Source organism: Emys orbicularis, chromosome 8 (assembly GCF_028017835.1).
Source record: "Emys orbicularis isolate rEmyOrb1 chromosome 8, rEmyOrb1.hap1, whole genome shotgun sequence".
Classification (NCBI taxonomy): domain Eukaryota; kingdom Metazoa; phylum Chordata; order Testudines; family Emydidae; genus Emys; species Emys orbicularis.
This window is the reverse complement of record NC_088690.1, coordinates 4,002,517-4,105,581: the sequence shown is the minus strand read 5'-3', so window position 1 is coordinate 4,105,581 and position 103,065 is coordinate 4,002,517. Positions and strand designations below refer to the sequence as shown.

Sequence of the window (103,065 nt, the reverse complement as noted above, 5' to 3'; positions counted from 1 at the left end):
TGGCTTTCCAGTGGTTTCTGTGAAGATTAGCTAAGGTTTGCAGAACATGGTAGAGATAAATAACACTAAGCATTATTCCAGCAGCTGAGGAATCTTCCTCCTTCCCCTGCAACTGCATTTTGCTGGAAGTGTCTCTGGGGCATAATTTCTCTGCTTCTGGGTTGATTGCGAAGCGGCTCTTGCTGAATGTAAAGCCACTGCTGTGCCTTCCCCCAATTATATCTGCGGCCTCTTATAGTTCTGCTGCCTCCCTGTCTCACTGAGGAAATATCTGTAGAACAGGAAGGAAGGATTGATTTATACACAAAGCCTCAGCCTGCCTGTCTACTCTGTCACTGTCTGAATCGCCTCGCTGCTGTGGCGGAGGGGAGGGGCACATGCTTGCTTTCTAGGATTACAGTATTGTACTTTGCTTCCTTCCAGAGAGGTTGAGTCTTTCACTTTAAGGGGAAGGAGGCGGCCGCAGCAGGGAAGGGACTACAAATCCCAGCATGCACTACGATTGTGGGCCCCTCACAAAGGGTGAGGCAGGTGGCGCAGTGCATCCTGGAACTTGGAGTCTCGCGGGGGGGAAGCAATCCGACCCCCCCCCATGACAGACACAGACAGAGCAGGAGCACGAGCCGCCTGGAGAAGTTGGGGTGTCGAGGCAGCACGGGCGGGCGCGCGCACGGAGTGGCCGAGGTAGACACTGGAGAGAGCCGTATTCGCTCGAGCGCGCGCCCGTCCGTCCGTCGAGCACGCGCCGTGGCGCCCACCCCCACCCCACGGAGCGTCCCGCGCCGAACCGGGAGAGGCGCGCGGCCAGACCGCGCCAGGTGGGTGTGTCCCCACGCGCCAGCCCCTCCCCCTCCGGCCCCGGGCCGGGCAGCCATTTTGGGCAGAGCTTTGTTATGGTTGTGGGGCCGCGGGAGGCAGCGAGGGGGCCTGGTCGGTGAGTGCGGGGCCCCGCGGGGGACGGGCCTCTCCGTCGGGGCTGTGGGGAGCAGCCAGCCCCGACACCGAACCCGGAGCCGCCGGGCCTGTGAGCTGGGCCGGTCCCGGGAGGCTCCCAGCGAGCCCGGCCTGTGCTGCGGGCTCGGGGCCCTGCTGCCTCAGCGCCGAGGGGCTCCGGGGGCGGGGCGGGGAAGCGCTGGTGGGGGGCCGGGCTCGGGGCCGCGGTGTGAGGGGGCAGGGCTCGGGGCCGTACGGGGGAGTAGGCCGGGGGGGGCAGGGCTCGGGGCCGGAGTCTGGGGGGGGCTGTACGAGGGGGGTGGACCCGGGGTTTTAGAAGGGCTGAAGGTGCAGCCAGGGAGACGGGGGCTCGGGGGAGGGGAGCAGTATTGCAGGGCAGGCTCTTGGCTGGGGGGTGGTAGGGGCAGGAATGGGGTCTCTGGCCTGGGTTGTCCTGGGGGAGGTAGGAATTGGGGGGGCTGAGGGGAAGCCCTGGAAAGGACGGTGGGGTGAGGGGGGGGCTGGACAGTGAGTAGTTTGACGCTATTTTCTGTTTCATATGATCCCAGAACACTGACGTGTGAGCGTTTGGAGAGGGGCTGATCTGGGACGAGCAGGCTGTCTTATAGCTTCTTGAAAAAAATGACTGCTTAGGCGGGGGGAAAGCTAATCATAGGGTAACAAGCAGCTCTCACTTGCAGGAGAGCAAAGTATCTGTAGGAGCCTCCTTGTTTGATAAAAGCAGATATGCGGTAACTCCCCACAAAGTTTTTGTTTACCTTGAAAGTTTCCAGCAGCCTCCCGGGCTTGGTGGTTTATATTCTGCAGGCAAAGTTTGCCTTTCCATCAGGTACTCTGGGATCCCTTAGTGCTATTTGAAGCCCGCTGAAATTAATATTGTTTCAAACATTGTCCTGTCATGAAATAGGCCAGTGGCTTTTTGAACCCTCCCTGGGTGGTTGCAATGTGAATAAAAGATTAAGTATAGAAGGGAAGTGTCAAGTCTAATGAAAACAGTGAAACCGTTTTGCCATTAAAATTTCCAGTTTAAAAGTGGTGTTTTGATGTTTATTCCACTAATGAACTTCAGTGAGAAACACTGATTATTGGTGCACATACCCAGTTCTCAGAGCTCAAACACCTGAGGCTCAGATGTGAGACAGACTCAAAATGAGAGATAATTGCAGTATAAAGCGATCTTTATAATCAGCAAAGTTGCAGCATTTTGGTTGCTCTACATTAGAGAATACTAAGTTTCAACTGGTTAGAAGTAAAATTGGCTCTAAAATTAGTGATGCAGAGAGAGGTGACTTTAAAAAAAAAAAGAGTTAAAAATGAAACCTGTTTGCTAATAAGCCAGGTGAACTGAATTTTGATTTATAATTTTTGATGCTTTCCTGTTGTTTCTGCTGTTTTTCTAGGATTTTTTATCAAATGCTTCTGTGGTTTTTGAAGAAAGAAACTAGTATTCTAGTACTGATGTTACATATGCTTTGCAAACTACTGTACTAGCAGGAAATTAGTTTATATAGCAATTCCTAAAGGGACTACAGTGTTTTTCATAGAATATCAGGGTTGGAGGGGACCTCAGGAGGTATCTAGTCCAACCCCTTGCTCAAAGCAGGACCAATCCCCAGACATTTTTTTGCCTCGATCCCTAAATGGGCCCCCTTAAGGATTGAACTCACAACCCTGGGTTTAGCAGGCCAATGCTCAAACCACTGAGCTATCCCTATTGCAATTAATAACTGTGTTTTTAATTATATTTACTTCTTTAAAGTAAAGCTGTGTGTGGATTGAAAATAGATAAATGTTTTTCCAGCATCTACAAGTTAGCAACTTCAGTTGCCTTTGGTTAGTCATTTTCCTCTAAATATTGTAGAAAATATGTAATTTTCAGTGTGAATTTTAGGTGACTGTGTTCTTGTGGGATAAAGGCAGTAGGAAGAATAGAATATTGATGCCTTTCACAGCAGGGATTGAAAAATACCTTGTGTTGAAAGGTTGTTACCATAAGGCCTTGCATTGGTGTAACTAAAGTTTTTTAAACAAGTTTAAATTTGGGCAAGCCCCTGGATGGACGATCTTAAATCGGTTTTAAAAATGGCTTATATGTAGCTTAAATCTGAAAGGAAACTACTCAAACTAAGTTGATATAAGCAGTTTTTAAACTGATTGAAGATTGTCCATACAGGCACTTGCATCAGTCTAGATTTGTTTTAAGATGACCATTAGTCACCTCAGTGCAAGTTTGTGTGTAGGCAAGTTCTAATTATCAAATAGTGATATATGTGTAGTCTGAAATAAATTGTCAATTTCTTCAAGCTTCTTTTTATATGACCATGGCAGGGGGAGGGATAGCTCAGTGGTTTGAGCATTGGCCTGCTAAACCCAGGGTTGTGAGTTCAATCCTTGAGGGGGCCACTTAGGGATCTGGGGCAAAATCAATACTTGGTCCTGCTAGTGAAGGCAGGGGGCTAGACTCAATGACCTTTCAAGGTCTTTTCCAGTTCTAGGAGATAGGATATCTCCATTAATTTAAAATTTATTAATTTAAATTTTAATTTAATAGTGTAGGTCCCTCTACCCAGTAAAGTTGCAGTTAACAAAATTATGCCAGCAATATTAAGTGTTCTAAAGACTAGTGAAGTTGGGAGTGAGAGCAAAAAGATGTGGGGCAACAATGCAATAAATATTTGAGATGAGAAGACAGAAAAGAGAACTGAAGAGATGAGCTGAGCGGTGTTAGAGTTTCACATGCTCCTAAAAATGCTAGTTGACTATGAAGACAAACATTGTGTGTGGTTCAGGTGTTGAGAGAGAAAATGTTACCTCTTGAGTGAATAAGGCTCGCATTCCAGTAAAAGGTTCTCTATACTGCTCTGGCCTGGGGACCTGGTATTCCAAAATCCCAGGGCCTGAGCTAAAAGAGGAACAGGTATAGTGCAGTAATTCTGCCCAGACTAATGTAAGGGGAAGAAACAGCCCTGGCTTCAGAGGAGCATCTCTTCTCCCTCTCCCTGCCCCCAAAATTGCAAGTAGTGAAAACAGTAGCTGGTGCTGCAGTGAGAGCTTTGAAAAATCTTCTAAGAAACAGTTAATGGTTTATTACTACTGTTACTTGTTGGAAAACGGGACCTCACCTTTTAGTGTCTGCCCTGCTTTGTAGTCCTAACCCTGTTTGATAAATGTTTCCACCGTGGTTATGCCATTTATACCATATCAGGACTTCAAATGCAAAATATACAATGAGAACAAATGGATTTTAAAAAATAAATCCTGTTTTCATGCAGATGTCTTTAGTGATAAACAAGGAGCAATACAAATATGATATGTAGTGGAACTGACCTATAATGAAGCAAAATGAAAGTACACAATCTTCCCAGTTCCAGTTGTGAAAAGAACTTACATTTAAGAGGGTAATTCCAGTGTAAGGTCAACTTGTTTTATAAATAAAATGTTTTTTTGTGCTTCAAAATTCCTGTCAGTGCTAGGAAAGGGAACTATTGCAGAGAATAGTCATTAGCAAAAGTTCCAAAACAGTATTAAAAATTTTTAAACACCATTCTGGACAAATGTAAAGCTTACTTCCTGAAACAGTATCAAAATGCTTTTGTCCTACCTCTGGTAGCGCTTCAGGAGTTTAATACTGGTTCAGGAAGACTGATGTTACCTAACTTAGATGAGTCCTAAGAGGTTTAACTTAAGACATTTATAAATGTTTTTGAGTAAATATGGAGTTGTCTGAAAAATGAATGCAAGAGGTGATGAATGGGCTATAGGTGTTTGTACAAAGTTGATTTTTTTTTTTTTTAAGGCAAGATAATTCCAGTGTGAGAGTATAAAGGAGTTTGGAGAATTTAAGTCTTGTGATTTTTAAGTTTGTGTGATGGGGGTAAAATAATAAATCTGGTGACTCCTGTTAGTAATTTAATTACTTGAGAATGGCCTATTTTAAAAGAACTTTCACATTGAACCTCTTCAACTGTGGTACAGAGTCAACTCTACTGTTCCTCACAGGCTTCTTTGGGATGTTTTGATGGTATAACAATTGCAAATGGTATCACAGTAGGTGGTTTTCCTTTCTTATAAGGAATAAATCTTGGACAAGAATTGTGTGTGTCGGTACACACAGACATGCTTTTATAGTGAATTGTATGTGACTCGAGCTATTGGAGCTGTATGGTTCAGTTGAGAGATATGTATTTTTTCCAAGTAAGTTAATTTTTTGAACAATTATTATTTACTGAAGATTGACAATACTCATATTTTTTTTAGAGAATATAATAGAAAACTTGGTCTCTGTGTTGAGCATCTTGTAGTCTGTCAGGCATAATAGTACTTAAATATAAGAACATCCATGATGCTAGAAAGCTGATCATTAAAACAATGCGTTTAAACTCAAACAAACATAGTTTTGTGGTGGTGCTGAATGTTTAACTATGGAGATCTGTGGTTTTTAAAATGTTACATTTTCTGTGGCTTTCAAGTACAAACAAAGGTTACATGTTTTTGAAAAGTATCATGTATTTAAAACATAAAATCCATCAAACTGTTAGGTAACATGGAATAATAACTGTTTTAGATCTTTAAGAAGCCTTATGCATCTTCCTCTGGGACCGAACAGAGAACTTTATAGGTACAAGGCATTTTGGAGGCTTTGCAAATTAGAATTGTTGGAAGAGTTTTTCCACAAGCAGCTTCAAAACTTATTGTGTTGAGGTATTTTAGAGGGTGAAACCCCAAAAACAAGTAGGTGGGTAGCTACTTTTCCATAGGGAACAATGCTTCCCAACTAGTGGTATTTGTTACATGATTAATGCTTTTTTTAAATAGCTGGTTTACTGCTTTTCAACAGAAATTTATTTCTATAGTTAATTTAAAAAAACCCTCTCAAATTGACAAAAGCTTAAAAAAAGCATTTTTAAAATGTTGAATTTTCTGGTTCTTGGGTGTCACCACCTTTAAATTGTTGGACGTACTGCTTTATTTAATAGACGTGTGTCTGGTATTCTGATAGTTGGTTTGTGAGGTCTAGTCATATGGTAAAGTTGTGAAAAAAAGGCAAGTAGTACTGGCAGTTTTACATTATGGTCTTTGTGGCACAATACCACAGGCCTTGTGAGCAGTGCCAGTGTACAGATCTTTCCAGGACATCTGCATCCGCTGTCCTGTGCTCTTGTAAGAAATAGAATCTACTGAAAAAGTTTATGATAGAGTTCAACATTGGGAAACAAGGTTGTTTTGCAAATACAGAAGCAATATTGGCAGCAGTAGCTCATCAGGGAAGGTGGATTGAAGATGTGGCTAGACCATGAAGCTAATTTAAACTGAAACTAAAAGTTATCGTTTTGGCCTGGACTGTGTTTCATGTGGTTTAAAATACAGACAACTACAAACAAGCTAATTAAAGTTTCATGAGTTTTGGCTTGTTTCCACTCAAAACGCCTACGTGTTGCCTCAGTAGCTACTCTACTGGTTGTACTAGTCATGTCTTTTGTAGTAAGGCCTGTAATATATACAAAACTGAGGTTAAGTTTATGGTTATATTACTTTATATAAAAACAAAGGTTACAAACTTGTATGTGGCCAAGATTGATTGGTATACAGCAGTTTTTCAACTCAGAGCAGCATGAAAGGGGGTGGGGTGTTTCAATGGTCAACTTTTTAGAGGGGGTATAGCAAGGAGGTAAGTACTCTACATGGTCTTCTGATTTTCTTGTTGAGACTGGAAAATACTGGTAGCAAACTTTTTTGCCTCAAGATAGATTGGATTTCAGGTTGAATCCATTACTTTGCTAAATACACTGGATGAATCTCAAGTCCATTAGTGGTGCTTAATAGAGGAGGGGAAACATTCTTATGAATACATGTGGTATGTATTCTTGATGATGAATTAAAATAAATGTATGCGAGATTTTTTTTTTTTTTGGTCTGAAAAGTATGTTTTTTTAAAAAAACTAATGAATAGACTTGATTCAATAAGTAAAAAAGGTTGGCTGCAAAGAAAATATAGATAAGAGGTTGAGCTGGAGTCTATTCCTCCTTGTGATCAACCAAACTGTTTATCAATTAAATCTCTCACATGCACTAGTATTAATAAGGGGATTTTAACTTCCCTGATATCTTTGGGCAGACTGATGCAGCAAAATGTGTCCTGCAAGTTCTTAGCATGTGTGGGAGACAACTTTTTGTTTTAGAAAGTTGTGGAAATAACAAGGAGATGGTCAACACCAGATCCAAAATAGACAAACAGGGATAAATATGAACATGAAGATGGTCGGGAACTTGGGAGGAAGTGATCATGATCTGATAGAATTCAAGATCCTAAGGAAAGGAGGAGACAAGAACAGCAAAACAAGGACACTGGGCTTCAGAAAGGCAGATTACAACCAACTCGGAGAAATAGTAGGCAAGGTCCCATGGAAACTCCAATTAGGAAGAAAAGGAGTCAAAGGGGGCTAGCAGTTCCTAAACGATGTAATATTAGATGCTCAACATCAAGCTATTCCTATGCAGAAGAAAGGAAAGGTGAGAGCCACAGGAGGCCTATGTGCCTGCCCAAGGAGATTTTTATCTATCTAAAAACCAAAAGGGATACCCACAGGAAATGGAAGGAGGGACATGTCAGCAAGGAAATATACATGGGAATAGTGCAAGCATGTAGGGACGAAATCAGGAAAGCCAAGGTAAAGAATGAGTTGCAGCTGGCAAAAAATGTTAGAGACAACAAGGGGTTCTACAAATATCTCGGACAAAAAAGAAAAATCAGGGATGATGCGGGCCTGCTGATCAATGGAGAAGGTAAACTAGTAATGGAAGTCAAGTATCAAAGGGCTAGCAGTGTTAGTCTGGATCTGTAAAAGAAGCAAAGAGTCCTGTGGCACCTTATAGACTAACAGACGTATTGGAGCATGAGCTTTCGTGGGTGAATACCCACTTCTTCGGATGCAGGTAATGGAAGATTATAGGAAGGCAGAGCTGCTCAATGCTTACTTTGCTTTAGTTTTTTCACATTAAATAACATGTGACCAGACGACGAGCGAAGTTACCATAGATAATAAAGGGGACGAGATGCAGATCAGGATTAATAAAGAACACATCAGAGATCTTCTCACTAATTTGAACAAATTCAAGTCAGTGGGGCCTGATGTTATTCACTCGACGGTGCTGAAGGAATTAGCTGAAGAAGTCTCAAGAGCCACTGATGATGATATTTGCAAACTCATGGATGACAGGACAGGTCCTGGAAGATTGCAGAAAGTAGAACTCATCTTTAAAAAGGAGAAGCTGGGGAACTATAGATCAGTCAGCCTGACCTTGATACTGGGAAGCTACTAGAACAGTGGTTCCCAAACTTGTTCCGCCACTTGTGCAGGGAAAGCCCCTGGCAGGCTGGGCCGGTTTGTTTACCTGCTACGTCCGCAGGTTCGGCCGATCGCAGCTCCCAGTGGCCGCAGTTTACTGCTCCAGGCCAATGGGAGCTGCTGGAAGCGGCGGCCAGTACGTCCTTCGGCCCGTGCCGCTTCCAGCAGCTCCCATTGGCCTGGAGCAGCAAACTGCAGCCACTGGGAGCTGCGATCGGCCGAACCTGCGGACGCAGCAGGTAAACAAACCGGCCCAGACTGCCAGGGGCTTTCCCTGCACAAGCGACGGAACAAGTTTGGGAACCACTGTACTAGAACAATGTATAAAACATTCAATTTGTGAATACCTGGAGCATGAAGGGTTAATCACTAGCAGCCAATATGGATTTACTAAGAACAAATTATGCCAAATCAGCTTGATGTCCTCCTTTGACAGGATAACTGGTTTGGTGGATAAGAGGAATGCAGTGGACATAATATACCTGGACTTTAGCAATTCTTTTGACACAGTCGCACATAACATTCTCATAAGTAAGGTGGAGAAATGCATGCTTGGTGGAACTGCCATTAAGTGGATACATAATTGGTTAAACTGCAGCAAATAATGAGTAACTATTATTTGGAATGATGTAAGATTGGAAGGAGGTTTTGAGTGGGGTTCCACAGGGATATGTTCTGGGTCTGCTGGTGTTCAATATTTTTTATTAATGACCTTGGTGTAGGAATAGAGAGCATACTTGTCAAATTTGCAGATGACACAAAGCTGGGGGGTTGCAAATACTTTGGAGAATAGAGCTAAAATTCAAAGCGATCTTGATAAATTGGAGAACTGGGCTATAGACCAAATAAAATTTAGTAAAGACATGTAAGGTACTACACTTAGGGAAGAAAAAGCAAATGCGCAAATACAGAATGGGGGTAACTGGCTTGGCAGCAGCGCTGCTGAGAAGGATCTGGAAGTTGTGGTGGATCACAACCTCAACACGAGTCAACAGTGATGCTGCTGCAAAAAAAGCAAATGCACGCTATGCCTCTGTTAATGCAACCTAAAATTGCAAGTGACGACGGGCAATAGTACCACACTATTCGGTGCTTGTTAGGCCTTACCTGGACTACTGTGTTCAATTTTGGTCACCAATCTGTAGAAAGGAAGTAGAGAAACTGGAAAGGATCCAGAGGTGAATGACAAAGATGATCAAAGGGATGGAATTGCAAGCCATATGAGCAAAGGCTGAAGAAACTGTGTATGTTAGGTTTGGAAGAGAGATTAAGGGGGGGGCATGATAGCAATCTTCAAATACTTGGAAGGCTTCTATAAAAATATGAAGAAAAATTGTTCTCTTGCCACAGAGGGCAGGACAAGAGGCAGTGGGTTCAAACTAAAGCATAGCAGATTTAGATTAAATCTCAGGAAAAACTTTCTAACTGTAAGAACAGTGGGACAATAGAACAGACTGCCTAAGGAGGTCGTGGAAGTGCCTTCACCGAAGGTTTTTAAAAGGAGGCTGGATAGCCATCTGTCTTGGATGGTTTAGACACAACAAGTCCTGCATTTTGGAAAGGGATAAGACTAGATGACCCTTGCGGTCCCTTCTAACCCTATGGTTTTATGATTCTATGACATCTGTATACACTTTTGCAACCCAGCTGAAAACATTTGTCCTGGCAAAACATTACTGTGATGATGCATGAAAATGAAAGATTTCAATTTGAGTTTGCAAGTGTGGCAATCAGAAAAGGAAATGTCTTGTTGTGAAGTAAGTACATATCATATGGAGGCCACCATGGAACCCTGCAATGCCATTTTTAGTCACTCTTCAAAATAGAATGGCACTTTGAATATTTTTAAGTATTAAGGCTTTTTAAAAATAGTTTAATCTATGTTATAAGAGACAATGGTTGTGTAGTGTCTGGTGGATTGTGTCTAATTTATTTCAGTCCATTTTTTTTTTTTATGGAAAATTGTTAATGTTGCACAAACGCCATGACCACTGGCACTAATTACCTTCCTTGTTAGCAGTCTTACCAGGGAGGTGAAGGTTTGAATGTAGCATGGAGACTAAACTTGCCTCTTTTCCAGAAGATTTTAGTCTCCATGGCTGAGCATCTGTGTATGCTAAATTCCATTCTGTTAATTGACGCTTGATAGGCGCATTGTCAGTTTCTGTGTAACTTTATAGATTATCTTTACTTAAATGCTTTCTAGTGAATTCATTGTTCATGACATCTGAGTCCTTTATCCATACAACAGATATGGTGTATATGAAGTAACAGTACATATTTCTCCTGTACTACTCCACCAGTATGCCTTAACCGTGTTCTGTGGAGGCCATCTTTGAAGGAGGAGGGAAATTCAGCTGGGAATTCTGTGGCCCAGGCACGCTTTAATCTTTCTTCGACTGCCAAAAGTGGAACCAGTTGAGGTGCTCTTGTGATGTGATGACCTTTCCACTGTGAGCTGGATTGAGAAGGCAACTCATTTCACAGTGTCAAAAAAAAATTTGGTCATTAGGGCTGGATTTGAACTGGTGACAGTAAATGTGAAAGGATCCCTGCCTCATTACTGGTCTTGTGAGCCACCCACATTCTCAAAAAAATATTTTTTTTTTAACGTCTTTAGAGTTAAGTGTACAAAAATTGACACAATCAGTTTCTAATGTTTTGTAACTTAAATAAATCAAACTATTTGGGTTTTTTATTTTGTTGGGCTTTCAGTTTACAACCCAGACTAGGCCATTATGCATTAGGTGGAAGTGTAAACTTAAAAGGGTTGGGTTAATATGCAGACATAGACATTGCTAGCGATATTAATGGTTGTGTAATTATTAAGACCTTAACCTCAGCCTTCACACTTTGAATCAAAGCTCACTTTGTATTGTTAACACAGGTACTACAGCAAGTCCCCATGAAGTGGGTTTTAGCCCACGAAAGCTTATGCCCAAATAAATGTTAGTTTCTAAGGTGCCACAAGTACTCCTGTTCTTTTTGCTGATACAGACTAACACAGCTACCACTCTGAAACTAATTTCAGAGTTCACCGGTGCAAGATATTGCAGGTAGAAGTAGTTGCTTTGGAAGGGTGGGTAAGATGGAGATCTTGGCAACTATGTTAACAGGTTATCTGGGTCTTTGGGACCTGGGGGGCTATGGGGAGACAGTTTGAGATTGTGGAAAAAACATAGCTGAATATTTCTGTTAAAATCAGTGGTGAAATATTTAATGTTGATAATTAAATTGCCTTTATTAGGGTCATGTCTACACTAGAAGCACTCTACCAGTATGGCTGCAGCTTATACTGACAAAACTCTGCTTGTAACCGGTGTAGACTATTCCACACACACCACCTCTCCCAAGCAAGACGAACTATACTAGAAAAAGTACAGGTTTGATGGTATAACAGCCTGTATGCTACAGACCTCTTCAGACACAGCTTTTTCAGTCAGGGATCACACCATTTCACAAATCTGACCAGCATAGCTGTGTTGGCGGAAGTCTGTAGTGTAGATGTGGCCTACGTTTCACTAAGATGAATGGGAGAAGGTCGTGCTTCACATATCTAATATTTCAGGCAGTCTGTGGACTCAAGAAGCCAACACTGCATCAGTTTATACTCAGTTGACTCCTAAAAGGGTTTGTTCGCTGCCAAAATGGCTGAAGTCTGATATTTGGCTGGAGATGGCTGTTAATAAGCAGTATGTGCTCTGCAGGATTTGGGGTTGGGAAAATATAGAAAAGGTATAAGGGATTGAAAAGTAATTTCGGAACATGCTTAGTGGAACTAGAGCCTAGAGAAATGCCACCCCTTTTGTGGCATAACTGCGTTGTCTCCTTCCTCATCCTGAAACATATGGACAACTGATGTGTATTTGTAAGATGGAGACTGTATCATTGAAATACACAATTAAAGCTTCCCGAATAGAGTGTGCTTTTAATAGTAAGAACAAGAGAGAATCATAGGTTTGTTTAGAAAATCGGATTCCAGAGAGTTTGGCTGCGCTTAACAAATTCTGCCTTTTTTTTTTCATTACTACTTTCATTGTAAAAACAGTCTTTAAGCCAGTAAAACTGTCTCAACCAAGCGAAGGTAGTAGTCAATTTTCCCTTCCTCTCTACTACACTTTTTTCAACAAGGTAAAACTTTAAAAAGCTAAATGAATTTTAAAGAAAAATGTATGCATCCAGTTTCCCAGGAATTTTTAATGTGGAATATTTACAATCAGTTCACTAATAAAGAAATTAGTTCCAGTAGCAACATTAACATACAAGGTGATAAATGTCAATGAGACACCTTGAAGATTTGAAGGGAAGACTTCGGCCCACCCAACCCAGATGCCTTTATACATGTTTCAAATTGCAAACAGAGATGTAACAATAAAATGACTTTGTGGGACAGTTCATCTTTCAGAATGAAGAATTAAACTTTCTCAGCCACCAGAAAGTATTAGTCTTGCCCAAGGAGTGGACTTATCAGTGCTAAAACTTTTAGTTACTACTTGTAATGAAATAAGCAGTATTATCCATGATGTTGTATTATGCAAACCTATTCAGAAGGCTTCAAACTGCATTGAATAGTGAACGTTTGAATTGAAACTAAAATGATTTATGCTTGGAGAACCTAGTTACATTGACCCCAGTGCTCAGAGGATGATTTACAGTAGGGGAGATCACAAGTACAAGGTTATACTTCTGTCATAACACAAGGGCTTGGCTGCTTCATGAAACATACGCCCTTCTGTTGTACTTATTATTCAGTGACTCTACAGGAGAGAGGATAAAGATGTCTGAAACTGGGACAGGAGGAAGGCGTCAGTTTTTCAATAAATTCCATCATTTTCATCATGATGGAAAGGCAGCCAGACCAAAACTGAGGAGCACTGCAACCCTGTGTGCCAGGTTGTAGGACCTCTCTCTCAAATTTGACCTAGCTGCCTGCAACCACAACCACTGCTGGGGAGGAGGGGTGACTTTTTCATTTTATTTCATTTTAATTTTTTTTCATTTTGTTTTGCATTCCCCCAAAAACATGGGGCTCTAACTGTAGGTTCTCTAAAGACCTAATCAGTTTCTGAAGAATTGAAGATTTCATTAAAAATACAAGTTAAGTTTCTAGTCCTTCTGGTTGGGAAGAAAACCTCTCCAACAGCACCTGGCTGACAGCTCAGGCTGTCAGAGCAGGGGCCCCAGCTGTGACCCCAGGCCTGACTGACAGTGAGGGGGAGGTGCCAGTGTGAGCCCCACACCTGGCTGACAGCGTGGCGGGGAGAGGAGTCCAGCTGTGAGCCCACACCAGGGCAGGGCTCCACCTGGCAGCCCCACTTGGTGCTGACAGCCAACATACAATGTAAGTAAAATAGGGTATGTCTACACTACCCACCGGATTGGTGGGTAGTAATCGATCTATCAGGGATCGATTTATTGCGTCTCGTCTAGACGCGATAAATCGATCCCCGAACGCGCTCACCGTCGACTCCGGAACTCCACCAAAGCGAGAGGCGGAAGCAGAGTCGACGGGGGAGCCGCGGCCGTCGATCCCGCGCCGTGAGGATGCGAGGTAAATCGATCTAAGATATGTCGACTTCAGCTACGCTATTTTCGTAGCTGAAGTTGTGTATCTTAGATCGATTTCTCCCCTCCCCACCATGTAGACCAGCCCATAGTGTCTGCACAGACACTGTGTTGCTCTAACTACATCAACATAAGCGCTATGCCTCTCATGGAGGTGGAGTTGTGCCTGTGTAGCAGGCGACTTACTTTGGTGGAAGCAGCATTCTAGTGTAGACACTGATATAAATAGGTTGTCATAAGCCACTTTGTGTCATCTTAACTCTTTAGTGTAGACTAGGCCTTACTCTGGTTTAGCTTATGCAGCTTCCAGAGCACCATAAGCTAAACCAGAAAAAGGCACTCTTAGTCAAGAGTAATATCCACACGGGGAGCTATGCCGATATTAATATTGGGAATTTTGTCTGTGTAGACAAGCCCTTAGTCATTCTTGCTCCTCCATGCCACTTAATTTGATTTTTGATCATGCACTAACTTACAGATGAATGAAAATACTTTAAGTAGTTTTAATTAAGGAGAGCTTCCCTCTGAACAGAAAATGTCACTTCAGGATTTGATGGCAGTCCTTATCAAATGAAAGCATAATGCAGGACACTTGTAACGTAAACTTGCAGTTATAAGGGGTTCTATCCTAAGGCTAGTGTACTCAAATGTGAAAAGCAGCACCAAACATCTGATCCGATTACGAGTGTTAACTGTAAGAAAAAGTCAGTGTTAAGGATGCATAGTTAAAACCAGTCAAGAAATGAGCTATGTTTCCAAAAGTTATGCAATTTTGCACATATAACTTTGATGATTTACATTTTACAATACAGAGCAATATATTAAAATACATATCTAAGGGATATCAACTTAAAAACCACTTGTCTGAAAACTTTATTATAGATTACTATAACCAGAAGATCACATGAAAAAGGTTTTCAGCTTGCTTACTCAGTGTATGTGACACTATATAGTCACTTTAACTGTTCCCCCAATTTGTGTGAACCTCAAAACAGAGGAAGAAAAATAATTTTTTAAAAGATAGGTAAAAATAGTTGTAAAGCCTGCTAAACCCAGGGTTGTGAGTTCAATCCTTGAGGGGGCCACTTAGGGATCTGGGGCAAAATCAGTACTTGGTCCTGCTAGTGAAGGCAGGGGGCTGGACTCGATGACCTTTTGGGGTCCCTTCCAGTTCTGTGAGATAAGTGATAGGATAGGTGTATTTGCACTGGATACTTTAGCTCAGGGGTGGGCAAACTTTCTGGGCTGAGGGCCACATCTGGGTGGGGAAATTGTATGCAGGGCTGGGGCGGGGGTTGGGGTGTGGGGTATGGGAGGGGGCTCAGGGAAGGGGGTTGGGGTGCAGGAGGGGGCTCAGGGCAGGGGTGCAGGAGGGGTGCAGACTGCAGGAGGGGGCTCAGGGCAGGGAGTTGGGGTGCAGGAGTGTGGGGTATATGAGGGGGCTCAGGACAGGGAGTTGGGGTGCGAGGTGCAGGCAGGGGGCTTAGGGCAGGGAGTGGGGGGGGGCGGGGTGCAGGAGGGGTTCGGGCTCCAGCCTGGCGCCGCTTACCGCAAGCGGCTCCGGCGTGGCAGTGGCATGCACTGGGGCCAGGGCAGGCTGCCTGCCCGCCCGCCCTGGCCCCATGCCGTGCCACTTCAGGAAGCGCTGCGGCCCCTGGGGGAGGAGGGGCGGAGGGCTCCGTGTGCGCTGCCCTTTCCGTGCCTCCAGGTACCTCCCCTGAAGCTCCTATTGGTCGCGGTTTCCCATTCCCGGCCAATGGGAGCTGCGGCGGATGGTGCCTGCACGCAGGGGCAATGCATGGAGCTCTCTGCCGCTGCTCCCCAACCCTCCCGCCTGCCCGGGGGCCACAGGGGCGTGGTGCTGGCGGCGCCCCGGGCCGGATCCAAAGCCCTGAGAGGCCGGATCCGGCCCGCGGGCCATAGTTTGCCCACCCCTGCTTTAGCTGTTAGTGCAGTTTTCCACTGAGCTTTTACACTTTTATAGGTCCTTCAGGGAAAATGAGACAAGAGGAAGCATGGCAGGGCTACTCTGGCTACCTGGGTAATCTCTGCATATTGTTGGAACCATTCAAGTATCTAATCCATTTGCCATGAGTAATTTCATATCCCAGTAGCTAAGCTTCCCTGGTAAAACAGTAGCTTGTCTCGTAAGATCTGCATTGAAGAGGAGTTTAGGCTTGAGGCTGTCCATCCCTCCTGGTGTCAGACAAGGGTGGGGAGCTGAGTTTAAGGCTAAAAGGGAAGGGACCATTAGACATTTAGTCTGACCTCATGTATAGCACAGGACATTGAATTTAATCTGGTTACCCCTGTAATGAGCTTGATAACTTGAGTTTGACTAAAGCACCTTTCAGAAAGGCCATTGTACCTGGTGAGGATGAAAAGCTGTCAACGTTGTCTTCAGCCTCTGACAGCAGAAGAATGAGTTGTTAGGAGCGGGAGGGGAGGGATGAATACGTTGCAAAATATCCCTGGAATACACTGAGGATCTCATCAATTTGCCAATGTAGGCTCTATGTATATCAACCAGGTAGTATGAATGTATATGATCTTAGGTGCATACAATTTCTGGGGAGGTTAAAACTAGGTTTGGCAGGATTCAGGTTTTTCTTTTTTTTTTTTTTATAATTTCAGTGGATAAGCATTTTTTTCAATTTTTATTGATTTAAATTTTGACCGTTGCACAGAATTATGGGTGTTGAACGTTTTCCCCTGATTTTTATTGGTTTACATTTTCACAGTTGCAGGAAATTATGGGAGTTGGGTCAGAAATTATTTAATGACGGTAGACATTGAGCTCTAAGATGTTGAACCTTAACTGTTAAAACACAAATTGTCAACATCACATGTCAAAATATACTAAGTAGATATCTTTAAATTAAACTCAAATTTCTCAAGCAGCATCTTTCTTTGCCTATCTGTAAATTTCAATTATTGAAATCTTTTAGTTGGTTCTTGTGTGTTCGGTGAAATCAACATTTACTAATAAATCTAATCCTTCCAGTTCAAGTTATATTCATAGGCCTGGAAGGGACCTCGAGAGGTGATCTAGTCCAGCCCCCTGCACTCATGGCAAGACTAAGTATTGTAGACCATCCCTGTCTGGTGTTTGTCTAACCTGCTTTTAAAAATCTCCAATGATGGAGATTCCACAACCTCCCTAGGCAATTTATTCCAGTGCTTAACTACCCTGACCAGAAGGTTTTCCTAATGTCCAACCTAAACCTCCCTTGCTGCAATTTAAGCCCATTGCTTCTTGTCCTATCTTCAGAGGTTAACGAGAACAATTTACCTCCGTCCTTCTTGTAACAACCTTTTATGTACTTGAAAACTGTTATGTCCCCTCTCAGTCTTCTCTTTTCCAGACTAAACAAATCCAGTTTTTTCAAACTTCTCTCAGAGGTCATGTTTTCTGGCCCTTTAATCGCTTTTGTTGCTCTTCTCTGAACTTTCTCCTATTTGTCCCCATCTTTCCTGAAATTTGGTGCGCAGAACTGGATGCAATACTCCAGTTCAGGCCTAATCAGCGTGCTGTAAAGCAGAAGAATTACTTCTTGTGTCTTGTTTACAACACTTACTCCTGAGGGAATTCTGTGCCAAATTTTAAATATTCTGTACACAATATTTTAAAATTCTGCAAATTTTATTTGTCATTAAATAAATGTGGAGTCCCCAGCATGGGAGTGGGGAGCATAGGCCACTGGCTGCATGAAGATGAGAAATCACCCTGCAGTCCTCCACCCCCGGACCTCTGGGGCAGGCCCGGCCCTTGTGCTGTCAGGGTTGGGTTCAGCCTCACCGCCAAGTCTGTGTCTGGGGGGGCTGCAGGGTGATCTCCCAGGTGTCGTCAGGCAGGCCCAGCAGGATCCAAGTGTAGAGGGGCTTTGTGTGGGGGAATCCAGGTGTGGGGGTTCTGTGTGGGGCAGTCTGGGTATGGGCGGCTCAGTGGGGGTGTTACAGGTGCAAGGGAAATGGGACTCTGCAGGGGGGTCCAGGTGAAGGTGGTTGTGGCTCTTGGGGGGGGGGGGGGAAGCAGTCTGGATGCAGGGGAATGTGGTTCGGATGCTGGGGGAGTGGGGTTTGGTGAGGGTCTGGGTGCAGCTGGCTGGGGCAAAGTGGGTGGTCTAGGTGCGGGTGGCTCGTGGGGTGGTCCAGGTGCATAGTGGGTGGGGCTTGTCAGGTTGGGGGTTCAAGTGTGGGCAGCTCAGTGGGGGGTGGTCTGGATGCAGGGGAGCAGGGCTCAGCGGGGTGGATCTGGATGCAAGGGGATGGGGTTCTGGTGTAGATGCAGGGGAGGTGGGACTCGACGGGGGTCTAGGTATGGGGGGGTTCAGATGCATGGGGGTTAGGCATATGGGGGAGTACAGTGACCCCCCCTCCCATGGCTGAGGAGTGATGGGGGCAGGAAGCGGGGGGGGGGGGAAAGAGTGCAGAGCTCGGGGAGGTTTCTAGGGCTGGGTCTGATCTGGCCTGGCTACTCTGGGTAAGGGAAGTGCACTCCTCCCCACTGCCAGCCCAGGGGCGGGGGTCTGGGTATGGGGAAGTCTGGATGCACTGGTGTTGGGCAGACAGTGACCTGGCACTGACTTCCCCCCCTCACCTGCCCCCATGCAGTGATTTACCTCTCTGCTGGCTGCTCTGGGTACCAGAAATGACATGCCCGCATTTCTGGGCAGGGTTTCATGACCGCTCTAGCGGCTTCCCTTTGCTTTCCTGTCAGTCACTTTTCTGCGGGGAAGCAAAGAAATCTGCACAGGACATTAATTCTGCATATGCGCAGTGGTGCAGAATTCCCCTAGGATTAAATGCTCCTACTAATACATCCCAGAATATTTGCTTTTTTTGCAATAGTGTTACACTGTTCACTCATATTTATAACAGTTTCCCTTGGCTCATCAATATTGAGGTAGCATGAGTGACTAGCTGTCCGACACTGTTGGACCTAGGTATATTTCTCAAACATAGTTTTTACAAACTTGCTACTTTATTAAATTAACAATTGTAACTGTGTGGTGAATTTTTCCCTCTTGGAACTCACCTTTATTTCTGCATATAGTTTGGCTCAGTGAAAATCCAGGATCCTTGGTGATTAGGCTCTTATGCAAGGAGGGTATATCTGCTCTGAATAAACAGATAAAGTATTGGAGTAGCAGAAATTGTAGGGATATATGTGGGTAATTACTCAGAACTATGAGCTAATTGGAATAGCAAGAAATGAAATGAAGGAAAGTAAGAAACAATATTTATATTACAGTAATACTCAAATTGGGGGCCCGTTTTTGTGCAAATATGTGTGAAGGTATTGTTGCCCCTTTTTGACCCAAGCGGCTAGTCAAAAATTCTGGGTCTTGTAATTTGTTGCAGTTAGGAGGTGAAATTGAAGATGGATCTGGTACCTTTGATTCAGTCTTGTTTGTTTATGAGGAATGTACAAAGTCCTCCTTTTCCAAATGCGAGAGGAAACAAAACAAAAAAATAAGAATTTCTTATTTTACAGCCTCAAGCCTTTTAGTCAACACCACATGGTCAGACACTGCTCACAGACTGCTGCTTGGCTCTCCTTCTCTGTATTCTGCCTTCCTTAACACATGCCTTTGCAAAAAACAGTACTCAGCAAAACCACACCACCCACTCTGGGCAGGATTGCAGCCCCCTTTGTCTCAGGTTGGGGGGCTTGTCCTGACTGATATGCTAATTGAAGAATGCACTCTCATTCAGTCTGAGCTTTGTGCTCAATGCAGTCTCCAGTATCTCTTAGCATAACAAATAGTCTCTGCCTCAAGGATCTGATTCAGTTTGATTCTGTTACCATACCACAGACTTTGAAAAGGTTAAATTCGCAGCTTGACCTGAAATGTAGTTAAAGTGAAAGAGTTTCTTCAATGACAAAATACAACAGAGACTTTGGGGAGGCAGAGCCTTCTGATTTAACTATGCCTTGGGTAATGTAAACCATTTTCCTTAATAAATGAGCTATGATCGGGGATTTAAAATCAGAGCCTACTTCTAAAACGCAACTGTAAAGATACTTGATAATGACAAGAACAGAGAAAAAACAGCTCACTGAACAGTTTCAATTTTGGCTCATTGTCAAACTTATTTATCAGGAAACTTGGAAAGATTAGGTCTTGGTTAGGGATGTTTGCATTTCCTATCATGTCTCCTTCATAAAAATCAAGGATTCTTTTTATTTTGATCTTTTTATTTTAATGCTTGTAATCCTGAAGTTCATTTAGTCCCACTCAATGTTTGTGTATAGAGATATTAGGCTCTGATTATATATCCCAACAGAGAGAAAAGAAATGATTGCAAACTGATCATTTTCATTTCCTTTCATATCCATTTTTGAAAGGAGTAAAACACTAGTGTTGCTATATTTGACCCTAAATATGTGAACTGTGAAAGCATGATGTGTTCATGGGACATGGAATTTATTTGGGGACACACACTTATCATAGAATATGAGGGTTGAAAGGGACCTCAGGAGGTCATCTAGTCCAACCCCTTGCTCAAAGCAGGGCCAATCCCCAGACAGATTTTTGCCCCAGATCCCTAAATGGCCCCCTCAAGGATTGAACTCTCAACCGTGGGTTTAGCAGGCCAATTCTCAAACCACTGAGCTATTCCTCCCCCCAATCTAAACTATGAACAGTAATGTTTCCTTACCTTGGTCACCACTCCTTTTAATTTAAAAACCTGATAACATATTCCTTCTATTCATATTTTAAAAAGGAAAAAACTTTTAAATTTACCCACACAAGAAAAAATAAAATGGTAAAAATTAATAACTGGGCAATAATACCTCCCCCAGCCCCCACAGCAACCTCATTTGGCCTGTCAAATTAAGTGACATGCCTATCCCATGGTTAAGGACATCCTATATCTGAAGCTGCTCACTTAATAAGCATATTATTCAAGAATAAAGAAATGCACAGGTTATTTCAGCATAACCTTAAATCTGACATGAGTTTTTGTGTGATGGGGAAATGTCAGTTAAAATATTTTTTGACCATATGTGTAAAAAATTTGTGGAGATTAGTTGTGTATGTAGCTCAACAAAAGAGATTAGTTAATGTTAAATTATGTATGTTGACTGACTTGTGAACATCTAGATGACAGTTAATGTGCATCTGAATGTGTCGTGGACCTATATAATTTGTCAAAAGGGACTTGCATTTTGAGGTTACTGATGAAAGAATACCTATTTTGGCTCAGAGGTAGGTTGTTTTAGTAAATAGGTATCTTTGGAGTTGATAGAGTGTGTTTATGTAGACAAAGCAAGATTTAATATCCCTAATGATTGATTTGCTTGGGTTTTGTAAATGTGATGGGTATGTACATTGCCATTTAGGAATCTTAACTCTGGATATAGGGTGACCAGATGTCCCAATTTTATAGGGACAGTCCCAATTTTTGGGTCTTTTTCTTGTATAGACTCCTATTACCCCCCACCACCAGTCCCGATTTTTCACACTTGCTGTCTGGTCACCCTATCTGGATATTAAATGAAGACTTTGGCTTTGTAATGTAAATAAATCCTTAAATTACTCCTGCTCCCTCATCTGGTCTTTCTGTCCTTTCAGAAAGTGAGATTCACTGTACTTTATTGCTGTTAATTTTCTTGATGAGGTGGGTAAATGTAATTTGGCACTCATCTTTTTCTTTTGTAGCACAAAATTAAGCCATGAGACACTTCAGAGGGAGATTTAACTCCTGTGCATAGTTCTTAAACCCTCAAGTTTCAATTTTGAGACAGGGCCCTTTAAAAACGGACATAGATTCAAAATAGAGGATACAGCAACATCAAAATACTGTGCAGGAAGGTTGACATGATGTGAAGGTCATTTCATTAATACATGTAAAGCTTTCTGTAGCCGTAGTTTTCTGATTCAGTATTACTGGAGCCCATAATTTAAGCTAATAAATGTGAAATAAAACCAGATTTATAAGGCTTTGATGTGCATCTAAAATGAGTGGCATGCTTTATAATCTGGTTCAGAGATGGTATTGTCTCTAGATGCATGTTAGCCATTGCTCGTTCTTTAGTGCATGCTGAATTGTCCTAATCATAGGTGCCTTAGATGGTGGCAAGTCAGCAGGTTGTGAAACTTCCACAAGAACTTTTCTGCAGTGGACGTATGGCGCTTTGCAGCTGCAGCCTCCCCTCTGTTTGCTAAACATGTCTAGTTTTTGTTGTTTGTTTGTTTAAGGCTCAGTGGCTTGCATTAGTGGCAGAAGAATCAGGGTTCTGTTTAATTTCTGCTGTCTTTTCTCCTGAAAGATAACTTAAAGCCTTGTTGTGAAACATGAACCAGTATGCTTTAGTGGCTTTCGAGGCACATAGCCAGGCAAGATCCCTGTCTCAGAGCTCCCCATGTAAATAAATGGACAACATAAATTTCACTTAGATCCAGAGGATGGTTCTGTGTTTTTTTTCTTTTTCCTCTTCCTTTCCAATTCAGGGTGATTTTATTATCAAAGCTCATTAGAAGGTGTTATCCTATCTATTAATACTTGTTTCAGTCAATAGGTGAAATGATTCCTACACAATTCACCCTCTTAATAAATCTGCTCTTCAGAATAAAGTAATGAATGGTGTTGAAACACATCTGAGTTTCGTAGAACTTCTGTCCCTTTTCCTTCCATTTACCTCACATTACTACTTCAGGGAGGTGGGTAGAGACTTAGCAGTCTCAGCAGATCACTGCCATGTGAGCTTGGTTCCAGTGCTGAGTGCAGAAGAGTGGGGAGAAAAATTGTTCTCTCTGAAGCACTTGATACCTTACCTTCGTTTTGCGTATGTGTATGGACAGAAGGATTGGTAAAGCTACGCTTCATAATAAGCAACAATTATTGATACATCAGCGTTTTTGTTGCTGTTTTGGGGCAACTTTACTGTTTATCATCTGGGCAGGGTGTTTAGGAAGCTCCCATTAGATCATCATCACTGTTGCTTCTGTTTTATGAATGCATCCATCCTGTTGCTGATTTTATCTAGATTGATGCCTTGAGCTTTTGTGAGATTTTTATTTATTGTTGCTATGGTTCCAGAGATTTGAGCATGAGTTTAATCCCTAACTGATACTGTCCCAGCGACCTTGGGGTTCCTGGTGAGAGATAGCTACTGTTCTTTTTAGCATTTGGGATGATTTTACCCAGTTATCCTGGCAGGTGGCCTGTTAGACTAACTGTTCATACGTATGGCTTATTTTGAATTTGTGGATTGAAATTTCCTTTTATTGTCTCATCTTTTTATTCTCTTACTTGGGAATCCCAAGCAAAAATAGGTGATATTATTTATATTGCTGTGGAACCCAAAGGTTCTAATCCAGATCAGGGTCTCATTGTGATAGGTTCCATATAAACAAATAGAAGGACATGTCCCTATCACAAAGAGCTTATACTTGATTGCTTCAAGATAGGTTGAAACAAGCAAGCAGAAGGAAAGACAAGGGTAATGGTGAGGTCATGTAGTCATATAAGTTAATTGTTGCACTGCTAGGTGGTTCTGAATTCTTAGTTTTGATCAATCTCTAAATAAATGATATCCTGTAACTCTAACTGTCCTGCAGCCTATTCAACATTAGTTGGCTGATTTCTTGTAGGTCTCACTACACTAGTGAGTCTTGAAGAGGGATTTGAAGGGGAGAATGTGGTGGTCTTACAGGATAATTTAGGAAGGGCATTCTGTGCATGAAGGTCAGCACGGAAGAAAGCACAGCTATATTTGTGGGCTAAACGGACAAATCGATGTTCAAGGTTGGCATTGCTGAAGGGATGGCTAGATGTGGGTGCATAAATAGGGAGGGGGCAGAGTTGGAAGGGCTTAAGGTACACAGATAGGAAGCTTGAACTTGATGATGAAAGGGGATTATTCGATGAATAGGTCTCATCTTCTGTTAAGGGATTTCTACCTGTCTGCCTGGCTCTGCTGTCAGGAAACTAAGGGAATAGCCTCCTGGCTGGACCTGAGCAGTTGAGAAGTATCTTGAGGGCATCAAGAGGGAGGCGGCATGTGGAGTGATTACCCTTTCTGCCCCTGCCACAGTATCGGTAGATGGAGGGAGAGTCAATACTTGGGTGTATCTCAAATGTGTAGCATAAGAATTGTTTGTGTTTTATGCTGCACTAGAACCAGTTACTTGGAATCCCAGCCTCTGTGGTTGTGTCCCGTTCATAGCCACAAGGATGGCTAAGAGAGTGGGGCAGCACTGCAGGTTGCTGGGGATCTGGTGGACAAGGAAGATGTCTAGGTTAGAGCTGAGGAACTCTGTTACCTATAAATGTTATGGGGTGACTAGGTGGAAATCGCAGACGTTGCAAAAATTTCTGATTTTCTGTAGTTGGACAAGAAATTACAAACCCGATGGCCGCTTTTTTATTTTTTGTAGGCGCTTGCAATAAATAAATGTGCTGCACTTCTGCCTTGTGTTCTTCTGCTTGGACATATGTTATTGCACATTTCTATTACTTCTATTGATGGGTTTTCATTTTTCCTTTGTAGTGATTACAGTTCCTGTATTCCACCATTTTTTGATGGAAGAGGAGGACCATAACCCAGGAGTGAACTCTGCAGTAAAACAAGAAACTCTTGTTGAATAATTGGTCTCCTTTCAAAAGCAGCATCCAGTCTAGAAGAAGTTTAAAGAGAAGAGAGGACTTTTGGACTTGGCTCTTCTCAGATTCATTTATTGAGCACATAAATGGTGACCAGCAAAAAGACAGAAGCCGTTGTGGCTGCCATTCAGCTTCGCATCAAGTAGCGTTTCATTCTTGGAGGGGAACTTAAGTTCCATGAAGTGAAAAGTATATCAAGACATTGTTCATTTTTAAGAACATTCGCACCGTAGATTTTTTAGCAACTGTACATGTGATGAAACTGAAGTTTATATTTTAAGAGCATATGCTTAGGCAGATGTCTCCCATTTAATATCAGAATTTGGGAGAAGCGTTTTTATATAATTTAACTCCCCCCTCCTCCCCCTCCCATCCAAGCTTTGAAACTGATGTGCTACAGACAATGAATAATCCTGCAGATTTGGGTGTATCTGTTCATTGTTAACCATGGTGTTGCTCTGAATGTTGTCGTGCAGACCCAACAACCGCTTTTGTAATGTAAAATCTGAGTTCCATAGCACCACAACAAGAGGAAATTTAATGAGGTGAACGTGGTTGTGGCTTTTTTAAATGTAAATTACCTTTTTAGGGTTTTTTTTTTTTTTTTTTTTTTTGTAGTGTGAGTGCAAAGAGAAATTAAGATGAGCAGCTGAGGGGGTGAAGGGTGCAGTCAGCACGAAGTGCAGCTTCTCGTGCTCTGCTTTGAGACGCAACGTTGTCTCAAACCTGACATAACTGCATTCTGGAGAAGGAAGGAACCTGAAGGTCAGAGTGAAGCACAGAAATCAAGAAGAGAATTGGACTGCAGAGGCCAAATTCTGGTAGTTGGTCACACATCTTTTTTTTCTATATGTACATACAAAATCTTGGCTCATGCACAACACCATGAAAGGGTGAAAATAAGGAGAAAAAGGAGGGAACCAAGAGGACCCCTCACAAAATGCAATACTCCATGTAATCTACTAATTCTGAATGAGCAGTTGGACGATAACTCCTAGGGTACTTGAAGGTGGGAGTCATACCACACATTGTTGGAAAGTTAACTTTTCTGTGGTTCACAAACTTGAATTCCTCACCTACATATTGCTACTAGTGTCTGTCATAAAGCTCATGAAAGTGCAGTTACAGATACTCCAGTCTCCCTTCTCACCAGCTTGTGTCCTACCTTTGTCCGTCTCGCTTTCCATTCACTGTTACGAATTCAACACGTCAGCTATGGACTGTGCATAGAATTTTGGGGCCTTAAGACAGTTTTAAGATTGAGGGGTAGTTAGATTAGACTTGCCCTACAAGACTAATTTGAACTCTTATCTCGCTCAGTTGGTGCCCTTGTTAGCAACTTTACATCTTTACAATATTTACCCTCCCACTTCCTGAAGAAAAACATACAGTGCACACAGGACCATACTGCAAGGCAATGAGCATTTGCAAGAGGAAGCCCATAAATTTGAGTGTTTCACATGTCTTTATGCACTGCAAGTTTGCTCTGTCTTCTTTCTACCCCCAGACCAATCCCATCATGAATTTCATAGCTATATTGCTAACGTTGATATTGTAAACAGGAAGTATTTGGGACTTGTAAAGGCCTTATCTGTTCTGGCCAGGGAGACCATGTTGGCAGCTTTCTAGTTAGAATTGTATTTAAGCCCAGCAAAAAGATTGCGACTTTTTTTTTCCTGTTCACTAGAGAAGGCCTAAATGTTACAGTGCAATTATTCCACATAATTGCACAGCAAGGGCTGACAGACTGGAGATGTAGTTGTTCTTTTTTCCACTTGTAGATCCTGGCCATGAGGTTTGATGCCTCGCTTTATTGAAGGGAGACACTGGACCTAAATGGCGCAGCATGACTTTGTTCCTGCCTGGCTTAACTTCTCAACGCCACAGTCAGCCAAGGTAACTTGCATTCTTTGTGTTCTTGAATACCTGTGTGAAGCTTTTTAAGATGCAGGCAAAAACTCTTCCTCTGATTTTTCTTCGCAAATTAACCACCTCTGTTCCAGAGAGAAGGGTTGTTTTCCTTTGTGTGCACAAACATGGAAGTAAATAAATCATGTTAACTTCAGTCTGCATTGAGATCTCATAATGGGGAATTATTTAAAGAGATACTACTAAAGTTGGTAGAACTGAAAATTGGCCTACCTGCCTCTTCATATTTATGTACAAATTCAGCATAATTCTTTTTCTTTTCAAAGTAATGTTGCACTCCTGAGCAATGCACCAATAACAAGCCATTGGTTCCCATCTCAGAATTTTCTAGTTCCCATTTAGAGTTGCTTGTATATGAAATCCCAAAATTGGGGGTATTGGGTGACAACAGGATCTGAGGGGTAGATCTGGCTGACTCAAAGGTGTAAAGTTTGTGTGGGATCTCAAGCAGACACTTGCATTGCTATGCATGGCACTGGTAGTCCAGAGCACCTTGTAATAGCAAATCAGATTAATGGAGGGAAAACAGTTTGGTAAGGAAACTGCTTTCAGCTTCATGTTTAAACCAGATGAGACAAAAATAATTTCGAAATGTGCAATACCTTGATATTACCCTAGAATCTTTTCCAAATAGGAAAGGTAACTGTAGGAAAATTGGTAAGATTCCTTAAACAAATTCTTCAAGGTGTTGCATGTGACTTCAAAGACTCTGCTAGTAAAGCTGATGTATAAGCATCCTTTTGATTTTTTGTAGGGTGATACGTGCAGTCGCGTGTGCTGTTTTTGTGTTCACTTAAATATTTCCATATTTGTCAGCTAAGCAACACATAGCCAGCCTTTTGCTGTAGTTACTGAAAGCTAATGCAGAGAACGTCTTTTTTATTTTCATACAAGCCATCAGAATAGCATTGCTTGTCAAGCAGGCTCTTTGGGTGGCCTAAGACACTTAATCTGTTTCTGTAGTCCCCTGCAGCCACCTTTGAGAAACATGGAGAGCATCTTTCGCGGGGTGAGGGCCGCTTTGGTGTGAGCCGTAGACGACACAACTCTTCTGATGGATTTTTCAATAACGGCCCCCTCAGAACTACGGGAGGTGAGTAGAGGATCAGAACTCCCTCTATATCCAAATACTGAATGCAGATCTATGCAGAATATAAAGTAACTTTGCAAAACCACATCCCCTATAACACACAAGGCCACTTATCCTAACACTCCTCCCTTATGTGCCATCTCTCTGTGTTCCCGTGGGTTTCTGCGGAAGTTGTATGTGGCTTTCAAATTCTTCTGCAGTTTGTTCGTCTGCGTGAGTAAAAAAGTCAATCTCTCTGAACTAAGGCAAGGTTAGCCTAATAGTTATTTAGAGAGCATTGACCAATGCCAGAAATATCAGGTCATTCCTGATTTCTTCTTGCTGTATTGACTTTTATTTTATTTGCATACTTACCTCCTGTTGTTTAGACTGCTGGCATCAGCCCTCCCTGCTCCGCCATGATTCTGTAGATTCCGGTGTTTCTAAAGGAGCTCATGTTGGGCTTTCTGGCAATCAGCCTGGCTGGCATGGTCCCTCACGGGGCCATGATGGTATGAACCAGCGTAGTGGTGGAGGAACTGGAGTCCATCGCCACTGGAATGGCAACTTTCACTCTCGGAAGAACTCTGCCTTTCAAGAAAAGGTGCCTGTTGAGGCCAGAGAAGAGAAGAGAGAAGAAAAAGAGAAGCTGCAGTTTGAGGAAGACGACTTTGTAAGTGTGTGGTTTCTAACTACAAGAGCCAGCTATGAGAAATGGCTTTCTAGGTTTCTTTGTATTAGCATTGGTTGGTGGAAAGGATCTAGAGTTGCATTCTACTCCATACTTTCGGGCATCACTCCAGTTTTAATGGAATGGTCCTGCAAGCAGTGTTTGCAGAATGTTAACTTTTTCCCATATTCCTGAGGCCCTCATATATTGGGTTGTTTTTTGGACACGTTGTCATTACATGTTGCCAGGTTATTTTAAATCTGCTATATCAGTGTTGTGATGCATAAGTTTGTTCAATCAGCCAAACCCAATACAGCTGGTGACACTCTTTATCTGAAAAGAATAGTGGAAAAACCAATTTGAACTGCTTGTCACAAAGAAGTATGTTCATATCTTGACTGAGAATATAGTACTTGTAAGCATATGTATTTGGCAAAAGGGGCAAGGTTTCTTTTGAAAGACTTGAACCATAAAGACCAATTTTTGGGGCACTCCTGTGTGCGTTGTGCACATCATAGAATCATAGAATATCAGGGTTGGAAGGGACCTCAGGAGGTCATCTAGTCCAACCCCCTGCTCAAAGCAGGACCAATTCCCAATTAAATCATCCCAGCCAGGGCTTTGTCAAGCCTGACCTTAAAAACTCCTAAGGAAGGAGATTCCACCACCTCCCTAGGTAACCCATTCCAGTGCTTCACCACCCTCCTAGTGAAAAAGTTTTTCCTAATATCCAACCTAAACCTCCCCCACTGCAACTTGAGACCATTACTCCTTGTTCTGTCATCTGGTACCACTGAGAACAGTCTAGATCCATCCTCTTTAGAACCCCCTTTCAGGTAGTTGAAAGCAGCTATCAAATCCCCCCTCATTCTTCTCTTCTGCAGACTAAACAATTTCAGTTCCCTCAGCCTCTCCTCATAAGTCATGTGTTCCAGCCCCCTAATCATTTTTGTTGCCCTCCGCTGGCCTCTTTCCAATTTTTCCACATCCTTCTTGTAGTGGGGGGCCCAAAACTGGACACAGTACTCCAGATGTGGCCTCACCAGTGTCAAATAGAGGGGAACGATCACGTCCCTTGATCTGCTGGCAATACCCCTACTTATACAGCCCAAGATGCCATTAGTCTTCTTGGCAGCCAGCCTCTCTCAGCTTCCTAATGTAAAACTGACAAGACCTGGTAAAATGAAGCATTAAAACTGATAGATAAGAGATTTAAAATATTTGGGTAATATTTGGGGTATGAGGTAGTACTCATATTAAGATGGGATGGTAATTTCTTCCAGCTTTTAAACCAGGAGTGCTAGTTTTTCCAGAAGTTCACGACTGGAGGCTTGTGCTGTGGTTGCCATAGTAGCCAACACATAAAGAATCTATCAAAAAGAGGGGGGAGGTGGTGTGATTTTGAATTTCCAGTTTATTGTGAAAAGAGGGGAAGAGAGAGGGATAGGTGAATGGACAAGGGGTGTCTTATCGACATCATCGTACCTGGTTTTTACCTCCTTTCCTTCCCCAACTCACAATTTCTCAACATAAGAACGGCCGTACTGGGTCAGACCAAAGGTCCATCTAGCCCAGTATCCTGTCTACCGACAGTGGCCAATGCCAGGTGCCCCAGAGGGAGTGAACCTAACAGGTAATGATCAAGTGATCTCTCTCCTGCCATCCATCTCCACCCTCTGACAAACAAACAGAGGCTAGGGACACTATTCCTTACCCATTGTGGCTAATAGTCATTAATGGACTTAACCTCCATGAATTTATCCAGTTCTCTTTTAAACGCTGTTATAGTCCTAGCCTTCACAACCTCCTCAGGTAAGGAGTTCCACAAGTTGACTGTGCACTGTGTGAAGAAGAACTTCCTTTTATTTGTTTTAAACCTGCTGCATATTAATTTCATTTGGTGACCCCTAGTTCTTGTATTATGGGAATAAGTAAATAACTTTTCCTTATCTACTTTCTCCACATCACTCATAATTTTATATACCTCTATCATATCCCCCCCCCTTAGTCTCCTCTTTTCCAAGCTGAAAAGTCCTAGCCTCTTTAATCTCTTGTCATATGGGACCCTCTCCAAACCCCTAATCATTTTAGTTGCCCTTCTCTGAACCTTTTCCAGTGCCAATATATCTTTTTTGAGTTGAGGAGACCACATCTGTATGCAGTATTCAAGATATGGGCGTACCATCGATTTATATAAGGGCAATAATATATTCTCCGTCTTATTCTCTATCCCCTTTTTAATGATTCCTAACAACCTGTTTGCTTTTTTGACCGCCTCTGCACACTGCGTGGACATCTTCAGAGAACTATCCACGATGACGCCAAGATCTTTTTCCTGATTTGTTATAGCTAAATTAGCCCCCATCATATTGTATGTATAGTTGGGGTTATTTTTTCCAATGTGCATTACTTTACATTTATCCACATTAAATTTCATTTGCCATTTTGTTGCCCAATCACTTAGTTTTGTGAGATCTTTTTGAAGTTCTTCACAGTCTGCTTTGGTCTTAACTCTCTTGAGCAGTTTAGTATCATCTGCAAACTTTGTCACCTCACTTTTTACCCCTTTCTCTAGATCATTTATGAATAAGTTGAATAGGATTGGTCCTAGGACTGACCCTTGGGGAACACCACTAGTTACCCCTCTCCATTCTGAGAATTTACCATTAAGTCCTACCCTTTGTTCCCTGTCTTTTAACCAGTTCTCAATACATGAAAGGACCTTCCCTTTTATCCCATGACAACTTAATTTATGTAAGAGCCTTCGGTGAGGGACCTTGTCAAAGATTCGGTGAGAATCTTTATGGAAATCTAAGTACACGATGTCCACTGGATCCCCCTTGTCCACATGTTTGTTGACCCCTTCAAAGAACTCTAATAGATTAGTAAGACATGATTTCCCTTTACAGAAACCATGTTGGTTTTTGCCCAACAATTTATATTCTTCTATGTGTCTGACAATTTTATTCTTTACTATTGTTTCGACTAATTTGCCCGGTACCGACGTTAGACTTACCGGTCTGTAATTGCCGGGATCACCTCTAGAGCCCTTTTTAAATATTGGCGTTACATTAGCTATCTTCCAGTCGTTGGGTACAGAAGCCGATTTAAAGGACAGGTTACAAACCTTAGTTAATAGTTCCGCAATTTCACATTTGAGTTCTTTCAGAACTCTTGGGTGAATGCCATCTGGTCCCGGTGACTTGTTAATGTTAAGTTTATCAATTAATTCCAAAATCTCCTCTAGTGACACTTCAGTCTGTGACAGTTCCTCAGATTTGTCACCTACAAAAAATGGCTCAGGTTTGTGAATCTCCCAAACATCCTCAGCCGTGAAGACTGAAGCAAAGAATTCGTTTAGTTTCTCCGCAATGACTTTATCGTCTTTAAGTGCTCCTTTTCTGTCTCTATCATCGAGGGGCCCCACTGGTTGTTTAGCAGGCTTCCTGCTTCTGATGTACTTAAAAAACATTTTGTTATTACCTTTTGAGTTTTTGGCTAGCCGTTCTTCAAACTCCTCTTTGGCTTTTCTTATTACATTTTTACACTTAATTTGGCAGTGTTTATGCTCCTTTCTATTTACCTCGCTAGGATTTGACTTCCACTTTTTAAAGGAAGTCTTTTTATCTCTCACTGCTTCTTTTACATGGTTGTTAAGCCACGGTGGCTCTTTTTTATTTCTTTTACTGTGTTTCTTAATTTGGGGTATACATTTAAGTTGGGCCTCTATTATGGTGTCTTTAAAAAGCGCCCATGCAGCTTGCAGGGATGTCACTTTAGTCACTGTACCTTTTAATTTCTGTTTAACTAACCCCCTTATTTTTGCATAGAAAAAATATTGTAATATTTAGGATTTGACCCTCAATCAAAGGTAGAGTTAAAAAGGCTGCATCCTTCAGATGAAATAACAGCCTAAAATTTCGACTCCTGGAATTTATTTTAATATAACTTAAGCTGAGCTTTTAGTTTTTATGCCTGTAAATATATAAATTCATCTTCATCACAGAGATTATATACATCTGGTGTCAGTATAATATTGGTAAAACTGTTAATGCCTAACTATCAAATACAAAATATATGAAAGCTAGTACAGTTATGAGGAATTGGGTCCTGGATATCACATGGTGCCTTGAGCCACCGATTAATATCAAATTATAGAGTCTCTCACTTTCTTAATTATACATTAGAAACTCTTTAAATAGGAGTTCTGTCTTTGCTTGCTCTAGTCCCAACACAATCTGAAGGGGAAGGAAAGTAAAGCTCTTTGGGACAGGGAATGTCTTTTCGTTCTGTTTGCACAGCACTTCGTACAAAAGGGTCCTGGTCCATGACTGTGCTCCTAGGTACTATGGTAATACTACTTCTGATAAATAGTAGTATGTGCAATCTTCTAATGTGTCCAACCGGATTATGTTTTTACAGCCATCTTTGAATCCAGAAGCTGGAAAACAGAATAACCAGAGCAAACCTTTAGGGACACCTTCTGGAGTGTGGGGTACGTAGAGAAGTTTACATCACTGTGTAGAAAAGAGATGACCACTTGTAAAGCAGAAGAATTGAACAATATGTTGAAACTCTAGTTTTTCACATAGGGGAAGATCTTAAAGGAAGATTAAACTGAAGTAGGCAGCTACCTCTTTCTTTCTCTCCCTTCGTTCCTTTCTTGTTTATCTCTCTCCTCAATCTCTTTTCTGATACTTAGAGTTGCACTTGCTGCTGTTTGAGAATCTTCTCTTCCATTTCCTGCTAATGGCACAAACGACGTACAGGAATGTCATTCGTCTATAATGGTTGCTAATTCCATGGGAAGATCACAGCTTCTCTAAGCTTGTGGGTGTTGAGTGTTGGAATGAAATGATCATGAAAATACTTGATCCTGCATTGCTAAATGAAGACTCAGAAGTGCAGAATAGGGTTGAGAGGACTAGAGGGAGCACAGCTCCCTGATCGTAAGTGTTACGGAGGTGATAGTTATAGTGGATATGCAGCAATACTGGACAAATATACCAGGCTGTGTTCTTGTGGTTCAGCTTCTTTTTTCAAATTAATTAAAAAGAAAATAGTTCTAAATTCCTGGATACTATACATGACATTTTTGTTCTCTCCATTGAAAAAGCTAGGCTGATGCAAATGGGGTGCCTGTTATCAGTGCCTGAAAATGTTTCTTTAATCACTAGTTGGAACCTGTAACTCTTAACTAGAGAGTTTAATTTGGGGTGGGATAGAATTGTAAACCAGTTATTTATTAGCTGTATCCTAAAAACATTCAGCAATCTGTTGTACTAAATCTAATTTTAATCTCTTGAGAGTTTGGTTCAGATCTTTACTGGTCCACCCAAATGCAATACAATATTAGCAGCAGTAAAAAGCTGTTTAAACACTTAGCGGTTTACATTACAGTTTTCAAGAAAGTGTACTGAGAACTTCCGTTTGCTCCACCAGAATGTGGTGTTAATGGTTGCAGGTTGCAAAACATGGAAACTTAAAGCATGAGTTTCACTAAATATTTTTGTTAGTGAATTAACCTAAAATTACTCAGTAGTTATTCAGAACTTAAATATGATTACCCGTTCTGGTTCCTTCTTTCAGCAAAGTCTGAGAGGCTGTTAAAATCTCAGGCCGATGTCGTCCTAGGCAGTTTTTTTTTCAAAATCAAGAGGAGCCTACAAAATATTGGACTTTACCATCTTTGTCTGATATCCTCTTCACTTGAATTCAGAAGCTGTTAGCAGCAGCAGCAGCAGCATGAGACTCTCTCAGCATCTTAGACTCTAAGAAGTAGAATTGGAGCTGAGGTAGAGTCAAGTTTTGTGGAATTACTGAGATTCTAATTATTATTTGAGGTCTTGTTCCCCTCTGTTTTTGTAGAAAACCCCCCTAGTGCCAAGCAACCTACCAAGATGCTGGTCATCAAAAAGGTTTCAAAAGAGGATCCTGCTGCCGCCTTCTCAGCTGCATTTACGTCACCAGTTTCTCACCTTGCAAACGGCAACAAGACCACCACAATTGTCCCAAGTGTCTACAAAAATCTGGTTCCTAAACCAGCAGCTCCTCCATCTAAGGTACAATGGCTTCCAGTGGAGTTACTAAACTGTATTGAAGGGGCATTCTCTCCCTTGTATAGAAAAAGTACTAGTAACAGAGTAGAGTGAATGAGTTGTTCATATGACAGTGTTGTAAATCTGTACAAAGTTGTAATACGATTCATTAACATGGTTAAAATACAGTTTGGACCAGTCTTCAAAGACCAGACTGGGTCATGTTTTAACATGATCCTTCGGCATAGTAGTTGAGCCTTAAAGGTAACCTACAAAAGAAATATAGGGTTTTGCACTTCAGCTTCTTTGTTACATACAAAAAGGTTAAAAGGTTTTTCAAGTTTTCAATTTCTGCTTGATTTTTTTATATTGGGTTCAGATCTTATCTAACTCTGTTTTTCCTGAAGGCTGGTATAAGAGATACCTGGGGAACTTGTAGGATTATGACATTCCAAGTAGTATCAGAGAAGTGAAACCTAATCATGGAAATTATTTTTATTCATAATTCTTAGAGCTTTGTTTTGCATATTTTTTGGGCTGATAACACCTCATTAATTAAAATGCTTGATAAACACTTGGAAGAAAAGATCTTTAAAAGATGATCGGTCCTGGTTGAGAAAACGTCCATTCTAGCTGTGTATCTTCCAAGAAGACTACCAGTGATACAGGAGAAGAGCAGATATTTTTAAAACTTTACAAAATATAATCAAAAGAAAACTCTCCTTAAAAACCACTTTCAGAGATTTGTAAAGGAGCAGAAGGCATGAACACAGCACTTGCCTTTCTAGGTCCTCTTTAAAATTCAGCTGGTTCCTCCTCTCCCACAGACCGCAGAGAGAACCTACATGATTAGAATGACTATCAATTTTCAATTCTAAAAAAATTTTTGGTCTTATGGCTTGTTTTGGGGTAGCACACCAGTGCTGGCCTGACAGGTGGGCTTTTGTAAGAATCGCAACTATTTATAACATTCCATTTGTAAAGAATTACTTACCTGTAAAATCAGAAATTATTAGGCAGTCAGCCCACATGTGGAACCACCCATGACAATTCAAACAAGGTGCAGTTTCTGGTGTCCAGAGAGCTTCCTGTTGCTGCTTTTTCAGTTTTACAGCTTGGGTGACTTAGGGATATGGTCGGGTGCCTTGCCTGTAGCTGGAATGACTTGGTGTATTGAACAGGTTTTAGCTATTCAGCCTTCTACTTCAGAGCCTTTTTAACAACTTGATTGTGTTGCTGCTTCTTCGTTGCACAGTGATCTTTTATTTAATGCAGAAACGTATAACTGCTAGCACTGTATGCAAACAATGATATATTGTGGGGCTTGCAAGTTACAGTGCTATAAAAATTTACTCCTAAGATTTGTAAATCATGAAATTGAAGTCAGTGTTTTCCATACCTGAGTAAGTGCATGTAAATATTATGACTGCATCCTGCAGTAGTGCATTATTGCATGGAATCATAAATATTGAAGATGAAAAGCTAATTGATTATCTAGTTCCCCCTTCCAGAATGTGGTTGTTCCCTACAGTATAGTCACCAGTGCATTTGTTTTGCCTAGTTCTAAATGCCCTAAGTGATGGGTCTTTCTCTTTGTGAGACTATAGCGCAGTTTAATCAGGCTTGCTGACTGGATGTTTATCCAGACACTGAGCTTGGTTTTCATTGTGCCTAGAAAATGGTATTTTATGCTTAGATTTTCAAAGGGGCCTAATGGAGTGATGTGCCCAAATCCCATGTAATTTCAGTGGGTTTGAACACCTAGCTCCTTTAGGCACTTGAAAATCCCAGCCTTTGTGGGGTTTGTTAGTGTTGTGATCCGGATGTGATATGGCCTAATAGGTTCATAAACTAGTTTGTATTATACCCTTGATTGATGGAATTTTAGAAGAGCACTTGGGGAAATTAAGCAATTGGTTTGGCTGATGTAAAGCAGCAGTGTGATTCTGGTACATAAACTGGACAACTAAACCTACTTGTCAAAATGCTGATTTTGACATCCCAGTTTTCCTTTTCATTCTGTGAATCCTCGATATTCTTAAAATTGCAGTAGGGCATGTCAGTGTGGGTGATTTTGTGTCTAAATTGACTTCTGTGGCCAAAGATGTGGGTTAATTGGCTAGTAGTGTACCCCTTGCCTTATTCCTGTAGTATTCAGAGGAAGCAGAAGTCATGTCTGTAAAGTTACTTAGCCAGTTTAGAAATCATTTGCTGTTTCTATGGTGGTAATGCATATAGGTCCCTAGTGTAGACCAGGCCTTAGTATTGTAAAGACTTACGGGTTCCCCATTTGAGCCATTGGCTATCTCCTCTGTGCTGCATCTATCAATGAAGGTGTCATTTTTGGTGACCATTACCTCTCCCAGAAGAGTAGGGGAGCTACAGGCATTAATTTTGGGGCATCCATACAAGATCTTTTTTAAGGACAAAGTTCACCTGCATCCTCATCCAAAGTTTGTCTCAAAGGTGGTTTCTTCTTTCCTTATCAGTCAGACAATTTGACCATATTACCCAAAGCTACGTACGAACAGGGATGAACAGCGTTTACATATCAAGGCTTAGACGTCAGGAGAGCCTTAGCGGTTTACCTAGACAGAACCAGGCTCTTCTATAAATCCTCCCATCTGTTCATAGCAATGGCAGACAGAGTAAGAAGCCATTCAGTCTCCACCCAGAGAATTTCTTCCTGGGTTGCATCCTGTATACGCATGTGTTATGACTTGGCTAATGTCACTCCACCTGACGGAGTCTCAGCTCATTCAAGGCGGTTGCAGTTGGCCTCAGCAACCTTTCTGGCACAAGTTCCAATTGCGGACACTAGTCGAGTGGCAGCCTGGTCCTCTGTCCACACGTTTGCCTCCCGCTATGCTATGGCTTAAGACTCCAGAGACAATACTAGAGTTGGACGAGTTGTTCTTCAGGCTTTGTTGAAATAGACTCCTATCCCACTTCCTGTTCTTACGGCTTGAGTCACTCAAAGAAGAAAACAGTTACTAGCCTGTTGTACATGTCCATTCCATAACCCACCCTCTTCTGCCCCTCTGCATTGGAGTTCCACAAGAAGGAACTGGGGGGCCCTGGGGATGGCTCTGCCCTTTATACCTGCACACAGTGGTACAGGGCAGCAGTGGGAGCTTGAGCCACCCCATGGGTCCTGCTGAGGGGAAATGTTTCTGACAGCTGTATGCAGGGCACACTGATACCAAGAATGGCATGAACGTGTGCAACACATCTCAAAGAACAATAGTTACTATCCTGTTCAGTAACTGTTTTTTCAAATTTGTTAGTCTCTAAGGTGCCACAAGTACTCCTGTCTTTTTGCGGATACAGACTAACACGGCTGCTACTCTGAAATCTGTTTTTTCAAAGGTACAGCAATGTGGGTGGGTGGGTTATATCCATAAGGCTCTGTAGACCTGTATGACTAGAAAAGCTACCACTGGCACAACGGAATGGAAAATGCTATAGTAGCGCTAAATGGTGTTAAAACATTCTCAGTGGCACTGAAAGGAGTGTATTCCAACTTAAGAATGTCCAAACTGGGTCAGGCCAACGACCCATCTAACTCAGTATGCTTCCAACATTGGCCAATGGCAGGTGCTTCAGAGGGAATGAACAGAACATCAAGTGATCATCCCCTGTCGTCTGCTCCCACTTTCTGGCAGTCAGAGGCTAGGGATAACCAGAGTGTGGGGTTGCATCCTTGACCATCTTGGCTAATAGCCATTGATGGATATATCCTCCATGAACTTATCCAATTCTTTTTTGATCCCCGTTATAGTTTTGGCCTTCAACATCTTCTGGCAATGGGGTACCACAGGTTCCTATTTCTCAGGTGGATAAACTGACACAGATAAATTAATTGCCCAAGGTCAAACTGTGTTAGACCTGGTCTACACTAAAAATATAGATCAACATAACTACATTGCTTAGGGGAGTGAAAAATTCACATCCCTGAGCATCACCGCTCTGCTGGCTTTAAACCATGGGGTAGACATAGTGAGGTCAACTGACCACTGCTCAGGGAGGAAGAGTTCCTAGAGTGAGGGCAAAAACCTTTTCTGTCAGTGTGTGATGCATCTACACTATGGGGTACAACAGCATAGATGTGGTGCTGTAGCCCACGTAGTGTAGACACGGCTTTGGTGTCACGCCTATAAACGTAACCCAGAAGTGCTGTCTCCGTTGACCTTCTAATCATTAGACTGCTTGTTCCATTCTTACACCTTCTCCCACCCCACCCACCCCCCCAAAATAGCAAGAAGAACTTTTCTTTGGGTTTCTACCTGAACTGCCCCTTGGTGGAAGCCATATGAATAATCATTAGCAGCCACTGAGCATCCTGTCTCAGCAGGGGACAGCCGTAATAGTCTGTGCAGAATGATACAAAGATGAGTGTTCAGGGTACCCAGGATTGAGTGTCACCTTGTTACCTCCTGCCTCCAGTGAGAGGGAGTCTCGCCTCTGGTAGCTGAGTGTCCGTTCTCTAACACTGCTGGCCTGTCAGCCACTCAAGCACGCTCTGAGCTAGGGTAGCTCCGTCTTTGACTTGCAGGTTAACAAAATATGAACCCCAGTCCCCTTGAAATGTTCTTCTCTGATATCCTGCCCCTGACACTGGCTACTCATGGAAATCCCGGATTCTCTGCTCCCAAAGGAACAGTGTACCCCAGTTTACCTGCTTTACCTTAAATCACAGCTCCTGTATAACACACAGAACTGAACACTTATATAAACCTTCTTTTGGTTTAGTATGAATGTATAAATTCCACTAGAAACAAGTGTGTGATGGAAACTAATGGTTACAATACAAAACAAAACCATAACATGCAAACTAGGGCCTACACTTAATGGTTACCTTTCCTATCTAACAAAGTCCGTTTCCCCCACGTCGTTCAGTCTGTTGCAGAGCTGACTCGCTTCCCAGGAACCAGAACCCAATCTTTCACTGAACACCCCCATGCTCAACAAGATGTCTCCTCAGTGAATGGATTCAGTGTGTCTTTCTCCACTCTTTGATATACTGAATCTGCCTTTTGTCTTTATTCACAGTCCGGTGATCCCCTGTCTGTTTCACTGTTCATTTTTACCTCCAAGTGGTTTTGATTGTTTGCAGTTGGCTTTGATAGTTTTCCAACTGTTCTGGGATGGACAAGGGTAGACAATTGAACCTTACTGACCAGGGAGGGGTGAGGACAACTTCTGCTTGAATGGGCCATCACCAAAACACGATTCCCTGGTGACAGACTTTTACTCCGGGACCATAAGGCGTAGTTTTCAATATACACCTCTACCCCGATAGAACGATGTCCTCGGGAACCAAACAATGTTACCGCATTATAGGTGAAACCGCGTTGGATCGAACTTGCTTTGATCCGCTGGAGTGCGCAGCGCCGCTTCCCCCCCGCCCCCCCCGAGCACTGCTTTACCGCATTATATCCAAATTCGTGTTGTATCGGGTCACGTTATATCGGGGTAGAGGTGTAGTTAGGTTATTCCTTAAATATTAACTGTGTACACACCTTGCAGTGAGTATTGATAAATTAAGAGCTTTTAATACAGACCTCACATGCTACTCTTCATTAATAAATACTGTGAAAGTGGTATATTAGATGTAGTGAGTTTCAGGTCTGACAGTAGTTGCTTGTAAAGAACAATGAACCTGTTGGCACCAATGGGCCTCAGTGTCATTGTGAGCATTCCAAGTATTTGTATTATTGTAGTGCCTGGGTCTTGGTCTACGACTAGGTCTTTTCGCTGTGCTAGGTGCTGTACAAACACAAAACACAAATATGATCTCTGTCCCCAGCAGCTTACAATCTAACACCCACCGCCCAGATTTAGTGTTTTGCCTCACCAGTGGGGTGTTGTGGCAATTTACATTTGGCTTTTGGGAGTTTGAGAGGAACTTGATTTGAAATATAAGCTGTGAAAAAGGTGGAAATCCATTTCACCAGTGTTGGGGTTTTTTGGAGTGGGGAATGAGTGTTCTATATACTTTGAATCTGCTTATGGTCTTCCATACAGAAACTCCTCATAGTTAATACTAACCGGAGAATTGTGCCTTCAGGTTCTTGAGCAAAAATTGACATTTTGATGTGACTGCCATTTTCAGAGGTTCCTATTTAAGAGATTACTGTAAATTAAATATGATAGTGCAAGAAGTATGCTCTAGTTCAGGGGTAGGCAACCTATGGCACGCATGCCGAACGCGGCACACAAGCTGATTTTCAGTGGCACTCACACTGCCGGGGTCCTGGCCACCGGTCCGGGGGGCTCTGCATTTTAATTTAATTTTAAATGACGCTTCTTAAACATTTTAAAAACCTTATTTACTTTACATACAACAATAGTTTAGTTATATATTATACCCTTATAGAAAGAGACCTTCTAAAAACATTAAAATGTATTACTGGCACGTGAAACCTTAAATTAGAGTGAATAAATGAAGACTCGGCACACCACTGCTGAAAGGTTGCCGACCCCTGCTCTAGTTAGACAGAAATGAAGGCACAAGCTCTACCCCAGGAAGTTTACAATCTAAATCAGTTTTCTAACCTGTGGGGGAGGCATCAGACTAGTCAATGAGAGGGGGAGCCGAAGCCAGAGGATGTGATCGATGTGGGAGAGGGAAGGTGCAGGACCCCAGGTTGATGCAGCTTCCCCTAACTCACTGCAAGCATATTGCTGCATAGCAAATAAAGCTATTGGTGGCTCCCTGAAAATCTTTTCTTCCCTTCTTTGTGTGGCTGCTAACATAGCTGGACATTGTAAAAGTCAAAGGTGTAGTAGGGCTGCGGCCTCAGTGTGCCAGCCCAGGCTTCTCTCTCCTCAGCTTTGAGTGGCAAATCGATGGTTGTCCACCTCCAGCATCGTGTCCCTTCTGATTAGGGAATGGGGAGAGGGATTCGGTTTTTACCAGTGGGGGGAGTAAGGGTGAGTAGTCAGCAAAATATAAGAAGGAAGAAAAATACACCAAGGAAACAAATGAGGAAATACGGAGAAACAGTGGCTTCTGCTGTCCTTTTCTGCAAAGTACATTATCCATTTTAGACTCCTATTTAACTTTGGGTACGTCTTCACTACCCACCGTATCGGCGGGTAGCGATCGATATATCGCGTCTCGTTAAGACACGATATATCGATCCCCAAACGCGCTCACCGTCGACTCCGGAACTCCACCAGAGCGAGCGGCGGTAGCGCAGTCGACGGGGGAGCCGCAGCCGTCGATCCCGCGCCGTCTAGACCCCAGGTAATTCGATCCAAGATACGCGAATAGCGTAGCTGAAGTTGCGTATCTTGGATCAATCTCTCTCTCTCTCCCCCTTCCCTCCCCCAAATCCCAGATACATCCTGGATGAGCATTGATATCAGAAATTCAGAATACTTAAAATGAAGCTGTAATTTAAAAAAAAAAAAAAATATTCCTCAGCTGTCTTGTTCCTGTGCTGCTTCGTGCCATCTCTCTCATTTGGGGATCGTTGTTGCACAGTTTGTCCTTCTTGGCTGAGAGATCCAAGATGATACTTTTCCAAGTAGAAGACATTTATCATGAAGCAGCTTTCTGCAACTGCAATTATTGCTTGGCCATCAAATAATAGATGCAGATATATCCTGATGGTGGATACTAGTTGGGTGAAGTTGCCCTACTCTGAGTAGTTGCATGTGGATTGGCTTAGAAAATGGGCTGGTTTACATGCTTCCGTACTCCAGTAACCTGGCTTCTCACTCGGTAAATTCTGGGGCTTCTTGTCTGGATTTTTAGTATATCCATTGACTTCTGTGTCTTCTTAAACAGCAGGGTACCATCAAACTTTTGTTCCTTTACCCTTCCATGGGGATTAGAAGTATCTTCCTTGCAACATGGGGACTTCCTGTCTTGCATTCATGCCTTAAAGCTTCTTCCCTGTGGCCAGAGGAAGCTCCTGTTGAGTGATGCAAGACATTTGGTGGTGGTATTTAGCACTGTGTAAGAAATTTGAATTTTATTATGGTCTCTCACTTCCTGTGCTGGGAGCAGTTGTGTAATACATTGCATCTCTCAATGGTGACTCCTCCAACTAATGATGGAGCATTTAATTGTTTATAATAGTCCCAACCAATCCTTTGCTAGAAGAGTGATAGCTGTGAAGCAGTTAGAGGGTATTTATGTGGGCGGGGTGGTTCAGCAGGGCAGGAATGGGGGATTCTCAGGATTAAGATGAAAGGGGGATTTGAGGCCATATTTTGGAGCAGGAGAAGATAATTTGTTCAATTAATCAGACACCTTATTAAGTCAATTTGATGTTGCTTTGATTTTTTTTTACCACTTGCAAGCAACCCATTCTTGTGCCGTACCATTACTGTCTAGTGTATTGTGTTCTCTTCAATATAGCCAAGTCCATGGAAAGCTAACAGAAGTGAACATAAACCAGGCTCGCTTTCCTCCAGCCGTGACTCTGCCTTTACCAGTCCGGTGTCTGTAACCAAACCAGCGGTACTGGCGAGTGGCTCAGTTCTCACCTCTCCCAAAGAGGTAAGGGGTTGGGTTGGGGATAGAATTGGACCTTTTCCAACTAATGTTGCTTTCTATAATTTAAGTACCATGAGAGCTCTTCTATTTGTATTATACAGCTCTGAACACTTGAAGAGTACTCAATCACTTGTATGGTCTTTGCATGTTGAGCTAAGTTCCCTTGTACATTAATGGGAATGCTCTTGGAAGTCTGTCTGTCTTGATGTAAAGTGTGCTACCTGCAGATTTTGGCTAGATCTGCTGTAATTTCATCACCATCATACAAGGTATGGTTGCTTTTACATTTTAAGAGCATCATAGGAACTAACTGGGCATGCCCAGAAACAATGTCCAAACCATCAGCTGCATTACCAGAGTGCAGACACCAGCCCTGCTATGTGAGAGCTGTGAACTGAAAGTTAACGCTGAGGGCTTCTCTACACAACTGCTACTTTACAGCGCTGCAACTTTCTTACTCAGTGGTGTGAAAAACCAGCCCCCTGAGTGCTGCAAGTTTCAGCACGGTAAAGTGGCAGTGTAGACAGTGCACCAGCGCTGGGAGCCACACTCCCAGCGCTGGTAGCTACTCCCCTCGTGGAGGTGGTTTTTTTTTACAGCTGGTGCCGCGACTACACGGCCACATTAAAGCGCTGCCGCGGCAGCACTTTAACATTGCTAGCGAAGACATACCCTTAGTACACATGGGTGTGTGTGTGTGTGTGTGTGTGTGTAAATTCTAGTGTGTGTTAGTGTCACACACTAACTAGATCATGTGGACCCTGCTGGTGCACACTAAAAGTTCCCCACATTAATACGTTTCAAAAGAGTTTAAAATGGGGGACTATATTAACACACACTAGGGAACTCTTAGAGCAATGTCATTGGAGGTTTTTAAGAGCAGGTTAGACAATCACCTGACAGGGATGGTCTACATAATACATAGTCCTGCCTTGAGTGCAGGGGACTGGATTAGAAGATCTCTTGAGGTCCCTTCCAGTCATATGATTCTATGATTCAGTGCTAGCAGGGTCTACACAGGCCCGTTAGTGCATGGCACGCTAGTGCGCACCAGAATTTACACCATACAAGACCTGAATTCTATACCACTCTTTAAAATAGGGTGCTAGATTGTCTTGTGTTCTTTCTCTTCCAGCTCACAGCTCTTTACTAGCAATGCATGTGGTGAGCTTTGGGAACAGTTCAAAAGGTTTGGGATGTACAGATGTGTGTACCGTTCCTCTTCAGCTATTGTGTTATTTGTCAGTGTTGATGGTGGAGGATGTACCCCAGTATTCATCTACAAGGTTGTCTTAATTTATAGATTAAGTGTCTGGAAAATTCTTTGGACTTAAAATTTAATAGCATTTCAGCAGTCTATTCATGGTAGCCTCTTCTGCCCTTTATTTGTGTAGGTGATATGACTCTGAAAGGGACTTGCTTTCCAAATAGTTTACATCCAAAATGCTGGGTTTGGGCAAAAAATTACTAACAGCAGACCCTAATAATGAAGCATTTCCATGAATTTTAAACAATTTTACATTAAAACTTCCCCTGCACTGTTGGGAAGTAAAACACTATGGCTTTGTGTTCGTGCGTGGGCCGAGGGATGTGCTGTCCGCCCTTTCCGCAGCCCCCATTGGCCTTGAGCGGCGAACCGCGGCTAGTGGGAGCCACGATCGGCTGAACCTGCGGACGTGGCAGGTAAACAAACTGGCCCGGCTAACCAGAGTGCTTACCCTGGCGAGCCGTGTGCCAGAAGTTGCCGACCCCTGTGTTAGTGTGTAAAAAACAGAAAATTAAACTGGTCTGTTTGTGTCCAAACTAAGTAAAGTACCAAAGGGTAAACAATATAAATCATGGAAAAATTAGACAAGATTTTAAGAAATGACTAGTGATAGAGTGTCTCCATTTTTGGGTACTCTGCTTGATACCTAAAAGGGATCTGATCTTTAGAGTACCACATTCCCATCCTCTGAAAATCTGCTCTCTTTAAGGAGTCAATTGGGTACCAAAAATTGACACACCCACAATTGCTAGTCACTGCTTGGCCATGATTTTCTGTATCTTTAAATTTTCAGTTTAAATAATCTGGAATGGTGGAAGAAGTTAAACAAGTCGTATCTTGACACTGTTCTTTAGTTTTAATAAACAATGGTGATGTATTTACTCAGCCAGAGGTGAATGCCCCCCTGCATATTCGGCAGAAATGTTGCTATTACAAAACTGAGAATCCTTCTTGTGTGAGGCTGCTCTCTCTTAACCTTTTGTTTTGAGATCAGAAGTATTCCTGGGAAGGTTTTGTCATCTTTGTGGATCTTAAAGGTTGTATAGATTTTTTTACTCATTCTGAACTTTCACCATTTTTGAACCCCTACACTGGGGTAGTCAGTTATTTCTTGGTCAAGGTCCAAATATTTTGGTCAAGGTCCAGACTCCTGAGAAACATTTTTCACACCACAATAACAATTATGATAAGTAAATAAAAAGATTTAGCAGTATGTTCAAAAGTGTCTGGCGGTCCAGATTTAACCTGTGGTCTGCCTGTTGACTATCCATGCCCTACGCTTTGAGTGTCAGATACTGGGATATTCTTTTGATCATGAGAGACAATTCTGTGCAAAACACAAAACTGAGGTTTCCAAATGAGGAAATAGCCCACTAATAATGGGTATACAGATGAGTAGTTCTGGTTTTTATGTAATAAAAAAACCCCATGGAAACAACAAAATTGCCAGTCATCTCCTTGACAACTTTGCTTTTATGTTGTATTCTTTCCGCTCACCCTACCTCTTTGTTGTTTTAGATTGTAAGCCCATTGGGGCAGGGATTTTGTTTTCCCTTATGTCTGTACAACACCTAGCACACTTTGGGCACTACTGGAACATAAATACATAATTCAGATAAGCTTCCACCTTCAGGTAAGTAATACCAAAACAAAGTTAAATGCACTTGTTATCCAGTACAATAAGTACTGCATATAGCCTCTGTAATTTGTTGTCCTAGGCAGCTTTTGCTGTCAGTCTCTGGCCAGCAAGGATGTAGGTTTGTAGGGTATTAATCTGACACTCAAGAGAGAGCGAGCCTGTAATTCAGTCTTTCTACAGAGACTAGTAATACTTAAAGCTATGAAAGTTGCACTCTGTGTTGAACTTCCACCAGCCTTGTCTGAGGGCTGGTCCACACTAAGCCCCCAGTTGGAACTAAGATACGCAACTTCAGCTACATGAATAACGTAGCTGAAGTCGAAGTATCTTAGTTCGAACTTAAAGGTACTTACCGTGGGTCCACACGCGGCAGGCAGGCTCCCCCGTCGACTCCGCCTACTCCTCTCATGGAGCAGGATTACCGGCGTCGACGGTGAGCACTTCCGGGATCGATTTATCGCGTCTAGACAAGACGCGATAAATCGATCCCAGAAGATCGATTGCTTGCCACCGAACCAGCGGGTAAGTATAGACGTACCCTGAGTGGTTAGTAAATTAATAGAAGAAACTCGTCTGAAAGTCGCTCCATCCTGTGTTCCCATAACATCAGTAGTTATATCCAGTTAAACTGGAAATCATTTAAGTTTGTCCAAGCTACAACTGAACTGTAATGCCTAGACTTTTATTTCACATGCTTCTTTTAAAAAAATTGTTTGACAATCTTAGTCTAAACACAGGACTGGGACCCATGAATTTTAATCTCACCTCTGCCACTGACCTGGGAAAAGTAATTTAATCTCTGCTTCTTTCTGTGTCTTTATAATGGCAATAATAACTACCTTACAGAGGTGTTGAAGAGTGATCAGTTAATATTTGTAAAATGTTCTGAAAATGAGAAGCTCTGTAAAAGTAGAACACTGACATTACCATAGAGTCCTCCTAGATCTCCCTGAGGATTAGTGTAAGATTCTTCCCTATAAGTGCACTTTTTAGTGCTTTATGCAGTCTGCTTTTAAAAGCCTAAGGGATGGCTCTTCCACTGTTTTCCCCTAGGAGAATATTCTACAATCTTAGAGGCAAAGTACTGAAAATGAACTTGTCATTGTTAAAACTCCTTTCTTCAGCATATCAGGCCTAACTCTCTCATATGAGATCTCCTGGTTCAGATACCTCCAGGACCCATACACCTGTCTTTCCTTTCTGACTTAGAAGAGGCAGTGAGGGAAGGATGATTGTAAAATAAATAAATCAATAAGCAATGTGCACTTAGATTGGTTTTTTTATTGTAAATCTGTTGAAAGCTTTGTGTAGTCAAAGTTAAGGTGGAGAATTTGAGAATTTTATCACTTGTTACAGCTGCTTTTCTCATCCCTTAAAATTTGTAAAATTGAGCTCTTGGTATGTTGGCATTTCTGTATAGGTGTCTTTGAAAAGGGCTGTTCTAGCATGGAGCTTGAGTGTTTTATTGGCTGTCACGTTAAATGGGTATTCCAGTCTACTAGAAATGTCAGACTTTCTTAGTCTGTCTATAGTCTGTCACTTGTACAGTCAAACTAATGACCACACTGAGAATTTTAAACACTACTCTGGGTTTCATTTTATCCTGACAGTCACTCAGATTGGCTGTGGAAGTTTCACAATCACCTGTTTGCTCCTCTCAGTGCTGTACTAGGTGATATCTGGAATAATTGCCTGGCGAATGTTACTGTCCGATGCCAGTGTTTATAGTATACACTTCTCCAGGAGAGGTTCATTTCATCTTAGCATTATGTGTAATTTAGGAACAAGGCATCCAAGCAGCTGAATATTTTGAGATCCCTTTTCTTTGCCTTTTTTTCTGCTCAGAGGGATTGTATGCTGTCCCATAAGCATAGTTTGCAGAGTAGTTTTCTTTGGCGTCCTAAGGATTGTGTCAGTAGGCAGCACTTCAGCTCCAAGAAAAAATCTAAAATGGTGCTGCAAGCTCTTCCAACTCCTGCAATGAGGAACTATTTAAGTCTGCCCCTGTTCTGTTCTCTTACATGCTTTGCTTTCTCTTTCCCTCCTTTCACAATTTATGTGAAGGAAAGGGATTGTTTTGTGTGTGAGATTCTGATGTGTTGTTGTGACCTCTCCTTTCAGTGGAGAGTCCAGACTAATGAGAATAGGATTCCTATCTTCTGCAAGGACCACCAGACATGAATACAACAGACAAATACTCGGGGCAGAGGGGAAGTCAGGAGGCTAGCATCCCAATTTATTTTTATTGTAAATCCCACCTATAAAAATGCAGCAGGTTAACTACATTGAAAGCTAGCTGCCATATTATTGAATACCACCACATGTCATAAATACTACTGAAGACCTCGGGAGATCAGTTTTGTTTAATTTAATTGGATAGACCTTTTATTTGGCATAGAGAACAGGAGTTGGGGGAATGATTTTGCTAATAGGCAGGAATCAGCAGTATATTCCTGGATCATTCCAAGAGCAGAGATGGAATTAACCGGACAGGGAGCCTGTGAGGTAGCTCACATTACCAGGAAGCATATTATGTGAGGAGCAGAACAAGCATGTTAAATTCATGACTGCCTGAGTTAGTGGAGATGAAGAAACAGTTGCAGCAGCAGAAAGTAAGAATTGGTTGGAGACATTCGTTCCAGGTTGGTGAGGAGGAAGGGAGTGGATTTGGAACAGTGCAGCCAAGTTCTCTGGTAGAAATCTGAACTGAGTACTCGTAGGAAATTGCCAATCAGCTCAGGAGATACAGTCCTAAAAGGTGTGTACACAAACCCTGATCAGGGCTCAGACCCAGCTTTTCTTCAGTTGGTATTTGGTAAGTTCTCTAATGTGTTCCACCTTACTTCTCCAGAGTCCTTCCAGCACCACCCCTCCCATCGAGATCAGTTCTTCACGTCTGACTAAGCTGATGCGTCGCACCGCCGATAAGAAAAGTGAATTCCTGAAGGCATTGAAAGATGACCGGAATGGAGAGATCACAGAGAACAGAGAATGTGACAAGTTGGAGGATGTAAGAGGACTGCCCACTTTTCTTTCCTGGGAATTGTATATTTTAAGGGACTTAAAATAGACACTATACCAGTGTGTTTTTTAAAAAATAAATAAATAAAAATTGTGGCTTCATATTTACACAGCGATAGCATGGCTGCCAACTAGCCACATATGTAGGGAGTAGAACTTATCCTTCTCTGGATAGAGAAATGTAGGCTTCTGGTACTGGAACTAAGGAGATTCCGAACGGTCAGTAGTAGCTTAAATCCTGCTTCCTGAGCGGTAGCCACAAGAGAGAGAATTGCAAATGGCTTCCATTCTAGGCTGCTGCCATGTGCCAGAGTACATTCCTGCCAACTATCTATTTTAAAATGCCCTCTTATTTTTGATCTGTTTTAAAATGTCTTGACATTTTTCCCTAGGAAAACTCCTCTCCAGAATGGGGTTAGAGAAGTAACTTATTGTAGATCCTAAACACAAACATTCTGAACTCTCATGTTGCCTCTGCTAGATCATCTGTAGCTGTTAATTAACGAGCACTTGTATCTGTGCTGCCATATCGGTACAGGATGGGAAACAAAGAAAAGCCATAACCTAAAGCAGTGCTCTTCACTATTTTTGAAGTGGGGGCCACTTTGGCAAAAAACCTTCAATGTGAGAGCCACATCGACTACTAAATTAACACAATGCTTACTACTCCTTAATGATGTAATGTTACAGAGCCACTCATGCAACTAAAACGAAGTCTACTTGTACAATAAAACAATACTCCTTTTATAAAATAACCAGGAAAATATATGGAATTAAAAAGGCACCTATGTGAGTAAACTTTTAAAGAGCAGAATAATGCAAAACTTACTTTAAAAACTGGATGAGCGAAATTGTGCCTGTTCCTCCTTGACTTTGTTCATGCAGTATTTTTAATCTGTCATCGCAATCCTAGTAAGCCGTCCAAATGTTTGTTGGTCAGTTTGTTCCTTTGTTTTCTTTTCATCCCTCTGGCTGGGGTGAGGGCTCTAGGGTGGAGTTGGGGATGAGGGGTTTGGGGTGTTGGGAGGGGGCTCAGGGCTGGGGCAGAGGGTTGGGGTGCGGGCTCTGGGGTGGGGCTGGGGATGAGGAGTTTGGGGTGTAGGCAGGCTGCCCCAGGGCTGGGGCCAGAGGACTGGCAGCAGATAGCTCCAGGGAAGGGCTCTCTCCCTGCCAGCAGGCAGCACGGAGTTCTGGGGGAAGGGGCCCTCTGTCCCCCCTGCCGGCAGGCAGCACGGAGCTCGGGGGAAAGGGGTCCTCTGTCCCCCCTGCCGGCAGGTAGCATAGAGCTCGGGGGAAGGGACCCCTTTCTCTCCCCTGCTGGCAGGTAGCACGGAGCTCAAGAGGAAGGGGAGAGGCCCACAGCAGCCCTGCAAGCCCCAGCTTGCTCCCCTTCCCAGTTCCCGCCTACCCCCTACCTCTCTAGGTCCCTGCTGTGCTGCCCTTTAGAGCTGCTATGCGGCTATTTATAGCCTGCTGCACAGCCACACAGCTTAGAGGGAACTTAGGGAGCCGCACTTCGGGTCGATGGGAGCCGCCACCGGCTCGCGGGCCTTGCAATGAAGAACACTGACCTAAAGAAATGCAGGAAGAAAATTAAAATATATGGCAAAGGGAAAAGGGCAACGTTTGGTTAGAATTGGCAGGATTCTAAGAGGGCTTTCTAAAAAATGGGAAGGAACAATATTTTAGAAGAATGCTTACTCTTTAAATATCATTGCAGGACTGACATCTCCATTTATGTAGCTTAGTTCTGGTAGCATAGTTTAAAAAGACTGCAACTTCCGTTTACTTTCTGTTCAACAAACTGTACATTGAGAAAATCTACACTGGACCCAGAGTAGTTTAAATGAATTCGGCCCTGGTGAAAGTGCAGGCGTGACAGACCTGGCAAATTGAACACGCTCTGCACATCCGGTAGGACGGTGCCTCGCTCTACCAGTGTTTGTCCTAATGTAGAAGGACACCTCTAAGGGTCAGAGTGCAGTCTCCATGGCGCATAGAGTCTTTGGCATCTCTGAATCCATAATGGTGGTAATGTGGTGTGGACATTTGTCCCTTAAAAATTAAACTGCAGCCCACCAAACTCACTTTGCCCCTCTCACCTCACCAATGTCTGATGGCAACTGCTTTCTGTTATTACCAGCTCGTGCTCTGAAGCTCTGACTTAAGGTAAAGGGTTTTATTCTCTCTGGAGTCATCCACTCAAGAACGCTAGCTTCAAGACTTGAACTGTGCTGTATGCATGAAGGATCAGTCTCTCAATGATGTGATTTGACTTACATTTTTCGTTTAGATGGAGGGCAGCAGCACACCAGAACCAAAGGAAAACTGGGAAGAGAATTGCCATCAGAATGGCCTTTCTCTCCCTTTGATGGAGGAGGGGGAGAACCTGTCTCATTCACTGGAAGCAGAACACAGGTGAGGCGACAGCAGAACATGGGCTGAAGATGTCTCAGAAATCATTTTGTCACATTGTGTGAGGAAAAGGCAGGTGCTTAGAAGATTCTCTTCTCCAGAAAACAATAGTCTTGCATATTCTGAGCTGCAGGTGTGTGGCTTTCTTATGGCACTGGGGCTGGCAGAAAGTAAAATATTGGGGTGAAATTCTGGCCTCGTTGAACTCAATGGGGCCAAGATTTTACAGAAGTTCTGTAATTAACCTTCTAGCACTCTTCTAGCTTTGCATCCATAAGTCATTTAGTGCTGCCTGGCTTAGCTCTTTCCCATACCAGGTGGCCAGGCAGAATCTCAAGTGCTATTCTGCTTGATCTGCAAAAGGGACTTCCAAATGTGGGGGTGCAGAGGTTGGTGACATATCACCACATCTCTCCTCCCAACTCTTCTTGGAATGCTGCTGTGCTTTGTCGGTATGCTAATTTGATAAGAAATTGCCCCAAATCCTATAAAGCTATGAGAAGTGGGAAGAAGATACTTGCATGCATGTCTAAATATGCATTCTGGTTGTGTGAGCAAGAGGAGTGTGATCTAGCTGTTTAATCAGGGCACCAGGAATAAGGAAATCCTGAGTTCTAGTGTTTTCTCGGCTGCCATGCATACTTTCTCTGTGTCCCTGGGTTAATCATTAGCCGCCTTTCTTACCTTCCTTATCTGTCTAAATGCAAAGTATTATTATATATATTATTTATATAGCGTTTTCTAAAACTAGAAAACCCTTCCTGGAGGGATCGTAGTAGTTGAGAAGAAAAATCTCACACTTTATCATGCACCTGGTTAAATTTGACTTTTCCATTTGCCTTTTTGATTCTTTTTAACCCCTCACCCCTTTTTTCATGACTCAGGTTACTGAAAGCAATGGGATGGCAGGAGTATCCTGAAAATGATGAGAACTACCTTCCCCTCACTGAGGATGAGCTCAGAGAGTTCCAACTTAAATCAGAGCAGGTGTAGTACAGCTCTTGCCATAATGATGGTGCTTCTTCCTCACCTATTTCACACACAGCTTTGACTGTTGTTCTGAATGACAAAGAACTAAATAGAACTTGTGTATTGATTTAAAGTGATTGTCTAGTGGGAAAAATTTACAAACATATTGTCCCCACTAGAAAAATAGCTATACTGACAAACATGTATATTGTCACTGACCCTTACTCTTCACAATTTTTTATCTATTTATGTTTCTTCCTTGTAGCTAAGAAGAAATGGATTTGGGAAGAATGGATTTCTTCAGGGCCGTAGCTCCAGCCTGTTCTCCCACTGGAGAAGCACTTTTAAGACAGAGTTGGAGGACTCAGACACAGAAACTAGTAGCAGCGAAACGTCAGATGACGATGCCTGAAAATGGGCACAAAACATTTAAAACAAATAAAACCAACCCAATAAACTCAGTTCATAGTTCAACATGTGTTTGGGGTTGTATAAACTAAACAGAGTTTATTCTGTCTCCAGTCTGTTCAGTTTTTCTTTTGTTGTTGAATACTTCATGCACAAGGGAAATAATTGTATCCCAAAGAAGAGAGAAATTGGCTTGTTTAGCTTTTTCTTTTGGTTTTGCCCTTCTGCTTAATAGAAGTTTGTGCAGCTAGCAAATTTATGATGAGAATCCCTCATCAGGCAATGCACAAGTTCAGTCTTGTAAGCAGGATACAGGTGACTGACTGATCTTTGCAACAAGCGTCTAATAATGCCGCCTGCATTACATAATGTTGCGCGGTAACAATGTGCTAAAACAATCATTGTCAATGACAAAATGGCTATTGACGTTCTAATTGTGTTAAATTAATGCTAACAACATGACTTTTTTTTATTTTTTATTTTTTTTGCGGCTCGGGGAGCTTCATCACTTAACCAGGCGTTTGTGGTTTTCTTTTATGGGTACAGCTGTAAAATATTTGGACATAGGAATTGTTTGTGTTCTTCTTCTTGCAGCCTTGATATTCAGGGTGGATTGTAAAATATAAATTTTTTGTGAGATTTCAAAGATTAAGATTATTTTGATAACATTATTTACAGATTTAAAAAAGTGACTATCACATTGAGTCTGTATGAGGGGAAAAAACTACTGCATCAAAAAATAACTAACTTGGAATAAATATTTTGCATCAGTTTGCCAATTCTAGTTGTCTTTCTTATGGAAGGAAATCTTTCCTCAAATGAATATGGAACTATGGGGTTTTAATAGCACCAGGGAATAAACACTTTGTTCTCCCCAACCCTCTCCCCCTTCCCCCCCACACAGTTTATTCCCACTTTAAAAACATTCTGTTTTCTGTGGTGCTCATAATTAATAGCTAACCTACTCCTTTTTTAGAAGGGACAGTGGTTAGCCCTTACCTGTTTTGAAACGCATGTAAAGAAAAAGATCCAATTTAATTTTTACTACAGTATTAAAAGCAGTTTGCTTTCCTCACCCTCTCTCCCATCCTCAACTTCAGACAATATAGACAGTGAAGCTAGATTGGTCATTTTTCACTTCCAGTTTCTCATGCTGTAGTGCAGTGATGTTGTTTGTTTTCAATCCAAATGAAGCTCTTTTAATTGAAATCTTTTTTAAAAAATCATGAAAACATTTCTATTTGTTTGTAAAGTTTGTGTTTAATCTATCCATGGCCTAAACTCTTTGAGTGTCCCTTTAACTTCAGCTTGTATGCTAGTAACTTTGGAAACTGTCAGCTGGAATGTTAACTTGTTAAATGTGGTTGCAGATCAGTCAGATGAAGCTGTATACTAAAGGTGAAATTCTAGCCCCATTGAAATCAATGGCAGAACTCCCATTGACCTCAGTGGGGCCCAGATTTCACCTTAGGTTTTTAATACATCCCATTAAAATAGCTTCTGGTCCGACTGAAAATGGTAAAATGTTAATACATTTAGCAATGCAATGGTAGGTCTTTTAATTCATTTTTAATAGCTACTTAGAACCCAGATACACTGGAAAATGTTATCCTAAACTGCATTAATTTTCAATGTTGGGGCCTCAGTGGATTCACATTGTTGCTTTGAAACTGTAACAGTAAAATGATCTAATTTAATAAAGGGGGGGACTAAAGAAAACATTTTTACCTCTATTATCTAGCAGTCAGTCTTGTGGGGTCCATCTGACTCTGCTTTCTGAAACAAAGTGGAAGTCTATAAATCACATATCAAATCAACCAGTTCCTTTAGGTGTGATTTGAGAGCTACAGTCCTGGGATTTGTCTACATGAAAGCTGTATCAGTTTAACTTAAGGTGTGATTTTTTTATCACATTTTGTTAAACTGACATGAAAGATTGTGTAGGACTTTATTTTGGTTTACAGCAGGGTTATTTAAGTCTATTAGGAACAGGTTTAAGTTAAGAAGCAACAGGTTCTTCGAGGAGTGTCGCTGTGGTTGCTCCACTTTTGGTGTCTTGGCGCCCTGCGCTTCTAGTCGCAGACTTGTGGTAGCAGTGTCCCGGTTGGCCGCGCATGCGTGGCAGCCGTCTTGCGCCACTCTGAGCAGCTACCCCGTGCACGCAGCCAACCATTACCCAGTTCCTTCTCTACTGCCCTTGGTTTCGGTCAGAACGAGAGCAGCACCGTTATCCGCTCTTATATTCCTTTAATCTCTGCCCTTTTCTCAGCTTATTTTCCTCGTTTATCTCTCCATTTATTTTCTTTTGTTTTCACATTAAAAAACAAACAAACCTTTCCCCTTTTTTTTTTCTCCCCACCTCAGGCGGGCAGTCGCTGAAGAGGCATTAGACCGGGACTATTCTCATTCTTTATTCAGCTTAGCCTCTTGGACATGCCTGGCTCTCCAGGTCTCAAGCACTGTCTGACCTGCAGACTTTCAATACCAGTGATAGACGGCCACTCACAGTGTGTCTGTTGTCTGTGGGAGACGCACGTTACCCAACAGTGTCCCCACTGCAAGAAACTCAGTGTGGACAAGAGAGGCCAGGAACCTCTAATTAAAACTTTTAATGATGGAGAGATTCCTCTGGCCCTGACTCCAGGACACCACCTCACCAGTCCTCACCTGCAGCTGCCTCAGATATGGGGTCCTCTGCAAAAATGGCTGCTAAGGACCTTGGTCCTACCAAAGCCACAAAAAAGTGGTCTCATGTCGCCACACCAGGATTTGCCTCCAAAAAGCGATCCCTGACTGCAAAAACTGCCCCGGTACCGACAGCACCCAGAGCGCCGGACCACGAGGCACCGGGACCGTCCAGTACCGAGACGTCCCAAGGAGCAGAAGTCCCTGTGCGGTCTCACTCTCATAGCAGCAAAACTAAGCCTCCTAGCTCAGCACCGAGAAACAGAAACCTCAGGCACAGAGCCAACGCTATTGCGCCACTTGCTTCACCAATACAATATGGCAAGTCTGTGGCACCGACAATGCTCCCTCTGGTTCCCAGCCTGAGTTTGCCTGCACTGCCAGCACCGAGCCTCCCGGTACCAGGACAGTTTGTCAGCCAGGCGGACCTACTCACTGCTTCCACCTGGTAACTCCGCTCTTTGGAAATGGTAGCACCCCAGCCAGGTCAGGGCCAAGCTTTATCACTACACCCGCTGGCTCGGCCCTCCTCTCTCCAGTGATGAAGAGGAGGAAGTGGAGACAGAAATGGGCATACTGGGACCCCTGGGCATTATACAGAGCCCAGAACATCCAGCTCTCCAATCCAGGTCCAGGACACAGCGATCGTCTCCGCCATCTGCTCCAGCTTCCCCAGAACTGCTGGAGGAGAAACCTGAAGAATCTGCTGACAGGCCAGAGGGTGACACCCTCCCACATACGCACATCCCAACTTAGTCTCTGGACAAAACAATAATGCCGCCTCCCCCCATGTTGGGAAATTACTTCAAATCCTTTCAGGATTTGTTTAAAAGCGTAGCTGATTCATTAGACATCTCACTTGCTGAGTTACCAGAGACTCAGCATAAGCTGACAGATATATTGCAAGCTGCTTAGTCAGCCAAGATAGCAATCCTATTAATGCTGCCATCATGGACCTTGCAGAAACCGTATGGCAGACTCCAGCCACAGACCCATCTTCTTGTACGCAATCTGACAAGAAGTACTATGTGCCGGCTAAAGGAGCTGAGTTTTTGTTTACCCATCCTACCCCAAACTCATTGGTGGTAGAGGCAGTTAATCAAAGGGGGGAAGCAACATCAGACCAAAACCACCCCCTATGATAAAGACTGGAAATGCCTAGACCTCTTAGGCAGGAGAGCCTATTCATCGGCGACCCTCTAGTTTCGTATAGCAAACTATTCTGCGTTACCGGCCAAGTACGCACACTTTTTTTCTCAGATGTCACCTTTTATTGAGCATATCCCAGCTGACAAAAAAGAACAATATAAGGCCGATGTACCTGAAGGTTTCCTCATCACCAGAATGGCCCTGCAGGCTTCTCTGGATTCTGCTGATACGGCGGCTCACTCCATCGCCCCGTCCATTGTCATGCGGAGGGCTTCATGGCTCCATCTCTCTGGCTTCTCCAGGTAAGTTCAGGCGACAGTAGAGGACTTACGTTTTGAGGGGCAAAAATTGTTTGCAGGCAGCACGGACGTCTCCTTACGCACCCTGAAGGACTCCTGTGCGACACTAAAGACACTTGGAATCTATATTCCTGCAAACTAAAAGAAATGGCAGATTCTACAACAAAAGATTCTGCCCTCCCCCATACACCCAGCCTCAACGACGACATGACCAACGCCGCAAGCAGTGCCAGACGATACGCCGTCAGATGCTGGAGCAGTTGTCTACATCTGAGCCATCCATTGCTAGACAAACGTTTTGAGTGTTGGTCGAGAGCCCCACATTCTCCAATCCAGTCACCTCTCATTTCCAGCCCATTTGGGGCCCGCTTTACACCCTTTTACCAAGTCTGGAGAACCATCACCTCAGACAAGTGGTTGTGGAAATTTATACAGAAGGGCTGTTCCATTCCCTTTCTTTCCATTCCACCTACCCACCCCCCCTTCCCCGTCCCTCTTCAGGGACCCATCTCACGAGTACCTGTTACAGCAGGAAATACACCATCTCCTGCAATTAGGTACTGTGGAACTAATACCAGTTCAGCACAGGGGTCGGGGGTTCTACTCAAATTACTTCCTCAGTCCAAAGAAAACAGGTGCATGGAGGCCCATTCTGGACTTGCGCAAACTGAACAAGTTTGTGAGAACACAGCGCTTCAAGATGGTAACCCTAGCAGCCATAATTTTGGCATTGGAGAAAGGAGACTGGCTCTCGGCCTTTGACCTACAGGACGCTTACTTTCACGTCACTATCCACCCAGCGCACAAGAGATTCCTACGATTCACTCTGGGCAACCTACACTACCAAGACAAGGTATTTCCTTTCGGCCTTGCCACGGCTCCAAGAGTATTTTTCAAAGTATTGGCCGTTACAGTAGCACATCTTCGCAGGCAAGGTGTGACCACATTCCCCTATCCAGATGACTGTCTGCTAAAAGCACCAACATAAGACAAGGCAGTCCACGCTACTCACACCACTTTAACCCTATTTACAAACCTAGGGTTACAAACCAACCTACAGAAATCCACCCTGACCCAAACCCCACAACTAGACTTCATAAGGGCACACCTTGGACTGTGTCACAGCATCAGCACGGCTACCCCAACCACAGTTTCTTGCCTTAACAAACCTAATCCCGGGAGAAGGATAGCTCAGTGGTTTGAGCATTGGCCTGCTAAACCCAGGGTTGTGAGTTCAATCCTTGAGGGGCCATTTAGGTATCTGGGGCAAAAAAACAAACAAAAACCAAACCAAACAAAAAAACTGTCAGGGACAGTACTTGGTCCTGCTAGTGAAGGCAGGGGACTGGACTCAATGACCTTTCAAGGTCCCTTCCAGTTATATGAGATAGGTATACCTCCATATGTTATATTATTATTAAGAACAGGAGTACTTGTGGCACCTTAGAGACTAACAAATTTATTTGGGCATAAGCTTTCGTGGGCTACAGCCCACTTCTTCAGATGCATAGAATGGAACATATAGTAAGGAGATATATATACATACAGAACATGAAAAGGTGGAAGTAGCCATATCAACTCTAAGAGGCTAATTAATTAAGATGAGCAATTATCAGCAGGAGAAAAAAAACTTTTGTAGTGATAATCAAGATGGCCCATTTCAGACATTTGACAAGTAAGACAGTAAGAGTAAGACACAGCCCACAAACATCCGCCAGAGCATGCCTACAATTTCTCAGACACATGTCGGCTACTACGTTTGTTTTGAAACATGCCAGGCTGCATACGAGATGTCTACAAACCTGGCTACGCACTGTATACATTCCTCAGACACTCGATCAACAGACGGCTTACAATGCCCAGCAGAGTGAAAGACTCGCTCACATGGTGGACAAAACAAACGTCTGCTTAGGCGTTCCCTTCCAACGGGAAACCCCATTAGTTACGATCACCACATACGCCTCTTTTGGTAGGACAGGGGACACACACTTGGCCGACATCATCATCCAGGGCTGATGGTCCCTAGAGGAGTCAAATCTCCATATAAATCTACTGGAGCTCCGAGCAGTTCAAAACACCTGCCATCACTTTCTCCCCCTGCTCCGCAACAAAACTGTCCAGATTCTCATGGACAATTTGGCAACTGTTTTATATAAATCGCCATGGAGGGGCATGATCTTAACTGCTCTGCACAGAAGCAGTTCACCTTTGGCAGTAATGCATCTCCAACAACATACACATCATGGCATCCTACCTACCTGGAAACCAGAATGCCACAGCAGACGGCCACAGCAGGAACTTCTCACAGACACACGAGTGGGAACTAGACCCACAAATTCTGCAAACTATATTCCGACAACTGGGATTCCCCTCAATAGACCTTTTTGCCACTACCCACAATGCCAAATGCCCACAATACTGCTCCTGAGCGGGACTGGGACACAACTCTGAGCCACCTTCCTTATCAAATTGGAGGCCCTGCTCCTGTACGCCTTCCCCCCCCGATCTCCCCGTTGAGTCGTGTCCTACACGTGTCAGATCACGAACCCTTGCCCTCCTGCCTCACCTACTGACCCAGGATACAGGACGCCTCCGTCCCACCAACGTTCCAACACTTGGTCTCAAGGCCTGGCTAATCCAGGGATGACAGAACTCGAAACGTGCTTTTCTAAGGAGGTCCAAGGCATTCTACTTATCAGCTGACATCTCTCCACATGAAAAACATATGCACACAAGTGGAATAGATTCTCTGTCTGATGCAGAGACAAGCAAATCATTTCACGATCGGCCCCATTACCCACTATCCTTGATTACATATTGACACTAAAAAAAAATCGGGCCTCTTGACTAGCTCACAGAGTGCACTTATCAGCTGTCACCGCCTTTCACAACAAGGTGGACGGACTCACTGTTTTCACCCATCCACTGACTAAACGCTTTCTCAAGGGTATAGAGAACACTTATCCCACATTAAGGGACCCGACCCCTATGTGGGACCTCAACCTCGTTCTCCGTGCCCTAATGGGCAAACCCTTTGAACTCCTAGCGATCTGCTCATTCCTACACTTATCTATGAAGGTTGCCTTTCTAGTAACTATCACATCAGCACGAAGGGTGGGAGAGTTGGGTGCCCTAATGGCACACCCACCTTATACCACGTTCCTCAAGGACAGAGTCATCCTACGCCCATACCCTAAATTCATACCCAAGGTCGCCTCCCTCTTCCATCTCAACAAACCCATTTACTTACCTGTATTCTTCCCCAAGCCGCATGCCGACAACAGGGAGGCGTCCTTTCATATGCTAGACGTACATAGAGCGCTAGCATTCTACATAGAGAGAACAAAAACGTTCAGAAAATCGTCCCGGCTATTCGTATTCACAACAGAACGATCAAGAGGCCAAACCATTTCCAAACAGAGACTTTCTAAATGGATCTCTAATTGTATCCAATTATGTTACCAAAATTACAATCTGCAAGCTCCTTCTGGACTTCGCACACACTCCACCAAAGCTATGTCCACATCCATAGCCTTTCTCAAACATGTACCCATCACTGACATTTGTAAAGCAGCTACGTGGGCAGCGCCCCATACTTTCACCAAACATTATGCCCTGGAGCAGCAGTCAGCTGCAGACGCTCACTCTGGACGATCAGTGCTCTTCACCGTACATACACCGACTCCGAAGCCCCTCCTCTCCACTGAGGGGCACTGCTCGTCAGTCACCTAAAGTGGAGCACCCACAGGGACACTCCTTGAAGAAGAAGAGAAGCTTACTCACCTTGTGCAGTAACTGAGGTTCTTGGGGATGGTTGTCTCTGTGAGTGCTCCACTACTCACCCTCCTCCCCTCTACTTCAGAGTTTCTGCTCGATCCTCTGGGGTAGAGAAAGAACTGGATAATGGCTGCGTGTGCGAGGCCAACTGGGACATTGCTACCACAAGTCTCCGACTAGAAGTGCAGGGTGCCAAGACACCTAAAGTGGAGCACCCACAGGGACAACCATCTTGAAAAACCTCAGTTACTGCACAAGGTGAGTAACCTGTTTAGCTAAACCTGTTTAAAATCAATTTAAGTTAAGCTGCTGCAATTTTGGCATTTAGACAAGGCCTTAGACAGCTTCGCTTTGAGGAAAGGGAAAGAAGGTACAGCAAGGAATAGCTTTCCTTCTGTTTTTACTGACTTAATTTCACCCACTCTCAACAGCTGTTCTTCTGACACCCAGAATAATTTCCACTATTGCTGGGCCATTAAGGACAAATATTGCAATTGCTTATGGGGGGAGCCTCTGGCATGTGTAGAGGATCCAGAGGCAAGGTGAACCCAGAAAATAGCTGGGTAAGTACAGTAACAGACCTCCCAACCCTAGTAACTATGAGGCTCTTGAAGAGTGGGCGGGACATTAGTGGAAAAAGCTGCTTTGCCATCCCAGCAGCCAGACTGCAGGCTTTAGGCCAGGGGTAGGCAACCTATGGCACGCACGCGAGCTGATTTTCAGTGGCACTCACACTGCCCGGGTCCTGGCCACCAGTCCGGGGGTTCTGCATTTTAATTTAATTTTAAATGAAGTTTCTTAAACATTTTAAAAACCTTATTTACTTTACAGACAACAATAGTTTAGTTCTATATTATAGACTTATAGAAAGAGACCTTCTAAAAACGTTAATATGTATGACTGGCACGCGGAACCTTAAAGTAGAGTGAATAAATGAAGACTCGGCACTCCACTTCTGAAAGGTTGCCAACCCCTGCTCTAGGCTGATCAGGAACCCATTAGCCAGAAGTAGATACAAAATACAGCAGGGTACAAGGATAGCAGTTTAGTAAGAATTCCAACCACTGGAAGAGGATGCTGGGTTTCTCACCAGTGGCCTTGGCTTCTTAGATGAATTACTGTGTTGTTCCAAGGAAAGATTTGGGCTGTTTTGTACAGTACACAAAACCTAAAGATATCTCCTTAGAACTTAGTCTGAAGTAAATAAGATGGGATGCACTGAGCATTCCAGAGGGATGAGGGAGTTGACCCTAAACGGTAGTTTGGCAGGCTCAACAAGCCCCCTTCTACTGATTAGCTGAGTCAAAGGCTCACAATTCTGTAGAGCTCTTGGTACTGATCTCAATCATACAGACTTCTGTAGCCTGCTAAAGAGTAGCTGACGCATTGCAGGGCAGTGACTAGATTTTGTTCTGAATAGCTGTAAAAGAAGCCAAGAGTCCTGTGGCACCTTATAGACTAACAGACGTATTGGAGCATGAGCTTTCGTGGGTGAATACCCACTTCGTCGGATGCATGAATAGCTGTAATTTTAACTTCTAGGGGGACAGAGAGGGGGCAGCAGGGCCAGGCTCTTGCAGGCTTTCCCCTGTGTTTAGCGTGTCATCTTCAGGCCCTCAGACTTTTGCAAAGTGGTGTTCAATCTAGCAGAGGGCAATGGAGAATGACATTGGACATCTACAGGGGAGCTCAACCAGTATAGCTGAGTGGCAGGCTGCCAGAGACGGAGGGGATTTGTAAAGGGAGGGTTGGATTCCTATTGAACTCTCATACGTTCACCAACGTGTAAAGGAATCTGAGGCCATGTCAGCTACATGGAGAAGGTTTTACCTTGGTGATTCTCCTTGCCAGCAGATGTTACTGTATTTTCTTCACTGTACTGCCACTCTCCCCCCGCCCTATTTTACCTCCTTTGCTTTGAAAACCGGTTCAGTGTGTTGTGCATTGCTGTAGGCAACTGCAGAGCAAGGGGCCTGCAGCTGCCCACATAAAGGCATTGGGAACTTCTCCTAAATAAAAACTGCTTCTTAGTTCCCCTAATGAAGTACGCAGAATCAACAGCCTCAGGGCTACAGCGGAGGTTAAAGGCCTGATGGGATAAAGGGGTGTTTCGGTTGCATCATTTATAAATGTCTAATGATCAAGTCTATTCCCATTAAAACAAGGAAGGGAAGCCTATCCTCTCCCACTCATCACATCTCCCCATTAACTCCGTATGTCAGCAAGTGCCATGGTGCAGAGATGGTTACTGCGCTCCCCTCTCCTTTACAAAAAGTCTAGATGTCTGACTGCTGGAGAACGGCACTTCTCAGTAGGTACTAATCACATCAAATGCCATTTATGATGCAGGACTTAAAGAAGCTGAGGTCTAAAGAAATGAGATATGGATAGTGGGGGATTTTGTTCCAGATGCATCTTTTTGCACTATGCCAGCTTTACAAAATGTTCTCCTCCTGAGCGAGGGCAAGTCATTTGTGTGGATGGGTAAGTACAAAGTTTTCATCACTAAAAACATGGGGGCTGGTAAATTTTCATGACCATTTTTGCAAAGTCGCACTAGGTAATGGGAAATTCCATATGCACTGCATTGGAGGCAGCAAGGTGGCCTGGGTGTAACAGAACGTGTTGTTTGGAGCCTGGGTGCTCTGCAAAAATATTCCTGTGATGCTTGTTTCAGTGGGGGTGTGGTGTCCTCTTCTTGGGAATCCGGTTCAGTCACATCCAGGGCTTGGCAGAAAATGGCACAGCCGGATCACTCACCTTCGTGAGCTGCTTGCATTCAGAGGAACCACATGGTGTCCCTCAAGCTCCTCCTAAGGTGGCCCCTTAGGCTGGGCAAAGGTTTTATTCAACTTTCTCTTCTGTACTTTTGTTTTGGGATCCCCAAAGCCTGCACTGTCTGTGCACCTGCCTGGGCAGCCCTTCTACACAACGAGCAGGGACGTTTTTTTTTCGTTTCGGGGTGTCTGGAAAGCAGCGGGCATCATCCTCGCCCCCCCCCGGGCTCCTGCCAGGCCGTCAGCTCTTTAAGGGAGACCCCTTGGATGGCAATTTCCCCCATAAAGAGTCCTTACAAGATGGCTTAGTGGGGCTTGTTGCTCCGTGTGTTCCTGTCCCTCTCCTGTGTTGCTCTGACTGTCGAACCAGCTCATCTCCCTTCAATGCTAGGAACCTCTTGTTCTGCCAGTGACCCTGTTACCAGTGGCCACCTGGCCAAACACAAACAGGCCACAGCCATGGTAATCCTCCCATTGCTAACAGGCCTGGCTCCTCGGCTCCTCTCCCTGGGCTGGCACCACCCCCCGGTTACCAGCCTAGCAACGGCAGCTCACAGCCCTGAAGCCGGAGCTCGGCAGTCCCCGCATGGGACCATTAAAACCAACTCAGCTGCAGAACAGGTCAGTCCTTGAATCTCCATCTCAGTGGAACCATGTGGCGCAATGATTCTCTGCCACTGAACTGGGGTTTGAGCATTGGCCTGCTAAATGCAGGGTTGGGAGCTCAATCCTTGAGGGGGCCATTTAGGGATATGGGGATTGGTCCTGCTTTGAGCAGGGGGTTGGACTAGATGACCTCCTGAGGTCCCTTCCAACCCTGATATTCTATGAATAACTTGGGGGCATTGGCAGGCAGCTGTGCCCCATGCCAGGGCAAGAATGGGCTGGCCTCTCCCACGCCCAGCCTGATGCAGGCAAGACCAAAAATAAGGGGGAGAGGGTAATCATCCCATCCCTCCCCCACCCTCAGGGAATGGGGCAGCAGGAGAGCAGGTTCACTAGACACCTAGGAAACCTGAAGCTCTACAAAAGTTCATTTGCCCCAGTTGCTGGAACATCCTGGGCAAGGACATGGCTGCACCATCTAACTGGGGAGAAGGAAGCTTGGTCTCTCCCCTACCCCCAAACCAGGGAGTGTCCCTAGTAACTTTATTTCTGTTTTGTCCCGGTGTGTGTCTGTCTCCTTAGGGGCTCCCTTTCCAGCCTGGTGCCCGCCCGTCTCAGGCAGGGAGGTCTAGTGGACTGAGCTTGCGGCTAGGAGCCAAGCTCTAATCCCAGCGCTAACACCAACTCCTGTTGTGGTTTCTCTGTGCCTCTATTTCCCCATCAGTAAAATGGGGAAAATAATTAGAGCTGGTTGGGAAATGATGCAGATGCTGAGCTGCCTCTTGTTGGGGAGGGTTAGCGATTTACCTTGAGGATGGAAACGGCCACCTAAACGCTCATCATCTGTTTATCTGACTCTGCTCCTGGGTTAGGTATTCGGAGCAGCTGTGACCAGCGGACCTGGGGGAAAGCCCCCCTAGGAGAACCAGGCACTTTGGGGTCCCTGTTCCCATGCAGCATGATGGCCCTGAAGATTTTCCGCTGCCCAAGCTGTGACATGGGCTTCCGCTCCAAGCACCTGCTGGACAAGCATGTGGAGAAGTTCTGCATTGGCCGTCAGGCAGCAGGCGACTCCTTTGCTCTCAATGCCAGACACAGGGAGCAGCCGGGCCTGCAGGGGAAGAAGATGCCCAGGAACACAGACCCTCCAGACCACACGGTAATCAAAGCCCTTTCCTGCATCAAGGGCTGGTCTACGGGGATGTGCAGCTAACCAGGCAGCCACTGCTAGGGCAGACTCTGAATGCTGCCTGGTGTGGGAACACTGGGTTGTCCTGCCAGCAGTGCTGCTCATTGCCTCCCCACTGGTAGCTAGACCCCAGAAATATGGCAAAGAAGTGCCTTGGAGGGAGTGTGGGGAGGTTTTCTTCCCAGCATGCAGCGTGGGAAATGTCTTTGGAGCAGGCCCGAAGCATGAAAAGAGGGAAGGTTCTCAAATCCCTTTCTCAGCATGGTGCACCCGGCTGGGCTGGGCTTCTTCATCATAGACTTCACTTACTGCACTGGGAACTCTCTCAGCCCTAAACCAAAACACGGGAGGTGCCGAATCCTTAGCAAAGAGACTTTTGTCAGCTAGATTTTTGAGTTCAAGAGGAGTTAACAAAACCAAAGAGCTTAAAACCATCTGGCTAAAACTCACTCGCCCTCTGTCAGGTTCTCCTTTCTCAGAACTCGTGCGGTCATAAACCCAGTAGCTTTCCAGTCATCCGTAGAGTTTTCCAGGGCAGAAGAGACCTGAAATTCTAATGTACAATGCAAGCAGGAAAAAGCACACTTTTCTGGGTGGGGGTGGGACCTTCATACATTAGGGAACAAACCCCCGAACTTTGGGGATAAATCATGAACCAAAAAAGGGCACAAACTCTGTTTTTTCAGGTAATTTTTCATCTTGATTTAGTTCTAACAGTTCTGGAGCATTGGTTTCTCTCATCTGTTTAGAATCCCAACTATATCTATAAAATGATGGGGTCTAAATTAGCTGTTACCAGTCAAGAAAGAGATCTTGGAGTAATTGTGGATAGTTCTCTGAAAACCTCCACTCAATGTGCAGCGGCAGTCGAAAAAGCAAATAGACTGTTGGGAATCATTAAGAAAGGGATAGATAATAAGACAGAAAATATCATATTGCCTCTATAGAAATCCTGAGTATGCCCACATCTTGAATACTGTGTGCGATATAGTCGCACCATCTCAAAAAATATATATTGGAATTGGAAAAGATTCAGAAAAGGGCAACAAAAAGGATTAGGGGTATGGAGCTTCCATGTGAGGAGCGATTAATAAGACTGGGACCTTTCAGCTTGGAAAAGAGACGACTGAGGGGGGGATATGATTTGAGGTCTATAAAATCATGACTTGTGTAGAGAAAGTAAATAGGGAAGTGTTATTTACTTCTTCCCATAACACAAGAACTAGGGGTCACCAAATGAAATAATAGGCAGCAGGTTTAAAACAAAAGGAAGTATTTCTTCACACAACGCACAGTCAACCTGTGGAACTCTTTGCCAGAGGACGTTGTGAAGGCCAAGACTATAACAGGGTTCAAAAAAGAACTAGATAAGTTCATGGAAGATAGGTCCATCAATGGCTATTCGCCAGGATGGGCAGGGATGGTGTCCTTAGCCTCTGTTTGCCAGAAGCTGGGAATGGGCGACAGGGGATGGATCACTTGATGATTACCTGTTCTGTTCATTCCCTCTGGGGCATCTGGCATTGGCCACTGTCGGAAGACAGCATACTGGGCTACGTGGGCCTTTGGTCTGACCCAGTATGACCGTTCTTATGTTCTTAATGTAATCAGGGGCTGCCTCACTGTGTGTATGTACAGCCCCTAGCACAATGGGCTTGAGCCCTCTGGGAGAGGGTTTCCTCCCATCCCCTCCGTGTGTGTTCTCTCCCCTGCTGAGGGGACAGTGCGTTCACCAGCAGGCAGCCTGTGGAGACCCTGTTTTGCACTCAGCCGTCGGGAAAAGAGAAAAGCTGGTCTGCTAGACCTGCACTCTCCTCAGCTCAGCACTTGGCAGTGGGTGTGAGCCCTGGCACGAACCAGCCTTGGAAAGAGCCGTTCGCTCCCCAACGGAAACCTATTGTTGCACCAGGCTTGTCTGCTGAGTTGCTAGGAGATGGCGGCATGTAAGCAAACAAGTGGGTAATCCAGCCCTGCCCCCTCCCGGTCCATTCCCCAAAGCCTCCTGCATTTGAATTCCGCGGGCTGGGTGCAAATAAGCAGGACAGACTCCAGAAGGGATCCGGATGCAAATAATCCCTCCCCCCTCTGATTCCGTTGTCATAGCTTATATTTCTACAGGGCTGTCCACCCTGAAGTGCTCTATAGCTCTGTGGAAAATGCAGCCACCTCTGGGGTGGCGAGTGGTGGCCAAGTAGTATACGCTGCCAAAATTCAGCACTCCTCTCCAGACACTGTTCTCGCTGCAGCGGGTACCCCATGGGCTCTCTAACGTTGATGCCGGGCAGACAGCACCAAGATTCAGAGCTCGTCACAGCTCTTAGATTGTCTGCAAAAGATGTTTCTCACTGATCTTAAAACAAATGGGTGTTCAGGTACCTTGCTGGGTAGGCACGATAAAAGGACCTAAACAAGCTGTAGAATTACCACGTCCGTTCCCCAGATAATTGCTGGTCGCAGCCCCACAGGCTGAGCGGTGCTGGTAGAGAAGCAGACAGGTCTAGTGGTCTGAGTGTTGACCTGGGAGCCGTGAGCTCCTATAGATGTGTCTGTCTCACTGGGGTTTTTATACTGGTGTCCATCCCTATAGGAATTGGATGCTTCTTAAATTCTAATCCTGGATCTGACACTGACTGGCTCTGTGGACTTGGATGACTCACTTACCCTCTCCATGCCTCAGTTTCCCCACCTGTGAGGCAAGGATAATGGTAGTTGCCCACCTCACTGTGGGGCATTGAGAATTGATGAACGTTCATAGGGGGCTTGGAAGATGCTATACTGGGCTCTATGCTGCTCTTGTGAGAGGCTGAGCCCGTTTCACAGGCTTCCCAGCACCTCATCCCTGCCGCCCACTCCCATCACCAGAGCTTCCTCCATACAGCTTCCACTTCCTGCTGCGAGCAGCATATCCCAGCGCAGGAGAACATGTGACTGTCACTTGGACATTCAGCCCGTCCCTAGTCCTGAAGGGCCTCCTGGGGGCATATAGATATTGCAGAGGGGCATTCACCTGGTGTGTTGCATTTTTGGGAGGCGGCCTGGCTGGGGGGTGGGACGGGTAATCAAATTTCGCTATTTTGCCCCAGCTCTGAGCTAAAGCAGTGACCCCTTTAGGTGAGAACGGGGATCACCCTAACATGCAGCTGGCCACATGGAAACGAAGCCGGAGATTTCCAAAGGCAGCGGTTCTCAGAAAGTGGTGCACGTATCCCTTACCTGAAATCCTGGCCCTATTGACGTCCGTGGCGAAACGCCTCATTGACTGCAGGGGGCCAGGCCCTCGCCCCTGGCGTAGGGGCTGCGGCCAGGTGGCTCGAGGAATGGTTTAAAGCAGCGGTTCTCAACCAGGGGTCTGGGGCCGCCTCGGGGGCCGCGAGCAGGTTTCAGGGGGTCCACCAAGCAGGGCCAGTGTTAGACTCGCTGGGTCCCAGGGCAGAAAGCTGAAGCCTCGCAGTGTGGGGCTGAAGCCCAGGGCTCCCAGTCCTGCCACCGGGGGCTGAAGTCGAAGCCTGAGGCACTTAACTTTGTGGGGACCCCGTGGCGTGGGGCCCTGGGCAATTGCCCTGCTTGCCACCCACTAATGCCGGCCCTGGCTTTTATATGCAGATAAACAGTTGTTGTGGCACAAGTGGGTTGTGGAGTTTTTATAGCATTTGTGTGTGTGTGGGGGGGGGGGGGGGGGGCTCAGAAAGAAAAAGGGTGAGAACCCCTGGTTTAAAGTACAGTGTCAGTAAGAATCCATTAAAGCTGCACAGATCCAAGTCTTGGAGGTGGTAGACCCAGTGCAGGGTTTCCCAGGTCTTAGTCTGAGACCTGCTGCTCCAGGCGATGTAGCTCTGCTCCCCCCCACGTGCGCACACGTTAATGGGCCCGTGCGTTTGTCGCTCACCTGTGCTATGCTCCTTTGCTTTCCGCTCCAGCAGCGGCAGCTGGGCGACCCGTGGGTGAGGAGAGTCCGTCTGGGACAGCAGCCGCAGGACTTCCTGAGCGACCGCGAGAGGAACCTTCTCGGAGGCTATGAGCTTAAAGGGAGCCCCTCAGACAGCCGGGCCTTGAGGAAGCTGACTGAGGAGGTACTGAGTGCAAGCGATGGTGACGGTTGGGCTGGAATTCGGAGCCTCACCCTCCGCGGTTCCCAACCACAGCTCCTCCGTGCATCCCATAGATCCCCATTCCAAGGGTCCATAGACCGAATCGGGGGATGGGATATGGAGGCTTCTGGCAATTGAGCATCCTGTGTGGGTGAGGGAGGCTGCTGCCCCTTTCCACACGCTCCTGGGATGCAAATCTGAGTCCTGTGCACTTCAAGGGCTGTTCAAAAGCAGCGCATTGAGGGGAGAGTTTCACCCCACCTGGCACAAACTCAGGAGTCACCAGTGCTGCTTTGCACGCCACAGCACCGGGTGGATGGGGGAGTGACCCTTTGTGTTTCATGTACTGTGTGCCGGGTAATATCACGAAAGGACTCCATGCCTGTAAAACTAAATTAGCTCTTTATTAAGAGCACTATTTACAGAGGTGCTGCAACTGCAGCAAAGTATTCCAGCCATGTACACAAGGACTAACGGCCTGGTGCTTTTTCCAAACTCTTCCCTCCTGCAACCTGTGCTCCTCCCTCTGAGTTCCATGCAGGTCGCTACACTTTGCCTCCATAAATGTGGCCCTGGGTTCTTGGCTGATGTATTTTGTGGTTCCGGGGAAATCATGGGGTGATTTGAAAAGCTAGCAAAAGACCCTTGACATTTCTAGGGACATGAGATAACACTGGGGTGTGTGTGTGTGGGGGGGGGGGGGTAAAGATTCAGTCACTTGTTTTGTACCTTTAAAGGGTCTTCAGGGTTAGCTGAGTTATTTCTGTCACCAGCACCTTTGAAGGGGTTTAATGCATCAGCAATCCCTAGCTACCTCTGGGTCCCTAGCCTAGCTTTTGTATTGTGGGAGGGAATGTCTGTCAGGATGTGATCACTTCTGTTTCTTTGAACAGTTCCACAAACTGAGAATGTCTCTGGAGGACACTGTCCCTACTCTCCAACCCTTGAAGCCAGAGGTAAACCCAAGCACGCGGCGACTCTGTGACTTGGAAAATATGCAGGGAAGGGGAGGCAATTAGAACCCGTGCAGAAGAGGGTGGAACGCCTCGGACATTGGGATACAGAGAGAAGGCTTTTGGTCACTGGTTCAGATCCTGCCCAGGTCTGCAGGGGCCTGAAGTCACTCCTGTCGCTCTAGCGACAGGTTTACATATGTACCTAGTTAAAAGTTGGGGGCCAGCAGATGTGGCTCACAAACACGTAGCATAGACCCGGGGTTTGTGGACCCAACAGCCTTCTCTCAGTGGATGGTGCTGAAGCCACTCTAGGGTGTGAGAGAGAGGAGGTTATTGGCAGAGCAAGGCTTTCGGCTTTAAGAAAATCCCCAGGTCGTGAGAGTTGGCAACTCTGCAAACTTAATGAGACCCACAGGTAGCTAGAACTGCCCCAGTGCGTCCCGTCCCGCCTTGTTAGCTGAAGGGATGAGCCTCGCGCTGAACCCTGATTTTACTGGCTCAGCATGGAGAGCAGATTCCAGAGCTGGGGACCCTCCCCCCACCTTGCTCCCAGCCTCCTCCTGTTTAAATCTGGGCCCCTAACCCTGTGTTGCATGTGAACTGGGCAGACAGCACGTCTGTCGCCCTTCCCTGGCTGAGCCAGTCGAGGGCGCTCTGAGCTCGTCCAGAATGGGGTCATCGTCAGCACCCCATGGGCTCCTCCACCCTTGCACGGAGGTTGACTTGAACTGGCTCCTGTTGTTGTTGTTCCTTCTGCTCCTGTGGGCTTTGCTTGTCCTCCAGGAGGATGCCAGCCGTCGGATTTCCCACCGGCAGGGGTACAGGGAGCGGCTGCAGGAGATAGCAAAGGCGCACGAGCACCAGATGGCTGATATCCAGGCCAGGAACCAGCATCTGGAGCAGCAGGGAGAGGGTAGGAGGAGGGGAGCATGCACATTGCCCCTACGCTGAATTCTCTCCCCTTCATACTTGTTCCCATTTAGCAGTGAGGCAGCGAGCCTGGAGCATCCTGGGAGGCAGGCGAATGCAGACAGGCAGCCTTGACGCTGTACATGGGCTGACGCATGGTTCCCATTGGCCCGGGCATCCCAGAGAAGAGGGGGATGTCACTAAATGGATGGGAGAACCCCACACCCACCGGGTAGGGTCACACACCCCTGCTGGGTCTCCAGCAACCAGAGCCGCCTTCGGCGTCCAGGGATGTGCTGGAGCGAGATCCAGATCCAATCAGTTGGGAGGCAGGGAGACCGGACTGTGTTTGTGATGTGGCCTGGCAGAGGCGCGGGGATCCTGCTGGACCGACTGGCATCTCGTGCGGTGAGGCTATCCCTGTGTCTCCTGCAGAAATCCGCAGGCGCCTGTCGGAGCTGGCCCTCAGCAACTCTTCCAGCACGCACGTCGAGCAGCTGCTGCTGGAGCTGAAGGCCCAGGAGGGGAAGAACCAGCTGGCGCTGGATGCTCTGAGACACCAGATTGGGCTCATGCAGGCTGCAGACACGAGGTGAGGACCCAGCAACCCCCCAGCCTAGTGTGGGGGCAGTATGGCACTGCTGGGGAGCTGGGAGAGCCCCCCGCCACGCCCTGCTCTTTGGTCTCTTGATCCCCTGGCCTGGCAGGAGGTGTCTCTCTCGCTTCTAGGTGGAAGGAAGAGCTGGTGTTGCTACCACGGGGAGGGGAGGGGAGTGGGGCCGATGCTGTGATCTGTCAGCCTGCAGCATCGTGATTCCCCATAGCACAGTCTCGCACACAGACCCCCTAGGAGCTTACCGGGCCCCAGGATACTCCAGAGAGTTAAACGGTGCTGGAGAAGGGACGGTCACAAGTAGAACTCCATTCCAGGAAGCAGGCGCATGGACCTCATGGGCCCAGCCTCGGGTGCTGATGGTGGGTGCCCCGATCCTGGACGCTCCCTGGGCCCTGAGGCTCCTGAATTGCTGTGTGAGGTGTCGATCTGAGCCCAGCTGTGGAGTTAGGGGCTCTCCATGGTGAATGAGGGGAGCTCTCAGGCACCAGGCTGAATGCAGAGGGGGAAGGGCCTCACCCTCCAGCTGGGATCTGAAAATACACGGAGAGGGGGACCCAGGGGCTGCTCCAGGCAGTGGGAGCTGCGGAGGAGATGGCCTCGGGCCTGCGTGTGAAGGGACAGGTGCGAGGTGAGGTCAAAGCTAATGATATAGACGGGGAGGGAGGTGTCTCTAGGCCATACTGGTTTTTCTCTCTCCTGTCCACCAAAGACTCAGAGATAATCCCAGGGACCTTTGGGCTCCTTAGTGTTTCCTGTCTCAGGGCAGCTCCTGCTGTGGGTTTGATGTAGGAGATGGGGCCAGAGGGGAAGCGCCGGTGGGGAGCAGCAACCCAGGTAGATCTCGCTCCCCGCCCTGCTTTGGTTTCATTTTCAGAAGCAGGTTGGAGCCAGACAGCCGTACCAACGCAGCCGGGGCTGCGGAGAAGGTGGGCGGGAAGGTCTCCATCAGTCTCATCCCATTCCCTCCGGCTGCCGGGCCCCTCTCCTCGGAAATCAGGTGCGCACAAGCCCAGCTGCCAGCGTCTCCACCAAAGCAGCGGGGGCCCAGGCCGACACAGCCCTTCCGTAACTGGGGCGTCCCTGGTGCAGTTACATGGGGCCGCTCCTGCTGTGGATCTCGGGAGGGAGAGATGGAGATGGCCTTCGAGGTCCCGTCTAGCCCAGCATCTGGGGGCTAGGCCGGATTGGCCCTTAGAGCCTCCAGTTTAATGGCTCTCCACTAGGATTGTGTTGGGTCTGGGGTGGGGGTGCACGACGTGGGGCTAGAGAAAAGCACAGCTCGGGTGCCTGTGAGGGGGGAGACAGGCGGAGGGACCTCTGGGGCCCCTATGGCCACGCACACAATGCCGCAGTGAGGACAAGCAAAAGTGAACTGCCCTGAGCAGTGCCACAGCGTCCCCGCCAGGGGTGGGGGACAGCCACGCTTCAGCACCCGCCCATAGCTGCATGGAACTGCCTTCAGAGCGTTGACATCAAGGGCTGTTCGCTGCCTGAATACCTCTGGGCCTCACGGACAGGGCACTGGAACCCAGCAGCTAAGGGGTTAATAAGTCTCTGTGTGCCTGTGTGCTGTCTCTGCTCTCTGTCTGTCCCCACCTCCCTCTGTCTGTCTAACTGCTGTGGGGGGTGTCTGTCTGTCTGTGCTGTGTCTCTGCCCACCTGCTGTGGGGTTGTCTAGTGTCTGCTGTTGCTGCCCATCTGTGTGTCTGCCTGCCTGGCTCCTCGGCTTGTGTGTCTGTCTGTGCCTGCCGGGTGTGGGGGTGTGTGTGTGTGTGTGTGTGTGTGTGTGTGGGTGTGTGTGTGTCTGTGCCTGCCTGCTGTGGGGATGTGTGTGTGTGTGTGTGTGTGTGTGTGCGCGTGCCTGCCTGCCTGCTGTGGGGATGTGTGTGTGTCTGTGCCTGCCTGCCTGCCTTGTGTGTGTGTGTGTGTGTGTGTCTCTCTGCCTGCCTGCCTTGTGTGTGTGTGTGTGTGTGTCTCTGCCTGCCTGCCTTGTGTGTGTGTGTGTGTGTCTCTGCCTGCCTGCCTTGTGTGTGTGTGTGTGTGTGTCTCTGCCTGCTGTGTGTGTGTGTGTGTGTCTGCCTGCTGTGTGTGTGTGTGTCTGCCTGCCTGCTGTGGGGATGTGTGTGTGTCTGCCTGCCTGCCTGCCTGCTGTGGGGATGTGTGTGTGTGTGTCTCTGCCTGCCGTCTGTGCCTGTGTCTGTGCCTGCCTGCTGTGTGTGTGTGTGTCTGCCTGCTGTGGGGATGTGTGTGTCTGCCTGCCTGCTGTGGGGATGTGTGTGTCTGCCTGCCTGCTGTGTGTGTGTGTGTGTGTGTGTGTGTGTGTGTGTGTCTCTGCCTGCCGTCTGTGTGTGTGTGTGTGTGTCTCTGCCTGCCGTCTGTGCCTGTGTCTGTGCCTGCCTGCCTGCTGTGTGTGTGTGGGTGTGTGTGTGTCTGCCTGCTGTGGGGATGTGTGTGTCTGCCTGCCTGCTGTGGGTGTGTGTGTGTCTGCCTGCTGTGGGGATGTGTGTGTCTGCCTGCCTGCTGTGGGGAGGTGATTCAGTTTGTGTCTGAACACTGTCAGCTTTGCATTTGCGGGGCTGGGGCGGGGTATTTTGTACCTATTGAGGCTCGGGCTGGGGTTGGGGTTGCGCTCAGGTAGTCAGAGCATGTGTCACCCCTGGCTGAGAGAGGCTCCCTCAGTGCAGGCTGCCAGGAACCTGACTCCATTCTGCTTCCCCTCAGAGCCCTGCACCTGGCCTACCTGCAGGGCGGGGGGAGCGACCCTGCCGTTCTGGCGCAGATGTACGACCTGCAGGTGGAGGCCATGGCGCTGGAGAGGGCGGCTGGGAGGCAGGAACACAAGGAGCGGAAGAAAAGTAAGTCCCTCCCGCCCCTCCCCCAGGGACCCCTTGGGATGGGGGTTGTTTCAGGTGTCTGGAGCCTGGGATTAGCGCACTCAGGTGCAGCATTAATGTCGCTTTGCACCTGAACAGCTGCAAAGCACTAACCCCAGAGGCCGCCGCACTCCTACCTAGCAGGCAACAGGCCCCATGAAGCCAAGGACTCGGGTCTGAGTTCGAATCCTCCCCGCCGGCGCCTGGCAGTGGAAGGTGCAAGTCCCTCTCGCTGCCCCCAGCACAGCTCTTCCTGTGTGTAACTTTGAGCGCCTCCCCCTTGCTGTGATTGCAGAACACCAGGCTGCTGGCGTGGGCCCCCGGGGCCTGGACGCAGAGCTGCTGGCTGTGGAGCTGGAGAATCAGCGGCTGGAGGACGAGCTCTTTAAGCTGAAGATGCAGAGGGATGAGAGGAGGGTGGATGACGGTAGGCAGGGCATGTCCAGCCTCTCTCTGCAGCACGGAGCAGGTGGCGCAGAGGGATCCCCGTGAGAGCCTGAACGGAGCTGGCTCTTGGTGGCATCACAGTGACTGCAGCACAGTGGGGTGTGGGGTGAGAATGCACCAGTCGCCTCGGTGATATTGTGGCCAAGAGCTGCCAGCTGACGCCGCATCTCGGCCTCCATTCGGAGCTCACAGCAGGCTGCACAGCTAGAGGGATCTCCTAGTTCGGCTCCGTTTCCATAACAGTACCAATCCCAGGGTGTCCTGGAAATGTGCTGCCCTTTCCCCTGGGCTGTCAGCCATCCCTCTGCACTATTCTGCCACCTGCCGGGGCTTGGCCCGGTGTGGTCTGCATCCCCCTCCCTTGCTGGCTGCGGGTAAATGTGCAAATACACTAGCCATCACTTCTGAACGTGACACCAACCCGCCCCTTGCCAGGGCGCCAGGATTCAGCACCCGGCTGAGCGAGGGTGTTCTGGTCACTGCTGGTGTGTTCCTTGTGTGGTGCCTTGCCTTGATGCTTTGATAGCGCAGCGTGCTGGGAGAGGGGGCTGTTAATGCATCCTGAGATGCATGTGGTGTCCTCTGCAGACACCACACAGAGGGAAAGAACCTACTACTGCTGCCAGTTATTGGTGTCACTCCCTCAGCTCTAGTGGTGGAGGCTTGTGCTGAAGGTGCCACGGTGAGTCCTTGCCAATGACCCATCGTGTGTGGGGGGGTCATTAAATAAGCCATGGTAATTATTGTACACAGCTCCTGCTGGCGGGAGCCCCCCGGCCTGCTGTGCATATACTGTAGCTCAGATGTTTTCCAGTTACACGTCTCGTAAAACACCAGCCAAGTGCTATGTTAATTAACAGCAGCCCTGTTGCGGGAGCTGCTGGCCCGATGGCTCTGTCCAACGCCAGGGGAGGGAGCTGATATTGGTTGCGGTAGGTGCTGTGCTCTCCTGTCTCCTGCCCATCACCCCTGATGCCATGACAGGGCACCAGCTTGTGGGCAGCTCACGACTGTGATAGTGAAGGGAAGCTGCAGACATCTGCAGTAGGGCAGGTGCCTGGCTGGGATGGGTGTCCCTGCGCATCTATTACTGTTTCTTTCCCTATCCCTGCTGCCCCAGTCACTGTGACACCTGCTCACCGGGTACAAGGACATGAAGGGTCAGTGACCTCCTTGTAGGTCCCTTTCCTTGCAGCCCCACGCCCCCCGCTCAGTTTCATACATCGCCCTGCCCTTTGGTGGAGAGAACAAAGGGGAGGAAGGACTTGCTGGCCAGAGAGTTGCTGCCTCCCCCGTCAAGGAAAGGCGGCTGCCAACAGATGAGATTGTGCCGTGCTCCTGATCTCCTGCAGCTGGGAGCTCTGCCCCAAGAACTCCTTGTGTCCAGCCGTGTGAGCGTTCTCCTGGGTGCCGGGCGTGCTGGGGTTGCGGTACCCTGGGGGCAGTGTGGGGGGAGCAGGGATCCGTCAGGTGGCAGCCCAGTGAAGATGAATGAGGAACCAGCGCAGTGAGTGGGGCATCTGGGCTGCTCCGCTCCCCTCCCTCCCTTCCCCTGTGGCCCGGGTGGACCAGGACCCATGATGGCACCCTGCGTTCAGGCAGCGCGGCTGCTTGGCAGTGCGCCTCCCCTCTGCTTTCTGGCTCCTTTCCCCCAGGCGCTCTGGACAAGGGGCTGGCGGAGCAGCAGCGGGCGCACGCAATGGAGATGGCTCAGCTGCACGCCGAGGTCGGGATGCTGAGACGTGAGGCAGAGAGGGTGCAGCCACGACGGGCTGGGAGGAGGTCGCCACCCATGCTCCCACCGCCAGTGGCCCCACCCCTGCCACCTCCCCCGCCCCTGCCTCTGCCAGGCCTGCGTGAGCTCCCCTTCATGGTGAGTCCTTTCCCTGGGGACGTGGGGTGGGGCCCACAAGGTCTTCTATTGCCTTGGTAGCTGACTTTTAATGTCTCCGGGAGCCACGTACGGGGCTGAAATAATCCAGGATTTTTGGGTCTTTTTCTTATATAGGCTCCTATTACCCCCCAACCCCCGTCCCGATTTTTCACATTTGCTGTCTGACCTCCCAAGTGCCCAGACCCGGCATGTGCTAATAGTTCCCATGGTGCTTTGAGTGTCCTCTAGCGGTAGCTGTAATTACAGTCCTGCTCACTACAGGAAATACTGCCTGGGCGGCATGATCCAGAGTCCCTCACAGGAAGCTGGGTGTGACTGTGGGTTCAGGACACCTGGTGGATGGTTAGCTGTAGACCCCAGGGGTGTGTCTGTCCTGACGCTGACAGCTACACCCGAACCCCACGTGTGCACAGCATGCCGCTTGTCTCCAGGTCCCCACATGGCAGGTTAACATCTGCATGGCCAGAAATGTGACGGTGTCATTGTTCCATCCACCCTGCCCCCAAAGACGTTTTCTCCTGCTGCCAGCCCCGCAGAGCCAGCGCAGCTACAGCAAAGCGAGCTGGGTTTCCCTCCCCTTTGGGCTGCTAGGCGCCCAGGTGCAATGGTGATGGGCGCTGTATGAGCACATAGGTCAGATGGAGGCTGACGATGCTGGTGTGAGAGAGGCTCCAACTTCTTTTTCAGGGTCAGGTGGGGTTTGTGGCAACGGGGGGTTAGAAAAAGCATCTTTTGATTCATAACGCTGAGCTGATTGGTTCTGGAATTGTACAGAAGGCTGGGAACTGAAAGTACCACTTCCACGGGTCATTGTTGTGATGGTGGCCTCAAGTCAGCACTTAATCATGGGCTTAATGTTCAGCGAGTGAGTAGAGGCATTTAAAAACTAAACTGGAGAATGTACGAGAACACCAGAAGGAACAATCCCACTAGATCACATACTTAACCAGTCTCTTCTTTCTCTGACCCCGATTCGCCCTCTGGCAGGGCTGGGGCTCTGTGGGCAACAGGTGAGTTCTAGTAGTCACGGCCCGGCGTCTGGCTGATCTGTGCTGCTGTTTGTGATGCACGGGGGCCAGTCTGGAAGCTCTTCACGCTATTTCTGCCTGTTGCAGGACCGAATGGGACCTCAGACCCATCTCAGCAGATACTTGCTGGACCCTCCCGACGCTCTGGGACCTGCTCCGTATGACCCAGCGTACGTGTCTTGTCATTGGCCAGCCACCCCTATATCCCATAATCCTTTGCTGCAATTCCCACTCTGCTTTGTAGGAGGCGTCGGGAACTGGCCATCATGAGTTGCCCCGGGGGGGTTGAGAACATGTTGACCAGCCTGCTTCAGCAGGAGAAAGGCAACAGGGCACGAGAGAGCTGGTTCGTGTCTCCCCAGCAATAACCGTTAACAATCCCTGTTGTAAAACTGCAGCTGCTGCTCTCCACCTCTGGAGGAAGCCAGGCATCAAATGCTTCCTCTGTGTAGTAGGGTCATTGCAACACACTCTCTTCAAATGCTGCTGCTGGCAAATGACCCGCCCTAGCAGGGGGAGCTTCCACCAGATACCCAGGAGCTTTTCACTGTAGTTAACATCTGCCTTCAGGAGTGTGGCCTAGTAGCTAGAGCAGAGCTCTGGGTATCAGGACTACTTGGTTTTATCACCCAAGCCACTGCTCCGCTCTGTGCCTCAGTTTCCCCATCCAGCGATGCTTGTGCAGTGCAGAGGGGTCTCCTCACCTGTCTCTCTGCCTCCTCTCCCTCCCTCACAGGGCCGGCTTTGTGATATTCTACGACTTCCTGCTGGGCTTGGACCCTACCTTCTTCCAGGTTTGCCTGGTGGCTGGGCTTTACCGTAATGGGCAGGAGATGGGCAAGCCAACCCCTCTCCCTGTCGCTTACTGCCAAATGGGCCAGTCCCCACCGTATGTAGTAGATGGGCAGAGAGGCAACAGTGCAGTCCTATCGGCTAAGCAGCCGGTCCCAAGGTGAGCTGCGTTGGCAAACTCCTGCCGCCTTCTTCCTGAATGTATGGAATGAATTAACCCTCTTCTTCCTGCCCTGCTACACTCAGTATCTCTTTAATGGTGGTTGGGAACAGCTGGCCAAGGAACACTTTCCCTCCACGGACAGCATTGCAAAATCAGCTGGGTGTCATCTGCTTTCCCTTCCCTTGAGCATCTGGTGTTGGTCACTGTTGGAAAAAGCACCCCAGACTGGGGGGGGGGGGCAGTGGTTTGATCTGCGACGACAGACCCTGCGTTCCTTTGTGCAGCATTGCACGGTGGGCTACAGCAGGGGTGCCCGAGCTTCGTCCCACCGGGCACTGCCGCCCTGATGATTGGCTAGGTTAGCGTTCCTAGGCCGAGCGGCTAGTATGCCTTTGCTGACCTGGTGGGATTGCAGTCCCTGTTTGAGAGCCCCAGCCAGGTGCGACGTGAACGGATTAGTGCTGTTTGGGATGTTGCGAACACGCAAGAGGCTGTCGATTACCGTTACCCAGAAACCGTTCCCCCTGCTTGGTAAATGTGTGTGGCACTTTAAGAACCAGCCCCAGTCCCTGCCCTGGAGAGCTTACGCTCTGAACCAGGCAATGCACAGAGACCAGCTCTGCCAAGGGAGGCCGTGAAGCGGCTGCGGTGAGGAGGGAAGATCTTCCTGCTTCTCTGTCCATAACGGCTTCCCTCGTCCCCGCCGTCCAGAGTCCGGCCCTCAACGTCCATCGCTCTGGTGATAGAGCTGCAGGCCTCTGGGGGCTTTGACGCCTACGGGCAGGAGATCCAGCGCCTGGCCTCCCGGGGATGGGCCAAAATCAACCTTTTTGACCAGCTCCATCAGCTGATCAGCGGGCGATGGAAGATTCTGGTCCGGTTGTTTCCGATGCAGCCGGGCCTCACAACGGAACAGCTGAATGGGATCCCTCAGGTGAGTAGGGCCTTCCTGAGATCCAGGACACCTCCCCTTCCCCCTCTGGGTCATTCCCTCCTCGTTCTGTTGCCTTCGAGGTCAGTTAGTTATTCGCTTAAAGCTTCAGCAAAATCCCTGCAGCCCTTACTGGGCTCGGCAAGTGTGGAAAAAACAAACGCTAGCCCTGTTTTTAAGACGGGGCTAGAGCAAAAAATGGTGGATGTCTGAAATGCAGAACAACCTGGCTACTCCAGGCCTTGCATTGTCCAAAGCCAAGTGATGATCCCTCTCCAGTCCCAGACCTGACCTCTGGCTCCTCCCACAGGCTGGCAAGACGGAGCTTTACCTTCGGGTGGTGAATGCGAGAGACGCCGACATGCAGTCGATGGCCGAGATCGACCCTGGCAACGCCGCCATGTACCAATACCCTCCCACGGTGAGCAGGAGCCCTCGTGCGTTTGATGCCTGTACACCACCCCGCTTAGCCTAGAGCGGGAAGCGTGAGGCTAACCCGTGCCCACAAGGGTTCGTCTCCTCAGGCTGGGTTCCTTGAAGTGTAATAAGTGCTCTGGTCACAGGGTTTGTTGCCGGCCTGCAATGGCACATTTTCCTCCTGGATTTCACTCCCCAGCGCTGCCCATTTCTGAGAGGTGCTCGGCTTGCGGCCCGGACTCCACCCTGCGTACATGCGCCTCAGGGGCTCGCTCCCAGGCAGGTGTCGGAGGGTAGACTCCGCGCAAAGCCTCCTGCTATTGGAGGTACAGTGAGGTGCTCTGTCTCCCTGCAGGGTCTTTCAGATCCAGGGCTCGGAGATTCAACCCCGGCTGCCCAGTGACTCCTCGAACGGCATCATGTCACCCAGGCAGCTTTCTCCCCTCCTGGCCATGTGGCATCTCCAATAGACGGTTATTTCTGCAGCAGGAGTGGCCCCTCCAGCCTGGCTGCTTTCTGTAATTAATGTGCGTTCTTCTCTTGATTACAGGTGTCCAGTCGCACAGCGCCCCCTGCAGGCAGCCTTCCAACCCAACGCCCTTTCCACCCTGCCCCCACCAGCCTGTACCTTTCTGCTCCCCCTTACACTGGCTTTGTTGACCCGCCTCCTATTCAGGAGCAGCCTGTCCAGCACAAAACTAGTCAAAGGTGAGAAAGGGGATGTTCCAACCCTTCCCCCCATTCCAGGAGTGGCCCTCCGGGAATGGGATTTCCCTTCCCCTCACCCTGAGTCAGGAAAATGATCAAAATGTAGTATTAAAAAGGGATGGAAAGACGCATAAACACAGCCCAAGAGTCGTGTGTGTGTGTGTGTGTGTGTGTGAGAATGCGCATATGTGGGTTTGTAGAATACATGGCACTACGGGGTGGTGAAAGGGTTTTATCAGCGCTCCTTTGGGGTGGCTGCATTACTCGTAGGTGACAAGCTCATCTGAGAGTTATGGGACCAACCCAAACAAGTTTTAGTAATAGACCTGAGTATTTGTATTGCGGTAAGGTACACAGGCCCCAGGCAATCGGAGCTCTGTTGTGCCAGGTGCTGTACAGATGGCTCCAAAGAGAGGTCCCTGGCCAAAGAGCTTATCACCCAAATAGACAGAGATGGACAAAGGGCAGGAGGTACTGGTCCATGCCACACTCCTCTGTTCTGTGCATGCCTCACCTGTTGCAGAAAAACTGTTTTTTAGGAATTGTAATGGGACTATTTCTTGTATCCCTCCACTTAAAAAGTCAGGCACCACAGAGGATACGTCTACACAGCAAAAAAGACCCGTTGGTAGCAAGAGCCCAGGTCAGCTGACTTGGGCTTGCACTGTGGGGCTAAAAACAGCCGTGCAGATGTTTGAGCTGGGGCTGGAGCCAGGGCTCTGAAACCCAGGTAGGAGGAAGGATCTTGGGGTCCAGCCTGAGCCCAAATGTCTACACTGCAATTTTTAGCCCTGCGGCGTGAGCTCGGGTCAGTTGACCAGATCTCTGAGCGCCGTTGCTGTGTAGACGTGCCCTTCGTTACCACAACTCCCTCTGCGCAGGCTCGAGGGGAGCGAATAATGAAAGTGAGTAAAATTCAAACACCCCCAGAACAGTTCTCCTAGATATAATAGCCAGGGGGTTAAAGCCGGATACCTCAGGCCCTTCCAGGAAACCTGCCTTTCCCAGCAGAAGCAAGCCCCCGTTTCCAGCCTGCCTGGCCCCAGATATCCGACATTAAAGCCATGGCGTTGTTTGTCTGCAGAAGGTGTCCCTGGGGTAGAGCTAAATGTTGCCCTGCCTGGGCCTCAGGCAGGGGGAATTTTGGAGTGGGAGGAGAGAGGCGTTTCTACATTTGAGGCAGGAGAAGGAAATGCCTCTCTGGTGGGTTGGTTTTGTAAATGTGAGAGGAAGTGCTGGGGAGGGGGCAGAGTGCAGGTGAAGGGGGCAAAAGGGCGGGAATGTTAGAAGCATTTCAGCCAGCATTTCAGGGAGGACTACTTTTCGTATCCTTCCGCCTGTAACATTGAGAATCTTTGTACCACGAGTCTGTCTGTATTTGCAGGGTAATGAGTGTAATTTTTTAGGATTCACAGCTCAATCCAGCTGCCATTGACGTCAATGAGAGTTTTGGCTTTGAATGCAGTGGTAGCAGGTTCTGGGCCTTTGCACTGTGTGTTCTGTGAATGGTTTGAATGTGTCTTTTTTGGGGTCGCACTATGAGTTTGGTTTTTTTAAAGGACCAATTTTTTTTTTTCTTTAAAGGCCTTTAAATCCAGGTGCCCAATTTTTCAGCCATTTGCACGTGTAAATGATAGAGGCTAAAACCCAGCACTCATGATTGCAGGCAAAACACCCACGACTGGCAACTTTGCTTGAGCACAGACTGCGGGTCAGGCCCAGATTCTGTGCTCCGACAGGATTAGCACATGGCATGATGGGTACATTCTGTCATTTGCATGTGCAAATGCCTGTCTAGGTTTATTTGGTCCTGTCTCAGCACAGGGGGCTGGACTAGATGTCCTCTCAGGGTCCCTTCCAGCCCTGCATTTCTGTGGTTCTATGACCGTGCATACTAAGCAGTGCTTGCCAATGCACAACGCCTGGCCTGGGGCAGCCATGCTTAAAGAAGGAGCCGCAGATTCATTACCAGCTTGCAAATGCTGCAGACTGTTTTTTATCCCAAGTTCAGACTGCTTTTCTGTTCTGAGCAGTAAACATCAGCAGCAAGATCCTCAGCTGGTGTTAAAGATCAATCTGCGTAGCTCCTGGCTCTGCACGGCCATGCATTTTCCTCTGGTGGGGTAGCGCCTCCCCCCACCCATGCTTTGGAATTTGCTCCCCTCGCTTGCTCTGACAGTGCTCAGGTTCCTTGGCCTTCCCAGCACACGGAGAAGCCCCCAAGGCTCTCTCCTGGGGATACCGGCGCTGAAGGTAGGGGCTTGGTATTTTGGGGGTCACTCTGACATTAGGTTAGGATAGACCCTACCCATTGGCTGTGTGCGTAGATTTTCCATGTGGGCCTCCAGGCATGTTCTGACGGGCGTGTGAATAACACCAGTAACGAGGGGTCCCGGGTTTGTGGGATCCCAGCCTGGGGAGAGTCCAGCTCCTCTTTCTCACCTTTGGTGGTTTTGGCCCCGGCTGTCACTGCTTAACAAAAGCTGTCTCTGATTCTCCGGGGTCTCTCTCTGTCTGATGCTGACCTGCTAATTTCTCCTCCCTGGGCTCTCTGCTCGGGGTGACCCTGTCCCTGATCTAAGCGTCCCCACCTTTGCTGCGTGCCTTCTCCCAGGTCATCTTTGTAGCTTAGCAGCTAGTGCCCTGTCCTTCCAAGCACACGTGGGCTGGGTCTCATTAGCTGCCCTGGTCCTTCCCACCTACATTGGCGGGGGCAGCCCTGTCCTGGCTCCGTAAGGGACCTCCCGGTTACCCTTCTGTCCTGCCTGGGATGGAAGGGGCTGTATAAATAGCCACCACGTGATGATGCCGGAAACGTGGCCGGTGCTAATTCAGTGAGCCCCGCATTCTGCAGAGCAGCCTGCATATCCCTCTTTCCGAGTCTGCCCCATAGCCCTGGCCCTCAGCAGGCCAAGGGTTCAGTGCCGTCCCGATGGGCCATGCCATGCCAGCAGCACGTCCCTGGCTTTCTCTTTAATGTCCCCGCCACCACCTACGAGCTGCTGACTCAGGGAGGGAAGCACAGGACAGTGCCAGGCGCCCTGACGCCAGCACACACCCTGCGGGCCCCGCATATCCTGGACACTGTACTGCAGCCAGCTCAGACGCTCCCTTCTTCCCATCCCCCTTTCCTCCTCTCCCCCCCCCCCTCACTTTTGGGTCCTGGCAGGACCCCAGAAGCTCAGGGATCACAGACCACTCCAAGGCCCTCGCAGGTAAAGACTGTTGGATTGTCTGGTTCTTCCCGTTGGCCGCCTGTCTTTCTCCGTGCTGCGGGTGTCGCAGCAGTAGCTGTGGGGCCGGGGACAGTTACGGGCCGTGCTGTAGCATGGTCGTTCTGTGGGGCTGCTGCTGCTCAGAGCTGATCCCCACGCACAGCCTGCCCCTGTTGTTCGACAGGTGACACCAGGTGCCCCTCAAATACAGCCCTGGAAGGGATGACGAGGAGGCTGGCTGCTGGCCGCCCTTGCCCCTGGTTTGGCATTCGCAGGACCCAGGTTGCGCAGCTGCAGGCCACGAGGCCGGCGTCTCTCGCACTGGCCTGTGTCGGTCCCGTTTGGGTAAGGGGAGGTGGCCCAGAGCATAAGGCCGTGGGAGAGTGGCCACTGAGCTCTCCAGGCCCTGAAGTGAGACAGGGAAGGGGGCTGGGGCCTTTCACCACTAGGCCTCTGGTCCATCTGTGCCCTCCTGGCTCTTGGAGGGTCTCCCCCAAGCCCCGCTGCTGAGCCAGCCCTCCCCTCGCGAGGCTGCTGCAGGGCCCAGCACGCAGCAATCAGTAATCAGGCCGAACCCTTCCAGGCGTGGTGGAGCAGCCCTTCGGGGCGGGAAGCTGACGGAGGCCCAGGAACGCAGGGTGCAGCCCCAGCAGGGAGAGCCCAGGAATGACGACGACGCGGGGAAGAGGTTGGGGTTCATCGTAGACCGGGTGAAAGGCGCCCCGCTGGGAGACGGGGTCCTCAGGCTGACCGGCTATCACCAGAAAACGGGGCAGGTAGGACTCACCTCTGCATCTGAACATGGTCACTCCCAGAGTGAATGCACCAGCTGCTGGATCCCCAACCCCCTGGAGCAGCTGGTGAAGGACTCCCACCGGGAGCGGACGCTGTGTGCCTGGGGAACGGAGAGTCTGAATGTATCAACTGCACCCCCCAGCCCCTGGGCCAGGGCTAGAGAGGAAGGTGCTGAAGAGAGGGATTATTTCCAGGTCAGATGGGGCCGTTCAGGGGCACCCCGCACTTTGCTAGCTCTAGGCTTTCCTGAGAGGGGAGAGGGGCCCATTTGCCACCATAGGGCATAGAAGGGACAGCAGTTCCACCGCCACAACCCCGGCCTGTTGGGCTCCAGCCCCATTTCATCCCTGCTCTGGCCCCTCCACCATTCAGGTGGGAGCAGATCACTTGCAGGGAGCTATTGCTTAATCGCTCCCTGTTGCTGCTCTGCAATGAAAACCTGCTCCGCAGTCCGGCGCATCACTCAGGACTTTACGGCTTCCCCTTGTTAATAGGTTTGTCTGTCTGTCTGTCCAGGTGATCAGCGCCAGGAACTCCGGGATGACTTGCTACGCGACCCCTGTGAGATCCAACATTAAACTCGGCTACTTCCTATTCGGGGAGCAGGAGGTAGCTTGACAGAACTTTGGGGTGTCACTTAAGGGGGGGATCCCCAAACTGAGGATTTCACAAGATTGCCCTGAGTCCTTGGCCACAGAGAGAGAGCAGGGGAGCCCTGGTCCAGATGGGTCCAAGCCGCTGAGTCCAGAATCAGTGACACAAGTTAAAATGACGCCCCCACAAGCTGAAGAGCAGCTGGGGAGAGTTCGGTACAGCTCTGTTTGCCTTCCCTGACCGCAGCAGTCAGCCCCAGCGTGTGGGGTGTCTGGGAGCCTGAGCTCCGTCTGGGCTGCACAGGGGCAGCCTGTTCCATGGGACGGCACCCCGATGGGTGTAGCCAGCAAAAGGAAACGTGCACATATTGATCGCTGCCCCAGCCTGCTCACAGTACACCCATAATTCCCCATGCCTAGTACCCACAATGCACCTGTCTGACCCATTGCCCCGGCCTGCTCACAGTACACCCATAATTCCCCATGCCCGGTACCCACAATGCACCTGTCTGACCCATTGCCCTGGCCTGCCCACAGTACACCCACAGTCCCCTAATGCCTAACCCTGCCAGACCACTGGCAATTTTGCCCTATTCTTCCGTTGCCTATTCCATCGTGCCCATAAACCCCAGGCTGCTTGCAGTCTCCCCTTAGTGCCCCGTAGCACACCGCACGATCTCCGACGCAGGGTGCAGAGAGACCCAGCCGTGCGTACTGGAGTTATTAGGTCTAATGACGAACAAAAAATACAACACCTGGTCCCGAGGTCTGGTTGCTGCAGGAGGTTGGGGTGTATTTGCAACAGGGGGACAGACGTCTGCTTCCTCTGCCCACAAGCCCATTCCTTCTGGGTGGTACCCACACGGTGGGCCCTGGCATGTGGAACACCCTTCTCCCCAGCCCCCAAGGGCAGCTAGAACCATGGCGGCGGGAGGTTTGGTCGCTGTGCCATGGGGAGCCGTGACATCGCATTGCCCTCCGCTAGGCCCAGCAGGGCACAAGCAGGAAGGTGGCAGGTCCCTCCCTCTGAGGTGTGAGGGCCATGCAGAGCCCAGCACGCCCCTGGGACGTTTCAGTGAGCAGGGCGGCGGGTGGGGGGCAGAGCCTTCCCAGGTAGCCTGCAGAAGGGAGCGTTCTGAGATCCATGCAGGGGCTGGCGAGGAAGCTGGCCCAGGTGACGTGCTTCTTCTTTGGGAAGGCTGGAGGAGAACACCAGCTCCTGGGTGAGAAGCGCGGACAGGGCAGTGGCTAGGGAGGGGGCATGGCTCTGTGGTTAAGACACCAGCCTGGGGCTCGGGAGCTCTGGGTTCAAATCCTGCCTCTGCCATGGACTCCCTGCATGACCCTGGGCCAGACCCTTAGTCTCTCTGTGTATCAGGAGCCGGGCTGTACAAGGGCAGGAATGGCCCTGCCCTGCCTCGCAGGGGCGTGTGAGGGGAAGTCCATTAGTGATTGTGTGGCACTCAGACACGGCTGTGTAAGCAGCTACGCTAGACGGGCACAGACTCCTGGCCCGCTCAAGGGAGGTTTCTGTAAACGCAGCCCCTCTCTCTCTCCCCCAGGTGACTTTCCTGGGCCTGCTGCCGCAGGAGGACATGATCCTGATTGTCCGCTTTTACCACTGGCCCAGTGGAGGGGTGGCCACCACCCCGTGGGACCAGGGGTCGGGCGGGCAGCAGCTGCGGCTGGGAACTGATGCGTGGTTGGCTGCCTGGGCCGTCCTCAGACTGACCAAGCCTGCTGGATCCGGTAAGCCGGCCGTGCATATGGTGTCCCAGCCAGCCTGAGGCTTGGGGGCTCTGTTCCCAGCGAGAGACAGTGATGTTAGTTTCTTTACATCCTGTCCTTACAGATGTGGCGACGAAGGGGGGCCTAGGAGCAGTGACCTGGAACACGGGGCCCCACGATTTGACCCTGTATCATGGCCCTGTGCCTCCTGCCCATACGCTCTCAGTCCTGGTAAGTCTGTCCCCGTCACTGGGCCAACAGACGCCGACATGATGGCCCTGGGGTTAACCCCATTGGAGGGTAATAATGGGACAAACAAGGCAGGCGGCTGAGGGCCCGATCCTGCCGTCCTCATTCTGGCAAAACTTGCTTGAGTAAGGACTGCATGAGCAGGGCCTTTGTGAACAGTGTCAGTCTACAGGGGATATATAAAGTGATGCCTATGGGACCTCCATGGGCAATGCACGTTCTGCACCACCACACTGGTTACTGCCGTGGGAAAGCGCGGCAGGTGCGCGGAGGCTTTCGCCTGGCACTAAAATGTTCCCTCCTTGATTCCCTGATGTTTTTCCCATTATCTTGTTGATCCGAATCCAGGCCCCTTGAGCAGGCAGTTCTAAGCACCATTAATTAATGCATTTCTCCAGTTTTCCATTCCATCCCGTTCAGGGTTGAAATTTGCCAGGAGAACAGTTTCCAGGTTGTTCCCGGTTGTTGTTGGGGAGCAAACACCAGGCATGGAAACAAACAAAGGAATGTCTTTTTTGGCTGCAGGCCTTGGCAGGGCAGGCCTAGGCAATGCTGCTCCCAGCTCTTCTGAGGACATCAGCACAGAGATGTTGCAAAGCCTTGGCTTACAGCATCACCTTTTGGCATTTTGGAGGGTTAGTTAAGCAGGGAGTTGAGAGAACAGGAACAGTGTTGGAAATACGGCCTGGAAGTTTATTTCTTTATGATGTCCTGGATTTCTGTCTCCAGCACTGGTTGAACCTCATAAGCTCCCCATAGTAGATTCCATTATCCCCCCTCGTTGGGGGCCAGTTCCCGTGTAACCCGGATGTGGGAAAGCTCATGGTCTGACTGGCTGTGCCTGAGTCTGTGCAAACGTAGGAAGGTTTGTGGCAGGCTCTGAGGGCGAGAGGAGGGGGGGTTTGCCCAGGGCTAGTCCCAGCCACTGCTCCACGGTGCCACAGGGACACGGCCGGGGCTCAGGGCCTGGCTCGGCGTGTTTGTGGAAGGAGCTAGCGGAAGAGCGGCTGGAGGGCTCCTGTTCACGGGAGGCAGGACCAGCCTGACCCCCTTGCTCAGCACCAACACAGACCCCACCTCTCAGGGCACAGCCAGCATCACACCCTGACTGATGTCATCCCCCCCCCCCCCCGCCTTGTCTCCGTGGGTGTGGCGTGGTGCCCGTCTCAGCCCGAGGAGCGGCAGCACAAGGGCTTCGAGCCATACGGCAGTGCCAGCGTGAGGCTGCACCTGTTCAGCGGCAAGAAGCCGGAGCAGCCTTTCCCACCCGAGTCGCCAGTCCCTCTCAGCCAGCCGCAGGACTGGCCCTGGGTGAGTGCCCAGGTCCTGGGATCTCCAAGCAAAGCAGGAGGGCTGAGTCTCACCTGCCCACAGAGGGGTTCAGGGCAGGGCCAGGCCTGAGAGACAGGCAGAGTCTTGCCCTTGGCATGATTGCTGGAGTTATCCTGGCGTTCGACGTCTCTCTCCTGACCTGGTCTGAGACTCCCACGTTCTGAGTGTGTCACTGCCGCACCCACAGTCCGCTGAGCGGGAGAGACCACAAGGGGCTCAGCACGTGGCAGCCAACCAGCAGCCTTCAGCCCACTGGCTTCTGATACGCCTCCGGACTTGGGCTGCCCCATTTTCCCAAGGGCTTGGCTCTGAGGGAAAGGCGCTTTCAGCCCCGAACCAGCAACCCCCACGTAGCGGGGGTAGGCAGGCGCCCTGGGAATGGAGCAGTCACTTACGAACAGGGCTGAAGTGGGCCCTAATAATAGGGAAACATGCTGCCCTGCTGGGATCTGCATTGGAGCCGGCATGCTCAGCCCTGGGCAGGGCGTCCCTCTGTCCTGACTCCTCTGGGGGTCCCCTCAGTTCAGCCAGGGAAGGAGGGAAGTGGGATGCGTGTCCCCCTCTCCCGTGTGGGCCAGCGCAGCCTTTACTACAGTGCCCCCGATGCTGCCCCGTGTTTCACTTTGTGTAGCGCCCACGCACAGGAGATGTGGGGCTCAGAGCATACCCACCTGTCCTCATAGAACCATAGACCCAGAAGAGTTGTCTCGTCTAACTCCCTGCCAAGAGGCAGGATCTTGTATTCAGCAGTGACGGGCCCCATCTCATTCCCTGCCCGAAGAACGGGACCCACCCCCACGCCCCAGCTGGCGGCCAACACAGCTCTGTAGTAAGATCCGGCGCTGTCTTTGCAGGCGGCGTTCATCCATCACACCAGGGAGACGCCCGCCTCGGAGCCCTTCAGCGCCACAGACGGCTTCGACCTGTACATCGACGGGGCCCGGTTCCTGCCCGATGCCGTCACCATCACTAGGGTCGCTGGCCGGATCTTTGACAGCAGCTACCACCAGTAAGGAGGAGCGATTCATGGGCTGTCACCAGGAGGGCGGGGCTTCCTCTTCTCTCTCAATATGTCATCTAGGTCCAGCGGGGCAATGACAAGCCATGTGCTCTGGATCAGAACCAGGGCCTGGGGAGGTGCAGGCGGGCCAGGAATGGTAATGAAAATGCGTGTACCTTAGTGCACGTGCAGATCCACATTTACCTCTGCCCTGTGTAGACATGAGGGTCTCGTACCTTCATCACTGTGAATTCCTGACCTTGCAAATGCTGGGTCATGAGGTGGAGACTTCTGGGGACCCCATGGTACATGCTAGCCCTGCACAGAGACACGCTGCTCCCACTCCGCTCAGCAGGTGCAGGGTGGCTTGTCTAACCGGTGCGAGATGGATCTCAGTCCCGAATACACAAAGGTTGAACTGATCCTAGTGCAGCATGTCGAGACCCCCACCCCCCACCCCCGGTCTGAGCTCGGAGAACAGTGGAACAGCCCCAAACGTCTCTCCCGGGAGACATTGATCTTTGGTTTATGTTCTCTCCCCTGCCTTTTCCTTTCAGAATCGGGCCAGACATTTCCACCGCCATTGATTTGAGCAGCAATATCTTCGAGCCACTCTACAACCATTGCGTGGAGATCCGGAATCCAGCAGTGCCGCCCTCCGCTACGCTCTTGCTAAAGGTCTGTGCTGCAGCCAGGCAGATGACAGATGTCATCTCCCCGGCTGGCAGGATCTCCACAAGCCCTTGCTGTGTGGGGCAGGAGAGGGGAGGCGCTCGGAGAGGGGAGCTGCTCTTCCCCTGCGAGTGACGGGACTGTACTGAGTTTGTGCAAGGTGCTGGCCCAGCTGTGTCTAAGTGCAGGTGCAGGGTCTCCCCGGGGGGGCTCTGACTTGACATCGAGCTGCCTTTGATTCTTACAGCTCTACTCCCTGGATCGGTTCAGTTCCAAGCTCGTCCTGATTGGCTGGGCAGCTCTCAATCTCTTTGTGGAATCTGGGACGCACAGAGCCCCTGCTGCAGATTCCCAGGGGATCCAGGTGAGCCCCCCACGCTTTGGGGACAGGGCAGTGGGATCTGGTGAGCCCACCCTATGCTCTGGGGCAGGACAGGTGGGGGGGGGTCTGGGAAAGTACCCCACACTCTGTGGTGGGGGGATCCGGGCGAGCTCCTCCATGCTCTTGGGCCAGGCGAGCTGGGGGATCATTCCTAGACAAATTAGAGGATTGGGCCAAAAGAAACCTGATGAGGTTCAACAAGGACAAGTGCAGAGTCCTGCACTTAGGACGGAAGAATCCCATTCACTGTTACAGACTAGGGACTGAATGGCTAGGTAGCAGTTCTGCAGAAAAGGACCTTGGGGTTACAGTGGACGAGAAGCTGGATATGAGTCAACAGTGTGCCCTTGTTGCCAAGAAGGCTAACGGCATTCTGGGTTGTATAAGTAGGGGCATTGCCAGCAGATCGAGGGACGTGATCGTTCCCCTCTATTCGACATTGGTGAGGCCTCATCTGGAGTACTGTGTCCAGTTTTGGGCCCCCCACTACAAGAAGGATGTGGAAAAATTGGAAAGAGTCCAGCGGAGGGCAACAAAAATGATGAGGGGGCTGGAGCACATGACTTATGAGGAGAGGCTGAGGGAACTGGGATTGTTTAGTCTGCAGAAGAGAAGAATGAGGGGGGATTTGATAGCTGCTTTCAACTACCTGAAAGGGGGTTCCAAAGAGGATGAATCTAGACTGTTCTCAGTGATACCTGATGACAGAACAAGTTGCAGTGGGGGAGGTCTAGGTTGGATATTAGGAAACACTATTTCACTAGGAGGGTGGTGAAGCACTGGAATGGGTTACCTAGGGAGGTGGTGGAATCTCCATCCTTAGAGGTTTTTAAGGCCAGCTTGACAAAGCCCTGGCTGGGATGATTTAGTTGGGAATTGGTCCTGCTTTGAGCAGGGGGTGGGACTAGATGACCTCCTGAGGTCCCTTCCAACCCTGATATTCTACGATTCTATGATCCGGGTGACCTCCCCTGTGCTCTGGGGCGGGGCGAGGCGGGGGGATCCGGGTGAGCTCCCCCGTGCTCTGTGACAGGGCGGGGCAAGGCGGGGGGAGCTCCCCCGTGCTCTGCAACAGGGCAGGGCGGGGCGAGGCGGGGGGCGATCCGGGCGAGCTCCCCCGTGCTCGGGGGCGGGGCGATCCGGGCGAGCTCCCCCGTGCTCGGGGGCGGGGCGATCCGGGCGAGCTGGATTGCTGCTGAAACCAGGAATCCAATGACCTCAGGGGCTTCCCAGGCCAAGGCAGGAGATCAGCTGTAGGCTTGGAAAAATGCTTAGAAGGCAGCACATTTTGCTAGTCCATGCCTGCAGGGTCTGTCCAGGACAGTGGTGGGGGCAGCCCTGGGTTCGCAGAGCGATTTCTGCCCCTTCGGAGGGGGAAGCTGTGGCTAGCAGTGGAGAGTGGATCAAGTGATCTGTAGCTTTTGCTTTGATTAGGTCTCTCTGAATGAGGGTGCCCACCAGCTTCGCCTGTACCACAGTGGCCCTGCCACGGACCAGCCGTTCTCTGTCGACGCCCTCACCTCCGCAGGACGGTAACCCCTCGCGCCTGGCTCCCGGCCAGCTCACTCCCTTCTTGTGTGTGTCTTGTCTCTGTAACGTCCCGCGTGTTGCTGTGGACTGTGCAGGCTCTCACCCGTGCCGCTCCTCTCCCCACAGGTATGTCCCATGTGCCAGCCTGCTAGTCAGGCTGCTCAAAGCCCCTGTGGCCTCCAGCCATCAAACCCTGCAGAGAAGCATGGTTCCCCAAGCGGACTGGGTCAGACTCGGCCTTTCCCAGCCCAGGCCTGACTATTCAGCTGGGCTCTATTATTCAGACTCGGTCGTGCCCACCGCCGGAGAGAGGTGCCTCTGCAGCGCCATGGGAAACAGGTGAGCTGGTGCCGGGGGCCTGAGAAAAATGAGCTTTTCTTCTTTGGGCTTATTCGTGTGGGCGAATTGGCTGCCCCGAAAGGACAGGGACAGCAGGGGCACCGTGTGGCACCAGCTCGAATGCGGGGAGGTGCCCCACCCGCTGCTCTGCCAGTGCCCATCAATCCTGATCTGCAGCCCCTGCTACCCTGGGCTCCTCCACGACATCTCAGTCCTGACCCGCAGCCTCCCCTCCGTTATTTCAGTCTTGAGACACGCTCCCACCAGCTCTCCCGGTCTGTTCTAGACCTGCAGCCCGCTCCACCTCAGCCAGTGCCTCGCTCCTGACCGACAGCCCCTCTGCAGTTCCAGTCTTGGACCTTTTCTAAGCAGACTGGATGATGTAATCTTTTGTCACCCCCATGGATGGTTCCAGCCAGGCAGCGTCTGTCTCCCAGTGCTTCTCTCTGGGCCTGAGTGAGAGGTGCGGGGTGTTGCTTTGAGATGGATGGAGCACTTCTCTCTGCAGCCTTTCCTGACTTTATGCCTCTGTTCAACGTCGTGGCTTTCTGTTCACTTCCTGCCCCGTGCTCAGGTCTGCAGTGCTGGTTCGGGAGATTGCCCTTCAGCTTGCGGGAAACGAAGGCCCAGAGCTGAATACAGATGAGGAGATCTCTACTTGGATCAAAGAGAAACTGACCAGGACGATGGACTGCAGCCCTCAGCCTTTCAATCTTACCTATGTCTCTCGATACCTCCCTACATACGGCATTAAGGTGAACAGCAAACGGGTATAGTGAAATGTACTGGCTAATGCCTGTGTGGGGGCCTGTCCTCTTCTGGGTGAAATAAGAAATATTTGGCTGTGTAGCATTGGCCCTATACTGCTCATGGGTAGCAGAGACCTTCCTTTATCATAAAGGCCAGCCTCTTTGAGCAAGAGGGTCTGAGTTCTACCTCTACTGTTGCCGTGAAGTCCTAGCTGGCCACAGATTTGGAGCAATAGTACGTACAGTAGAACCTCAGAGTTACGGGCACCTCGGGGATGGAGGTTGTTCCTAACTGAACAAAACGTTCTGGTTCTTTTGAAAGTTTACAGCTGGACATTGACTTAACACAGCTTTGAAACTTTACCATCCAGAAGGAAAATGCTGCTTTTAACCATCTTAATTTAAATGAAACAAGCACAGAAACAGTTTCCTTAGCTTGTCAAATCTTTTTTTTTAAACTTTCCCTTTATTTTTTAGTAGTTTACTTTTAAACACAGCACTCTTCTGTATTAGTGTGTTTGGTTTTGTTGGGTCTCTGCTGCTGCCTGATTGTGTACTTCCGGTTCCAAATGAGGGGTGTGGTTGATCGGTCAGTTTGTAGCTCTGGTCTTCATAACTCTGAGGTTCTACCGTGGCTGTGACTTAAAAATATAGCCCCTGAGGCAGCATTAAATGTTTCACAGTTGCATGCCATCCGTCTACGCTCCCCAGTTACTGCCCGAGTGGAAGGATTTGAGCCTCAGAAAAATTGAGGAACTGGCCATGTCTTCTCCTTATCCTGCAGCCGAACTACCAGTGCATCAGTAGACATTGCCCCATGCGAGTGCACACTCTCCCGTCCAAGTACTGACCTGATTCTGCTTAGCTTGTGAGAGCTGACAGAAGTGATCAGCCCTGTCTTTTGGATAAGATGTAAAACCAGGGTGCTGATCGCTTGGGAGAGTTAGAGCCCATGGCAATTTTGCAAGATGAAAGGGGTAACCCCCAAAATTCTAACTCCAGTAATTGCATGCTGCCTGCCTGAATTCCCCTGCAGGTCCAATTGCATATCATAGTCTTAAATGATTGCATCGTGTCCTGGTGGACATTGGAATTGGGCTTATAAAGAGAGAGGTTGGTGCTGAGGTCAGGATTGTCTTGCAGGTAATTCAAGGAGTGTGTTTCTCAGTCCGAGAACAGCTGTTGGGCCCCACATAGGTAATGGAATGACTGTACTATTCGCTTGCTTCAATAATCTGATTGTTCTCCTGGCACCAGGGGAGAGTGTCCAAGACCACGATCAGTGCAAAGGGTTTCGTTCCACACACCTGCTGCGTTTGTGTAGGTTCCACACAGGGCTAGGATGGAGCTGGTCCCGGGTGATACGCAGAGAGACACTGCATGCATCCTGCTTTGGGGCCCTGCCGCTTTCTAGAGAATTTAAGATTTTATTCCCCCCGCTTCCTTCCCCCCCCCAAAAAAAAAGAAAAGAAAAAAGAAGTTTCCACCCTTTGTGGTTGCAAAGGAAACCAGGCCGGGGTTATCTGGCTGAGACGCAGAGACACGGAGTCTGGAAGCAGAGGCGCACTGCCCTCACGTCAATGCTAAACCCTGCCAATGACTTCACAAATGTCAGTCGTTAACTAGTCCACTTTCGGTCACTCTAGCAGAACCATCCAACTGTTTCGGAATTGACAGTACAATTTGAGAGGTGTTTCCCTTTCCCTTCCCCCAATCAGACTCCTGGTTTTGTGGGGCAGTTCTGGCCATCCATTCGTGGTGTGCAGCCTTTATTAGTCCATCCACATACGGTCTCTTGATTACAAATGTTCCTGGCTGTTGATCTCTTTGCTCTCGGTTGTTCCAGTTTGCAGTGGATGGTGCCAAGAATCTACCCTGGTCTGGTTTGACAGTGGCTCATTTCTGCTTCAATCCCCCTGGGGCCTTTTATTTTGGGAGACCCTGGCTAAAATACGATCGTCCTGTCTTTGTGGAGGAGCTTGACCTTGACAGCTACCAGCGATGGCCTGTGTGGCTGGATGGATTCAAGGTAATGCTTTCTACAGGTGCTTCTCATTCACATAGGAACATAAAGGAAGAAAATAGAGTGGGTTGAGATACAATGCATCTGATGAGGCTCTAAGCAACCTGCAACGTAATGTCTTATACGTTGCAGCATAGCTTGAGCCAGCGTCAACATTAAAACCCTGCCTTGCTCGCAGAGAGAACCTGGAGATATAGGCTTTGAAGGGCAATAGACTCGGGCCCTGTCAGACCAAGAGGCATGGTGTGACCTCCCAAGCAGGGTCAGAGGATCCTGAGTTTGCAGATAGGACAAACGGAAGCTCAGCAGTCACCTAGTGAGTCAGAACCCAGGCTGCCAGCTGCTCAAGCCACTGGTCCATTAGGTTATGCACTGAAGTGTTTAGTTTTAAGGAACAGAGCTTCCCCCTCGGCCCATGAAATGGTCTCCAGTTTCTTGATCAGTTTTTAGTTTTCCACAGCTAATGTTTTCTTTCCTTCCAGTCCTTTCCCCAGAGAATTTACAATGAGTATCTAACGGTGATTATCCACCTGTACGAAGTCCTGGTGAACCCTGAGCCAGACACCCCGGGCAAAAAGGCAGCCACCAGCCCTGTGCCGAGAGGAATCATGAGGAAAGAGGGTGAAAGGTTGCGCTATGCACTGGGGAGTGAAGCGTGGGCTGTTCTCCAAGTGTTCTCTAGTGGCTACTGCAACACTGATGTTTATCAGCTGCCTCTGTACCAGGGGGCTCCCAGCCAGGTACAGACCAGTTCTCATCAGAGCCCCACTGGCGTTCAATGCAGCTCTCCTGCGTGCCTTCATGCTTTGCGGTAGCACCTTTGGGATGAAAAGTGCTGCACAGAGAGAAGGGTTCCTTTCCTCTTCCCTTGCTAGTCAGGGTCCCTTATTACTCAGCATCATCGTCTCAAGTGCCCTAGTCTTTAAGGATTATGATGTCATGTTTGCTACGGTAGTGCCCAAGGACCAGCCAAGAGTGGGACAATCGGGCATTGTACAGACACAAAGCAGCAGTCACTGTCCTGAAGAGCTTACATTCTAAGGATACATTTACACAGGGATCAAAAACCCACAGCTGGCAGGGTCCCTGCCTCACAGGGCCCCAGAGCTCAAGCACCAGCCTGAGCCCAAAGGTCTACACAGCAATTTTCCAGGCCAGCTGACCTGGGCCAGCTGTGGATTTTTATCCCGGTGTCGACATACTCCCCTTCCCCCTCCCTGTGTCTGTGTCTATGTATACTAGGGTAACACATATGCAGAGCGAACAGTGTGATGGCAGCAAAGGGCATGTTAGTGCCACAGGGTTTTGGAGTGAGGGGCTGGGGGTTAATTTGGAGGAAATCAGCTAAATGGAAAGAGACGTGACGGGAGAGGGGACATTAAGTGAAGGGGACAGCGCAGGTGGGTCACGTGTGGGCGTGACACTCAAGTGAAATGCTTCTGAGGGATGGAGAAACAGCCGATCAGCACAGGGCAGAGAAAGTCCAGTCTCAGAAGTTCTCGGACTGGCCAAAGGTCCCATCTTTGGCTGCTTCTGCAGCTGCTACTCCCCACTGGACTCATCTTGTGCCGCCCTTGGGGAGAATGATTCGGGTGGGGAGGGAGGCGACACATTGCAGTTGCTGTTGTGTGTGCAGACTAGTTCTTCAGCTAAGTGTGAGAGTTGCTCATGTTCCAACAGAACATTGTGATCTCCTTCTCCCAAGGGACGTGTGCCAGCGTTACGCAGGAGCTGGCGAACAGGGAAGTGGTGAGTCATCATGCCACGCCAGTGCACTGTTTTTAATCACTGTGCAATAGCGAGACGAGTCTACAGTGTTAAGGCTGGGATGAAAAATGACCTGTAAAAATGACTCCTCCTGATCCACCCCACTGCATGGTCAAATTCCCCTTGATGCCAATTGGGTCAGAACTGGGGCCTTAAAGGAGTAAAAATGTTGTTAGCCCTGCAGAGCCAATGGAGCTCTGCATGAACCACCTGGCTTTTTTTCCACTTCAGGCCTCAGCACTGTGCACAATAGAACTGTTCCCCGGGGGACAGGCAGAACAGACCCGTCTGTGCTCAGTTCAAGGTTGAATTTTGTAGTGCGGGCAAGTAGAAAACTCATCTTTAGCCCTGTGGTGGGGCGATGACTCACTGGCGTGGCGCCTCCTGCTGGTCGTCCTGGGAATTAGCCCTTCCAGCCTCTGGAGCGCCCTCTGCAGGCCGGTGTCTCGCCTGCTGCTGGCCCCCGTGTCCCTCCTGGACCCCGGTGCCCTTTACATCAGGGTTCTGCCCCCAAGAAGCAACCCTCAATCTGGGTCTCTCCACCCAGGGGATCCCCCAACCCCCTATTCCCACCTCGCCTCAGTGGCTACTGCCAGTCGTCATCTAGCCCCCGCTCCCTGGGGCAGACGGCAGTCTGTGAACCACTCATCATCGGCAAGGGGGGGTTGGACCAGCTGCCTCTGCCTATCTCTGGGCTGCCCCGCTGCAGCCCCAGTACCCTTCGTGGGCCCTTAACTCGGCCTGGGGCTTTGCGAGGCTGGAGCTCCCCAGCTCCCTCTGCCCTTCCCCAGCCCTGCTCCACCCTAGGTCCCCTCCTCAGCTTCCCAGGCAGCCAGGTCCTTCTCTCTCTGAAAGCTAGAGAGAGTCTTAGCTCCTGGCCCACTGCCCTCTTATAAGGGCCAGCTGGGCCCTGATTGAGCTAGCCACAGCTGCGGCTGCTTCCCCAATCAGTCCAGCTTTCCCAGTTGCAGCCCTCTCCCGGGCTGCTTTTAACCCCTCTTTACTGGGTCTTTACACAAGCCCTCTAAAGTGAAATCATCAAGACTAAATGTTACCTCACCCATCCTGCAGAGCCCTTACCCTGAAACATGAGTATTATTTTCAAACTGCTCATGATCTTGGAGGAAGCAAAGGCCCATTAGCCCTCCCAACTGGTTTTAGTTGTTTGAAATGTAAGAGGGTGCTGGGTGGATTTTAATGTATTATGTTGTTTAGCACCCTTTGGCAAAGTGTAAAAAAAATTATTTCTTCGGTAGGTCAGAAGCGGTTTCTCTTTAATTTTTCCTCCAACACTGAACTTTATTCTGGTCTGATGTCTATTGATGCACCAATCTGTTTGCAAGTACAACACAGATACACGTCAGTCTCGGACCAAATGCTTCTAGGCTTGTCCCAAATTTGAATGCTTTTTATGCCTCCTATCTATAGAGAGACGCTGTCTCCGAAGCGGACTATATTACGTACAAAAAGTCTGGTGCTGCGGTTTGAGGTACCAATGAGTTGAGCATCGACACCCTTCTTAAATTCCTGCATAATATTCAGCCGAGCCCCGCGTCACTCACATGCCAGAGCTTTGATGGAGCACTCCACTGCCTTTCACTTCATCTCATTCACAGCTGTGCACAGTGCTGTCTGGGGGCTGCCTAGAGAATGCTGATTGAGTGACATTTTATACCTACTTTGCACCAGGGTAGTAACCTCCTTTAGCAAGTTAAAATGGATCTCCCCAGGTGCGCTCACTTTAGCACAGAGCCACTGTGCCTGTCCAGGCCAACGTAGTGCAACTATCAGGCGTGCAAAGAGCAGATTTTTGAGAGCGCGGAATCTATAACCCGGCCAAGTCATTCCCCTGGTCAGTGTCACAGTGAGATCAGCTAGGAGCCAAGGGTTTTTAAAATCTGACTCCAATTGTGGGTGCTGTTCAGTTCTCCCCAAACACCGGGCTGACCAGTGTTCTCTATCTCACAGATTCAGCTGTTGAGAGGGGCATCTGTGGTTGTCCGTCTAGCAGATGGTAGGCGGGATGAAGAGCTTAGCTTGCCCCCCAAGCAGGTGAGCATTATGATGCGTCGGTGTTAGTAGAGGGGTGCAGGTGTCCTCCTTTGAACTGAATTGGCACTTGGCCATACCGTTTCCTCACCCTTGATGCTACCAATGAACATAAGGAGGCAGACCCCACTTGTGTAGAAATTTGTCCAGGAAACCAGGGTGCCACCACTTTGGGGAGCATGTGCCATGGTGGTCAAGAAACCCATTTTAGGGCTTAGCTAAAGAACAGAATTGCTAACAACACGTCACTGCCCAGTAGCATTGCTCAGTACTTGCAAGAAGAGAGGTGCTTGGAGAATCCGCACGAGCATGGGAACACTGATGGGGGGGGAGAGATTAGCTGTGGATTTTCTTGAAGAGGGAGCACAGGTGCGTTCCCACACTAGTACCCAAGTTATCCACAATGCAGATTCTAAGCAGCCAGCCACAACTCACCACTACTAATGGCAGTGGCATGCACATGAAGGAATAGACCCCACTACTTCAGAATGTCTGACTGCAATGGAAGATACTTGCTACAAAAGCCGGAAGTACCGGTTATTACAAGACCTCTATAGGGAGCGTCAATAGCAGAGTGAAAAAAATAAACTGAAGGGAACTTCCACGTTGTTTACGCTTCGAACATTACAGGATGTGTCGTAATTACCTCTACTTTCACCTAAAGGAGGGAAAGAGGACTGTGGTTAAAGAGCATATAACCTGGGAGCCTGAACACCCACGTTTTACTGTCACACACTATGACCTTAAAAATCACTTGAGGTCTGATTATCCCTTCTCCCCTTCAATCAGCAATAGGGAGGTAGAGGAAGTTTGGGTTTTGTGTGTGTGTGTGTGTGTGTGTGTATATCTATCTATCGCTAAATGGAGGGTGAAATTAAAGCGTAAATTGGAAGGATTTCTTGCTGTATTATGCTTGGTACTTAACTTGACTAGCCCCCATCAGCAGGGTTTATTGACAATAGCAAGAAAAAAAAGTCAGACTTCCTGCAAAGGGGCTAGGCTTATGAAGGGAGGGAATGCCTTCCTGTATTCCTATTTAAATAATTTAATGAGATTGTATACATACACATCTGTCCAGCTAGAGTTTTCTAGTTACCTGGTCTAGAAGTAAACACTGAACCTTAGTTTCCAAGACAGTACCTTTGAGATCCAGCACCACTGAATGTTTGGGATTCTTAGATTAACAAGATTATATGCACCTCATCACTACCCCAGTAAGACATTGTTTTACATGTACCCAAGCAGTGTTTCTAAACAACTGGTCACTGGAGCAGTGCTGGTGCATGAAATCTCCCTGACAGTTTAGAAAGCAAGCCGGTCCCTGCTATCAAAAATGTTCAAAAACACTGCACAATTGAAGCTCTCTTTTAAGTTTCCCCACTGTGTTAGCCTTCCATATTTTAACCTCAGGGTATCAATCAGTCCTACCTCCCCAAGGAAGGCATAGAGTTTTACAAGAAGGAGCCCGGTGGTGCTAAAGTTACAGATCTGATGCCACAGGAGAAGGCAGAAACCCAGCAAGAGGTAAGAAAGCGATGTTAACTGTATTAACCTTCTTTGACAATCTAATTGGTTTGGTGGATGGGGGAAGGCAGTGGACATAATATACCTGGACTTTAGCAAGGCTTTTGACACACTCCCCTGACATTCTCATAAGCAAGCTGGAGAAATGTAGGCTTGGTAGAACGACATTAAATAGATACTCTTTGTGGTTGTTTAACCAATTATGTAACTATTAGTGAAATGATGTCAGATTGGAAAGAGGTCGCAAGTGGTGTTCCACGTGAATCTGTTGGGGGTCTGGTGGTGGTAACATTTTTATTAATGATCTGAACATGGTAATAGAGACCATACTGATTACAACTGCAGATGACAGAGTTGGGGGGTTACAACCCATTTGGAGGATATAGCTAAAATTCAAAGGGATCTTGATAAATTTGGAGAACGAGGCTATAGCCAACAAAATGACATTCAGCAAAGACAAATGTAAGGGGCTACACTTAGGCAAGAAAAACCAAATGCACATATAACAGAATATGTGGAAATGGCAGAGGTACTTAATGACTTATTTGTTTCAGTTTTCACCAAGAAGGTTGGTGGTGATTGGACCTCTAACATAGTGAACGCCAGTAAAATAGGAAAAGAACAAATTAAAAATTACTTGAACAAGCTAGATAATGTCAAATCACCAGGGTCTGATTAAATGCATCCTAGAATACTCAAGGAGCTGACTGAGGAGAAATCTGAGCTATTAGCAATTATCTTTGAAAAGTCACGGAAGACAGGAGAGATTCCAGATGAGTGGAAAAGGGCAAATATAGTGCCAATCTATAAAAAGGGAAATAAGGACAACCTGGGGAATTACAGGCCAGTCAGCTTAATTTCTGTACCTGGAAAGATAATTGAGCAAATAATTAAGCAATCAAATTTGCAAACATCTAAAAGATAAGGTGATAAGTAACACCATGGATTTGTCAAGAACAAATTGTCAAACCACTCTGACAGCTTTCTTTGACAGGGTAACAAGCTTTGTGGATGGGGTGGGGGAAAGCAGTAGATGGGGTATACAGTAACTCCTCACTTTAAAGTTGTCCTGGTTAACCTTGTTTCATTGCTGATCAATTAGGGAACATGCTTGTTTAAAGTTGTGCAATGCTCCCTTCTAATGTTGTTTAGCAGCCGCCTGCTTTGTCTACTGCTTGCAGGAAGAGCAGCCTGTTGCAGCTAGCTGGTGGGGGCTTGGAACCAGTGTGGACCAGCAGCCCCCTATCAGCTCCCTGCTCCCCTAAAGTTCCCTGTGCAGCAGCTGCCTGCAGTTCAACTGTGTCCCCCCCCCACTGCCATGTGCTGCTCCCCAAGACTCCTGCTTGCTGTGGGGAGGAAAGAGAGAGGGGAGCTAATGTCAAGGTGTCCCCCTGCATCCTGCTTACCCCATCTTCCATAGAGCAGGACTCAGGACAGAGGGAGCTTGTAGCAGCTGCAGTCTCAGCAAGCTGATCTAACTAACAAGGCAGTGTACTTAAGGGAAATGTGCACATCTCCCTCCATTCCTGCTGCCTTGCAGAGTGAGAGAGTTAACCCTTGAGGGCTCAGCTAACTGCTAGTTCATCATTTAGCAGTAAGGGAAATATCCCACCCTCTGACTCCTCCACCTCAACCAAGCTTCACAATCATCATCACTGTGTACCAGTATTAAATTGTTTGTTTAAAATGTAGAGTGTGTGTGTGTATATAGTCTTGTCTGGTGAAAAACAGTTCCCTGAAACCTAACCCCTGCATTTACATTATTCTTATGGGGAAAATGGAGGAGTGGAGATTTTCAACAAGATGCTGGATAGCCATTTTGGCAGGGGGTTAGATTAGAGGTAGAGTTACATCCTTTGTGGTCCTTCTCACCCTATGGTTTTATTAACTGACAAAAACTAACCTACAGTTAGGTTAGTAACATCACATTCGCTTGCAGAATGGAGACAGCCTCCCTTCTTTTCACACCCACTCACAATCTGGACCAGGGCTTTCCCAACTTTTAGTTCCTATGAAGAGTTTACAATCTGGTTGCCTTTCACAAAGAGGACAAGATACAAAGTGCACCACTAATATTTAACAACAGGACCTAAGGATTTAACATTAGATTAAAAATATATTACACATTTGCTGCCAAGTTGTAAAGAAAGTCAGACCCCTGAACTGGTGGTAGCTCCTGGAACCAGAGAGATTGTTGAAGTGCAGTAACCAGTTTGACAGCAGTAGCCTCTTCAGCAAGTGCAGAGAGAATAGTTTCAGGGACTAGTTAGTTCATTCAAAGTTAAGAAATCAGTGAGTTTGGGGGAGGGAGGGAGGGAAGACAGACAGGAAACTTGTTTTCTCCTTTTAGTCTATGAATAAAAACTAGCTAGAGAATGATCTTAGAGGACCTAAC

General features: G+C 47.6%; 2 protein-coding genes across 4 annotated transcripts; both read left to right on the top strand.

Moving 5' to 3' along the window:
* Window positions 1–852: 852 nt before the first annotated feature.
* On the top strand, window positions 853–53,189 carry GPBP1L1 (GC-rich promoter binding protein 1 like 1). 3 transcript variants are annotated; one of them, XM_065408899.1, is made up of 12 exons: window positions 853–934; window positions 24,370–25,303; window positions 26,264–26,378; window positions 27,375–27,504; window positions 27,870–28,153; window positions 32,573–32,645; window positions 34,019–34,212; window positions 42,563–42,703; window positions 48,458–48,616; window positions 50,921–51,045; window positions 51,927–52,029; window positions 52,277–53,189. In XM_065408899.1, the coding sequence occupies exons 3-12, from the start codon at window positions 26,319–26,321 to the stop codon at window positions 52,421–52,423; spliced, it is 1,416 nt and encodes a 471-aa protein (XP_065264971.1). In that variant the 5' UTR covers window positions 853–934; window positions 24,370–25,303; window positions 26,264–26,318; the 3' UTR covers window positions 52,424–53,189. The 3 variants fall into 3 exon arrangements, with proteins under 3 accessions (XP_065264971.1, XP_065264973.1, XP_065264972.1); XM_065408901.1 differs by lacking the exon at window positions 42,563–42,703; XM_065408900.1 differs by lacking the exons at window positions 853–934; window positions 24,370–25,303 and adding an exon at window positions 25,311–25,491.
* Window positions 53,190–64,670: 11,481 nt separating this feature from the next.
* CCDC17 (coiled-coil domain containing 17) lies at window positions 64,671–80,727 on the top strand. Its single transcript, XM_065409269.1, has 13 exons — window positions 64,671–64,871; window positions 68,819–68,971; window positions 70,729–70,858; window positions 71,290–71,446; window positions 72,345–72,467; window positions 74,192–74,325; window positions 74,639–74,770; window positions 76,446–76,663; window positions 77,800–77,882; window positions 78,449–78,664; window positions 79,379–79,601; window positions 79,909–80,019; window positions 80,566–80,727. The coding sequence occupies exons 1-13, from the start codon at window positions 64,671–64,673 to the stop codon at window positions 80,725–80,727; spliced, it is 2,043 nt and encodes a 680-aa protein (XP_065265341.1).
* Window positions 80,728–103,065: the final 22,338 nt, after the last annotated feature.

Excerpts from the sequence above, each read along its gene's own strand:
- GPBP1L1 (XM_065408899.1), top strand. The coding sequence starts at position 26,319 with ATGGCGCAGCATGACTTTGTTCCTGCCTGGCTTAACTTCTCAACGCCA. Across the intron at positions 34,213-42,562 it reads CAGCAGCTCCTCCATCTAAG|CCAAGTCCATGGAAAGCTAA; the intron begins GTACAATGGCTT and ends TCTTCAATATAG. Across the intron at positions 48,617-50,920 it reads AATGTGACAAGTTGGAGGAT|ATGGAGGGCAGCAGCACACC; the intron begins GTAAGAGGACTG and ends TTTTTCGTTTAG.
- CCDC17 (XM_065409269.1), top strand. The coding sequence starts at position 64,671 with ATGATGGCCCTGAAGATTTTCCGCTGCCCAAGCTGTGACATGGGCTTC. Across the intron at positions 64,872-68,818 it reads CAGACCCTCCAGACCACACG|CAGCGGCAGCTGGGCGACCC; the intron begins GTAATCAAAGCC and ends TTTCCGCTCCAG. Across the intron at positions 70,859-71,289 it reads TCTGGAGCAGCAGGGAGAGG|AAATCCGCAGGCGCCTGTCG; the intron begins GTAGGAGGAGGG and ends TGTCTCCTGCAG.